We start from the raw sequence: 135,499 nt of genomic DNA, 5'->3' as shown, positions 1-135,499 counted from the left end.
AATGGACAGTTTGAGAATTTTATCCTTTACCTAAACGACCTGACCGACGAGACAGTTGTAAAAATATCAACGTATTTGATTGGTCAGCCACTTTGGCGGGTCGTGCATTTTATAAAAACCAGTTAACAGGTTCTGAGAGTGACCAGACCAGTTACGACTCAGGGCGTGGGCAGTGCATGATTCTAGCCATTTACATAAATAGTTATTTACAGCAAGCACAGTAAGTAGTTTTTATCTCGTACTAATATTTCCTCTTTTGAATGGGTGAATGAATGAATGCTTTTATAGTCTGCCATACTTATATAATAATTTAGTATTCTAATAATTTTACTTCATAAACAATAAAAACGTAATTCATGTACATTTTAATTTAATTACGGCACTGTTCCATATATAGGTAATTGTGACTGCTACATTGCCCAGAGATATTTATGTATGATGTAGACTCAGCTCGATTCCATAAATCGGTACGATATCCTTAGAAATGCACATTATTACATTGGTATTATATGTAATTCTAGATTCCTATAGCTAGTTATAACGAGTAACTGAATACATAGTTGCGGATATCATTTTAAATTATCAATTTCAAATCATAGACGAGATTAATTTTTTACAAATGTTAAAGGCTGTGGGACTGTGTGTTTTGTTATACCCGCACTTTCTAAAGAAAGTTCGGTTATATTGTTGTTACCCTGTTCCGTCCGTCCGTCCGTCCGTCTGTCCGTCTGTCACGTTTTACTTTCTCAAACTGCTCTTACATCTTATAAACCAGCAAACTGAACTCTTGGAGTTTGATTTGGGGTATCATGTTGTTTTGTAAAAAGGTTTAAAAATTCTCTGTTAGACCTGGGGGTCAAATAATTGGTAAAAAATGACGTTTTTTCACAAAAAACCTTCTTCCTCGAACTCCTCCTACATTTTCAAAAGTAGACAAATCATCTTTTGGAATATGTTTTAGGGTATCCTATAGATGCGCAACAAGGTTTCGGAATTTTCAATTTTGTCCTGGGGGTCATTTAATGGCTAAAAAATGACGTTTTTTTTTTTTTACAAAAAAATTGGTTTCAAAAACGTCATTTTTTTTAAGCAGTAGCCGAATGATCTTCTAGAATATGATTGGGGGTGTCATATTGAGGCATGATCAGGTTCCAGAATTTTTTTTTTTTTATTAAGGGGATCAGTGGGCAACAAAAAATGACGTTTTTGGCAAAAAAAATATGGTTCCCAGAACTCCTCTTACAACCTTGTAGAGTAGCTACGTCATCTCTTGGGATATAATTGGGGCTGTCCTATAGATGTGCAATAAGGTTTTAAAAATTTAAATTTCATCCTGGGAGTCAAATAGTAGCAGAAAATTGACGTTTATCACTAAAAAAACAAACATTGATCCAAGAGCTCCTCTTATGATTTAATGGATAGACAATCATATCTTGGGATATGATAGGGACTGTTCTATAGATATGCAGTAAGGTTTTCAAAATTTAAATTTCATCCAGGGAGTCAAAATGCAGCAAAAAATTGACGTTTATCACTTAAAAAAAACATAGATCCTAGAAATCCTTTTATGATTTAATGGATAGACACATCATATCTTGGGATATGAAGGGAACTGTTCCATAGATGTGCATTACGGTTTTGAAAAATTAAATTTAACCCTGAGGCCCATTACCTACCAGTACATACCTTTTGATGCCCTTTAAGGATCAAGAATATATATGGTTAAGGGGTGGGGATCTCAACCGTTTTCGAGATATTCGTGCACTTCCTGTTCAAGGGGGGTCATGACCACCCCCAGGGCCCATGACCTACATACCGTTTGATGCCCCTTGACACAAGGAACAAGAATATATTGTTTAAGGGTGGGGATCTCAACTGTTTTGAAGATATTAAGGGACTTGCTGTTTGAGGGCGTCAGGACCACCCACAGGGCCTATGACCTACATAACATTTAATGCCCCTTGACATCAGAAACATGAATATATATGGTTTAGGGGTCATGATTATAACAGTTTCTGAGATATATGGTAATTTCAAATTCCTGGGGGGTGGGGATGACCCCAGGGGTCAGATCTATTAAACCCTATATATTGCCAGTAACAGCCAATATATGATTATGAAAACCCTATATTATTATCTTTGTCTGTTTTAAAGTAACCATTTACAATAGAGTCTATGATTCTTCCTACAAGGTTCAATGTTAGACCCCACACCCTTTTGACACCCCCCTCCCCCCCCTCCCCCGAAAAGTGGTTGTCTAACCCAAAATGAGAAAAATCAAACCAGGGTGCACAACTAGATTTGCAGGCCTATCATATCCTAGAGTTTTGTACAATTATGTTCAGCCATCTCTGAGAAACAAGTTCAGAGCGGGAAAGAAGAAAAAGAAGATGAAGAATATATACATGTATTAAGAACCGTACAAAAACAATAAGTCTCCAAACTTCATTCAGGAGACTTAATAATTAATAAAGATTAAATAGAGATAGGATCATCAAACATCAATAATTTAAAGATAATTGACAATTTCTGATTCTAAGGGGGTCAGGATGACCCCTTAGGGTCATGACTTACATGCCATAATGATCTGATGCGCCTGCATGACCTAAGGAGGAATAATATCTTTGGATTAAGGTGGGGATCTCAATGGTTTTTATGATATTTGATAATTTCAGGAAGAGCACTTGGGATCATGACCTACATACCATCTTAAATGCCTTGAACAAAGAAAAAATAATATAATATGTACATGATATATGATTCAATTTAAGAACCCAGATATAGATCAATCATCTGTTTTGTAATACTTCCTATGTATATATACATGTACATGTATTAGTTTGTGTTTTGTTCTATACTATTCATGTTCATGACTGTAGTATGGCTTAGTCTTATTTTAAATTACATTAAAAAATTGTCAAATATATGACTTGGAACCCCCACTCCCAAACAAACTCAAATATAAACTGTTCTCTCTCCCCCCCCCCCTTCCTTGTCGAATAATCTATTAAAATCAAAATATAATTTGGGTGTCTAAAAACTTTTATAAACTGGTAAAAAATGTTATTCTTAAAAAAAATTACATTACACCTTGCATAATTGAGATACGATCAGAGGTCATTATAATTTCTACCTTGGGATCAATAAGTAGTATTCATTGACAAGTTAAAATTAATTAATAACAAGAAATGATTCAAATTATAAATGATTATACTCCACATTCACCCCCCCCCCCCAATCTAACCTGCTTATAAAGATTCAGTCTTCTTAATACATTCTTACATGTGTACAGTAGCAAATTTTAAATCATTTCTTGATTGCTTTTTCTCTCGTGAGATTCACATTAACATTTTGGAAATTGCTTAATTCAATTTTTAAGATTTATAATCAAAATGTTACAGTGGTAACAACGTTATTGTTGACAAGCCAATCGTGTTAAATAGTACGTGTAACGTGGGTGATCGTTCGTGTAACGTGCGGGATCGTGCGTGTATCAGGAAAAATAGTTTGCGTTTTTTACCGTGCGGGTTCGTGCGTGATCATGCGGTTTTTTCGTTTTGAAACTTTTTTTACGGAATCTCAGGATTTATTCTTAAAACAACGACAAGTAGTTTTTGTAAAACAATGTTGATTTAAACTTTTTTTTTTATAGAAGAACATTGACAGTTGTTAACATTCATTCTCTCTTTTGTGGTTAAATACATTTATCAAGTATTCCACAGCTCATTCAATCCTTTGTTCGGTTGAGTTAGTTTTGCATTATGTTATAGTCAGCCTTGTTACAACGCACTTTGAAAAATTACGCACTTTGAGAAATTTTTTCAAAGTGCGTTAATTTTGGGACTAGGTCAACGCACTTTGAAAAAAAATACTTTTTTTTCAAAGTGCGTTGATATCGTCGATATTAATGCACTTTGAAAAAAAAGGTTCATGGTTTAGTGAAAATAGTTGCTAGTTTTATATACATGTAAAATAAATTATTGTTTTAACCTTGTTTAGCTTAATGTGATATATTTAACAAAAAAGAACTTATTGCATTCTCAGGTAACTTGATTAACTGTTTCTAGATGAGAATTTTTTTCTTTTCTCATAAGACAATAATTATCACAGAAAAAAAAATTCGGGAGGTTTGAATTATCCGTATTGACATAAACTTCATCGCCTAGCAATTGCATTTTCCTTTTTTTGAGTATGCAGCAAATTTACCTTTTACCTAGTATGTTGGGCTATGCCCTAACGAATATGATTTATATATATGAATAATGGAGATCGATGTATAATAAATTTCAACTAGCTTATTACAAATATGATGTGAAAAAAGAATACCTTAGTTATGTTTATCAAAAACAATATGATCTTATAGAAGATCAGTGCGAGAAAATTAACCCACATCCTAATTCTTGTTTTTAATTTTATAATAATTTAATGTTCGTTAATGTTAATATCCTTTTATTGAAGTGATTTATTTATTTAGAATACGAAAAGAGGGTTACAGTAACTGTTGAAACACATAGATTCTTTAACATACCAATGGAGAAATTATTGTTCGGCCAGCACGTTTTTTCAATAACACTGCATGTACTTATAGAGAGCATATTTCTTTTTCCGATCTTAAATGTTTACCCAAAATTGCTGAATATCATATGTTTTGGAAGGAAAAATGAGGGGTAGGTGACCTTCATCCTGTAATCAATTAAATGATGCACTTGTATTTGACCTGTATCTTTGGTTTACCCCCACCCCCATCTTCGTTCTAAAAACGTTAAGTTAGATTCACGAGTGTTAACAAATCATCATAAAATTAAAAAAAATAGAAATTCAGTTCTAGAATTTGATATAAAAATATTTTTTCAAAGTGCGTTAAGAGTGTCGATACTAAAAAATGTTGATGTACCTTCATAACGCACTTTGAAAAAAATTTTCAAAGTGGGTTAACTTGGTCCAAAATTTAACGCACTTTGAACAAAAATTTCAAAGTGCGTTGATTTTGTTCAAAATTTAACGCACTTTGAAAAAAAATTTCAAAGTGCGTAATTTTTTCAAAGTGCGTTGCCCTACAGCCTCTATCAAGCATCCATTGTGTCTTGACACATAATTTTAATCATATAAGGAAGAGCGACACGTTGAATGGAAGCGGCCAATCTTACCTACTCCCCGTTTTAAACTAAACGATTATCCCCAACGTTTTTCTTTCAAATGAGAATACGATACGCATTCCTATCTGGAGCATTGTGTAAACATTTGTTTGAAATAAAATTTTTATAGACGCTTTAAAATTTAGAATAAATAGAAATAAATCAATTATGTACTGTAAATAGTGAAAATATTCAATGTGTAAAATCGAATTTTCCTCTATCCCGCATATTCAAATCGTACGTAAGGGAACTGGATCACATAAACAGTCATCTCGTATGTAAATAATTTCGTATAGTTAATGCATTATCTTCATTTAATTTACATTTAAGTTATTATTCGTTATGGAGAGAAAAAAATTAATTTGTGTATGAATCATATATGTTTTTTTTGTATGGATGTGTAAATTGTTTACTCGTAAAATTTAAAACAGTGCATTGCTACTGTACATGCCGCTTTTCAATAAAACACAAACATAAAGCAATACAAATTAAAGCAATACGTTTTCTTAATTCTAATCTTAAAAATTAATTTTGATTTTGCGTGTTTAATGGTGTAGAATCGTTCATTTGCGTGTTTTATCGTTTTTGTTCGTGTATCGTGAACATTCAGTAAGTTAGTGATCGTCCGTGTATCGTGCGTGATCGTTCGTGTATCGTGCGTGATCGTTCGTGTATCAGAATCGTGCGTGTCGTTTGTCAACAATAACGTTGTTACCACTGTATATGCATCACTGCTATGTGTATTCACCTATTTGGGGCAATTGTAAAGTCTCCTAAACAAAGCAGTGACATCATTAGGCTAGGAATTACCCACATGGATCAAACACTACTGTATAACATATGAATAAGATAAAATACGTACATTATTATTTCTAGTTCTAAAATGTCAGGGTGTCTCCAAGGGGGCATAATCTTACAATACAATTTTACGCGCAATGACACAAAGAGCAAAAATAAATTAAACGGTTTAGGGATGAGGATCTCCGATCTCAGAAGTTAACAAAATATACAGTGAATCATATCATTTCCTATTTCATAAAGGCGGGGGGATGGGGGGGGGGGGGGCGGGGGGTTTAAAGACAACACCTGGGAGTCATTAATGTACTTTACACCAGTTGATGCATCATAATGACTTTAGAAGATATTTTGTATTTTCCTGTTTCGTGGGGTCAGAACAGTCCCATAAGGTCATGACCTACATTGTATTTAATGCATTATAATACATTAAGAAAGAAATACTCATTCCTTCCTATTATTACTCATATAAAAAATATAAGTGTCTACACTTACTTACATATGTAATACACAAATTTGATAAGAAATTGTTTATACAGGGTCAATATGGGGTCAACAGTGCATGCAGTCTGACAAATGAAAAAAATAACTTTTGCAACTAAAATGACAGAAACTTTACAAATGCGATAGGATATGTAACGATGATAAGCTATTTTAAATATTAAAAGATGATGATACAGTATGCTGTCAAAGGGAGATTACATTTAGAAAGTGAAAGTAGAACTTATATACGTGTGTATGTATGCTGGCAGGAATCCCATGCTGGCATCTTATTATATTGTGCTACTGCTACTACATGTATTATGCTTATCTAAATTGGTCAACATCATAATGATAATCCAATTAAAACACAATAATGAATTCCTTCAGCTGATCTTAACTACCGTAATCCTTTTCTGCATACGGAAAACACAGACATGTATGTATGGGTGTTGCTAAAACGCGGAACGGAAAACGGAACGGAATGGAAAATATCATCACGTTTATCGCTTAAAAAGGGTATAGACTGGCCAGAAACGATTTACTTTGTATCTTTTATTTATATCTAATGAATGATTATCAACATGTTGCTATCTTATTAATATTCATATGAATGTCTATCAATTATAGCATTGTATTCATTCGGCTTTAGTTGAGTACGAAGCGGAAAAATCAAATGTATACGAATTGTGAAACATTAAAATGATTAAACGAGCAAATTAGCTATAACTTTTTACTTATTTCTCTTATATGGTATTGCTGGCATATGAGCGTAACGTACGCAGTTAGTGAAAGCGTTTTATGCGTGTTTTGAGTATTTTTATATTATTTTCAAATATGATGTACATGTATATACTTACATCAAAATTGAATTTTCGGTGTTCTAGACGATCTTTTATCATACAGACGATACAGTATCATTGAGATGGAAGCAAAAAACTGTAGGACTGACGACATTAAAAAATTAAAATACAGTAAACATTAAAATACCCGGTAATTTGTGAAACTAGTAATTTGTGAAACTAGTATTTTTAGCAATGCAATTTTGTTTACGTTTGCATTACAAAGCATGCAGTTGTTTATTCCAGCAGCTATATACATATGATCCGAATAGAGAGCTCTAGACGTTGCCTGGTTTGATTTTCCGATTATATATTGGGACTATAGTCTGTCGATCCCAAAATATTCACGCAGCACATTTGGACGATTTATAATGGAAAATGTTGACATCTTTTCTCCATTTGGAAGTCACTCAGAAGACCTTGCACAATTTTTCAACATTATCATCCGGGTCTGTTAAAATGCAAAACCCCGTAGACTTCTTTATTTTTAATATATACCAGCTGATAAGCTAGAGAGGACGTTTTAAAGAAAGAATAATGAGAATGTTTAATGCTTCTAAAAGAGAATCGCTTGAACCCTGAGGTATATATAAATATACAGCAAAAAGTGAATCGAGGATATTTTGGGACAGAATATAGTGGTCAAGCCATGTACTGTTAATTTTGAGGCAATAAATATTCTTGAATAAATAATCTAATATTGCTAATCTTTCAAAAAAAAATTAAAAAGGTACATAAAGTATATCGTTTTAGCATACTTAACAAATCTATGAGGTAAATAACATTAGATAAGATCTTCCGTTTTCCTTCCGTTCCGTTTTCCGTTCCGCGTTTTAGCAACACCCATGTATGTATACACGTGAACCCATCTAATCGAAGAGCTGGGTAAAACTAGTACCCGCTAATGAGACATGCAAACCTGTGTTGTGTACGTAACTTCAGACAAAGATCAGTCATTTGTAATATGCATGTATTTTTATGACCTATTCTTCAAATCCACTTGCACTATTTTATTAGGTAAATAACAGCTTTAAGGTGGTGCAGGAAACCTGCATATTGTGATGTACAGGTATACTTCCTATTGAGATAAACAATAAAGTATGTTGAATATTGATTAAATATTTACCCCCCAAATAATGTTACCTAACATTGAAGCGCAATGGGTTAGAGCGTTTACATGTCTGTAAGAGCATTGGGGTCCAAGTTGTATTTTTGGTAATTTACGAATTTTCATGGGGAGGGGGGGTCTGGACCCCTCACTCCCACCCCTTCTCTAAATCTGTGCACACGATGATGTTCATGTAGGCACACAGAAGCAAATCTAAAACCAGCAACCGCCACGGGGAGGGGGCATAATTTAATTTTTAATTTTGTTTGTAATAATTTTATAGACCATTATACTTCCTATGACATAAAATGTTAAGATTATTGATTAACTGAAAATTCACTGCAAACAGTTCTACCCCAAATTGCACATAAAGTGCTGCTCATGTCACGATGTGTATTATCATATGGGCAGGGATCTCATCTTTCAGTTATGAAAATTATAATTTCTAAATGTATTACCGGAGTTTGCATGTAGCCTTCATTTTTAATTAAACTGGTACAAAACAGTGTTATTTAGGGGCAAACACATGGTGCGGGTATTACTGTTAAATGACAGCATCTAGTTTATATAGCATATACATGTGAGTGTGCAAATGAAATTGTTATTTGTCATATTGTATATAATTATTTATGTTGATTATTGTAGAGCTGATCCCATATATATTATAGTCCTGGGATCAGGCTGATAAATTAGATAACCCACAACCGGACTTGTTTTTATCATATTAACACGGGATTCATAATGTTATGATATTAACAAATGTACGTAACTACATGTGTATTAATTGATGTATGCAATACATATAATATGTATGTTTAACAAATCGTATATTTTGGTTTTTAAACACATGAAACGTTTTCATGTGTTGACAAGTAAATCTAGATCCCCCTTTTTTTTTAGCTATAGTTTTTTCTTGTCTTGCTTGGTTTTATGTCCATCAGCTGCCTTGTTTCTTGACCAAAAATAGCATCTTCCATATTACAATCATCAATGTATTCATGAACAAGATAAATTGTGGTTGGTGCTCTAGCTACAGCCAGGAATAGAACAATGTTTGGGTGACGGATCCTAGAGCTGATGTTTATCTCTTTTTCTACCATCTCAAGCATTATACTTCGATTCCTTTTGGTAACAGTGAGTGCCTTTACTGCAACAACTGATCCTGCCGATTTGCCTTTGTACACTGTTCCAAATGCCCCAGATCCTAATGCAGTTGAATAGTCTATGTGTACATGTAGGTCATCAACTTTTACTTCAGGAGCAGCAAAACACAAATTCTCTTTGACACATGAAGAATTCTTTTCTTAATCATCTGGATTTCTCATCCAATCAGAGTTTTCAATTCTAACCTTCTTTGAAACAGGAATTAATTACCTCTGACTGTTGTACTTTTTGTAATGATATGCCTGAAACTATAAAACATGTTTTTGCAACTTGCAAGAAAATTCAGCCTCTATGGAATGCACTTAGTATACTTATATATGAGAAATGCAACAAAAATGTTAGTTTTGATGTCTGTTATGTATTATTTGGTGTTTATCCCCTTGGTTGGGAGAACAGAATTCTAAATTTTGTAATCCTATATACAAAGCAATATATATTTTTATGTTTAAAACAAAATAAGACGCCAAATTTTTTAGGGCTTTTACACTATTTAAATCAAAGATACAAGACTGAAAAGTATATTTAAATTCAGAAATCAGAAATTGATGAATTTGAAAAAGCATGGTCTCCTTGGAATGATTTTATTAATCATCCGGCAGTTTAGAACTTACATGTGTACAATAATGCATCAATTTAACATTTCTTATGTTTTTCGTTTTTTGGTTTTTTGCTGGGTTTTTTTCTTTGGTTTGTTTGTTTGGTTTTTTTCCATAGATTGCAGTTTTACTGCTTAGGCATAACTATCACGAGCAACTACCCTACTCTTTATTTAATATTACAATGTGGGATGAAAATGTGACCATGTGAGAAGTGAGAGAGTGAATATTTCATAAAACGATTTATAAATTCAACCTTTGTTTAAAAAAAAAGAAGAAAAAAAACATTCTCCTGTGGGAAAATTGACTTCCTTTGCTTACTGAATAACAGCTTTTCCATCAAAATCTAGTGAAGACCACAGGGGCCAAGCCCGTTTTAACATTAATTTCAATGTAACCATAAATAAAGAAAGGAGTCGAACTCCGACCCAGATAAAAAACTACCAGCTCGCTTCAAAAGCCTAATAAATCAATTATTTTTTACAACATTTGCAATATGCATGTATTTTTAAGAAAAGTAATGTCTAAGATACACTCATGCCGAATTTCAAGTTGATGGGTCTTAAAATAGCGGAGATATACGTCATTATTCTCTCGAAGTCGCCAGTTTATTTTTACTCGGACATTTACCGGTCCAGGGCTCACAATGGGATTTTGCCTATGACAGCAGCAGTAATGCAACATGTCGAGAAAAATTCGCACTAATCTTTTAAAATCTCACATCAAACGCATGCTACTTACATCCTTAAATTCCGATAAAATTCCGTAAATACTCTCCAAACTGAACTTTTATTCTGCAGCCACATCAACTTCTGACCAGCCCGGCCATTTTGACGTCTCGAGAAAGACTGATTCTGATTGGACCATCCGGAATATTAACCAATGAAACTGAGTTTAAACATTTTCTATCACAATGGCCGGTCTGGTCAGAAGTTCCGATTCCGTGTGTACTTTTCATTGTAGGAGGATGTAGAATCAATATTTCTCTGTAAAAAAAGGAAGATAATTGAGACTCAGATGAATGAATATGCAGTGGATATATCATATCACATGTGGGTTTTTTTAGTTGGTATATTATTGCCTAAAAGTAAGGCCAAAAAATGTATATGCATTGGTTCTTGATCAGGCACTGCTGCTTTAAACAACTGCTGTTGCATTACCTTAATAAGTTTTTTTTTTCTGAGGGGGTCTGGACCCCCTCTCAAAACTAAGCATGCAGCCATCAGATGCACAATATTTATGAAATATTTTGCATGAATTGATGAGCAACTCATTAATTTTTGGGGCCTTATTGCTAATGGTCAATGCAGATAACACAACATTACCTTCTGTGGTTGTGCGCATGTTTTTTCTGATCTCTAATTTTTTTCATGATATTAGCAATTCTTTCATCTCTCAGACTAGTATTTTCAGCTTCTTTTCCTTTTAAAGTAAAAAAAAAACCAAGTTAAATTACAAATAAAATTTACAATAACAAATAATTCAAAGCAATATACATGTATTAACATTAGCTTATTACATGTAATAATCTTTCATTAACATTAAAATTTTGATAAAATTAAATGTCAAAAATAATGAATAATAACATACCTTTGACTACATGAAATGTTCGTCTTTGTTTGAACCACCTCCCCCCCCCCCCCTCTGGTGTAACAAATAATCCATTTTTGGATGGAATTATTAAGGTCTTCCGTTTTCCAACGGAAGACCTTATTGTTTTCGTTCGGTTTCTTTTTCCCTATTATTATTATAATTTTTTTTTCTTACAAAATTTGTGCAGGCGATTTCTCGGAAACTTTCAGATCAAATACATGTAGATATTAATCCGAACTTAATATATATCTTTTTATTTTGATGACGTCATTTCCATTCTTAAGAAAATGGCCCAAAGGGCTTTAAAGTCTTTTACCTGTAGCCCTTAATGAGGGATATTTTGTGAAAAATTATAGAAGCAAATGTGTTTATCTTACAGTTATGTATCCAAGTAATGTAATGATTTTATCATGTGTTAGGTAATTAGGGGGTTTTAGGGGCCAAAATTCCAGAATTTTGATCAAATATACATGTATCTCAGAAAGGAAAAATATTTTTGAAATGCAGTATAGAAGAAAAGATGCTCAATATGATGTATTAAATCATATGCAATTTTCAAAATTTCGTTGAACGGCCCCTAAAAGGAGTTAAGGGATCAGTCCCTAAAATGTTCTTTCCCATATATCTCAAGAACGGTAACGAATTTCTACACAGTTGTTGAACAAAATGTGTTGAGATTTAAATGACCTTTTATTTGATATCAAGAAAAAGGGACTGGCCTCTAAAATTAGGGGACTAAAGGGCTCTAAAGTCTTTTATCTGTAGCCCTTTACTGAGGGATATTTTGTGAACGGTTATAGAAGCAAATATGTTTATCTTACAGTTATGTATCCAAGCAATGTAATGATATAATCATGTGTTACATAATAAGGGGTTTTTATGGGCCAATATTCCAAAATTTTAATCACCAATATCTCAGAAAGGAAAAATATTTTGAAATGCAATATAGAAGAAAAGATACTCAGAATGATGTATTAAATCATATGCATTTTTCAAAATTTCGTTAAAAGGCCCCTATAAGGAGTTAATGGATCAGCCCCATAAACGTTCTTTCCCATATATCTCAAGAATGGTAAAGAATTTCTAAACAGTTGTTGAACAAAATGTGTTGAGATTTAAATGACCTTTTATTTGATATCAAGAAAAAGAGGCTGGCCCCTCAAATTAGGGAACTAAAGGGCTCTAAATTCTTTCATCTGTTGCTCTTTACTGAGGGAAATTTAATTAAAGGCTATAGAAGCAAATATGTTTATATTACAGTTATGTATCCAAGTAATGGAATGATTTCAAATGTGTTATGTAATAAGGATTTTTTAGGGGTCAAGAGTCCATAAACTATGACCACCTATATCTCAAAAAGGAAAATATTTTGAAATGCAGTAAAAAAGAAAAGATGCTCAAAATGATGTACTTTACAAAATGCAACCTTCAAAATTTGGTTCAGCGGCTCCAATAAGGAGAAAAGGGACTGGCCCCTAAAACTTTTTTTTTCTCAGATATCTCAATAACGGTGACGAATTTCTAAACACTTGTTGAATAAAGCTCTTATCCCTGAAACAAAATAGTATCTGGCCCTTCGAATGTAGACCCTATTCTAAATCATGTTTAGCTATCTGAAATTCTAAAATCAGACGGAAGACCTCCTCGTTGCTCGCAACGAGATCGTGTCTAGTTATTTTTTCTTTTTCTGTGATGTTATCTGCATATGTCATTGACGTGGCTCCAGGCAAAGCTTGAGCTGAAGAAAATTGAAGAATATACAAAGATCATATTACAAACATTAAAAATCATTTAATCACCTGTAAATTAAGGTCTTCCGTTTCCGACGGAAGACCTTATTGTTATTCTTCGGTTTCTTTTTCCCTTTTATTATTATCATTTTTTCTTCCGTTTTTTGTGCACGCGATTTCTCGGAACGGCTCGGTTGATCTTCATCAAATTTTCAGATATGATATATTTTGGTGTGAACTTGATAGCAAATTTTTTACATTGATGACGTCGTATCCGTTTTTGAGATATTGAGATTTTTTGAATTTTTATATGGGTATTTTGTCTGCGGACGTTCTCTTAAACTATAACAGATATTGCGCTCAAATTTCTAGGGTTGGTAGAGGAAAGATTGAAGTTTTGCATGGTTGTAGTTTTATATGTCTAGCACTAGATGCGCGAAAGCTCGGTAGGGCTCGAAAATTGAGATTTTAAAAGCGTCGTTAATTTTCGTGCTTTTCATTGTTTATCTCTTTTCTGGAAAATATTTTGTTAAAATGTTTAAAAGTTTAAATTTTTAAGACCTTTCAGCTGATGTCAAGAAAAAGGGGCTGGCCCCTCAAATTAGGGACCTACAAGGCTTTAAAGTCTTTTATCTATATCTCGTCAACGAGGGATATTTGATATTAATTAGGGTTTTTAGGGGCCAGAGGTTAACAAGTTTAATCTTTTCTATATTAATTGAAAAGATTGCAATTATTTAAAAAAGCAATGTAAGATAACTTATAAAAAGCGATATAAAGAAGCATTAGTACTTCACTCCTTTTTCCATATCATGTTTTGTTGTCGAAAATCAAAGTCGATGATGTTATATTTCCTTCTAAAAATCGGACGGAAGACCTCCTCGTTGCTCGCAACGAGATCGTGTCTAGTTAAAAAAATATCATTGTAAACATGTCTCTAGAACTGCAAGAACTTATTTGAACTGTTCACTTAATAAGGCTGAGTATGAAATATATTATCTTTAATTTAATTGTCTAAAAAATGCTAACATCAGAAAATTACCAAAAAAAAAAAAGGACAACTTGTCTGTCATTAAATGGTTTAACTGTTTAGCCACTCTCTAATTTACTAGCTCTGTTTGGCTTTTAAACTGTGAGGACAATATTGATATTCTCTGCATAATATGTCAGATATGAATTATAGGTGTATCTGGGTTTTTTTCTTTCTCAAAGACTTTTGATGATGCTATCTTTTAGGATTTTATACATCTACATGACTATCTTGTTTAATTATGAATTAAATGTACTTAGCAAGCGTGGATTTGATATGTCCTAATAAGCACTGACTCAAGATCATTGTTGCTCTTTCAGGTGATGGTCCATGTAGCATGTATCTCATGTCTTACAGTATTTTAGTAACTCTAGATCTTACTCAATATACATGTACATGAAGTCAATTTTGTGCATGATATCCATTGATCGTTGCATTATATCATTATACAAAACTGTCCTACTTGGTTTATCATGTTTATATACATGTATAATTATTTAAACAATAACATGCTTTCTTTGGTGATCGATTTATTCCGGATATTTCGGACTACATTGATTCATATGTCATGCCCGATGACTGGATATGAGGCCCTAATTTGGTAAACAAATTATATTGCATTCTATTCATAATAAATTTCATCCCTCACAGAGCCTGATAGACCTAATTACCTTATTCAGTAAATACATGACATGACACCCACAAATCAATTTCATTTAAGTTTGGATGTATTATTATTCATTAAGTTTAAACCCTGATCCCGATGTATAATGGAAAAAATGCATATCAACTCCTAGTTTTTCAGGAAATTCAGAATTATGATTAAATTGACAGTTATCATCACATGCATGTACCAAGGAAATAGGCTCTTGACACCCGAAAAATGCCTTAAATCAAATTAAAGGAGGTCAGAGAGAGAGAGAGAGAGAGAGAGAGAGAGAGAGAGAGAGAGAGAGAGAGAGAGAGAAAGAGAGAGAGAGAGAGAGAGAGAGAGAGAGAGATCGGGGGGGGAGGGAGGGGGCATCGAAAATGGGACCAAAATAGAGTATGTGCAGATACAGATTTTTTTGGGGGGGGGGGCTGTTTAAAGTTTAAACAATGGAGACATCCCTCAACATTCCAGAGCTGACCTGTCCTGGAATGACTGAAATATTTCTTTCAGTCTTTTCTTGCGCATCATCACTTTTGTAGGTTAATCAGCATTCTTTCTACATTCCAAACAAAATGTTGAAACCTTATTTATTGCTTAATATCCTCCGTGCTAATTACTCCTTTCAATGTTTTTCTACCATAATTTCATTTTGGAGGGAACTTAATTGGGGCAGAGGCAATTCAAAAGGAAACTCGTAATATACACAACTCTTGTACAACAATCATAAAATAAAATAGCTATATATCGTGTAATATAAATTGGATTAAGAAAACATTTCTAAGCAAAAGTTGATAAAAATTTAGAGTAAATAATCATGATTGAGGTAAATAACATAAACCTCTATGGAACCTCTTTCACAAGTTCCCAGACTTGGTGTGTAATGCATTGACATTTGGGGAAAGGGACTCCCCACAAACCCTGTGCAGCTGAAACCAACTTAGGGGTGTAAAATTTTCTAGGTCACTCTCGGCCTTCATTAACGAATTAATTGAGTTTGCCAGGGGGGTTTCCGAGTCATATTTTTGGTAATTATAAATATTTGAATTTTGTAGGGGGTGGGCTAGACCCCACCTAATACCCCTTTCAAAATCAAGCATGAGACAGTACTGAGTATAAATTGAAATGATTTGATTTACAGCCTCAAGACTAGTTATGTATTCATAATGTGCACCTTGTTCTAACTAGCTCACCAGCAGATTTAATTTGTACGGCGGTTTAGGAAACGTTTCTAACCCCCCTCCCCCACCCCCTTTACACACACCAGCTATTAAATTTCACTTACTTATAACTTAGAAAGGATATATTGTGGTTGGGGTTCTATGAAAAAATCAAAGATCTACTAATGGAAAAAAATACAGCATGACAAGGACGTAACACGTGCAGCAATTTCAAGTGCGCCAAGTAATTCTGGCAAATAGAAATGAGAACGTAAATTTGGGTAGGACCATCTTCACACATGCGATGGTGCAGTTTGACTTATCTAGTTCCTCTAGGTAAAATGTGTTCTGCCTTATGATAAAGCTGTAATCTTTGAGTCCATCTGTGATACTTATTTTATGAGGTTCTATGACTTTTATTTAAGGCGATCAATTTGCCGACGTTATAAGATAGAGCATTTTATTGACATTTCATTGGTTGGTTACAGATATTGAATCTCGAATCTCGAAATTTCGAATCTCGTATTCTTTTAAAATGATTAATTTTTTCATTCGTTTTTGTCAAGCATAATGGAGACTGATGGTGTATAATTCTAAACATTTTTAGAGATCTTTATACATCAGTGATTCATACCACTCTAAATGAATAAGATATGAAAACTTAATGAATACACGAATTTTGAAAAGTCCATGACCATCACTCTTTATTTATGTAAACTTGATCGATCAACGTGGATGTTCGATGTAGGATCAATTTTTTGGGAACGTATAAATAAAAAGATGCATGCATTATGAGGAACTCCAAAAATATCCTGCTAAATTTAATAAATTCACAAATAAAATATAGATGAATATTGGCTCATCTTGTATATGACAAATTCAGTGCACAGAATACAAAATTGAAGTGAACAGCTAATCAGCTTTGATTTGATTTGAACATACATGTATTTTATTGAGTAAATTACACAAGGGTTCTTTCATTTCAAATTTCATGATCCTCTCCTAATCATGATATATACAATCTATACAATTGTCATGGTGATAATTCATCATACCTAGTATAGTTATAGACTTAATAGTAATCATAGACATATATACCATTTAAAAAATAATCGTGATTATATAGTAAAAAGTGTTAATATATAGTAGAAAAATAGCAATAACAAAAAAAGAAACTAATATTATCAAGTCTTCCAGACTCTTTAAAAAAGTTTTGAACTGCTGAAAAAATAAAGCAGTTTGTATTATAAGACAGATTGTCAATACCCCAAAGTAGTAAATAATGTATGTGTTAATTAAAATTGTTTCCTCAAGTCTATCAAAAAGTAATTAAAAGAGATTGTCACAGTATCTTGCATTTACATTATTCTTGCATACAAAAAAGAAGTGATAAAGATCCTCCTTTAGACCTCAAATACAATTAGGTGATTCAATAACATTTCTTTTATACAGATCATTACTCAGCATGCAGTTCAATACACAGAAATACGTATTTAACCAATCTTCTGCTCAAACATTAAATAATAGAGAAAACTAGACACGATCTCGTTGCGAGCAACGAGGAGGTCTTCCGTCCGATTTTTAGAACAGGAAATGACCTTGCCTTTTATTTATCTTCATCAACGAAACATATCAGGAAATGCAGATGTGATCTAAAAGAGCGATGTATGAAGGATTATACACCTGTAGGATCCTTAATTTTAAGGACCAGTCCCATTTTATTTCATATCAAATAAGAGGTCTTTTGACTTAATAACAGGTCTAATAACCTGTAATAAAAAGAAACCGAAGAAAAAAAGAGGGTCTGCCTTTGTAAACGGAAGATCCTAATAACAATAAGAATAGAGGGTCTTCCGCTGAAGACGGAAGACCCTAATAATAAAAGACTGTTTTTGTCTAAATCTTAATTGAAGAGTGTTTTTCAACTTGTACTACAGTCCAACAACCCTTTTATGTTGATTATTTTAGTTAGAAAATTAAATAAAAAACAGAGAAAGAAATAGAGAGAAAGAACAAATCTTGGCTCCGGCGAGATTAGAACACACAGCCTTTGCAGGTGTCTCAAAACATGGCTGACGCGAAATAATTCCCGAATTTGTGTTTGAATTTGGGGCGTTTCCGCCCGGGAGAAGAGCTGAGTTTTTGTATGAGATGAAAAACAACGTGTAAGATGTCTGACTATTTAGGTTTGGTAACAGTGCGATGTCATTTGAAATATTGACGCGTGTTTTTGTCTGGAGGGGGGTGAAAAGACCTGAGCTTGATTTTCGTCGTAAATAAATCGAAAATAGAATTTTGAGGTGTGGATCTCGGATTCGTGTAACAACTATTAGGGGAAGTCCTAAAACAATGACTGATGCAGTTTACCCATGTATTTCAGTGTTGAGAATTTTTGTTCGTGTCGTTTACTATTATGTTTGACTGTTTTATTTCAGCAGGATTGATAGAATCTTTATAAATGTAGAAATAACGAAATCAGTAACACGTAAATTTATTCGGTAAAAATTTGATGCAGTAATTTCCACAGTTCTAACATTCATAAGTAGTTCACACGTTATCGTATATTCAGACTAAACGGAAAAAAAGAAATATACATGCAACAGAAATATTACGTGGCTGCACAGGGGCCAAGCCCATTTCAACATTAATTTCAATGAAACAATAAATAAAGAAAGAGGTCGAACTCTGACCCAGATAGAAAACTACAGCTCGCTTCAAAATCCTAAAAAATCAATTAATCTTTAAAACACTCGCAACGTGCATGTATTTTTCATAAAATGTTTGAGATACACTCCTGCCGAATTTTAAGTTGATGAGTCTTACAATAGCGGAGATATACGCATTATTCTCTCGAAGTCGCCAGTTTATTTTTACTCGGACATTTACCGGTCCAGAGCTTACGATGGGATTTTGCCTATGACAACAGCAGTATTGCAACAAGTCGAGAAACATTTGCAATAATCTTTTAAAATCTTACATCAAACGCAATTTATGGATTTACTTTTTACTTTTAAAGTTTTCAGAAATAAGATATATAAAATGCCATAACATTTACATGCTAAACACTACATATGTATGATGAGAGAGAGAGAGAGAGAGAGAGAGAGAGAGAGAGAGAGATTAATCAGAAATCGATTTGATCAGAGACATAAATAACATTTACGTCTCTGATTTGATAAAGAAATTTATAATTGTTTTATCTGCTTTTTCATATCTATTATATTTCTTTTTGTCTCAAGTTTTTCTTTGCCGCAATAACTGCATAATAAAAAATTCTGGTAAGTCAGCAAATAAAATAACCTACATCATTAGAAATATAGTATGATTATTTATTCCCCATTTTCCCGAATCCAAACGATACCCAAGTGTTATGTCTAAATGACCAATGTTAAGCATTCAGTTGATAATAAAAATCGTTTTTTTTAATCCCAGACGGTCAATAGATTTGTTATTAAATCATTGAACAGTGAATTTCAAAAAATAACATCCGTAGACAATATCCCGTAACTAGAAAAAAATACGTATTTACTTTTTTGACGTCAAATGTACATTAGCCTCTAGCCTCATTACTCCATGTTACCTGTAGTAGATCTTTGAGAGAGAGAGAGAGAGAGAGAGAGAGAGAGAGAGAGAGAGAGAGAGAGAGAGAGAGAGAGAGAGAGAGAGAGAGAGAGAGAGAGATTTTAGTGTTCAGGAATTCAATATAAACGCAACATTTGTCAATAAACGCATGTATACATGCATACAGGTACATATCTAAATGTTTGAATAAATACAAAACAACCTTTCTTTTTAAGCCATGTGAAATACTAAAAACGTTGGTGCATTGCTAAATGTTGTGTGTATACAATCATTGAAATGGCGGCATTTCTTTGATGCCGGCAAAGCGATCCAGTGAACTCTAATGCGGTCGAACTGCAGGGGTGCTTAGGCGGCATGTCTTTGATGCCGGCAATGCGACAATCGTCCGAATTTAGCGAGCAGTTGACAGAAAAGAGCTCTATATTTGTACTGAAAAAAAGCCGCTATTATTTTTATTTATGACAAAAAGAAAACGGAAAACATTCAAATCCATCATTATAAAGATAAAATCGTTAAACAAAACACAGTTAAGCAAGAACAAATAATCGGCACTCGGGGACTGAACCCGGGTCGCCTGGACACAAGTCCACCACTCTAACGACTGAGCTACGCGGACTCTCGCTTCAGAACTTTGGAGCCCAAAATCTCGAGAATGCATGGATCGATTTTAAAACAGATTTCATATTCAGAGGTTTTTAGAGTGTCTCTATCGAATAGTAACATAAAAAAAATTCAAGTTCAAAAAATTGAAAAATTAAGGTTTTTCATTTCCTTCCGCTGACGACCGGAAGTGACGGCGGACGTTCGGATATGCGTAGTACACTGCGGCCGTTCACTCTCTACGATCTCTGAAAATTTGAAAGTTCTATCTTAAATACTTTTGGAGAAAACTCGTGAACAAGCAAAAACGTAAAATCTTTAATATCTCGGGACCGGAAGTGACGACCAAAAAAATCCCACGTACTTTTCTTACAAATGTTGTCATAAACAAGATCTGAAAGTTTAATCAAAATCGACTGAAGCGTTTTCGAGAAAACGTGGGAGAAAAAAAAAAGAATAATAACTAGACACGATCTCGTTGCGAGCAACGAGGAGGTCTTCCGTCCGATTTTTAGAAGAGGAAATGACCTTGCCTTTTATCTTCATCAACGAAACATATCAGGAAATGCAGATGTGAAAAGAGCGATGGATGAAGGATTATACACCCCGTTGGATCCCTTATTTAAAGGACCAGCCCCATTTTATTTCATATTTAATAAGAGGTCTTTTGACCTAATAACAGGTCTAATGACCTGTAATAAAAAGAAAAAAAAGAGCGTCTGCCTTTGTAAACGGAAGACCCTAATAACAATAAGAATACAAGGGTCTTAATTAGTTGAAATTAAAGGCCCAAGATCAAACATCATATCTCAAAACATGGCTGACGCGAAATAATTCTCGAATTTGTCTTTGAATTTGAGGCGTTTTCGCCCGGGAGAGGAGCTGAGTTTTTATATGAGATGAAAAACAACGTGTAAGATTTCTGACTATTCAGGTTTGGTAACAGTGCGATGTCATTTGAAATATTGATGCGTGTTTGTGTCTGGAGGGGGGGGGGGGGGGTGGGGTGGGGGGGATGAAAAGACTCGAGCTTGATGTTCGTCTTAAATAAATCGAAAATAGAATTTTGATGTGTGGATCTCGGATTCGGTTAACAACAATTAGGGGAAGTCATAAAACAATGACTGATGCATTTTACCCATGTATTTCAGTGTTGATAATTTTTGTTGTGTCGTTTACTATTATGTTTGACTGGGTTTTTTTTTCAGCAGGATTGATAAGATCTTTATAAAATTAATGTAGAAATAACGAAATCAGTAACACGTAAATTTATTCGGTAAAAATTTGATGACAGTAGTTTCACAGTTTTGATATTCGTAAGTAGTTCACACGCTATCGTAGATACAGACTAAACGGAAAACAAGAAATATACATGCAACAGAAATATTATGCGGCTGCTTACATCCTTTGTACTGTGTAAATTTTAAGTCCCCGTACAGGCTATACTCGCCGTTTGATCTCAGGAATTTCTTCTTAATTGTTCAATCCGCTGCATATTTGGCAGACAACAAGAATGGGGTCCGAGGTACATTTACATAAAATTTCATTAGGATTGAGTGAGGGGCTCGGGAGCTAGAATTTTTTTCTACAGTACATGTCAAGCACGCCAATCGAAACTCAAATGCCCAAAAATTCATAACTCTGTTAATAAGGAACGAATAGGTCTGGTCATTAGTACAGTAATCTAGTATTGAACTAGGTTGAAAATAAAGGTTCAAGATCAAAGATCCAGTAAAATCAGGCCAGAAAAACTAAATAATTTTGTGAATAGGAAGGTGGGGGGGGGGGGGCGTGTACTGTGTAAATTTCATTTCCACGTTTAGGCAATAAGCACCGTTTAATCTCAGGAATTTCGTCTTAATTGTTCAATCCGCTGAATATTTGACAGACAATAAGAATGGGGTCCGAGGTTTATTTTCACGAATTTTCAGTAGGATTGAGTGAAGGGCTTGGGAGTTAAAAAATATTTTACAGTGCATCATGGTGCATGTCAAACACGACAATTGAAACTCAAATGCCAAAAACTTCATAACTCTGTTAATAAGGAACGAATTGGTCTGGTAATTGGTAAAGTTATCTAAAATGGTACTTAGTTGAAATTAAAGGCCCAAGATCAAAGATCAAGTAAAATCGAGCCAGAAAAACTAAATGATTTTATGAATTGGGAGGAGGGGGGAGGGGGGTTGGTCGGGGACATCTTTATTAAACGTAGAATATTAAATTCTAAATATCACACATTACACAATTTCTAAACAAAATACATATGTTAGAACATTGTATAAGCGCTGTATAAGCCACTGTACCATTGATTTGAAATTTAAAATCTCAAAATCTTAATTATGATTTTTTCTTTGATATTTACTTTTATTCTAATATATGTATAGCGTTAACATTAGGTACATGGAGAAGAATGCAACAGGTCAAAACGTCAAAAAATGGGCGGGAACAAATTGACGCGGACGTCTGAGAAAACACTGGATTGAAACTGGTGTCATAAGAAGCGTATTTTCAATCCACCTCAGCAATTTTAATTTGCTATATAAGTTAATAGAAAAACATTTTATTTCATCAATAATAGTGATTTTATTTCATCAATAGTAATCGGATCCCCATCCGAGAGAGATTATACGCAGGGCAAAGCATATTGTCCGATGACTCATCAAAAGTCTGAAACCAAGTGGGGGCGATTTTGAAACGGAGTTTATTCCCAGGGGAGAATCACAAATTCCGATTTAATAAATTAATACATATATTATACCCAGATAAAAATTTTCGCCAGGCTAATTTATACGGATATCCACATTCATTGTTTATCTAGCTATTATAAGAGAGAGAGAGAGAGAGAGAGAGAGAGAGAGAGAGAGACAGAGACAGAGACAGAGAGATGGAGATGGACAGAGAGAGAGAGAGAGAAAGAGAGATGAGTTAATCAAAAATCGATTCGGTAAAGAAATTGTTAATTTTTTTTATCTGCTTCTTTAATTTGATACATCGATTATTATTTTTTTGTCTCAAGTTTATCTTTGCCGACTAACACTGTGTGATAAAAAAATTCTGCAAAGTCGGAAAATAAAATAACATACATCTAACAAATGTAGCATGGTAAATTATCCCCTCTTTTCCCGAATCCACTCGATACCCCAGTGTTATGTCCAAACGATCAGTGTTAAACAATCAGTTAATAACAGGAAATTTATGAATTTTTGACCCCGCTGCTTAATCACTAATCCCGCTTTTGGGCGAACATGTACATGTTTGTAGACTTTTGTAAATAAATATAAACTTTATAAGACTGATTGTAAGTGATTATAATCCCAATCCACCCTGCCGTAATGATTTTTATAAATCAAAAGTGAATAATCAGACTCTTTGTTTTAACAGTGTATTTCAACGATCAGTGTTTACATCTGTTAATACATAGGCCCAAACACAAATACAAGGGTGGTCAGAGAGAGAGAGAGAGAGAGAGAGAGAGAGAGAGAGAGAGAGAGAGAGAGAGAGAGAGAGAGAGAGAGAGAGAGAGAGAGAGAAAGAGAGAGAGAGAGAGAGATTTCATACTGTTTTATAGTGTTCAGGAAATCAATATATAAGCAACATATGTCAATAAACGCATGTATACATGCATGCGTGTATCTTTATAATTATGTGAATAAATACTAATCAGTCCTCCTTTTAAAGCCATGTAGAATATCGTTGGTGCATTGCTAAATGTTGTGTGCATACAATCATGGATATGGCGGCATTTCTTTGATGCCGGCAAAGCGACCCAGTGAACTCTAATGCGGTCGTACTGCAGGGGCGCTTCGGCGGCATGTCTTTGATGCCGGCGATGCGACGAGCGTCTGAATTAAGCAGACTGCTGACAGAAACGAGCTGTATATTTGTACTAAAAAAGCTGTTATTATTTTTATTTATGATAAAAATAAAACAGAAAACAATAAAAACCACCATTTTAAAGATAAAATCGTTAAAGAAAACAAATTTAGGGAAGAAAATATAATCGGCACTCGGGGACAGAACCCGGGTCGCCTGGGCACAAGTCCAACACTCTAACGACTGAGCTACGCGGACTCTCGCTTCAGAACTTTTGAGCTCAAAATCTCAGGAATGCTTTGATCGATTTTAATACGAATTTCGTATTCTGAAGTGTTTTGGGCGTCTCTATCGAATAAAAACATAAATAAAATTCAAGTTTAAAAAATTGAAAAATTAAGGTTTTTCATTTCCTTCCGGTGACGACCGGAAGTGACGGCGGACGTTCGGATATGCGAAGGGCACTGCGGCCGTTCACTCTCTACCATCTCTGAAAATTTGAAGGTTATATCCTAAATACTTTTTGAGAAAAATCGTGAACAAGCAAAAACGTAAAATCTTTAATATCTCGGTACCGGAAGTGACGACCAAAAAAAGCTCGTGTAATTTTCTTACAAATTTTGTCATAAATAAGATTTGAAAGTTTCATTAAAATCGGCTGAAGCATTTTTGAGAAAACGTGACAGAAAAAAAAAAACAATAAAAACTAGACACGATCTCGTTGCGAGCAACGAGGAGGTCTTCCGTCCGATTTTTAGAAAGGAAATGACCTTGCCTTTTATCTTCATCAGCGAAACATATCAGGAAATGCAGATGTGATCTAAAAGAGCGATGGATGAAGGATTATCCACCCTGTAGGATCCTTAATTCTAAGGACCAGTCCCATTTTATTTCATATTTAATAAGAGGTCTTTTGACTTAATAACAGGTCTAATAACCTGTAATAAAAAGAAACCGAAGAAAAAAAGAGGGTCTACCTTTGTAAACGGAAGACCCTAATAACAATAAGAATAGAAGGGTCTTCCGCTGGAGACGGAAGACCCTAATAATAAAAGACTGTTTTTGTCTAAATCTTAATTGAAGAGTGTTTTTCAACTTGTACTATAGAAGTATAGTTTAGTATAATTTGTACTATAATTAATTGTAATTAGTACAGTAATCTAGAATGGTACTTAGTTGAAATTAAAGGCCCAATATCAAAGATCAAGTAAAATCGGACCAGAAAAACTAAATGATTTTATGAATGGGGGGGGGGGGGGTTGGTCGGTGACTTCTATATTAAAATAGAATATTAAATTCTAAATATATCATATTACACAATTTCTAAACAAAATACATATGTTAGAACAATGTATAAGCGCTGTATAAGCCACTGTACCATTGATTTGAAATTTAAAAATCTCAAAATCTTAATTATGATTTTTTCTTTGATATTTACTTTTATTCTAATATATGTATAGCATTAACATTAGGTACATGGAGATGAATGCAACAGGTCAAAACGTTTGAAATGGGCGGGAACAAATTGACGCGGACGTCTGATATATGAAACGTATTTTCAATCCACCTCAGCATTTTTAATTTGCTATATAAGTTAATAGAAAAACATTTTATTTCATCAATAATATTGATTTTATTTCATCAACAGTAATCGGATCCCCATCCGAGAAAGATTATACGCAGGGCAAAGCATATTGTCCCATGACTCGTCAAAAGTCTGAAACCAAGTGAGGGCCATTTTGAAACGGGGTTTATTCCCAGGGGAGAATAATTAATTCAAATTCCGATTTAATAAATTAATACATATATTATACCCATATAAAAATGTTCGCTAGGCTAATTTATACGGATATGCACATTCATTGTTTATCTAGCTATAATGAGAGAGAGAGAGAGAGAGAGAGAGAATTATTGACCCCGCTGCTTAATCACTAATCCCGCTTTTGGGCGAACATGTACATGTTTATAGACTTTTGTAAATAAATCTAAACTTTAAAAGACTGATTGTAAATGATTATAATCCCAATCCACCCTGCCGTAATGATTTTTATAAATCAAAAGTGAATAATCAGACTCTTTGTTTCAACAGTGTATATCAACGATTAGTGTTTACATCTGTTAATACATAGGCCCAAACACAGATACAAGGGTGGTCAGTTTTCACACCGTATCGCAGTCACCCGGTTGTCAGGGTGAGAGAGAGAGAGAGAGAGAGAGAGAGAGAGAGAGAGAGAGAGATATTTCATAGTGTTTTATAGTGTTCAGGAAATCAATATATAAGCAACCTATGTCAATAAACGCATGTATTCATGCATGCGTTTATCTATATAATTATGTAAATAAATACTAATCAGTCCTCAAATTAAAGCCATGTAGAATAACGTTTGTGCATTGCTAAGTAAATGTTGTGTGCATACAGTCATGGAGATGGCGGCATTTCTTTGATGCCGGCAAAGCGACCCAGTGAACTCTAATGTAGTCGTACTGCAGGGGCACTTCGGCGGCATGTCTTTGATGCTGGCGATGCGACGAGCGTCTGAATTAAGCCAACTGCTGACAGAAACGAGCTCTATATTTGTACTAAAAAAGCTGTTATTATCTTTATTTATTATAAAAATAAAACGGAAAACAATAAAAACCATCATTATAAAGATAAAATCATTAACCAAAACAAAATTAGGGAAGAAATATAATCGGCACTTGGGGACGGAACCCGGGTCGCCTGGGCACAAGTCCACCACTCTAACGACTGAGCTACGCGGACTCTCGCTTCAGAACTTTTGAGCTCAAAATCTCGGGAATGCGTGGATCGATTTAAAAACGAATTTCCTATTCTGAAGTGTTTTAAGTGTCTCTATCGAATAGTAACATAAAAAAATTCAAGTTCAAAAAATTGAAAAATTAAGGTTTTTCATTTCCTTCCGGTGACGACCGGAAGTGACGGCGGACGTTCGGATATGCGAAGGGCACTGCGGCCGTTCACTCTCTACCATCTCTGAAAATTTAAAGGTTCTATCTTAAATACTTTTTGAGAAAAATCGTGAACAAGGAAAAACGTAAAATCTTTAATATCTCGGTACCGGAAGTGACGACCAAAAAAAGCTCGTGTTATTTTCTTACAAATTTTGTCATGAATAAGCTCTGAAAATTTCATGAAAATCGGCTGAAGCATTTTTGAGAAAACGTGGGAGAAAAAAAAAAGAATAATAACTAGACTCTTGTTGCAAAAGCAACAAAAAGGTCTTCCGTTTTGATATACATGTATCAATTTAACTGTAAGACATTGCTTCTCTAACAGAGAAAAAAGTGGATATGATAATTATTGTGAATGATATATACGGACGTTACTAACATGTAAAACAACGAGAATGAAAAAGAAATCAATTTCTGGAGTACTTTCTGTGACGACCGGAAGTAACGCCGAACTAAACAAAAATGTTAACCATTTGTACAATCATAAGTTAATCTTTCCTCAAAGTTTGGTTGTTCACGTCTCTGCCAAATCTAAGATCTCTTTGGAACAATTATTTTTGTCTCGGGACCGGAAACGGACAAACGGAAGTGGTAATAAAAACAAAAGCTGGTATTTGTCATACATTTGCTCAGCATACATCACTGTTTGTCAGGCTAGATGAAACATCCAAGAAAGTTAGTTAAACTTGTCAAAAACATGATTTGTTTGAAGCCTTCCGGTAAGAACCGGAAGTGACTTTTGACAAAATTAAACCCGTTAAACACATCCCCAATCAAATTTCTATCAATCATGAAAGTGTCGTGTCTAATTAGCTTACAGTGACAAAAATCTGAGAAATCTAGTTAAACTTTTATAAAAACTTGATTTGTTTGAACTCTTCCTGTGTGGACCGGAAGTGACGGTCGACAAAATGAAAACGGTTAAACACATCTATCAAATAATATATATAAGTTTTGTGTCTTGATCTATCACAGTTTCTGAGATCTTATTTATACTTTGTTTTTAAAAAAGAAGGCTATCTGAGATATATGAGATGTCTCACCGGAAGTAGAACTTTTTTTACCAGGTGTAGATGACTTTTTGTATTTCTATAGCTAAAATGTTACTTCAATTCTAAATAACCAAAATCTTTTTAAAAATATCAAAATTGAGTCTTTTTCCTGTGACGACCGGAAGTTACGCCGGATGAAACAAAATAGTGTTAACACCTGTCCATACACAGGTCTATAACCCTACAAGGTTTGGTTGTTGAAGTCGCTACCGTTTTTGAGATCTCGTCGATATAAGGTTTTTTGTCTCGGGACAGGAAACGGACAAACGGAAGTGCTAAATGAAATTTAAATTTTTTATATCTTGTTACTTTCCTATTTTACATTATTATTCATCGAAGTAGCTAAAACTATCAAATAAAAACGGTTTAACGGATAAAGAGTTTGATTTGTTTGAACTCTTCCTCTGTGGACCGGAAGTGACGGAAGACAAAATGAAACTGTTTAAACACATCTTCAATCAAATGTCTATGATTAGTGAAAGTTTCGTGTCTTGATCACGTACAGTACCTGAGAACTTGCGGGTACAAAATATGTTTTAAAAAAGCTTCCTGAGATAATCGAGATATCTCACCGGAAGTAGAATTTTTTGTTTATTTAACATTGTATAGATGACATTTGTAAGGATCTATACTCATATCTTTATTCTATGGAAAATAAATTAAATACGTAAAAACAAAAATTTTTGAAGAGTTCCGGTGACGACCGGAAGTTACGCCGAACAAAACAAAAATGTTTAAACACATCTACAACTATAGGTCTATCATCCACCAAAGTTTGGATGTTCAAGTCTTTATCGTTTCCGACATCTCGAGGTGACAAGCTTTTTGTCCCGGGACAGGAAACGGACGAACGGAAGTGAGTTTAGAAAATCTTTTACAAAAAACCTCTAGATGTTTATATTTTCAGTCATTCCTGAAAATTTTAGAACAATTCATCAAGACATCTCTGAGAAATTCATAAGACAAAAAGGGGAAAAAAAATAATAATAATAACTAGACACGATCTCGTTGCGAGCAACGAGGAGGTCTTCCGTCTGATTTTTAGAAGAGGAAATGACCTTTCCTTTTATCTTCATCAACGAAACATATCAGGAAATGCAGATGTGATATTAAAGAGCGATGGATGAAGAATTATACACCCCGTTGGATCCCTAATTTGAAGGACCAGCCCCATTCTATTTCATTTTAAATAAGAGGTCTTTTGACCTAATAACACGTCTAATAACCTGTAATAAAAAGAAACTGAAGAAAAAAAAGAGGGTCACCCTTTGTAAACGGAAGACCCTAATAACAATAAGAATACAAGGGTCTTCCGCTGAAGACCCTTCTATTCTTCATTGCCCTTTTATGTTGAATATTTTAGTTAGAAAATTAAATAAAAAGGAGAGAAAGAAATAGAGAGAAAGAAGAAATCTTGGCTCCGGCGAGATTATAACACACAGCCTTTGCAGATGTCTCAAAACATGGCTGACGCAAAATAATTCCCGAATTTGTCTTTGAATTTGGGGCGTTTCCGCCCGGGAGAAGAGCTGAGTTTTGTATGAGATGAAAAACAACGTGTGAGATGTCTGACTATTCAGGTTTGGTAACAGTGCGAGGTCATTTGAAATATTGATGCGTGTTTGTGTCTGGAGGGGGTTGAAAAGACCTGAGCTTGATTTTCGTCGTAAATAAATCGAAAATAGAATTTTGAGGTGTGGATCTCGGATTCGGTCATTACATGTAGTACAGTAATCTAGAATTGAACTAGGTTGAAAATAAAGGTTCAAGATGAAAGATCCAGTAAAATCAGGCCAGAAAAACTAAATTATTTTGTGAATAGGAGGAGGGGGGGGGGGGGGGTCGGTGCGTGTACTGTGTAATATTAATTTCCCAGTATAGGCAATAAGCGCCGTTTAATCTCAGGAATTTCGTCTTGATTGTTCAATTCGCTGCATATTTGGCAGAAAATGAGAATGGTGTCCGAGGTTCATTTTCACGAATTTTCATTAGGATTAAATGAAGGGCTTGGGAGTTATGATATTTTTGCAGTACATGTCAATCACGACAATTGAAACTCAAATGCCAAAAACTTCATTACTCTGTTATTAGTGAACGAATTGGTCTGGTAATTAGTACAGTAATCTAGAATGGTACTTAGTTGAAATTAAAGGCCCAAGATCAGAGATCAAGGAAAATTGGGCCAGAAAAACTTAATGATTTTATGAATGGGGGGGGGGGGGTGTCGGTCGGTGACTTCTATATTAAACGTAGAATATTAAATTCTTAGTATCACAAATAACACAATTTCTAAATAAAATACATATGTTAGAACAATGTATAAGCGTTGTTTGAAAGATGTAACTATTGATTTTTTAACATCTGTTTGTCTTAGGCTCAAACACTCATAAACTGCTGGTCAGTTTTCAAACCTTGTCGCAGTCACCCGTTCGTTTGTATAGTTACGTGTATAAACTTTGGAGGTTTTTCTTAATCCCAGACAGGCAACAGATTTGTATCAGTATATAGACATGCACAAAAAAAGGAAAAAGTCCACCATCTTTAATAAAAATGACTTTTTAGCGTTGACTTCCAATCAGTATGAAGACAATCATTAAACAATGAATTTTAAATTATTTGAATACATAGACATTATCCCGTAACTTGAAATAAATACATGTATAATTTTTGGACGCCAATGTACATTTAGCCCCTCTATCCAATTTAATGCATGTTACCTGTACTAGTTCTTATTTAAATGCTAAAACATTTGTACTTTGAGAGAGAGAGAGAGAGAGAGAGAGAGAGAGAGAGAGAGAGAGAGAGAGAGAGAGAGAGAGAGAGAGAGAGAGAGAGAGAGAGAGAGAGAGAGAGAGAGAGAGAGAGAGAGAGAGAGATTTTTATAGTGTTTAGGGAATCAGTATATTAGTAACGTATGTCAATAAACACATTTATATACATGCATGCGTGTATCTATATATGTGAATAAATACTAATCAGTCCTCCTTTTAAGGTAATGTTGAATACTTATTTAAACGTTGGTGCATGGCTAAATATTGTGTGTGTCATTGAGATGGCGGCATTTCTTTGATGCCGGCAAAGCGACCCAGCGTACTGCAGGGGTAGTTTGGCGGCACGTCTTTGATGTCTGCGATGCGACGAGCGTTTGAATTTAGCGAACTGATGACAGAAACAAGCTATCTATTTGTAATTTAAAAAACCCGCTATTATTTCTATATATAATAAATATAAAACGGAAAACATTAAAATCCATCATTTTAAAGATAAAATCGTTAAACAAAACACAATTAAGAAAAAACCATCATTCGGCATGTTTTTGATACCGGCAATGCGACGAGCGTCTAAATTTAGAGAGCTGCTGACAGAAAAGAGCTCCATATTTGTACTGAAAAAAGCCGCTATTTTTTTTAATATTGACAAAAATAAAACGAAAATCATTCAAATCCATCATTTTAAAGACGAAATCATTAATCAAAACACAAATAAGAGAGAAAAAACGATCGGCACTCAGGGACTGAACCCGGGTCGTCTGGGCACAAGTCCAACACTCTAACGACTGAGCTACGCGGACCTTCGCTTCAGAATTTTGGGGCCCCAAATCTCAAGAATACGTGGATCGATTTTTAAACAAATTTCATATTTAGAAGTTTTGAGGGCGTCTCTATCGAATGAAATAAAAAAAAAATGCAAATCCAAAAAATTGAAAAATTAAGGTTTTTCTTTTCCTTCCGGTGACGACCGGAAGTGACGGCGGACGTTCGGATATGCGTAGTACACTGCGGCTGGACACTTTCTATCATCCCTGAAAATTTGAAAATTCTATCTTAAATACTTTTGGAGAAAACTCGTGAACAAGCAAAAACATAAAATCTTTAATATCTCGGGACCGGAAGTGACGACCAAAAAAAATCTCATGCACTTTTCTTACAAAATTTGTCATTAACAAGATCTGAAAGTTTTATCAAAATCGGCTGAAGCGTATTTGAGAAAACGTGGGAGAAAAAAAAAGAATAATAACTAGACACGATCTCGTTGCGAGCAACGAGGAGGTCTTCCGTCCGCTGAATACGGAAGACCCTAATTATAAAAGACTGTTTTTGTCTAAATCTTAATTAAAGAGTGTTTTTCAACTTGTACTATAGTCCAACACCCTTTTATGTTGAATATTTTAGTTAGAAAATTAGATAAAAAGGAGAGAAAGAACAAATCTTGGCTCCGGCGAGATTAGAACACACAGCCTTTGCAGGTGTCTCAAAACATGGCTGACGCGAAATAATTCCCGAATTTGTCTTTGAATTTTGGAAGTTTCCGCCCGGGAGAGGAGCTGAGTTTTTGTATGAGATGAAAAACAACGTGTAAGATGTCTGACTATTCAGGTTTGGTAACAGTGTGAGGTCATTTGAAATATTGATGCGTGTTTGTGTCTGGAGGGGGGGGGGGGGGGGGGTGAAAAGACCCGAGCTTGATTTTCGTCTTAAATAAATCGAAAATAGAATTTTGAGGTGTGGATCTCAGATTCGGTTACCAACAATTAGGGGAAGTCCTAAAACAATGACTGATGCATTTTACCCATGTATTTCAGTGTTGAGAATGTTTTTTCGTGTCGTTTACTATTATGTTTGACTGTTTTATTCCAGCAGGATTGATAAAAACTTATAAATGTAGAAATAACGAAATCAGTAACACGTAAATTTATTCGGTAAAAATTTGATGACAGTAATTTCCACAGTTGTAACATTCATAAGTAGTTCACACGCTATCGTAGATACAGACTAAACGGAAAACAAGAAATATACATGCAACAGAAATATTACGCGGCTGCTTACATCCCTTGTACTGTGTAAATTTTAAGTCCCCGTACAGGCTATACTCGCGGTTTGATCTCAGGAATTTCTTCTTAATTGTTCAATCCGCTGCATATTTCACAGACAATAAGAATGGGGTCCGAGGTACATTTACACAAAATTTCATTAGGATTGAGTAAGGGGCTCGGGAGTTAGAATTTTTTTCTACAGTACATGTCAAGCACGCCAATCGAAACTCGAATGCCCAAAAATTCATATCTCTCTTAAAAATGAACGAATAGGTCTGGTCATTAGTACAGTAATCTATACTTGAACTAGGTTGAAAATAAAGGTTCAAGATGACAGATCCAGTAAAATCAGGCCCGGAAAACTAAATGATTTTGTGAATAGGAAGGGGCGGGGGGGGGGGTCGGTGCGTGTACTGTGTAAATTTAATTTCCAGGTATAGGCAATAAGCACCGTTTAATTTCAGGAATTTTGTCTTAATTGTTCAATCCGCTGCATATTTCACAGACAATAAGAATGGGGCCCGAGGCTCATTTTCACAAATTTTCATTAGGATTGAGTGAAGGGCTTGGAAGTTAGAATTTTTTTTATAGTACATGTCAAACACGACAATTGAAACTCAATTGCCAAAAACTTCATAACTCTGTTATTAATGAACGAATTAATCTGGTAATTAGTACAGTTATCTAGAATGGTAATATGTTAAAATTAAAGGCCCAAGATCAAAGATCAAGTAAAATCGGGCCAGAAAAACTAAATGATTTGATGAATTGGGAGGGGGGGGGGTCGGTCGTTGACTGCTTTATTAAACGTAGAATATTAAATTCTAAATATCACATATTACACAATTTCTAAATAAAATACAGATGTTTGAACAATATATAAGCGTTGTTTGAAAGATGTAACTATTGATTTTTTTTACATCTATTTATTCTTAGGCTCAAACACTCATAAAAGGGTGGTCAGTTTTTAAACCTTGTCGCAGTCACCCGTTCGTTTGTATAGTTACGTGTGTAAACTTCGGAGGCTTTTCTTAATCCCGACAGGCAACAGATTTGTATCAGTATATAGACATGCACAAAAAAAGGAAAAAGTACACCATCTTTAATAAAAATGACTTTTTAGCGTTGACTTCCAATCAGTAAGAAGACAATTATTTAACAATGAATTTCAAATTATTTGAATCCATAGACATTATCCCGTAACTTGATATAAAATATGTATAATTTTTGGGCGCCAATGTACATTTAGCTTCTATCCAATTTACTCCACGTTACCTGTACTAGTTCTTATTCAAATGCTAAAACATTTGTACTTGATGGAGAGAGAGAGAGAGAGAGAGAGAGAGAGAGAGAGAGAGAGAGAGAGAGAGAGATTACATAACGTTTTATAATGTTCAGGAAATCAATATATAAGCAACCTAGGTCAATAAACGCATGTATACATGCATGTGTGTATCTATATATGGGATTAAATACTAAGCAGTCCTCCTTTTTAAGCCGAGTAGAATAACGTGGGTGCATTGCTAAATGTTGTGTGCATACAGTCATTGAGATGGCGGCATTTCTTTGATGCCGGCAAAGCGACCCAGCGAACTCTAATGCGGTCGAACTGCAGAGGCACTTCGGCGGCATGTCTTTGATGTCGGCGATGCGACGAGCGTCGTAATTTAGAGAGCTGCTGACAGAAAAGAGCTCTATATTTGTACTAAAAAAAGCCCCTATCTTTTTTTATTTATGACAAAAATAAAACGGAAAACATTCAAATCCATCATTTTAAAGATAAACCCATTAATCAAAACACAAATGAGAGAGAAAAAAGATTCGGCACTCAGGGACTGAACCCGGGTCGCCTGGGCACAAGTCCTCCACTCTAACGACTGAGCTACGCGGACCCTCGCTTCAGAACTTTGGAGTCCAAAATCTCAAGAATGCGTGAATTGATTTTAAAACGAATTTCATATTCTGAAGTTTTGAGAGCGTCTCTATCGAATGAAAAACTAAAAAAAATTCAAATCCAAAAAGTTAAAAAATTAAGGTTTTTCATTTCCTTCCGGTGACGACCGGAAGTGACGGCGGACGTTCGGATATGCGAAGGGCACTGCGGCCGTTCACTCTCTACCTTCTCTGAAATTTTGAAAGACCTATCTTGAATACTTTTTGAGAAAAATTGTGAACAAGCAAAAACATAAAATCTTTAATATCTCGGTACCGGAAGTGACGACCAAAAAAATCTCGTGTAATTTTCTTACAAATTTTGTCATGAATAAGATCTGAAAGTTTCACGAAAATCGGCTGAAGCGTTTTTGAGAAAACGTGACAGAAAAAAAAAAATAATAATAACTAGACACGATCTCGTTGCGAGCAACGAGGAGGTCTTCCGTCCGATTTTTAGAAGAGGAAATGACCTTGCCTTTTATCTTCATCAACGAAACATATCAAGAAATGCAGATGTGATCTAAAAGAGCGATGGATGAAGGATTATACACCCCGTTGGATTCCTAATTTGAAGGACCAGCCCCATTTTATATCATATTAAATAAGAGATCTTTTGACCTAATAACAGGTCTAATGACCTGTAATAAAAAGAAACCAAAGAAAAAAAGAGCGTCTTCCTTTGTAAACGGAAGACCCTAATAACAATAAGAATAGAAGGGTGTTCCGCTGAAGACGGAAGACCCTAATAATAAATAAATCTTAATTGAAGAGTGTTTTTCGACTTGTACTACAGTCCAACAACCCTTTTATGTTGAATATTTTAGTTAGAAAAAGAAAAAAAACGGAGAGAAAGTAATAGAGAGAAAGAGCAAATCTTGGCTCCGGCGAGATTCGAACACACAACCTTTGCAGGTATCTCAAAACATGGCTGACGCGAAATAATTCCCGAATTTGTCTTTGAATTTGGGGCGTTTTCGCCCGGAAGAGGAGCTGAGTTTTTGTATGAAATGAAAAACAACGTGTAAGATGTCTGACTATTCAGGTTTGGTAACAGTGCGAGGTCATTTGAAATATTGATGCGTGTTTGTGTCTGGAGGGGGTTGAAAAGACCCGAGCTTGATTTTCGTCTTAAATAAATCGAAAATAGAATTTTGAGGTGTGGATCTCGGATGCGGTTAACAACAATTAGGGGAAGTCCTAAAACAATGACTGATGCATTTTACCGATGTATTTCAGTGTTGAGATTTTTTTTCGTGTCGTTTTCTATTATGTTTGACTGTTTGATTTGATTGACAAAATCTTTATAAATGTAGAAATAACGAAATCAGTAACACGTACATTTATTCGTAAAAATTTGATGATAGTAATTTCCACAGTTCTAACATTCATAAGTAGTTCACACGCTATCGTAGATACAGACAAAATGGAAAACAAGAAATATACATGCAACAGAAATATAACGCGGCTGCTTACATCCCTTGTACTGTGTAAATTTTAAGTCTCCGTACAGGCTATACTCGCCGTTTGATCTCAGGAATTTCTTCTAAATTGCTCAATCCGCTGCATATTTGGCAGACAATAAGAATGGGGTCCAAGGTTTTTTTCTACAGTCATGTCAAGCACGCCAATCGAAACTCAAATGCCAAAAAATTTATAACTCTCTTAAAAATGAACGAATATGTCTGGTCATTAGTACAGTAATCTAGAATTGAATTAGGTTGAAAATAAAGGCTCAAGATGAAAGATCCAGTAAAATAAGGCCAGAAAAACTAAATGATTTTGTGAATAGGAAGGTGGGGGGGGGGGTCGGGGGGTCGGTGCGTGTACAGTGTGTAAATTTAATTTCCACGTATAGGCAACAAGCGCCGTTTAACTCTGTTAATAATGAACAAATTGGTCTGGTAATTAGTACAGTAATCTAGAATGGTAATTAGTTGAAATTAAAGGTCGAAGATCAAAGATCAAGTAAAATCGGGCCCTAAAAACTAAATGATTTTATGAATTTGGAGGGGGGAGGGGGTCGGTCGGTGACTTCTATATTAAACGTAGAAAATTAAATTCTAAATATCACATATTGCAATATGTGGTATTAAATAAAATACATATGTTAAAAACAATGTATAAGCGTTGTTTGAAAGATGTAACTATTGATTTCTTTTTTTTTTACATCTGTTTATTTTTAGGCTCAAACATTCATAAACGGGTGGTCAGTTTTCAAATCTTGTCGCAGTCACCCGTTCGTTTGTATAGTTACGAGTATAAACTTGGGAGGTTTTTCTTAATCCCAGACAGGCAACAGATTTGTATCAGTATATAGACATGCACAAAAAAGGAAAAAGTACACCATCATTAATAAAAATGACTTTTTAGCGTTGATTTCCAATCAGTAAGAAGACAATCATTAAACAATGAATTTCAAATTATTTGAATCCATAGACATTATCCCGTAACTTGAAATAAATACATGTATAATTTTTTGACGCCAATGTACATTTAGCCTCTATCCAATTTACTGCATGTTACCTGTACTTAGTTCTTATGTACTTTAGAGAGAGAGAGAGAGAGAGAGAGAGAGAGAGAGAGAGAGATTTTCTAGTTTTTAATAGTGTTTAGGGAATCAGTATATCAGCAACGTATGTCAATAAACGCATGCATACATGCAAGCGTGTATCTATATATGTGAACAAATACTAATCAGTCCTCCTTTTAAAGCCATGTAGAATAACGTTGGTGCATTGCTAAATGTTGTGTGCATACAGTCATTGAGATGGCGGCATTTCTTTGATGCCGGCAAAGCGACCCAGTGAACTCTAATGCGGTCGTATTGCAGGGGTGCTTCGGCGGCATGTCTTTGATGGCGGCGATGCGAACTGCTGACAATAACGAGCTCTATATTTGTACTAAAAAAGCTGTTATTATTTTTATTTATGATAAAAATAAAACGGAAAACAATAAAAACCATCATTTTAAAGGTAAAATCGTTAAATAAAACAAAATTAGGGAAGAACAAATAATCGGCACTCGGGGATGGAACCCGGGTCGCCTGGGCACAAGTCCAACTCTCTAACGACTGAGCTACGCGGACTCTCGCTTCAGAACTTTTGAACTCAAAATCTCGAGAATGCCTGGATCGATTTTAACACGAATTTCGTATTCTGAAGTGTTTTAAGCGTCTCTATCGAATAAAAACATAAAAAAAAATTCAAATCTAAAAATTTGAAAAATTAAGGTTTTTCATTTCCTTCCGGTGACGACCGGCAGTGACGGCGGACGTTCGGATATGCAAAGGGCACTGCGGCCGTTCACTCTCTACCTTCTCTGAAAATTTGAAGGTTCTATCGTAAATACTTTTTGAGAAAAATCGTGAACAAGCAAAAACGTAAAATCTTTAATATCTCGGTACCGGAAGTGACGATCAAAAAAAGCCCGTGTATTTTTCTTACAAATTTTGTCATGAATAAGATCTGAAAATTTCATGAAAATTAGATGAAGCATTTTTGAGAAAACGTGACAGAAAAAAAAAAACAATAAAAATAATAGTGAAAAAGAAACAAAGCAATAACAATAAGGTCTTCCGTTGGAAACGGAAGACCTTAATAATAATAGAGGAAAAGAATCAAAGCAATAACAATAAGGTCTTCCGTTGGAAACGGAAGACCTTAATAATAGTGAAAAAGAAACAAAGCAATAACAATAAGGTCTTCCGTTGGAAACGGAAGACCTTAATAATAGAGGAAAAGAAACAAAGCAAAAACAATAAGGTCTTCCGTTTCCAACGGAAGACCTTAATGACAGAGTATAGTGGCTTTGATACATTTTACACACTAAAACGATATAACATTACTTGGTGCAGTTAATGCTTCATAAACCACAAAGCATTTTATAAGAAAGCGTTAACTGTTCCAAGTAATAACCAGGTAGGAATTGATATTATTCCTTATCTTTTAATTTTCGACAACCGAATTCAGAAAATATAACACATTATTTTATAGAATGACATGGATTTAAATGTTGCGTCAAGCGATTTGATCCGATTTGCACACGCGTAATATAATAATGTGATGCAGGCAAGTTATACGCTATATATTGATTAATTTGTTGAGCCAATCAAACAAGGTATTGCAAAGTGAAATAAGATATACACACTAGAAATAAAACGAAAGCAGAAAATAATAAAATGAATAAAACCTTAACTTTCTATGGGTAAATTTGCGAGTGTAATATATCTTTTATTAACAGGCTATTTTAAGGCTTATCGACATAACTTATCTTATGTACTTTCGTTTCATTCCTTGTAAGTTGCGCTAAATTTAACATTTTCCAATTGTTAACCTTATCTTGAACAGACTTGTCTGCCGCGTAACGAAACTTATACATACCAAGCATACGAGAAATCAGGATCGACATTTTTGAGTGGTTTCTTTCAATGACAAAGGAATCACTTTCAGGTATAATATGATTTTTTAAATTACTTTTTTGCCATGTACTTGGTTTTAGAATAACTTGAAATTTAGACGCATGGCTAACCCGCTTTGAAAGGAAGACTTTAACATAACTACACTTCGACATATGTTTTAAAGAGATGCATAAAGAATAATCGTACCTTGTGTAAATTAGGCAATGATCCATCTTAATGTCTCGTTTCTTACGTTCAATTTGTTATTTTTAATTTAAAAATTCAATCATAGTTTCGTAAACACGGATTAAAAAAGACAGTAAATTGAATAATATGTGAAAGTTTGTTTTTTTGTGAAAGAAGAAATAGAGCCAACTGCATAAAGTAACAGATCAGAATAACATTGCAATGTAATGATGTTTTGCACCAAGATTACACTTTTAAGAGACATGGTGTCATACAAACCAATGATTTACCACATATCGAATTTTTACGCGATTTTTTTTACATATCTGATATATCATATGAAACGTTAATATTTTTTTAAAAGTGCTTAAAAGCAACATACATTATAATGACTATTATGTATCTATGACTGTTGAGTACTAAGAGATATACCAAATAACTATGAATATAAACATACTCGTCACAAAAAGCACTTCACAGAGATATTTATATAATGACATATCTTAGGTTTTTGAAAACCAAAGTCTGTAAATCCAATTTAAAAATTCGATCGTCACATTAAATCAGAGTCTTTTCAAAACCGCAGCCAATACCCGATTATTTGTTCCTCTCTTGAGTGCAAAAATGGAAATTCAATTCAATCAGGCTGAATGAATTTATAAAATGTAAAAGAAGATTCTACAAATGAAGATTTCATAAAAAAAATATACATATAAATATAACAAACTAACAAAAATGATGTTAATTGGAGGGCAAGTTAGCTTTCATTTCACCCTGATAGAATCAGTTACTAGTATTCTTCCTCTTGAATTGCTTTGAAATGCCTTCAACAAGAACATTAAACTTTGACTGAAGTCATTTATGTCACGTGACTAAAGAAGAGCATTTACATCCTGCAGAATCAGTTGCCAGTGGCAAAAGTAGTTCAGCAGAGTCCAAATGATGTGTCAGAATTAAAGGAATAAAAATGTCGTATATAGCATTGAAACCCGTACAAAGAAAGATTGCAATTTATCACGTTGAGGATACTTTTAACTATCCTCCGATCACCTATTTAAATAAAATTATACCCTTCCTAATTTGTTTATAAAGATTATTTTAGCTTTTGTAAACATAATGCGGATTAAAAAAAATAACAAGTACTTGAGACGTAAGACATGTGCGTGCTAGTTTTAAAGGTCGCTTTCTATATGATATAGTTACCTTATTATTTAAAGAAAACAATAAAACTTCTGGTCTACTGACTAGACTACAACGACAGACATAACCATATGATTTGAAAAGGGATTATTTTTATAAATTATTTGTTTTTGTCAATTAGGTATGGTTGAGACGATTTTTCTTAAAGCTGCTTGGTCCGATTTTTTTGTAATTACATTATCAAATTTTTTCCATACAAATCATTTATCTTAGAAAGTTATGGGCTTTCTCCTATTTACACCAGCAGAATCAGTCTCCTTTCAAAGTTAGAAATATTCAAAGTAAATAGAAATAATTTCTCTTTGGGCAAACGAAAAAACAAACCAAAATGCATCACGGGAATGTTTACAAAAGGAAACCGCTTGGTTTCGTCCCCCGAATGATTGGGGTTATTCAACCCGCATGCTATGCATCGATGGTAAAGATAGCAGACTTTGGAAATATTAACGAACAAAACGTACACATGTTTATTTGTAATTTGTCTGATCATTTCGACCTTTATTTAAAGCGATGTCAAAGTCGTAATACATGTACAACCATATCCGTCTCGTCGTCAGGGGTGAATTTAACATGAGGCGAAATAACGCGGTACCTTTTAATGTCGTTTGTTTTGTTAGCAAATTTTGTACGTATTTTCACACTTTTATCCCATATGTATTGGACGGGTAAAACTACTGCAATGTCTATTATTATACATATACTAAGCATAGCCATCGTTTAAAAGCGTGCATAAAATTTTATATAAAATCGGACCAAGCAGCTTTAATTTTATCTTAATTTTATATTATTATATTTTAATGAGTGTACTAAAATTTTCACGCAAGTTGTCAAGTTATACACTTAATGAAAATTTCACAATTCTGTATTATATAAACAAGGTTTGTGCCATGATTTTGTTTTAACTAAGTTGGTGAATAAAAAATACTCAATTTATAACAAAATAAGAAGTGACAGCATTAAAAACTGTTTAGTTATGTTCATTATAAACTTGCAGAAACAACATTATAAGGAAAACAAAGCTTTTATTAAGAGATTCAACAAACATGGCACGAGCTTTCTTTACATAACAATGAAATGTGGGCTGTTATGTACACTTAGAACTTGACAACTGACGGTAAAATTTTAAATACCTCAGTGAAAATTACACCTCTTCCAACTGAATAGGTATATCCCAAGACTGACATGTATCATATTCAGTTAAATTAAATCAATGTGTAATTCTATAACTAAATATTGTTTCCAAATTATTTTTGAATCAATCTTTCATAATTATTTTTTAAATGACGTTAAAGTTTATAACTGTTTAACCAGTATCAGTTGCACTTGCAAAAAAATTACAAATATCACGAGGTTGGATACATATATGTTAAACCTCACAAACGAACGCAGTAATAATATTCAAAGCAAATATATTTATATAATAAATTAAAAAGTCAACAAACCTTGATGAACTTATATTTCATGACTGTTACATGATTCTAAGGTCCCTAAACACACCAAGAAAAATGTAATTTAAAATCGATAATATATCGCATTAAAAGGCTTATTCATTTTTAGAGGGTTTTTGTACCAAAGAAAGACAAAAGAAATGTTCCAATCCAATTAAAAGTAGAACTTTTTCCGCAGTTAAGACAGGATAGTTAATACAATGGACAATATTTTTTCCGTGTAAATTCGAATCGTGATCTTTAATTTTCCATTCCCGTCCTTTGACAGGCACTTAGCATCATTTTGGAAAGTTGGAGGGCCAGACTCATTCAAAACATCTTCACAAGCAAAATAAAAAGGGGGGGGGGGAACTTTCAAAAATCTTCAAAATCATAATTAGCGGAGGGGGCTGGCGTAGTATATCTTTAACTTCAATTTCATTCTCTATTTCAATATATTAATTCCAGTTTTTTACAGACTCACAAAAAGGGGGGGGGGGGGCAACTCAATGATCATTTCATTTTTTATAATTATGTAAATTTTAGAAAATAGCTGCTGCAGTGGCCCTGCCCCACCCCCCTTTGATGCTACATGCCTGTTTTAAGACAACTAGCAAGAAGACATATGAAAGAAAAAAAGCTGCAACTCTCCTGACGACCCTCTGTTAAAAATTAACAACATTTATCGATAACTTTCGTGTTCTAATATATTTATAAGTAATATTTTGCCTAAATTAATATATTCAAGTAGATGTATTTTTGTTCGTGATTTATTTACATCTATAGACAGATAATGCCGAGTCTCCTGGTGGCAGCGATAGACTTTGGTACAACCTTCTCTGGTTATGCCTTTTCATTTCTTCATGACTACAACAGAGACCCTTTAAAGATATCAGCCAATACATGGACAGCAGGTGTCGGCAATTTGGTATCGTTGAAAACGTCGACGTGCATTCTCTTTGATTCAACACAAAAATTCCATTCATTTGGCTATGAAGCTGAAGAAAAGTATTCTAACTTAGCCCTCGATGACCAGCACCATGATTGGTACTTCTTCAAAAGATTCAAAATGATGTTGTACAGCAAAATGGTAAGTATTTCATCGGAACAAATGATGAGTTTAACTAAGTGAAACACTTATGTATAGAAAGAATCATATTTATTCTTAATGTAAAATTTTATTTAGTTGACTACATACACGATCATGTTACTTTACATATATACATGTAATAAGAGTTATTTCATTATATTTGTGTGTCTAATGACAGAATATTATTTATTTTTTGGAGTCATTGTGAATGACATTTATTTGAATAAAGGCTGCTTTTGCTTATTTCCATCGATAGGGACCGCTTTCATACTAAATGCGACTAAAATAAAAAGGATCTCTTAACAAATATGTTGCGATGACAATCTCTAACCGGTAAACCGATTACTCGGTCGGAACGATGGTAAACTGTTACAAAATCTGTCACCGGTTAGTGAAATAAAAAAAAATAATTGTATATGTTTACGCTATTTCATATTAGATTTGATGTTTTGTCTTTCGATACTTTATCTAATCAAGTTAAATTGGAGACTGTTGGACAACCAGAGCTAGAGGAAAATTGTTTAGTAAGTGTTCATTATAATGACTGTTGAGACTTGTCTGTTCAGCTTTTCATAAATCATTAATGAATGATACTAACAACACTGTTAAGTATACCATTACAACTATCATTATTGTAATCTCAGCGAGATTCGTCGAGACTGAAAATTTTTGGCGGACGTCTCTTCCGAATATCAGACCGGTGCCACATAAAGTGATTCGGGAAAATTTGCCCCAATTTCGGCCAGTTGTTACGACAGAAATACGCTGAATTAAGGTCTTTTGATTGTCGCATGACGTCATTGTGAGCAGTCCGGAATATTTTACCGTTATCGGTTATACTGATTGGAAGTTGATAGGGAGTTAAAAGGATGTTCAAAGTAAAAAGTTGATGTGTTACTTTTATTTGTTTCATTCAATACGATATGAATTAATTGCATAATAAATGCTAATGTCTAAGCAGGTACATTCATGATCAGTACTTGTTACATTATACAATTCAAAACTTATTTCAAACGGAGATATTTAAAGCTGACATGAATTCATAAATACGCATTACTTCCCTTTTATCTCCGACTACCGCCGTATTAGTTGTCGATTTCTATTGTTCTGCTCATCGCTACACACGCCCTATATAAGACCGAGAGCCCTCGTCAAGCTTCAGCGCATTCAGGAATTTCATACACCCGAACACGTTACCTTGGACGAAAAGACTTGTAAAAACGCGTTTTGAACAAAATAATATGACTTCACTGGCAAGATATATCCAATAAATGACGAAACAAGACAGATTGAAATCCAGGCGCAGATACTTCAGAAATTCCTCGATAATTGTAGACCGTTTTCCTGTATATGTTAAAACATCGCACATGCGCAAACCACACACTGTGGCAGATCGAGCAATGTCAATTATCGCATGGATTTTATAAACGGGGAGTTTTTGTAGGAACAGATAGAAACGTTGTTACTTTCTTGGATTTACTACCATTTATCTACTGTGTTGGATGTAGTGTCGCCGGGGTTTTCAAGACGATTCAGACGTTATACACTCTGTATGAACGACACACGTGTTCGATGTGCATGCGAAGTAAGGCATCACTGTCTGTGCAAAATAATACAGATACCTTGGACATCCTTTCAAAGAATAAATATATTTTGTATTTCATTGATTGTTGTTTTCTTTATTATTACATTTTACTACATGCACAATGTGTAGTTCATGCATTTAGAAGTCCATGCAACGTGAATGCCTCGATCGAAAAGCAACCGACCGTAACTTTCTCAACCGGTATATATACCCCAGTGGCTGTAGAGGAGCGATCGAAACTAATATGGCGACCAAATGCTTTTATGAATTCATGTCAGCTTTAACTTGTCGTGAGCAGACTTTGTTTTGAGAAGACGAACTGACTACGGTATTGCAACAGGGGATCAAGGAACTAATTCATGACTGTTTGCTTGTCATTATAGATTTGTTTTTGAATAATGATAATGAGATATAATTTTGAAATTACATATATATATAAATTCACACATAAATAGAATATTCCTATCGTGCTTTTTTGTGTTATCATTAACAATTAGTAAAAATAATTATGAATAAAAATTTGCGCATTTTGATGAGTAACCAGTTAATCGGTCGAAGCGAATCGCAATTAACCGATTAGCAATTCTGCAATCGATTGCCATCCCTACAAATGTCTAGGTTTACTCAACACCAAACAGACGTTCATAAAGATTTAAACAGACTGTTTGGAGAAGACCTTCGAAGGAAGTAAATTAGAAAGATTGGTCGGTTAAAAATTGGTCTTTCTCTGGAGAAGCAATTTCCTCAGTCGTTAGCTGTCCTTTGCGCTGATAAATGTTGTACAATCCTTCCTTGTGTGAACAGAATGTCTGCCCGCCTGTCATTAATCCGGTCGTTAAGTTCTTCAACTCTAGCACGAGATTGGTTTGAAAATTTGTCTCAATTAATTTCTAAAAAATCATCGGGAGCTTACTTACACAATCATTATATAAAATGGTACAAGCCTCAACAAATACCATTAACGCTCTCCTGTATTTTCACCAGAGAACACGTACTGGAATGTTTGCCCGCAAGAAAAATCTTATTTATTAAGAATTCGTTCTGAACCATACCAAATTGAAACAAACCTTTAATACAACTTTAGAGGCTGATATTCTAAATACAGCTTATTAAAATTAAATTAAATTTAATTTAAATCAAAATTGCGTATTCATTGTAAAAATCGAAGTGGATCTTCAACTTAAGAGGTTTATATTCTCGAATAGGATACATGAAATTCAGTGTCAAAAAATGGAATTTCATAATGACTAAGAAACACAGCCACAGTGCCAATTGTTTGTTAATTTTGAATCTTCTTCGGATCAAAATTCAATGATGCGGTTTTAGCCTTCAGTCTTCGAACGACCCAAACAATTTACGCTCCGTAGATTTGAATATAAGAGTGTGGAGCAAAAAGAAATGTTTATTTAATAAAGACAAAACGTAAATTCTTCACAGAAAGTCGCTATTTTATTTTCATTTGAAAGGGATTGACGAGAAAAACACTTCTTGAAGATGACAAAGGAAAAAGAATGGAAGCAATGAAAGTATTTTCTTCTGCAATTGGCTATCTAAAAGACCACATGTTGACCACGTGCAAAAAGCAGTTGACTGACATAGAGCAGTCTGATATCATGTGGGTGTTGACGGTACCAGCCATCTGGACCGATTCGTCAAAACAATTCATGAGAGAAGCAGCAGAAAAGGTTGACCTTGTTAAAAACTCTTAGCTAATGAATCATACTTATTAAATGGGTCAGTTTGAAATTTAATTTGTGATACAGATTTATCCAATATAATAGTAAATATAATAATAAAATTTCATTAGGTTGGAATCTGTGCTGACAAGTTGATGATTGCCCTCGAACCGGAGGCTGCTTCTCTGTATTGCATGCACCAACCAGTTCAGAAGGATAACGAAAATTTTACATTTGGGGTCTTCAAATCTGGAGCAAAATACATGGTTGTTGATGCGGGAGGTAAACACAGCCATTTCTAACACTGTTATCTGAATATCTTTTATATGTAAATGTCTAACATAGAGGATATCTACATGAATATTGTGTGATTTTATATTTGCTTTATCCAAATGAGTTAAAATGGTGTATATATTCGCAAGTCATGCTGGCGAATTAACCAATTCAACGATCTGGAAAAAGCAAAAATAAAATCACACAGTTATAGATGTTCTATTTATCGCATACGATTTTTGTTTAATCGATGATGCAACGTTGTGTTATGGGATTATTGTGACCATGCGCAATTTAATACATCATTTCGGAGATAAATATAGCTGTTTTCATGTAAAGTTTCATTGAAATAGACGTTGAAATTATATTTAATATAGTTTTTCCTCTTAGAGCTTTATCACTAAAATGGATATACTGAAGATTTGAAAATAAAGTAAAAATGTTGACTTGCACAAAGTTGCGAATGCTCAATTGTTTGAATTGAACGAGAAACAGTTGTTAATGTTTAATAAAACAAATACTTATGATTTGGAGTTTAAAACTATTGAATAAGGCTTCTTATCGATGGTAAAATAAAATTCACAGTATGCATTGATTATGTTATTGTGTATAGAAACGCAACCAGTGCGTTCCGTTTTCATCGCTTCGTCATGATCCTAAATAGCTAACGTGATTTGCAGTTTTATTAACAACACTTAACAACACACCTTTGGGTTTTTTCTTCATTTTGAAATTTAAATCTTCGACCAAATAATTTCAAATCAATTTTTGGTAATAAAAATAATAGTGATGTGGAATATATACTAGGAAAATCTTTAAATACTAAGTCACTCAAGCGTTGACGCGAGGGACTTTTTTGTTTTCAGTCCGAAAAAAGTTGATAAATCATCGCCCGTTAATAAAGCAAAAGTTTCTGAAACGGCTTGTATACAACACACGTTTGTAGATAAAAACAAAAATCACGTGGGATTTTTCATATTACAATCATTGTGTATTCTTACGTCAAATGACGTCATAAATAAACACGGCGTAGCTTCAAGTCGGATGACTGACTTAAATTTGAAAACTCCAAAAATAAAGAATCTGAAAAGTCGATAGAGTTATAATTGTGAAGCAGTTAACTTTATTATATACATTTCCTTTTCAATTGATAAGAATGATATGTTAAAATGAAATACATTGTACAAGTCTTTTTGTTTGGTTTGGAAGTTTTTGCATTGGTAAAGTTGTTGGCATCTCGTAGTAAATGTCTTGTGCGGCTTACAACTATGATGTTTATGGAAAAGATCGCAGTTTAACAAAAGACGTGGTAAACATGTAATAAAATTAATCTCTACTTACTTGCGATCGTATATGATTTTTATCCAACTCATTGTATGTTTACTATCCCCTCGCGAACACTCGGGAATAGAAAACACACAATTCGTTAAATAAAATCATATACCATCGCAAAACAATATATATATATATATATATATATATATATATATATATATATATATATATATATATATATATATATATATATATATATATATATATATATATATATATATATATTTATATATATATATATATATAGGTGGAACAATTGATATTACTGTCCATGAAGTTCAGGAAAATGGAACATTAAAAGAACTGCACAAAGCCAACGGTGGTGACTGGGGAGGAACCAAGGTAGATGCAGCATTCACAAGCCTCTTGGCTGATATTGTAGGAAATAATGTTATGGAAGCATTCAGTTCTATGCATAAATATGATTTTCTTGAATTTCTGAGGGAGTTTGAAGTAAAGAAGAGGACCATAACTCCTCAACTTTCAGAAAAAGTAACATTTAAAGTTCCGATCAACTTGCTAGAGACATTTCGCATCACATATCCGGGAAGTGATACCAAAACAGCTATCACGTCAAAATCTAAATACAAAAACAAGCTGACCTGGATTGGCGATAAGCTACGAATGGATGCAGAACTAAGCAAGGCTCTCTTTGATGAAAGCTGTAAGAAAATAGTTGACCATATAAAACAGTTATTCAGACATTCCACAGTAAAAGATGTGCCATCTATTCTACTGGTAGGAGGATTTGCTGAATCACCTATGTTACAGGTGGCTATAAAAGAAGCATTCAAAGATAAAAAAGTTATCGTACCACAAGATGCAGGGTTGGCAGTTCTAAAGGGGGCTGTATTGTATGGACACGAGCCCAAAACAATTTCTGCACGAGTTTGCAAGTATACATACGGCGTTAGAGTGTCGGAAATATTTAATGATGCTATTCATCCGCTTTCGAAAAAATTTGTAGAAAATGATGTTGAGCGTTGCAACGACATATTCAATATCCATGTCCGCGTGGGTCAAGCGGTAAAAGTAGGAGAACCACAAGTGAAGCAAAATTACAGGGTCATAGCTCCAGACCAAAAGATTATTACATTTCATGTATTCACTTCAAACAAGAAAGAACCAACATATACAACAGATGAGGGTTGCACGCATTTGGGCAAATTGACTATTGACATGCCAGATATTTCAAAAGGAATAAATAGAGGAGCCAATGTCCACATGGTGTTCAGTGGAACTGAAATTGCTGTTACAGCTGTAGATCGAGATAACCCTAAAAGTGTTGTGTCTACTACAGTTGATTTTCTTGGATGATTTGAATAAGGGTCCTCTAGTATTGCCTGACTGTACGTTTTTTACACTTTACTGTAATGCACAGTTATTATACTATATATATATATATATATATATATATATATATATATATATATATATATATATATATATATATATATATATATATATATATATATATATATGCTGTCAATAAAAAAATTTATACGATAACGAAAGCTATTATTAAATTGTTCGTATCATATAAAGATTGGATATTTTTAAAGCTGCTTGGTCCGATTTTATGTCAAATTTCGTGTATGCTTTAAACGATGGTTAAGCTATAATAATAGACATTACAGTAGTTTTCCCGGTTAATTAAGCCAAATTTCAATTTAAAAAATACATGTACAAAATTTGTTAACAAAACAAATGACAAAAAGGGTATCGTGTTATTTCACCTCATGTTAAAATTCGCTCCTGACGTCGTGACCGGTATGGTTGTATTACAACTTTGACACCGCTATTATTAAAGGTCATAACTTTGGAAGGAGACCAATTCTGCTGGTGTAATTATGAGAAAATTAGGAGAAAAGCCATAACTTTCTAAGATAATTCGTTTGTATGGAAAATTATTTAATAATGTTATAACTAAAAAATCGGACCAAGCAGCTTAATGTATTCATACTGTAGATAGGTTTCCTTACAATCTATGATTTTAGATATATTACATCGAATTTACGATTATGTTTGCGCACAATATTTTATCAGCGGTTAAAAATTACTTTGATTTGTAATAATTATTATAGGTGCAAAAAGTTGATTTAAACGAATCGTTACATGAATTATGTGCATACGGCTCGTCATATATTTGAAAAGCAGTAATTGTTTTTTTTAAATAAAAATATTCAGTGTAATAAAAAGTAGTTCTGTTTTGGAGGCGACAGTTGTGTAATAAGACTGCAATCCCAAGAGGGGGATAAATCCTGCTCCTGGGACAGTCGGGTAGGGGATGACTACTACTTGTCTGTAGTTGCTGAATAGTTCAGTTACACAGAGTAAGCAAAAATAAATGAACAAAGATCAAGTGTTGAATTGAAAATTAATTTATTTGCAAATGATGAATAATGTAGATGAGAAACTGGTAATTCCAGTTGAACAAATAAATGAAAAAAAATTATGAAAATGACAAAATATTGCAATGAAAATACTTCAAAGTTCACTTTAGAGTTTAAATTTAAAAAATCAAAAAAAAAAAAAAATTCCAACAAGTTTTTTATTCAAAATATTGATTAAGTATGGCGCCTAATCTGAAGAGGATAAACTTCTGAGAGAGAAAAAATAAGTTTTATTGAACATTGCCTTATCAAAATTAAGACCGAAGTCGGTATAATGTGCTCCAAACGGGAAGATGAGCTTACCCGAGAATTAGGCTTCTATACGCACTACTCTAAACACTCCTTTGTATAGAGTAAGTACACAAAAGAAAAGATCGGCAAACCGGGAAATGTTATGTAGGATTATATTATCCCTCACTACGTTCGTCCGAATATAAAACAATTAAGTGCTAAATGAATAAAACCAACAAGTACTACACAGGTACGCTGCTCGCTAGCGTTATTTTATTGATTAACAAACACACATATTAAACAACCATCTGTCAGCCAAAAATCAACACTTTCCATGTCATCTGCAGCCATTTTAACTACTACTACTAGCGAGCGAGCTTAGAGTGCCACGCCACCGCATGGTCCTACTATTTATATTACCTGACCACGTGACCCGAAACCCATTCGAGTACGTATGAAAACCCATCACGCACATAATTTTAATTAAGAATCATAGACTTTGAATATGACATACGTATACATCTGATTTACAATGTATATATAATTATGTTGATTAGTTTGTGTGTATTTTGATCGGGACGATAAAATTCAAAGCAGGGGAGTATGTCGGCAGATTTAGAATTAATCAATTATTTATCATACAAAATATAATTATGAATCAAGGTACGCTTGTTCTTGTGCGCAGGTGGATTGAGTTGCTGAACACTTTCTTTACTCTTCCATTGGCCGATGTTCTCATTGATAAGTATTATCGAATCAGATCATTTCTATTATTATAAAACCCGGCAAGCTTTAATACTGTTTCACCGTGGGTCCGGCGATTTTGTACATCAACACCTCTTACAAGGTATTTATTGTATCAATTCATAATTTATACAACTTATAATTTTTCTTAGTGCTTACATAAAGGAAACTAAGATTTTGATAAAGTTTAAAGGTTTATTAAAACTTAACCGTAATGAATTACTGTGTACAAATAGTAAAAAAGTATTTACTGTTTCCTAATATAGAGATGACGAGATTTTGAAAGTTTCTTTAATTTAAGGACAACACATTCAAGCTATAGGAATACCTCACAGATATGACTGTATACTATCCATCCAAATACTGAAATTAAAAAAAATATCTGCTGTATATTTCAAGTTTCAAATGTCAGCAATGTGTGTCTAATGTGTGTATATAAACTGTAATTAAAGAGAGAGAGAGAGAGAGAGAGAGAGAGAGAGAGAGAGAGAGAGAGAGAGAGAGAGAGAGAGAGAGAGAGAGAGAGAGAGAGAGAGATATTCCTAATTAACAACAAGGTGTATCGTATATCCCATCCCGTCCCCTCTCCAATTTGGGATACCCCTAATACATATCGGGAGGCTATATTACACCTGCTGTCATTCAACTGGCCGTATATACACGAGAGCTACTGTTGGCGTTTGTATACTAACAACAATACACATACGCGTGTTTGGATTTGAATTGTTATTTAAAGAATAAATTCAAAGTTCAGGGGCGTATGATCGTTTTAAACGTGGGAAGGGGGGGGGGGGGGGGGGGCAGACTCACCCAAAAAATCTCAACAAGCAAATAAAGAGAAAAAAGGCAGTTTTCCTATATAGCTTAAAAATTATAATCCGTAAAAAAGGGAGGGGGTGGGGGTAGCGTAGTGTTCCTTTAACTTCATTCCCTCAATTTTTTACAGTTCCCAAAAAAGTGAAGGAGGGGGAGTAGGCCAACGCCAAGATAATTAAATTTTTATATGAATATTAAAGAAAACTGTTTGATGCGAGAAAAAGTAGGGGGGAAGTGCCCGATACCCCTTCCCCACCCCATGCTACGTACCTGAAGTTCACCATATACTATAAAATCTGGGCTGCATTTTACAAAAGAACTTACGACAAAGTCGTAAATATTTACATCCTCATAAAATGATCTTTAAAGATCAAAACTGACCAAAAACCATTTGTTTACAAATATTTCAATTCCCATAATTGTATTTTCCAGCCATAAGATTAAATCATTGATTAGTTGGTGATTAATTTGCATTCATTAATTTGGTTGTAAGTCGTAAGTTCTTTTGTAAAACGCACTTCTGGAGTGGATTGTTTAATATGAAGAAATGTTTACAAATTTCAGTATAACCCTTGCTATGATAGCGTTATTTGAAAATCCCTTTAGTTTACAACTATAAAATTAAAAATAGATAGTACCATCTTTAGTTATTAAACAAATCTAGATGACAATTTTTTTTTTAATTTCGTACTTACTTTTATTCCTTTTTTATCTAGATTCTATGGACATGGTAATATTGAGAGTTTATCCCTTCTGTATTTTTATATGAATATTAAAGAAAACTGTTTGATGCGAGAAAAAGTAGGGGGAAGTGCCCGATACCCCTTCCCCACCCCATGCTACGTTTTTTTCTCGATTAATAAGAATGAGCGTTTATTCAGTCTAGACGGGACTCCCAAAATAGAGTCTTTGGCTCCATCATGCATTGCGGTAAAATGACGTTTCTAATGTAAACAACGTATGAGTTATGCCCCTTAGTTCTAAATATATCTCTAAAATTGGCAAAAAACACGACAAAATTTAATTTAAATCTTTCAAAAACATTTCTGAACGTTTATGTGTCATATGTATGTCATATGGTCATAACTATTAACTTATATTACGAAAGATTATTATTCTAAATGAAAACTCAAAGGCCAGAAGGGCTTAAGAGACGACTCGCTCTGAACATGTTGTCAATATTTTTATGGAATTTTATTATTACATTGTTAGTAATACTTAAAATTTCTATTTGTCTTTGATAAAAAAAAAATTAAACATAGGTAAACAAAGATGACAAAGCTCATTGTGGCAGACGTCACCTATAGGAGACAACCTTTATCATATTATATGATAATAATATTTAGATATCCTCCTCAACTATTATTTATTTTAAGAAATGATCTTTCACGATTGGTGATTTATTTTATCTTTGATATGTATTAGCCAGGGATAATAAAATACTTATATACTTAAATCATGATTTATTTCAAATTCTGCTTGTTGAGAGCAGAAAAGGGTCAATAAATGTCTGATTCCTGAATCATCAACTCATGTCAGTACTTTCAGTACTTTGATTTAACACGTTCTGTTGATATTTCAATGATAGACTGACAATGCCTGCCAGACTTCAATGCCTGTATAATATGCGCGAGCGATACACATATCGTACGATATACACGTAGACAAAAATAAGTTAGAACTATTTGCATTATATCACACATTAGACTATCATTTCACGTTTATGCTCAAAATCCACTCCGAGGATACGATAACAGCCAATCGCAACTTCTCGGGCCTTTCCGACAGGCTTGGAAAAACACCTCGAAAAGTATTTACATTAGCTAGACAGCCTTATAAGTCGTTCTGTGTTATATTTTAGGGTATATCATTTACTTTCTTGAAGTCTAGCTTACATCTCAACAGATCGTAAAATGTGTTGTATCTAAAAAGGGGGTTGTCATGGACGCCTAGTTAATACATTCGAGGTGTTTTTCCGAGCTTGCAGGAAAGGCCCAAGAAGTTGCGACTGTACGCACCTTAAGTGTATTGGCAATAGTTACTCTACAGAATTCTAAATAAACAGTCCGGATAAATTCAAATTACCGGATTTATCGAACCTTTTTGCGATATCCCCTCTTCCCGGCTCTCAATGACATGATATTTGACGTCCGTTCTGTCCGATATCAATATTACGCAAGGGAAAACATCTTGTTATGCAACTAACATGCCGAACAGTGGGTACATTAGGTACACTATCACATTTTTATATTTTTTAACTAAATGACTTTAGCACATGACAATTTACATAGCTGTAGGTTTGTAGTTCCCGGAGGTCGTCCATTCGACTTTTTTTCAGACCAGGAGCGGCATAGAATAACATCCAGGTACAATTTACATAAAGTTCAAAATCCACTCCAAGGATACGATAACAGCCAATCGCAACTACTCGGGCCTTTCAGACAGGCTCGGAAAAACACCTCGAATGTATTTACATTACCTGATGTTGGAATTTGTTACAGAATGGAGTTGCTTCCCATTAAAATAAATATTGGCTAGACAGTCTTGTATGTCACTTATGTTATATTTTAGAGTATATCGTTTACTTTAATGAAGTATAACTCACATCTCAACAGATAGGAAAATGTGTTCAATTTATATCAAGTTTTTATAAAAAGGGGGGTTGTCATGGACGCCTAGGTAATACATTCGAGGTGTTTTTCCGAGCCTGTCGCAAAGGGCTGAGAAGTTGCGATTGGATAACAGCAGAGTTCACTGGGTTTTTCTAAAAATAGTTTTACGCACATCTCCATTCGGAACTTCTCAAATAGTTACGTTCATAAATATGAAACAAGGTTTGCCCCGTATAAGTTGTCGAATTCATGGGCAGCGATTGAACAAAAACTACTTTGATTTGTTTTATTCTTTAAACATCAAGAAAAACTTTAAAAATATATGTGTATATAAAGATTAGATTGTTTAACCATTTCGAATTGACAATCACGCAAACAAAGGCTGGTAATGCATCCACTATTTTCTTTAGCGCATGAATAATGTAGTGCAAAATTTTCGCAGAAACGACTATGATAACAAGGACTCGCTCGCTTCAAGAGCCGATTCAAAAATCACCCATAACTTTGATAGCGCACAAAAATAACTGTTTTGAAATAAATGAAACTCTTGGATATGATTATTTATATTGTTTGTTTTAAAAGTTTAGTCTTATTCAAATCATTTTCAGGCTAAATTGTTCAATTAAATTGAATAATATGCATTTAACCTGATTTCCAAACATCGGAAACGCCGCGAGCGATTATAATTGTTTTGATGATAATTTTATGTTAAATTTAAACAGTTATTGTTTCTAGAGTGACAATTTGTTTAATTTTCTAGGCTTTTAAACAATCAACCTTATTTTTCTTATACAAGTAAGACGTTTTTAATCATCGCTAGAGCAGCCAGTTTTTGTTAGTAATCGAAACTCTTTTCGTTTACGCACTTATCAATTTGTATGTTTGGCGATTTTAAAAGGTAATACAATATGAACAAAGTGAATTTAAGTTGGCTCTATACACCACTTTTTGATGACGCAGTACGCAAAAAGTAAATCTGGAAACATGCATTTCCGGTACTGGCTGATTTAAACTGAGGTGAATTGTATGGGAACCGCTATTTTGAAAAATTTGTTAAATGGATAGATTTAATTTGATAATTGGAAAATTCATTACTTACAAGTAATGTGGTATGTGACACCTTCACGTTGTGTGGTATTATTTATCGAAATAAACAATAAAATCAAGTATAAATTTTTAAAAAGTTTCTTTAGCATCATCGATATGTTACACCGTAGCGCAGTGGTTTAGTGGGTTCACTACAAACCAGTAGGTCATGAGTTCGATTCCCGTTGAGAACAATAAATTTTTTAACTTTCCAAAAATTTCTAAAACGTATTTTTGGGTTGAATACCGTGAAAGGAAATTCTAAACAGGTGAAAATATTTCAATTATAATATACTTTAATGCACATTAATATCGACACCTAACGGGGATGAGAGGGTTGCTTTGAATTTCTCTCAGGTTGGGATACATAAATCCTATTAGCCTAGTCAATGTTCCCCTTTTTTTATTTAACTTAGTTTTGCATTAAAACGAATTTATTCACTTATACAGGGCAAAGTCTATAATGAAATATGTATGTATTTATCATTCCAACATTATATTTAGGAAATTTTCTTCAACTCAGAAATGAAAAGTCCCCAAGTTGTTTGGGCCTTGGGACTTAGGAACGATAACCCTTACATGAGGATCTTTCATACCAAATAAAATTTAAAAAAAAATTTGTGTTTATTTGCATTGTTTATCATTCAATTTTTTATGTCACATTTATTAAAATACATTTTCTTATAACATCAAGCAACTTTTTCAGAAGATTTGTCAACAGAGTAAGAAAATATGAAAAATTATGATTTGGGGAAATACTAAAAAAAATTGCAATAATAACATTTTTGAATGTTAAGAAGTGTTATATTTTTTTTTATGTGTCCGAAGGAAATATCCATCATATGACAAAATAATTTCTCTCAATTTGTTGATAGCTGTCTTTTTAAAAAATATTTTACAAAAACACGAAAAAACATTAAAAAATTCTTTAAAATTACCTATAGTATCCCTATCGTCATTTTAATATTTGATAAGTATATGTTTTTTGGTCTGCTATTGAAAATTGGAATAAACTGTGGGTGTATAGAGCCACCTTAAAGCAATTTACTTTTTAATAACGATAAAATTCCATGAAAAACACAAAATATCACTTTTAAAGCATCATCCAAACGTCCAACTTCGTAGATAAATAACTTTCTTAAGTGCAAATAAACCCCTATTTCGTGCAAATACGATCGATAATAAATTATATCCTGGGTCTTTTAAAACATGTTAGAAGTCTGCCAACGCATGCGGTAATATGCGGGATGATTTCTTGTGGACTCCATGTTTTCATCGAAAAATCGCCATATTATGTACAAGTGCGCATGCGTAGACTCCCAAAACGGAGTCTAAATTGCTTGCAGACATTCACTTCCTTTGACTCCGTTTTTTGCTGAGTCCGTCTAGAATGTTATTAGTACCATTGCACTGTACATCTTAAGCACGCAAATTTAATCCAAAGATGACATTATTGGAAAATTATCGTATTTAAACTGTTAATCAGACGTTTTCAAATGTCTTGTAAAAAAGGTGACTGATGAAAAAAAATGAACAATACGACAACTTAGCTAATTATATTAAGCTTTAATTAAATAAGAATAATTACATTATATATTTATTTGTTTTGCCTCGGACTGGAATGTCTCAACGTCATTGGATGAATAGCGTCACGTGATTGCCTTATAAATTTCTTGAGTGTCAAAATTTATACGGCAACATGGCGGACGTAACGTTATTTAAGCTGATTTTTTACACAAATGTTCAACCATACCTTTGATTTTTAAGCCCCAAAGTATTTAGAGTGACCCCCCCCCCCTTTGCCCGTGACGTAATATTATGATCCTACAATATGGCTGTTTAAACGAGCACCAAGTAAACACGTGTTAGTTTTCGTGAACAATATGCCACTGGCTTGTATTTGTCTCCTTCCATCTGAAAGAGTGCTGCCCCTAAGCCATAGCTACTAGCATCTGCACTAACGACAATAGGCTTCTGTGGAGCATAGAATGTCAACACTGGAGCACAGGTAAGTAATTCCTTAACACGACTGAATGCATTAGCTTGAGCTTGGTCCCACAACCAGGCATTTCCGGATTTCAGTAGGTCTGTCATTGGGCTGATTACTGAGGTTAAATCAGGAATGAATCGTCCTAGGTAGTTCACCATACCAATGAATCTGCGTAGTTCGGTAAGGTTGGTCGGAGTTTCAATCTGTCTAATGGCATCAACTCGGCTGCTACTTGGTTGGATACCTTCAGATGAAATGTTGTGTCCAAAGTATTCTATCTCAATCTTACGGAATTCACATTTTTCCCGGTTCAATTTCAGTCCTGAATCCTGAATTCTGCGCAACACTGTGTCAAGCCTCCTGTCATGTTCCTTGCGTGTTTTCCCGTGAATCAGGATGTCGTCAATGATAACTTCCACTCCCTCAATTCCACGCAGTAAATCAGTCATTTTGCGCTGGAAGATTTCTGGGGCGGATGTAATTCCAAATGGTACTCGTCTAAAGCAGTAACGTCCCATCGGGGTTATGAATGTTGTCAATTCGCAGCTGTCTGGATGCAAAGGAATCTGATAAAATCCACTTGGTGCGTCGAGTTTGGAAAACAACGTTGATCCTGCTAATCTCGGAGAAATATCATCAAGATTTGGAAGCATGAAATGTTCTCTTTTCACGGCTTCATTAAGCTTCTTGAGATCTACACAAATCCTCACATTTCCATTCTTCTTTAACACTGGCACCATAGGAGCACACCAATCCGTTGGTTTCTCCACTTTTTCGATGATGCCCTCCTTTTCTAATCTGTTCAATTCCGCTTCTACCTTTGGCATCAATGGGAATGCAATACGACGAGCAGTAGTTAGACAGTATGGCTTTGCACCTTCAGTTAGTGTGATTCTAACAGGTTCACACTTTACAAGTCCAAAACTTCCAAACAAACTTGGTTCAATACTGTCAATTTTCTGAATTAATCCAAACTTGTATGCAGCTGATCGTCCTAACAGATTACTTGTTCCTTTGATTACATGGATTGGAAATACAAAGTTTTTGCCCTTGCAGCTGGTCTCAGCTGTAAATACTCCAAGACAGTTGATACGTCCTCCTGGTCCGAATAAAGCTGTGTTTGCAGATTCCAGTTTTGGTCGGTTTTGGAGTGCATGGTAAGTTGGTTCACCCATAACTGAGGTGTCCGTTCCTGAGTCTATCTTAAATGTTACAGTTTTTCCACAGATTTTCAGATTTATTTTCCACACTGCTTCATCGTCATCACAGGTTGTGACAGATCCAAGAAATCCTGTTTCCTCATATGGTTCTTCCGGCTCGGATTTTACTATTTCTGCTATGCTATTCTGGTTACAACACACGGCGAAGTGATCATATTGGTGACACCGTCTGCACTGTTTGCCTCTAGCAAAACAATTGTCCCTTGCATGGTGTAGGTTACACTTGTTGCATTTCCCTTGACCTTGTCTCCTGTGATGGTTACCTCTGCCACGGCTCTGTGTGTATCTGTGTCCACGACCTCGACCTCTGCCTCGGCTGTTCTTGCTCTGCGGACTCTGACCTGTAGCGCTGTGCTTGCGAACTGCCTCCACGTTTGTAGCTGACACACTCTGGTCCTTGATCTGTGATTTCACCATTTCTGATTGCCGCGCAGTTTCGACTGCTTTCTCCAGTATCAGATCTGATCTGAGCTTTAATTTTTCTGAGAGTTCTTTGTCCAAAATACCAATCACCAATCTATCTCGAATTTGCTCTTTCTTGTCAGGAAAGTCACAATGTTCAGAAATTTCGTGGAGAGTTCTAACAAAAGTTTCTACTGACTCACCAGGTTGTTGTGCACGCTGATGAAATCTGGCTCGCTCGTGAATAGTATTTATCTTTGGAACGAAGTACTCGTCAAATTTCTCAAATACTTTTTCGAAATTCTTCTTATCATCTTCATCAGCAAATTGGAAGGACTTAAAAATGTGTTCAGCCTCCTTACCCATTGCGTAGATGAGGGCGCTGATCTGGACCTCCGGGTTGTCCTTGTACAATTTCGACGCCATTCTGAAGCGCGAAAATCATTCTCTCCAGTCGAGCCATTCCGTTGGGTTGCTGAAGTTAAAACTTTCAGGGGGGTTGAACAGAGGCATGATTACGTTTCCGCTAGCTCTGTTATAGTAACTGTGGGTTTAATTTCACTGAAGAGCCGCTTCTGACACTATGTTTAAACGAGCACAAGTAAACACGTGCGTCCATTTCTAACATTTATTCAAGAACACAGAAAACGTGACGTCATACACATCAGTACACATAAAGGTCACATGGTACACAAACAGCTGATTCAACATAGAAAACGAATGAGACATGACACAATGGCATCGAGGTTTGCACAGACGACTGACGAGAAAGGTAAACAAAATTTTAGAATTAAGCTATGAATTTTAATATTATGTATTATCTTCTGTTTGTTTACATATCAAACTTTAGGTCCTCGACAAAACAAAACACTTATTAGGTTTGTTAATGACTGTGTAAAGAAATTTGTGGGATCGGTAAAGTCCATAGAAGGCTCGGCTCCGCCTCGCCTTCTATGGACTTTACCGACCCCACAAATTTCTGTACACAGTCAGTAACAAACCTAATAAGTAATAATATCAAAACTTACCTTATACGTGTACATGTATATAGATATTGTTTTATTCATGCTTTACACATTTATAATAAACCACCATTTAAGTGTTACAAACACTATTTATGTAATATCGACTTGTAAAAAATTATGTCATCTTGTAAACAGTTATGTAAAATGTTAACTCTATGACAATCTATGTCAAAACAATACAGTATTGTTACAAATTTTGTATGTATATGCATTATGTATATAACATGTTTATGTTGCATATTAATATGATGCCTAGATGTACAGTGGGCAATGGCCTTTAAGTACCAAATAAAACATCTTATCATCTTATCTTATCTTATCTAAACAGTTATGTCAAATTGTCAGATCCATAAGTCGACCTGTCAGAAAAGAATGATGTCAACTGGATATCACCAATTGGGCGTGGACGCGTTTTCATGTTGAATTTTTAAACGCGTGAATACGTTGCACATTGACAGAAAAGGTCTTACAAGCCGACATAATTATCTGACAAGTGGTGGCAGAATTAGGCCACCATACCTGTCTGATCTGCGCGATCGCGACGGAGAACCAGTCTATAACAACAAGCTTGCCTCAAAGCGAAACTTACTCTAAACAGGTAATTATTCAAATTTGTATTAATTTTATTGTCAAAACATATTTAAAAACGCCAACAAGATATTAACAATAATACTGATACAAAGTACTGATACATTTAAACAATAGGTAAGTGTAGGCCTATTTGTCCGAAACGGGGTGTTACTAAATCGCGAATCGGAAAACGGAACTTAATTAAAAAAAAAAAAAAAAACTAAAATTATGGCATGAAATAATTAAGGACGTTAAATCGGAATCTAATGCTCTGAATGCTTAAAAATGTATCAATAAGCATGAACTTATTTTATTCGATCAAGAGCTTTACACGATAGTCTCAATCGGAGCTATATTGATTCATTACTTATATTCAATAAAATATCTTGTGATATGCTTGAGGATATTGTGCCGTGTTATTTACTGGGTCTGTCTTTTCAAGGGAATATGGGTATTATATATTTAATTTTTATTAAATTTCCTTTACCTGAGTATAAATGATTGGTTTACAAAATAATAATTATAGGCGGTCAAGTTGCACTCTGTTCCTATCCAGCGTTTCTATTGTGTTATGGAGTACCAGTTTATGTCAAGGTGTCATAAAAGTATTTCACTGAAGGTTCACGTCAAAACATGGCTGAGGCAAAATAGTTCCCGAATTCCCCTGAATTTGGAGCGTTTCCGCACGCGACAGGGGCCGATTTTTTTATGAGAGGAAAAACAATGTGTAAGAGGTCTAACTATTCCAGTTTTTTAATAGTGCGAAGTCTTTTGAATTTTTGGTGCGTGTTGTTTTCGCGGGGGGGGGGGGGGGGGGGGGGTATGAAAAGGCCCGTGCTTGATTTTCAAGCACATGCGTAATTTTCAGGTAAACAAAGTCTTACGCCTTGCTGGATGCACATGTGTATTTTGCTAGAAAATTGTAAATAAAGCGTTGTTTAAAAAGATGTCAAGAGGATTTTTCCCAGAAGTTCGTTCTGATTTTTTAATCTGTATCTAAAGTTATCTAAAGCAATACACATTGCACAGTACTTCTCATGGGCGCTGTACTATATAAAATGATGTATAACAGTTTGTCAAATCATAATTAAATTAAAATAAAAAAGCTCCAAAAAAAAAACAATAGTTTAAGGTGTCTCGTACTGGCTTCTCAGTCATAGCTCATTGAAATAAACAAGATTTGTCTGGCTTACGAGTTAAACATACACAATGGGTGCAAAGGTACGATTGCGAATAACAAAAGAATTGACCTAAAGGACCGGTATTAGTTTGTCTTTAAAAAAGGATTTCTAGACCAAATACCATGCAGAAATATACCATTTAACTGAGAAAATTCTGTTTTAGCCAACTTTGAAAATTAATAATAAAATTGCAAGAGCAATTAGATAGGTTCAAAATGGAAATTCGAAAAATTTAGAAATATGAACGATAGAAAATTACAAAAAAACTTTAATTTTCAAAAGTCATTTTTTCCGTGAAATGCATCTTCCCTGTAGGTCAATTCACAATAGTACCTTTTGCTTAAAGGCAGCGTCATTTTCAACTTGTTTTGACGCAAGCAATAGACAGTAACGTCCTATCAAATGTCCAAGGTCTTGTTAAAATGGTTTTAAATGTCAAATACTGCCAAAAAAGCTTTATTATGTTTTTATAAACAATATATAAATCAAAATGAAATTTTTTGGATACATTTTAATTCTTTGGATAAAATCAACAAATCAACTGTCACTGGCATTTGCTATCGCTATTCAATCATATTTTAAAAAGATGTTGAATCGGAATTGTGACACGGGTATATCTCAAACAAACTTATGCAGATCTACTTCGTTCTGATTCCCATGTTAATTCTCCAGATACCAATACTGCTGGTGAAACTCTATCTAACTCCTACCCTAGCCTTTTCTGACGTTTACCTTCTTACAGTTCTCCTCTGTATCAGTTTCTCTGCCGCCTTGCCTTTGAGCTTCTCAGCAGACAGCCATTGATGCAGGCTGAGCTGACTTATATATACTTGGGGTATTTCATTCTAAGGGGTGTCAGGTCATTCTATTTTCATGGGTGTGTTAAATTAGTTTCAAGTGCATTAGTGGTCAGAATCATAACCATTAATTATATATTAGATATATTACCCTGTTACTTCTGAAAAACAATGTGTATTTTACCCCTCTAAATATTTGATCATTTGTTTTTCACTTCCTTTGAATTTTATTTATTTGGTTATCTAAGTCGCAATTATGTTGTAAGGCTGAGGCAGCAGGTTTGAAAGTTGATGGGACCCTGGCTTGGACTTCTAACAGAGCAATACATGCCATATAGATATTTTGTGGGATAATGATGTTATACTATATTAATCGACTAGAGCACGAACTACAACTATATGAGAGTACAGGTTGTTGTCGTATTGGTCTCTGTAAAACCATACAAATTTCTCCCAAGATGAAGAGAAAATTCGAATGCAATCTTTGTAATCAGGCTTTTAACAAGACTGTACTAGTGCGAATAAATATATAGATAACAAATAACTGTTATTCGACTTGAGTTCATGCAGATTCTTCAGGATTCGCTTTGTTTCCATGTTGTATATTGTCCCCCGCTTTAACTCTAAATGGGCAATATAAATTTAGCTCTGTCCGTTCGTTCGTCTAAATGTCATTCTGTTTGGGCTCTTCCGATTATCATAGTTATAAATTTTACAACGAACCTTTAAATAAAAAATTTCTAACTCCTACTTATTTTTTTGTTCTAAGCGATTCATAACTTAGGCACTGCAACCCCCTACACCCTTATTTTGCGGAAGAAGAATATATGTTCACACCAAGTTGGAGACATAAATTCATTTAATAAGTCCATTAGGTTTTGTTTCAAAATGATAATAGGTACTTTAAAATATGGTGTGTAAAACGTTCCATCATTAAACTTTTTGGTTATTTTTATTAAAAATCTTTGCTATTCTAATTCTTAAACATACAAGTTTTATTCGATAAACCATGATTTCTATTTGATAAGTTGATGTTTTTATGCAAAAAGTTATTCACACTCAATAAATTATATTCTAATTCCAAAAAATGTTATTCTAAAACATTTTTTATTGCAACTCTCCATCATATCTGTAAATATTATAAAATATTTGACGTGCTTACAAATAGATCATAAAATAAACGTAGAAGAGTATCTAATTTTGTTTTAAGAGAGAGAGAGGGGGGATTTGATATATATTTTTAAACCTTATTTCAAAACACGAGATGCCTTTTCGATGATCTGTGTTATCCGCAAATTGCATCACTCTTTTTCTTTAAGCATAGAATTCATTAATAATTATTTAACTTGTTATTCCTATTCGAAAAATTCCAGTTCGAAAACATATCATTTCTATTCTGGAATTAGCGTTAATGAGAACAAAAGTCAAATTGAAGAGGCAGAAATGTGAATACCAGAAAAAAGTTATTATCCATACAGGTATGCGAAAATAATCTTACAGATCTATATCTAGATGACAATTCATATTATAATACTCTTTTTTATGGTATTTTGTGTTCTTAACTTCAAAGAACTTGTTAAGGTGAAAAAAATTAATGAAACCTGGCCCTTTTAGTTATTTTAACCTTCACAACATTTACTGTACATCGAGTTTCGGACAAATGAACATTGAAACTACTGGGCCTATGGACTTATATATGTATGAACCTTTAGACTACTGGACCTTCGATTTAATGAAACTTCGGGCCATTGGGCAGACCCCAAATAGGCACATGCGAAATTGCAAAGAAGATGGGGGAACAAGATAGCGCAAATGCCCATTTGGTTTTGTCGTAAAAAACAATTTCAAATTAATTTTTTTCCAACCAAATATACTATATGATGTCATATTACAAGTTTATATTCAGTTTTGAATATTTTAACAAACGATAAGAAAAAAAAATAAATTCTAAAGTTTTGGTGGTATCGAACCCACAACCTAAAAACCCTAGCTCTATAATGTTACCTAATGTCTGGTGCTCTAACCACTGAGCCATTTCAGTCACAACAAACTTCATTGTTAGATGCTAAATGCAACTTCAACCACGAATTTACGGACTTCTTTAAAACGTTCAATTGCTGGGGTACAGAATGACATTTTTAAAGTATAGTGGGTCATCTCTCCATGTTTTTGTTGATTGAAATCAGTTTGATTTCCTTTAAACCTCATATAGACTATGACAAAAATATTGAGCCGAGACCCACTCTATAAAAGAAAAGGCATTGAATTTCTAAAAATGACACTATTTGGAGGTTTTGACACGCATACGCCAGTTTAAATCAACCTACTCTAAATATTTAACATATTTGAAGGTTATAAATCGATGTTATGGTAAATATACATTGATTTTAATAATTGAGAAAAAAATTATGAGATTTGTTGATATTCTAATTTTAAAGTATCTTATCTATCCTCATATGGGCAGTTTACACGCCTTCTTTAGCCATCTTCTTTAAAACAGTACTTTTTCAAACATATTGTATTATTATATCATAAATGGTCAGGATTCTGACCACTAATTAATACAACTTTATATCATTAGTAGATAATGTATCATAAGTTACTACAGAGGTCACGATGAAGCTTTCTCTAATCCCTGTTACTCCCAACATGCAAGGAAGGAGTCTTTTTCTGGTTTTCGACTTTTCAAAAAGTATATTTGATTAAATGTTCATTAAATCAAGATGAAAGAAAATCAAATTTCATAGTTTTCTTTTTTTTTCTGTCATACTACTTGGCATAGAAATAACAATCAAAGTTTATAATCTAACATTGACTATATTTTTGGTGCAACATTGACGTAGATAGATATCACATGTTGTGCATTTCAGAATGGCTATCGATTCATGAGTCTATTTAGCATTTATTAAAAATAACATTAATTGGATTTTCGGATTGGATTTTTTCAACTAATGCAAACTAATGATAAGATACTTGAGTTTCAGAATATGTTTTTAAAAAATGATTTGCCAATCAAATTACATTTTTATTAGCTTTTTAAGCGCTCATTCTAAATATAGATTTGTGTGAAAAATTACTTAAATAAGATTTTCTCCCTTCCCTTATTAAAAGGTCAATATATAAGCTTTTTTGTCAATTGATATCTTTATATAAAGTCTTCATGATATGTAAGAATCAGGAATATTTTAATTTAAGAAGCAAAAAAGTACTCAAAATATCTTCAAAATTTAAAAAAAATAGAGGAATTGCGGGCTGAGCAATATCAATTTCAGTTTACATATTTATTCTCATTTATTTAAAAAAAACTGAACTTTACTTATTTTACAACGATTGATAAACAAGTTCTACAACTTATATTAATATCTCTCGTTGGCACGGATGTTAGCGCGAGGGGGTGATTGGTGTGGGAAGAAGCCGGAGTATCCGGAGAGAACCCACGTGTCCAAGCGGGCGACCGCCATACCCTATCACCTACAACCACTGTCGATCACGGGGATCGAACTCGTGTCGCAGCGGTGTAGTATTTAGTAGCATAAGCTGATGGACATTCTGATATTCAATCATTTCATTGAAGAATAGAAACTTCATATCTTTAAACAGATGTCTACATAACAGCAATTACAGTCAATTCAAGCATATCTTTTACAACATACACCATTGCATAGAATAGCACTGGAATCTCATACCATAGCATACAATCTTACAGAATCTCATTCGTCATTTCATACCATAGCATATAACATTATTTAAACTCGGTTTTAAATGTTTTTTATTTGAAAAAATAAATGTTCACATTGCAGATTTGTGGTAACGTTTGGCTTCTTATTATTTTACTTCGAAATGTGTGAAACTCTTCTGTGTATGAAGATGTTTTTTGTTCAAATCTCATAGCGTACTATAGCATAGCATAGCATAGCATAGCATACCATTAAGCCTTCATTTCAATTTCTCATAGCATAGCATACAAATCTACTAGAATATCATTAAAATCCGTATCATAGCATAGCATTTTAAAAGGCATGAAATGACTATAACTACATTTATTTTTATCATCCTTTAAGTTAAGGAAAAAAGAAGTGACTTTGACCTGACCTTTATACAAAAACAAGATGGTCAAATTTGATAAAAATCATTGAATCATATGGTTATATGATCTGTTTGACTGTGTTAAATTTCCTGAATTTCTTAATACAAGAAGTATGTCTGATAATGAGAAGACCCCTTCCATAAACAAGCGACGTATTTGCGCGGGCGGGCTTGTTAAACTACTTTTACATACCAATATTAATAATAATATTCCTTTCTTGTTACATTTTCAGAGTGTGAACACAACACTGTTTTTCTAAATCCATAACACAACTCTCTGTAACCGAAGACGTAGATTAGAATAAATAACCTTTTTTTAATTAAGATGGCTCGCTACACCTTAAAATAGTTCCCCAAATCAGCAGAAAATTACTTGATTTTGATAGACAATATTGTGGATAAGAAGTAAATGAGTCAAATATGCAAGACAGTGTGCAACTTTGAAGAAACAGTTATATTTTGAAAATGTTAATTCAATAAATGTGAACAAAATCCCCTGGCGGATTCGAATTCATGATCTGTAGTTCACAAGCCCAATACTTTAACCACTGAGCTGTGATTATATTCAACCAAATTGATTGTTACAAAAAATTTAACAAAACATTTGAATCGCCAACTTGTGACGTAGTGTCTTAAACGTATATGTCAAGGTGTAGTGAGATACATTAATGAAGGTGTATATTTAAAAATGATTTTGATCAAAAAGTAAACGTTTAACAGTTGATTCACAAAGGATACTTTTGTCATTTAACATTTGGTGGAAGCGGATATATAAATTTATCATCATAACAGTCACTGTTTCTTGATCCAAAGAAACGGATCATTTTTGTTGTGATCCGATCATCTGATTTAAAAAATATAATAATTTTTTTTTTATGATTTACGGACGAATTATGATTTGTTCGGACGAATAAGTTATTTGTTCAGACGAATTAGCTATTTGTTCAGACGAATTAGGATTTGTTCGGACGATTAGGATTTGTTCGGACGAATTAGCAATATGTACGGACGAATAACTTATTTATTCGGTCGAATTAGCTATTTGTTTGGGGGATTTGTTCGGACGAATCAGGATTTGTTTGGACGAATTAGCTATTTGTTTGGACAAATAAGTTATTTGTTCGGACAAATAAGTTATTTGTTCGGACGTATTAGGATTTGTTCGGACGAACTAGGATTTCTTCGGACCAATAAGTTATTTGTTCGGACGAATTATGATTTGTTTGGACGAATAAGTTATTTGTTCGAACGAATGAGCTATTTGTTCGGACGTATTAGGATTTGTTCGGACAAATTAGGATTTGTTCGGACGAATTAGCTATTTGTTCGGACGAATAATTTATTTGTTCGGACGAATTAGCTATTTGTTTGGGGGGATTTGTTCGGACGAATTAGGATTTGTTCGGACGGATTAGGATTTGTTTGGACGAATTAGCTATTTGTTCGGACGAATTAGAAGTTGTTCAGACGAATAGGATTTGTTCGGACGAATTTGCTATTTGTTCGTACGAATAACTTATTTGTTCGGACGAATTAGCTATTTGTTCGGACGAATTAGGTATTTGTTCGGACAAATAAATTATTTGTTTGGACGAATTAGGATTTGTTCGGACGAATTAGGATTTGTTCGGACGAATAAGTTATTAATAGTGGTACATGTATGAGAGAGAGAGAGAGAGAGAGAGAGAGAGAGAGAGATGTCATAATCATGGATACATAAATGTGAAAAGTCTAATCAGTTTACATGATCATGCGCGGTTCCAGAAAAATTTACCGGGGTGGGGGTCGGGTCTGAGAGATAATTTTGATTGCGGGGTGGGAGTCCGAGGCCCCCCGACCACCCCGACTCTAGATCCACGTATAGATGTATTCCAACTCTAGGCAGCGCAGGTTTTTTCTTTGGTAACTATAAGTTTTTTTTCGCGCAATGCCAGAAGAAATGTTTCCAATAGTCATAATTATCTGATTCCGCAGGTGGATTTCGATTGTCGATGTTTATATTGAAAATGTAGTCATTCTCCTGTTTACTTGGGACACTGGACATACGAACTTATCTTTCGCCTTAACTTTATACATATACCTGTATACGATCAAAGTTAACTGATATGCTTCGTGGAATTGTAAATATCGCACAATTACTTAAGTGACTTATAAAACAAACTAATTTTTACATATACTTTATAATATAAAGTCAGCAAAATAACCCAACATCCGAATTATAATGTGAAAAAATAATAAAAATAGAATTTAATGATAAAAATACTTATCGTCCGTTAAATAGACCTCTGATGGCGTACTTACATGTTAAAATTATCATATGGCTTTGTAAAGTTTTCCTTTGTTTGGAATCTTAGGAGCGCAAATAAAAACGTTATCAATAATCATACAATTGATCATAACTGATTAAACAAGTTCTGGGGAAAATTAAAATAATTGGACGATTTAAGGTGAAATAAAAGCTTACAAAACAATTGACAATTTTATACAATTTTTTCAAAAGGTTGTATCTCATTTTTCTTAACTATTATTGAAAAATAGTGTTTATGAATCATACTATCGGAAACATCTTACGCCTATTTTCATCGGTCGAATGCGGCATCTAGATTATTTATAGATAGAAACTGCATATGGTGACGACTAACTTTGATTTTGTATCGACGACTTTGATGCTATGTCTGATTTTAAAAATGAAATAGATTCAAAGTTGACTAAAGAGACAATTATTAGGGTTAACATTAGTTTTAGACTATCAGAAACCCATGGCACCATGATAATATAACTCCAATCCTTTAGATAGATAAAGTTTGAAAATTGAGCTTGACAGCAAAATATGTCAGATATTGCATACATGTCAAATAATAACACCTATGTCTATATTATTAGCAATTTATCATTTGAAGGAAAGGGGTGGCTTGCCCCCCCCCCCCCTTTTCATCTACATCATTACCAGGACAGATAGTCTAAATTACTCCTCATATAAACCAATAACCAATCGTCCGAACAAATAGCTAATTCGTCTGAACAAATCCCAATTCGTCCGAACAAATACGTAATTCTTCTGAACAAATCCTAATTCGTCCGAACAAATAACTTATTCGTCCGAACAAAATAATTATTCGTCCGAACAAATCCTAAATTGCCCGAACAAATAGCTAATTCGTCCGAACAATTCCTAATTCGTCCGAACAAATCCTTTTACGTCCGAAAAATAACTTATTCGTCCGAACAAATAACTTATTCGGCCGAACAGATTTTAATTTGTCCGAACAAATAACCTATTCGTCCGAACAAATACGTAATTCGTCCGAACAAATCCTTATCCGTCCAAACAAATAACTTATTCGTCCGAACAAATCCGAATTCGTCCGAACAAATCCGAATTCGTCCGGACAAATAATTTATTCGTTCGAACAAATCCTAATTCGTCCAAACAAATAACTTATTTGTCCAAACAAATACGTAATTCGTCCGAACAAATCCTAATTCGTCCAAACAAATAACTTATTAGTCCGAACAAATCCTGATTCGTCCGAACAAATCGTAATTCGTCCGAACAAATAACTTATTCGTCCGAAAAAATAACTTATTCGTCCGAACAAATAAGAATTATTTATTTTTTTATCTGGCCCTTCCACGCCGCCGTATATAAGCGAGTTACAGAGCATGACATTCTTCGCTATGTAAACAAAGCGTTTGTTCACATTTTGAGCGTTGAAGTAAAAATTTCATTTTTAAACCTGAAAGGAATGTGTTCAACGTTAGGAACTGTTTAATTTTGCTTAAAATAAATAAAAAGATAGACAAATAAGCTCGAAAAAGATTTTTACTGGTATATTAAACAAAAACAGGGCACGAGCCTTGTTTACATGACAAAGAATTATGAGCCCTGTATCTTGCTTATAACTCTACGAATGACTCAAATTTTATTGGATCATTCAAAATGCATTTCTAAAGCGTGGTAAATAATAAGAACATAAAAATATAATTTGATAAAAATCGTGACTATGCCCCTTTAAAATCAAGGTTTAGACCACAAACTATTTCCCACTGGCTTAATCTTGCTCATATTAAACCCCAAAGCCCTATTGGTAAGGAGGGTAATGAGCTTCTTTTAAAGTTCTATGCCAACCTGAAAGTATCTATGTCAAATTCAAAGCAAAATCGGAAGAGGGGTGCATTATTCCAACTACCTCAGCCCTCATCCATAAAGCTATAAACCTCATAATGACAGCTAAAGTCTTGGTGACATATTGCTATCTGTTTTCGTCTGTCGTGGTGCGTCGTGCTTTGCCCGTAACAATTTTACATTTATCAACTTCTTGAAAACTTCAAAGCCAATTGTTACCATTGTTGGTGTGAAACATCTCTATGGTTGGAGGAATCTAAATTGTGAAAATCATGGCTCTACCACCGCCGGAGCACCACAGGCGGGTTCAAATATGCGAAAAAGCCACATTAAAAAAAAAATCTCTAATCTCACACATGTAAGGAAAAAAACTGAATGCATGGTTATGATGTCCATGAAGCCCTCTACCAAATTAGTGAAATCCATGGCCCCTGGGTCATGGGGTTCAGGCTCTGTGGTGGGGTCAATATGGCCATATGTGTAGTAAAATGTGATAAATCTTAGAAAATCTTCTACTTCCATAAATATTTGCTAAAAATTAAATGCATGGTTGGTTGTGATATCAATGAAGTCTTCAACCTAAATTGTGAAATTCAAGACCCCTGGGATAGGGGTTTAGACCTGAGGACGGCGCCAATATAGCCATATATTGAAATTGTATTAAATTTTAGAAAATCAACTTTTTTACTCCCACACATATGGAAAAAAAATGAATGCACGGTTATGCTGTCCACGAACTCCTCTACCTAAATTGTTAAATTCATGGCCCATGGGTCAGGGGTTTATACCGTGTAGGGGGCATTTAGTTGTTAGTGCATATAATGTATGAAAATGTTCTTCTCTGCTCTCACACATCTGTAAGAAAAAAACTAACTTAATAATTATTTTAACCAGGAAGATCTGTACTAAAATTGTGAATTTCATGTCCCCTGGAGTATGGATTTTGACTCTAAGCCGGGGCTAAAATGGATGTATAATGTAAATGCATATAATAATGTTTAAAAATTATCTTCTCTACACCCACACACCTTTAAAGGGGCATGGTCACGATTTTGGTCAAATTCTGTTTTTAGGTTTTTATTATTTACAATGCTTTAGAAATGCATTTCTTATGATCAAATAAAATTTGAGAGCCATTCGTAGAGTTATAAGCAAGATACAAGGCTCACAATTCTTTGTCATGTAAACAAGGCTCGTGCCCTGTTTTTGTTTATATAGGTTCAATATACCAGTAAAAATCTTTTTCAAGCTTATTTGTCTATCTTTTTATTTATTTTAAGCATAGATAAACAGTCCCTAACGTTTAGCACATTCATTTTAGGTTTAAGCCTGAAATTTTTACTTCAACGTTCAAAATGCTTTGTTTACATAGCGAAGAATTTCAAGCTCTGTAACTCGCTTATAACTTAACAAATGACACTCAAATTTCGGTTGCCTATTAAAATTGCCTTTCTGAAGTATTGTGAATATTAAAATTGGAAAATAATTGTTCACCAAAATTGTGACCATGCCCCTTTAAGGAAAACTGAATTCATAATTTTGTAGACAAGGAAGCCCTCTACCAAAATTATAAATTTCATGTCCCCCGGGATAGGGGTTCTGATTCTAGGGCGGGGTCAAAATAGTCATATAGTGTTAATGCATTTAATGTTTTAAAAATCGCCCTCTTTCTGCTGATACTGAATAAAACTGACTGCATATAAAAAGAGAAAATAAAGCCATTTTCAAATTTTCATTTCATGTCTCCCAATATTGGTATTTGAATCTACGGGGGGCCAAAACACTCAATTAGTGTATAGGATAGGGGTTCTATATGCAAGGTGTGGCCAAAATGCTCATTTATTGTTAATGTGTATAATGTTTTGAAAAACATCTACTGACACAGAAAAAAAATTGACTGCATATTTAGAAAAAAAAAATTTAGCTGTCATCTTTGTTAATATTTCATGTCACCTACATGTAAGGCAAGGGTTATTGCTGGGGGTATACATGTACATATATTTGTCTCATGAGTAAATTCACATATTAAGAAAAAAGAAAGAATGAAGCTGTCTATCAAAGTTAAACATATTCTGAAAACATTTTAAAAGAGTTCAGGGGGAAAGTTGTAACAGTTAATGATGTTATCTTTCCTTGCTTCTTCATAATGGAGTTATCTTCTTTTGTTTCTGTATAATGGAGTTATCTTCCTTTGTTTCTGTATAATGGAGTTATCTTCCTTTGCTTGTTATCCCCTCGCGCAACTTGTTGCGAGGGGCATATAGCATCGCTGCTGTGTGGGTGGGTGGGTGGGTGTGTGTGGATGGATGGATGGATGTGTGTGTCCATGGTCAGCTTTTTAGCAAAATTCCAAGAAAACCCTGCCATGAATATTCATCAAACTTTGTACACTTCTTTGGCATGGTAGAAGGACCAACCCTGTTTATTTCAAAGCTAAATGATTAAATATTTTTTAAATTATCATAAAAAAAACGAAGTTAAAAAAGGGATTTATGTACGACTTGACAATAGCCATTTCCGGTAATTTCATGTGTGACGAAGTAATTCGCTACATGTCCCGTATGCAGTTCAAACCAACAACTTGACATTTTGGGGGGATTTAAATCTAGTAAAGGTAACAAAAATAAATAAATGTAGTATTGGAGGGTTGAAGTCTGTCCCAAGTTATTGCTTCCATCAATTTTTAATAATTTTCAATAAAAATACACTACGTGTGAAAGAAATACAATTGAAATCGATGAAAGGGAACATATCCAAGATATCTTCATTGAACAATTATCCCTTTTCACTCATAAAATTTCACAGGAACGAAAACAATTTTCTTACGGAGATTTGTAATGGGAAATGTTTACATCTTTTCTTCATTCGGAATACACTCGGAATACATCGCGCAATTTTTTAACGTTATCATCCGGGCTTATTAATAGCTGATGCAATGCAAAATCTCCGTAGACTTTCAATTTTTGGATGTGTATTGAAACCTGAAGCGGTAGAGGGGGTGTTTCAAAACAGATAATCTGGACATTTTTCATATTTGTGGATGAGCGTAGTTTGAGCACAAAGGTATTTTCTATTATTGAAATATCAAGCAAAAAGTGGTGGAAGCAAAAACTCGGGACAGAGTATAGAAGATTGCCCAAAATTAAAAGTTGAAGCGGGCAAGAGATTAAAGTCATCCGATTTACATCGAAACAAGCAGTCAACTTTCAGACAAATTTTCCCGTATTACTTACAATAGAACGAGTCCAAAATTCAGAAAAGACTTTGACAGATATCGCACATTTATCACGCGAAAATTGTTTCATATTAATAATAGCTGCATATCTACTACTATGGGTTGACATACGACAAGCAACTAGAATTGTCCATCACAGCAGACTCGGGACAAAGTATAGTATTTGTAGTTGCAGCTGTACAGATCGCTTGATCTTCAGCTACGTTTCATTATGTAATTTCGTTTAAAAATGAATGTCACTAAATCAGTAAGTGAAACTAAATTATTAAACATTAAAGCATGTGTTGAGTTTCTGTTAGGAATAGGAAAACTGTGCATCCACGTAAATGTAACCCCCCCCCCCCCCCCCCCCAATTTATACATCACAAAGCTTGGAGATTGGGACAAAATAGATATTATGAATTCAAAGTGGTTTTAAGAAATAATTGTGTCATATTTATTTTGATTTGATAATTTTACATGTATTTTCCTAAATAATGCATTCCCCCCTACAACAAGTCATGCAGCGAGGGGATGCTCCGCTTAGCAGTGTCCTTGTTCATTGAATATATCGTGCCGTCATGCATTTCCGATAGTCATGCGTTTCCGAAAGTCTATTGTGGTCGAGTGAGTTTACCCCAAAATGACATCATGTTTAATTACTTACAACACTGGACATACGGAATCTCCTTTCATCTTTACACATCTATATCACACAAGTTATATACTGCGCGCAGAGGTTTAAATCACACAGTTACTCAAGAGACTAATAAAAAGCTATGTTTTATTTTTACTAGTAATCCAAATTGCCTAAAAATTAACTTATTGCCTGGAAATATAAACCTATGATGTTGAATTTTCATGCTAAAATTATAACATGACTTTGTACCGTTTTTTCTTAGTATCGAAGAGTGCTATTATAAATTAATCCTTCTAAAATAAGAACGTAACTAATAATTATACAAATAATGGTACTGTATTACGTTTAAGTCATGAAATGTAGCTATTGGGTAAATGAAATAACTGAATTATTTTCTTGTTAACTATAGAAACAACCATTACAGGCAAAGTTTAAAATTTTAGAATTAGACTATCGGAAACCCATGACGCCATGATAATGTAATGCATGCAAGTATTTTTATCATTTAAAACAAAAACAGTTTTTGAACATTCTAAATAAACAAATAGACTTAATTGTTAATACTAACCAAAATCATTGATAATCAAGAGGTTTATTGATTTTAAACGTTATCTTCATTAATAAGTGGATAAAATGCGTTCTAGAAATAAATGTGACAATACAAAAAATAGTTTTTTCCTGCTGTTGCAACAATTAGTGAAACAGTCTATACTATTTTATGCAGAATGTTCCTTGAAAATGGCTCGATAGACTACATCTTTATGCAAAACAGCCACCCATTATTTTTTTTAAAAACATGGTATTGCACACAACAAGCATCAAACATAGCTATGATTTTATTAACCAACCCAGTGTTTATATTTTCAACCACTCTACACGGGGTTAAACACGAACGATAACTCTGTCCTGAATTTAAATAACCTCTAGATGCTGAAAGCTATACACGCTATAATTTGCGTCAATTTTGAATGACAGTGAAAACGCATGTGTTTGTCTACTTATAAAAGTTATCCTTAATCTGTAAATTACAAGGGTGAATTCCATCTCGTTACAAAGATATAGATTTTTAATTGTTTATTTTCCTGCCAGGAAAATATACCTTTTTCATGAATATTGATGAAGGAAGAGCAAACCGACCTCATTGCGCATGTCCGCGGAGAACTAGGTGGTCGTTATTGTTTGCCTAATTAAATATCCAACTTGATTTTTAATATGCTTAACAGTTGCTAATTTGAAATACATACATGTATAATGAGTAAAATACGCTTGCCACTTACGATACTCTTACTTCTGCATTAACACTAGTCTTATAGGATCTATAAATAGCACATAGGGGAAAAACACAGGTCTACGTCATTTTTTTAAAGGAAATATTCATATCTACTCACAGGCTTGTATTTTTTTCTTTTGTTTGTACTCGTATATCTGACAAATTTATGCTTTACTGAAAATATCCTTTCCTTTGTGAAACTATCACAATTATGAAGATGTTGACCCTTCACCAGTTTTGGTATGATAGGCTAAATTTAGCTGTCGATATCACGTGATAGATTGATATTCACGAAGAGGCATTACTTTCCTGGCAGGAAAATAAATATTTTTTATTGTTTAATATTTTATATATTTGTTACGTGATCGAATTGAGCATTATAATTAACAGAATAAAGGTAACTTTTATTAGTAATCAAACACATACATTTTCCCCTTTATTCAAAATTGACGCAAATTATAGCGTGTATAGCTTGAAATAAAACATACATCTTAAAAGATTTTAATGTTTTAACATAAATCAAAGTAGGATATGATATGAAAAACGACCAGTACTTACGTATTTTGAGAATATTATCCGAACACATATACTTCCGCTCGAAATTTGACAGGAACTGAACAAATCTCGGTGAAGTCTCGTGAACTTTCATTCGAGCATCTCTTGATTTTTTATATACTTAGCAACGATAAAGAAAACATTCCAAACACATTAGCATGGGTGTAAATGAAGGTTGAATATTCAAAAGTTAGCTCAGGAGAAGGGGTATCTGATGCTGGATTTTAAAACCTTTTTTGGTTTAAATGCCCAGAGGGAGAGTTTCTGTCTGCCCCTGGGGAAGAGGGATGGGAGGTTGTTTTAAGGTAGTCCTATACTCGGCACTAAATGGGCTCAATCATTAAAAGCTTAGCTTTAAATGATAAATATACATTCTAGCAATACATATACAAAAGAAAATATGTATGTTTACATGCTAGTTTGTTTGTTATCACCTCTCAGACGGGTATACCCCCTTGCGAAAATTATTGACAATTATGAAATTTGCCAGACGTCCGTTTTTCCTAAAAATAATTACCAATTTTGGGGAAATTAGAAATGAACATACAAAATAGAGTATAAATATTTATTTAAGCCATATCTCATCAATAATTTTGCGCAAATTTTTGTAAGTAAGTACGCTTTATAGACCTGATGTATCAAAATAGAATACAAAAATGCAATGCTAGTATCGCGTTTGGTAATTTTTTTTACTATTTTATGGACTCAAACTTAAATTCATGGTGTTTATTCTGTAGATTGGCATCTTAGAAAAAAGATTTGGTAAAATAAATTATATGTTGACGGAGAACTTTTCACGCTATAAGCTCTAAACCAAGTAGACCCTGACGAAAAAATCCGTAAAAATCATTTTGCTACAGTTTTCTGCCTAGATCTGTCAACAATGCTAGATATCATTTAAACATTAATTAATTGACGATTTATTAAATTCGAATTAGCTTGTTTCTAAATTTGAACCGGTTTTAGTAAAAGAAAAATAAAAAATCGGGGGGGGGGGGGGGGGGCATCAAAACAAAGAAGATAAAACATACCGGGTACCTGAGATCCTGGTTAATCAGAAACTTCGTTTTTCATTTTACTTTAACAGAATCGAGTTTCTCAACATTAACCATTTCTATCTCTCATAGAATACATATATTACCGTTCTACATGTAATTGCTTATTATTGCCATTGTTGACAACAGCGATGTAGAGCAAAATCAATACCGGGTATCTAAAACGCTTGTAAAAGTCGAACCAATATTGTAAAATCCGTATTATGACGTAGTGCGATATTCGGACTACTTTAAATAAAACACGCCACCTTGCTTTATTTTATCTATGAAAACATATACACATAAAACCTATCTTAAAAGTTAACAAATATGGGAAAATTATTTTTATCAGAGTCTTGAACCTTTTCAGTATCAGGTCAATCACTCTATTATGATCAGAATTAAATGCATACATAAGACCCCTCGACAAATTTGTGTATGGGCTATGGTACTCAGGTGACAAATCTTTTCGAATTTGTTACTTTGATTTGTGTTTATTACTATGCGCCGTTTTAATTACCATTTTTTAATCTAAATATCTTAATAAAATAAAAATGACTGTTTCATTAAATGTGGAAATGCGTTATTAAAATTATGAGACTTGACAAGAAAACATTTTTATCGAAACGATACTCTCTTTAAAGTGAAGGGAAACTAAAAATATGTTGTACAATAGATCAATTAATTATCATCTACTATAATTGTAAATCGTATTTTTTTTCATTAAGAACCCTCGGAACAATGAATAAATCAAGAAAATCGATCGCGTAATTTAAATTTCCCGCCGCTATGGGAGCTACCATTGAGCTTTAGTCTATGACGTCACACAATCTATTCCGGCTTGTTTTATCAATATGGAATCAGTATATAAGCAAATCATGAAATTCGCTCTTAATTACAAGTTCTGGGAAATTTGAACAATATCGACTTGATACCGTTCTTTTACCTTTAACTCTCCACTAAATTACAAACCTACCTCAAACGGAGCATGTTCGTTGAAATCTTAAAGCGGAGGTTATAGTGTCGGAGACGGAGGTGCCAAGTATCGTAGAAAATGTCTGCCGTCGTTATTTCGACATGGTAATTCCGACTTTAGAGAAAGCATTTAAACATCCCAATTACAATTATAACATACTTGTTTTGTTAGCGAAAAACTTGACTTGGAATAAAAATTTACTTGAGGCTATTTTCAACTTTGAATGACAAGAGATTAACAGCTGTCATTTATTTCATAAAAATGCATATATTTATGCATATATGTATTTATTCTTTAGATTGACGTGTGAACCTAAACATCAATTTTCTTCAGTCGATTACTTTGCGTAACAGGAAGGCACAAGTTAGCGTTTTATACAGAGCACTGTATACATTGTATATGTAATCCAAACTGGAATAGATGGCGTGACGTCAAAATTATTAATTTTTTGGTTTTTAATATAAAAGAGTTCTACATCATATCAGCCTCCAGTAAATACGATTTCTCTAACTTCAAACGTGCATTAAAGCTTAATTATGTAGTTTATTTTCAAAATAGCTTGACTAAATGTGATAATTAGGGCCCGCAAGGATTTGCGGGTGCCCTATAGTAATCACTATGTCCGTCCGTCTGTCACTTCCGTCCAAAAATTTCCTGGTTTTTTAGTTCACCTGAGCTGGGGGCTCAAGTGAGCTATTCTGATCACTTTTTGTCTGTCGTCTGTCTGTCCGTCCGTCCGTCTGTCCGTCTGTCCGTCCGTAAACTTTTCACATTTTCAACATCTTCTCAAGAACTACTTGGCCAATTTTAACCAAACTTGGCACAAATCATCCTTAGGCAAAGGGGATTCAAAGTTGTGAAAATTAAGGGCCACACCCGTTTTCAAGGGGAGATAATTAGAAATTAATGAAAAATTTCGAGAAATTTTCAAAAATCTTCTTCTCAAGAACCAGAAAGCCAGGAAAGCTGAAACCTGTGTGGAAGCATCCTCAGGTAATGTAGATTCAAAGTTGTGAAATTCATGACCCCCGGGGGTAGGGTGGGGCCACAATGGGGGGGGGGTCGAAGGTTCACATAGGAATATATAGAGTAAATCTTTAAAAATCTTCTTCTCAGAAACTAATCAGCTAGGAAAGCTGAAACTTGTATGGAAGCATCCTCAGGTAGTGTGGATTCAAAGTTGTGAAAATCATGACCCCTGGGGGTAGGATGGGGCCACAATGGGGGGTCGAAGTTTTACATAGGAAAATATAGAGTTAATCTTTAAAAAAATTTCTTCTCAGAAACTAATCAGCCAGGAAAGCTGAAACTTGTGTGGAAGCATCCTCAGGTAGTGTAGATTCAAAGTTGTGAAATTCATGACCCCTGGGGGTAGGGTGGGGCCACAATGGGGGTCGAAGTTTTACATAGGAATATATAGAGTAAATCTTTAAAAATCTTCTTCTCAGAAACTAATCAGCCAGGAAAGCTGATATTGTATGGAAGCATCCTCAGGTAGTGTAGATTCAAAGTTGTGAAAATCATGACCCCTGGGTATAGGGTGGGGCCACAATGGGGGGTCGAAGTTTTACATAGGAAAATATAGAGTAAATCTTTAAAAATCTTCTTCTCAGAAACTAATCAGCCAGGAAAGCTGAAACTTGTGTGGAAGCATCCTCAGGCAGTGTAGATTCAAAGTTGTGAAAATCATGACCCCTGGGTATAGGGTGGGGGACAATGGGGGGGGGGGGGGTCGAAGTTTTACATAGGAATATATAGAGTAAATCTTTAAAAATCTTCTTCTCAGAAACTAATCAGCCAGGAAAGCTGAAACTTGTGTGGAAGTATCATCAGGTAGTGTAGATTCAAAGTTGTGAAAATCATGATCCCTGGGGGTAGGGTGGGGCCACATTGGGGGGGGGGGTGTTGAAGTTTTACATAGGAATATATAGAGTAAATCTTTAAAAATCTTCTTCTCAGAAACTAATCAGCAAGATGATTCTTTTATAATTGTTAAGACTTTGGCTCCAGGACAATTCTTCGGCCTCACAAGAAGGTTCAGAGTTTGATGTAGCTAAATATCCCATATATAAACAATTGTAAAGGATCTTTTTGAGAACTGCAATTCCAACATGTGATATGACTATAAAATTGAAGCAGGCAGCTATTTTTTCATTAGAATCTTTTTGTATTACTGTATTGAGTTATTGCCCTTGATTTATTGATTCTTGATTATTTTAATTAATGCATCCACTGTTAACCAATTATTGTGACGATTATTTTTATACAATAATAAATATTCAATGTATATAAGTTGTTCTGCATAAGTAGTTTTGGGTTAGGCCGGATTAGTTTGTTTATTTTTTATTTCCAATTTTTAGATACTATGAATTATTTTAGGCCGGCACATATATAGGGACAGTGTCTATTGCATTACGACGAGCGACTGTTTGGGGTTAAATTTGAACAGGTACGGATAGATTGAGTGTGTGGACATTCCTGCTCTATATAATCTCCGTGTTTTCTAATCTACGACACAGAGTGTGTGGTCATCCCTGCCCTGTATGGCATTAATACAAGTGTGCGGGCATACTTGCTTGTATTGGTGGTGGTTGCGGCGGAGCACTAGTGTGGTCATCCCTGCTGGTGTTCTGCCCTTTCTAGCGCAAGTGTGCGGCACTCCATGCTTGCTTTAGGTTGAGCTGTTGGCGCAAGTGTGCGGTCATCCCTGCTTGCGTTAACGTTGGTACCTGTTGAGTTGCGTAGGTGTGCGGTCATCCCTGCTTGCGTAACGTTGAGTCCCTATATATGTGCAGGAGCGGTGATTAAAGTCTGCTCTTGTAAGTATTGGCAGCAATCGGCTATCCGAGTTCCTAGGGGGAAAAATGGATTTTATTTATACAGGATCTACGTGTATTATTTTACATTGTCCAGATTGTTTGTATTATGACTCCATTAAGCTGACTTTATCATACCTAATGTTCCTCAGGTGAGCGATGTGGCCCATGGGCCTCTTGTTTAAATAACTTTTTTTATGGTTGCCCAATCAAGTTCAAATTTGGAATGGTAGTTAAGTAGGCAGAAATACATATTTTGATGCTAAGTTTGGTTCTCTATGTCTACTAGTTAGGAGCTGGGGTGGTGGGGTAGATTGCTAACTATGCATAAGAATGAATGGGCAAAGAGAGATAACTGCTGAGAATGAATGGGCAAAGAGAGAAAACTGCTGAGAAAGTTACCATTGTATACATGGAAGGCTGTGCAATTTTGTCCTTTGGGATTAATTAACCTTCCACGGGAAGAAAATCCTAAGCTTTATCTTTATCTGTCACATTGAGATTAATTACTGCACTGCCTGTGTCTGCAAATGAACTTTGTTTTGAAGTTAAGGTCAATTTTGAATGATGTGTAGTATTGTGTACATTCTTTGAAATATGGATTTAAAATATAATGTTCATATTTTATCTTGGTTAAAATACCGTACACAATGATTTATGATAATTTTATTGAATTCTAAAATCAAGATATATATTAAGATATCCTTTTTCACTATTTTATTTTTTGATTATTCATTTTATTTTTTTCTGCCTTAATGCTGTTAATTTTAACAGGTAATCAGATAATAACCCCATTCTGTCATTTCTGAAAAAAAAACTATTATAAATTTAGAAGAAAAGGATGAGAGAGCATAACAATTAATCCCCTGGGATTAATTATCTTGCCTGCTGCAGAAAATTTAGAGGCTTATCTCTATCTGTCATATCGAGATTAATGAACACCTTTGTCTGCACTGATGTTTGTTTTGAAGCAAATTAAACTCTCATTCCATGAGCTGCACCCTAATATTTTTACCCCTCAATTTAAAGGATGGTATTTGATAAAGAATATATTTCATTCTAGTCTAAATACTTATATTCTGTAAAATAAAAAAAATACATGAATTACAATAAATTTAAAAAAAAAATTATTATATATCAGTTTTTTTATTCTTTTTTTTTTTCTTTTTTAATGGATGTTTTGGTGTTGTTGTTGTTTTTGGTTGCTATGTTTATTAAAGGATACTTAAGAATAGTACCTGAAAATGTTCCTTCTGTAAGCCCTGATTAAATTCAATAAATGGATGAGAGCAGGATAATTAATCCCCTAGCTTAGATTAATTATCTTGTCTGTTTCAGAAAATCTAAGGTCTGTCTTTATCTGTTATATGTATTACCGTACACATGTGTCTGCAAGTGAAATTTGTTTGAAGTTGAGGCAAAGCCTAGGTATCATTGCATTGGTATCAATTCTTTGTTTTTTTAACAAATTTTATTTCATCCCATGTTAACCCCCTTTAACCCATGGATATGACTCATTGGATATTTTTTTGATATCCCACAGTTGTGACTTTACAATGGGATTTGCGTAGGCATAATGAAGTAAAATAATGTGGAGTTTTATAAACAGTGTAAACATTGATTGTGGTGTATAAAACATGGGATGAATAGAATCTCATATAATTTGTAGTATATAAGGAATAATGAATCATTCTTTGAGTATTATGAGGTGATAATTTAGGTCGGGGCGTGATCAAATCTAATAAAGCCCAAAGGGCTTTATGATAGATTTGATCACGCCCCGACCGAAATTATCACCTCATAATATTCAAAGAATGATTCCTTATTACTTATATTTATATAATTTTAAGCCATCGTATGATTAAATATTTAAATATAAATAAGCAAACCCCGCCGGCGCCTCAATTTGGCGTCATTTGTATTATGGGTTATATAGTACAAAATCGATACGTAGTGTTATCACAGACAAAGACAATGTATATTGTAAATTTAATATGATTTTTATCCAACTTGTGTGTTTAATCCCCTCACTAAGGCTCAAGAAAAACACTTTAATTGTTGGATGAAAATCATATCCAACTACAAATCGCGAGATCCTATATATTCCAGTTCTTTACATCTTCTGCCGGGCATTTATTTTTCATCATTGTTACTATAAAGAGTATGGAATTCAAAGTTTTTTTTCACTTCTCTATATTAATTGTCATAGCAGGGCCCTTCCTGACTGGTCAGTTTTCTATTTTAAACTACTTTATTAATATTAATTAAACGTGTGTTTGACTTTCCTTCCCCTTTAATAAAGTTTCCGTCATTCATATGTAGATTTATTGTTAAACATAAAAACTTCTTACAATTGTAAGATTTTAAATTGTCAAATGTTGATGCGTAAATAAAATCTGAAACCCAGAAAATTAATATTAACTCACTCTCTCTCTTTCTCTCTCTCTCTCGTTCTCTCTCTCTCTCTCTCTCTCTCTCTCTCTCTCTCTCTCTCTCTCTCTCTCTCTCTCTCTCTGAGAAGTAATTATACCCCCGCAAACAAAGTTGGGGGTATATAGGACTCACTCTGTACGTCTGTTTGTCCGTCCGTCTCACGGTCTGTCCGTCTGTCTGTGAAATCGTGTTCTGTCCATATTTTTCATATAGAGAAAGATTGCTTATGTATTACGATTTTGATCCAAGGCCTTATGGGCAAGTTCAATGTCATCGGAAGAAAAGGTTCATAATATATGTCCGCTTCATACCCTTCTCAAGGAGAAACGTTGGAAGTTCCTACTTCAAAATGCTTAAGACCAAAAGGTGTGTCATGAACGTGACTCAAGGTACTGCAAGTTCAAGATCATTGTTTGAAAAACTCATAATTCCTGTCCAGACTTTTACCTTTTAATGAAAATTGATTAGAAGCTAGGACTAAAAGATTGCTTTTGACCTGTAATATGTCGACCTTGAGCTTTGGTCATTTGTGCAAGTTCAAGGTCACTATAAGAAAAATGGGACATCGATTACTTTTAATAGAGAAAATCTTGAGTTAGTATATTCAAATTTCTTAGTGGGGAGGTGTAAGCTTGCTCACGGTACCTCTAGTTATTATAAGAAAAAATCAAATAGCTACTGTACATAATTAATATAAATATAAATTTCGTTTATGCTCCATGAACCGCGAAGTTTAAAATATAATGTATTTTGACAGAGAGGACATGTCCAGAAGTTTCCATGTGGCAGCGATTCAAATCGATACAGAATTTTCCAGTTGTGCTTTTTCTACCAAACACGACTTCAGCAAGGACCCTAAGAAGATATTAGTCATTTCATGGACAAACCGTAAACTTGTATCGTCTACGACTTCGACTTGCATTCTTTTTGACTCTGGAGGAACATTTCATTCGTTTGGTTATGAAGCTGAAAAACATTACTCCGAGTTGGTCCTGAACGACCAGCACATTAATTGGTATTTCTTTAAGAGATTCCCATTGAAGCTGTATAAATCCAAGGTACGCACACAACACACACACATACACATTTATTATTGTCCCCCGCCGCAATGCGGAGCGGGGACATAGAAATGCCGGGTGTCCGTCCGTGTGTCCGTGCGTCTGTGTGTCCGTGCGTCCGTCCGTCACACTTTTTTGTAAGCGCTCTCATGCATATGCCTACAAATTTTGACGGATTTTCATTAAATTTATACCAAATGTTTATACCACTATTACCTTGATCAAGTTCGAAAATCAGCATTGGTCGATACTTTTTGTTGGAGTTATGGGACTTTGACCACAATAATGACTCCGTTTTATCCAAAAATTGACCTTGTAAGCGCTCTCCTGCCTACAAATTTTGCCGGATTTTCATTGAATTTATACCAAATGTTTATACCACTAATACCTTGGTCAAGTTCGAAAATCAGCATTGGTCGATACTTTTTGTTGGAGTTATGGGACTTTGACTACAATAATGACTCCGTTTTATCCAAAAATTGACCTTGTAAGCGCTCTTATGCCTACAAATTTTGCCGGATTTTCATTGAATTTATACCAAATGTTTATACCACTAATACCTTGGTCAAGTTGAATACAAATTCAAACTTCAAAATATTATATTAAAAATTATTCTATTTTAAAAAAGCTCTATACAGTAAACATCGTAAAAAGCTCAATGAGTGATTAAACTTAAGCATTAAATTTTTTTATTTTAATACATTTTCATTACAATTTGATTACATGTATTTATTTTTTTCAAGTAATCAGCAGTACTAAAAGATGTTTAATGCTGAACAAAACCCATCATATCTATCTTAAATTTTGAACATTTTTTCAATAAAATATATTATTCAGTAAAGATAAAATCCAATTATCAAGTTTTAAAAATTGATATATTACGATGTCTTTTTACAGAAAATTACACTGTAATATAGTCTCAAGATGGCCATTGTCATACTGCCCTTTTAACAGAGATGAAACGCTTGATATCTGATTCGGATTAACAAAATATGTTGATGTGAACCGTTAGATTCCGTGACTCAGCTATACTTTTATGTTGGATATTACAAAGGAGAGGCAAATAAATTATTTAAAAAAAAAAATGAATAATCTAAAATTAAAAAATAAGACATCAAACCTGTGAATTACATTTCAGTAGCTGAAAATTTTTAAAAGTGTCTGACTATTTACAGATTCTTTAAAGAATTCGTTATCAATAACGTAAAGAAAACTTCTTGTAAATTCATGTTATTCAGTTTATACCTTGAAGTTACAGTATTACTTATCTGATTGGTGTTTTTTTTTATTTTCACAACGTAGAATTGTTGTGATTGAAATAAATGTAAAAAATTAATTTTAATTTTAACGTTTCTTTTCGCAGCGTTTGACTAGAGAGACAATTCTTGAAGATGTGAATGGAAAAAAAATGGAAGCAATGAAAGTATTTTCTTCTGTGATTGGATATCTCAAAGACAACATGCTAAAAGAGTACAGCCGTCATTTTATTAAAATATACGATTGTGACATTACATGGGTATTAACAGCACCTGTCATTTTGTACGATACTGTGAAACAATTCATGAGAGGAGCTGCAGAAAAGGTTGAATTATCGTGTGTGTGTGTGTGTGTGTGTGTGTGTGTGTGTGTGTGTGTGTGTGTGTGTGTGTGTGTGTGAATTTTTATATAATAGTTATATATTTAAAAGGAGTTATTTTGTTAGCATGTTTCAATAAATACATGTATAAAATGGTTATTATATTTATTTTTCATACATTTTAGGTTGGTATCTGTGGAAATAGATTATTAATTGTTCCCGAACCGGAAGCAGCATCTGTATACTGCATGTACCAACCAGTGCAGCATGTGTATAAAAGCAGATTATTTGACCCCGGAGCTAAATACATGATAATTATTGCTGAAGGTAGCTTACTCTATGTTTACATGACAGTTTGAGTTTATTTCAGTAAGACATTAAATTTTCATGTTTGATATTTTTTTTAATTCCAGATAGGACAGTAGAAATGACTGTTTATGAAGTGCAACACGATGTAATTTTAAAGGAGCTTTACAAAGCTGATAAATGTCATTGGGGTGGAACCATAGTAGATGAGTCTTTCCTCAGTCTCTTGACCGATATTGTAGGCAAAGACGTTATGGATGCATTTCGCTCCAATTACAGTGACAGTTTTATTGATCTTTTGAGAGATTTTGGACAAAAGAAACATTCCATAAGACCCGATGAGATTGGAAAAATAACAATTCAGCTCCCCTGCCACTTGTTGTTCGCCTTTAATGAGATCAATCCTGAAGGTGAAATCAAAGCAAATATTGAGTCAAAACCAAAGTACAAAAACAAAATAACCCTACTTAAGGATAAACTGCGAATGGAGGCACATATAGCCATATCACTTTTTGAAGAGAGCTGCAGTAAAATAATATATCATATTCAAGAACTTTTCAGATATCCAAATCTTAAAGATGTGTCATCCATTTTGCTTGTTGGGGAATATGCAGAGTCAAACGTATTGCAAGCGAACATAAGAAAAGCGTTTTACGATAAAATGCTTTTTGTACCAGATCCTGCTGAATATGCAGTCTTGAAAGGAGCAGTGTTGTATGGACAACGACAACAAAAGGACTGGATATAAAGTAAGAATCCACTGAATAATACAATTCAACGTACATGTGTATAAATAAAAGAACAAAAGGCCAATGGATGCTATTTCTCATGACCAACTGCTATTCTTGGAATTTTTTAAAAAGTGTTGATAAATATTATACATGTAGTTTTATGCAAATCTTACTCGGCCAGGAAACAAGACCCTACTGAGATAACAAATAGTAATAGGGAGAAATTCTTGACATACTTTATTTGAATCGTCGAGAAACTTCAGTTAATTACTTACGCGTGAAAGTGGATAGGGTTGACGAACATCTGATTGTTTAAAAGGAATTTTTGACAAGTCAAAACGACCAAGATCAAAAATTGCTGAACTCCAAACAAACTGAGAAGTAATAGACATCTTGTAAGATTAAGAAAAATGATAGAGAATTAAGGTTTATATATTGTAAAACTCACTTTTCGTATATGCTTATTTAAAAATTGAAACAGTGTTGTATATCACCAACAAATTTTTGTGAATTTTTACGAATACTCTTTTCTCATCGGAACCGACTTGCATCTTAACGCAACTGCGCAACTGTATCATGAAATATTGTCAGATTGCGACAGTGCCTTTAAAGATGAAAAAATAGCTATAAGCCAAGTTCTAGTTCTGACAACAACCGAATTTTATTTAAAAATCGAAATAGGATCATGATGTGAATGAGTATTGGTAAAATAACATGTTATTATTTTTTTTAATTTCATGTTTTATATATTAAATGATATACAATAACTATCCTTGGATTACAAATTTGTGCGACAAATTATATCAACTAAGTTATTTTTACTTGTCGTAAGATTTGTTGAATTAATACTTTGTTCAATCTGTAGATGTTTATGCAATATTGATCTTTTTTATTTTTTTTTTTATATTATAAATTTTCGACTGTGTTGTAAATATTTGTGTAATTATAATTATATATTTTACAATATGTACCGTAAAATTTTCATTTGTTCTGTATGATTATTCATATGTAAAGAATAACGTTTTCATTTGAATTATTTGATTCCAATTTGATTGTTAAATAACGGTTATTATTTTAGTTTTGAATCTAAAATATAATAAATAACATGTTTTACGGTGCGACCGTTGGGGCGAGCGCAGTCTATGATTAAATATGTATATACGTATCATTATAATAAATCAAATTATAAAATAGTATTTTTCAAATGGATGCAAAAGAAGTAAATGAATCTAAATACAAATTAAATTCAATATATCTTCTGTTTATTAATCATAATTTTTACGCTACCGTATATAAGCAAGACTTCGAGCTTTTATTGATTTATGATTCTATGAGTACCGTAGAACTAGTTTAATCTTGGATAAAATGTCGTTGAATAATAAAGATTTTAACATAAATTTATTTTCAATTCAGAGTTGTTTTCCTTTTTAAAAGTAATTGTAACGTCAGTTCACCTTGGCATATTAGGTTTTATAGTGTTGTCTGGATGAGTACTGTAGAACTAGTTTAATCTTGGATAAAATGTTGTTGAATGATAACGATTTTAACATTATAAAGGTCAGGAATACCAGAAAATTGTGGAAATCACCGAAATCTTCTTAAAATCTATTTTTAAAATGTGAAAATTCAAATGAGTTACAGTTGTTTCATATCTCTCAAGAAATGTTCTCGATTTTGAGAGAATTTCAGATTTCGGTTATTCAATTTACAGTAATTACATTTAGCGTTATTTCCCCTAGTTTAAACGTCTGGCTTTTTAAAAACCCCACTGATAATTAAAACTACGCTAATTTATTGTTTTAGTGACCTACAAAGTATGACGTTCTATCAATTATACATTTTATCTGGTTCTCAAAAGTTTTACTTTGAATCTTGCGAGAAAGTGAGAACGCCATTTGCAATGCTGGGAATTGCATTGTGGGTCGTAATTAATTTACTGACGCCGAAAAGTTTTGACGGATCAATGTGCAAGAAATTCATTGTGACGTCATTCGATTCTATTGTAATGGATCCTTGTACTTTGTTTACAATGCATGTACTTATTCTTTAATGGGTTTTTTTTTCTTGGTTGTTCTCTTGAGAGCGTGAAATGGGAAACCATATTTACAGGGAACTGCTGGTCCGATAAAAACAGGGCATTACTGGTCCAAGTAACTGACGCCCAAAAAATCCGTTGAATAAATGTGCAACTATATTCTGTCGAAAGATATTTATGCTGCACATTAGGATGATTTTTAATAAAAATACACATGCCTGTGAAAAGAAATGCAATTGAAATCGATAAAAGGGAAAGTTTCCAAGATAACTTGTTCACACATAATTTTTATTAATCATTTTTCCATCGTAGAAATTCACAGGAACGAAAACAGATTTCCTACGGGGATTTATAATGGGGAATGTTGACATCTTTTCTCCATTTGGAAGTCACTCGGTATACCTCACAAATTTTTCAACATTATCATCCGGGGTTAATTGTGGCTGATGCAATGCAACTTCCCCCTAGACTTTCTATTCTTAGTCGTGTATTGAAACTTGGCAAGTTAGAGGGGGCGTTTCAAAATGGAAATCTTGGGATTTTTTCATATTATGGAATGAACATCGTCTGAATCAAGAGGTATTTATAAATATCGTATAATTTAAGAAAATATGTGACAAAAATATGTTGGGACAGACTATAGTCCGAATTTTTTATTCACACATGCCTTGCCGGTAGAGCTCGCTTCGCACGGTAATTCAGAATGCCGAATCTAGAGTGAGCTTCACATCGATCGCCCTCAGGGGAGAGCGCTAGCAATAAAATACATGTAGCATTTTAAAAATGGATGCAAAAAAGTAAATGAATCTAAATACAAACTGGTCCGAGAAACTGACGCCCAAAAAATCCGTTGAATAAATGTGCAACTAGTCCGACTTTTGTATTCACACATGCCTTGCCGGTAGGCTATTAACCAAACAAAATGATTTGTGCTGAATAGATAGTTTTTGCATACACACAATTGAACACTACAGCCGTTTTGTAAGGTCAGGCGACACGTTCCTCGAGCATTTTTTTGTATCTCCTCGTAATAAAGAGTTCCAATAAAAATAATTATTTTATAATGATTTTTAAAATGATTAAAATTTACTTGTTTATGAACATATGCCTAGATGTCCGAGTGGTCTACCAGGAGCGTAGGTTCTAGAGGTTGTGAGTTCAAAGCCCGGACCAATATAGTGAATTTTGCTGTGCTGTATTATTTATTTTCATATCAGCAATTCAAGTGTATTTTCAAGAAGATTATATAGAAAATTGCATTCTCTAGTTTTTGCAGAAATGCCTGGTAAGGTATTCTAATTTTTTTTGCAAAAAACAGAGTTGTCAGAGTAGTAGTAAATCATTTACAAATTCCTGGAAAATGTTATATATATACAAGTGAAAAGCTGTCAATGTGACAGCAAACCGGGTTTTCTTTTATGTGAAATGTATCCATAATCCTTGTCAACCCGTATCAAGTGAAATGGAGTACCCTATATGCAATATTTTGCCAAAAAATGACTAAGTTCAAAAGCTGGTATTTTTTTTTTATGAATTATCAGAAATGAAAATCCTAGCAATATGCAAACCTCTGATATATATACAATTGATCTGCAAAAGAACAACATTCCTATCTTGAAAATATCCGTATAATGAGGGTATCCTATATGCAATATTTTGCCAAAAAATGACTAAGTTCAAAAGCTGGTATTTTTTTCATAAATTATTGGAAATCAAAATCCTAGCAATATGCATACCTCTGATATATGTACAATTGATCTGCAAAAGAACAATTTCCTATATTGAGAACTGTAGGAGGGAGGAGTTATCCGTACAATGAGGGTATCCTATATGCAATATTTTGCCAAAATATGACTCAGTTCAAAAGCTGGTATTTTTTTATGAATTATTGAAAATCAAAATCCTAGCAATATGCACACCTCTGATATAATTATGTACAATTGATCTGCAAAAGAACAACTTCCTATCTTGAAAACTGTAGGAGGAGTTATCCGTACAATGAGGGTACTCTTTTGGCAGCCGCCCGCCATTATCACCATTTTAATAACCGGACTTTTCCGTTGGAAAACCCGGTTAAAAATTGAGGAACGTGTCGTCTGACCTTAACAGAGTTTCAGTTCTGCAGGTTGTTGACAGGCACCTGCGGCATTCAAGAAAATTTAGCTAACGGAATTTCTTTACTCACAGTATTCTCAACACCAGTCTCACATATGCTCATTAGCTGTTATTCGTTGGCGCTAAATTTTGTCATCCTTATGAATATTCATACCTTATTCCAAAATGAATTCATAATTACGCATTATTTCCTTTTATTTCCGACTACAGGCCATATTACTTGTCGATTTGTATTTGTATTTCATGACCAAATGCTTTCATGAATTCATGTCAGCTTTAAAATGATGAAAATCTCACCATTTTTTGTTATTGCTGACGCAAAATGTATGTTTTAATGAATATTCTTCGCTTTTATACCTCCTAAAACTTTTTAAATAGTTCCGCTCTGATGACTCGGAGATAATGGAATGACAACGTGAAACTTTCAATGAGTTATTCCATAAAGGCATTGAATGGCTGCTTAACGTTCTTAGTATAAAATCACAAGTTACACACTTCACAAATCGCAATGGGATGTACATGTACCCCTGGACTAAATATACACCTCTTGTAAGTGAGTATCCAAATTTTAACCATAAAAAACAAAGAAGTGTCTGATAAACACAAATCAAACGAGAGTTACTATTTAAAATGACATGTCACTTCACTGAATCTTTAATACAGACTTTTCTGAATCCAACCTTTTTAATTTGAAAGAATATAATTCTTCAGTATTACACAGCAACGAGATCGCGTTTTCTAGTTTATTATATTACATCGTTTGTTAGTACTATGGATACAATGCTATTAAAATAAGATTAATTTTACATTTTACGAATAGATAAAAAGTAAACAGTAAACTTTGTACATGAATGTGTAATGATTAAAATAAACAAATATAACATCGAAGTTAAATTGCTTATACTTGCATTTTTATTATCAAAAGTTTCGCGCAATTGTCCTTTCCTATTTCTCAAATACCGGTATATATTTGCTCTTCTTTAGAAAATGATATTATCCTTGTATATATAACGTCCTGATATTTTTTTTTGTATTTTTTGTCATTACATATGTAACATACAGACAATCGATATATTTTATAACCTGCTGATTTGTTTTTTGAAAACAACACATCTTTTCTTTAATCATAATGTCACAGTTCATATTAATTTATTTATTTAATGTTCATCAGCGCGCATTGCTGATAGAACGCATTGCTGTATGTATGAATGAGTGCATGTGTGAATGTTGTGATAAGTCACGTGGTTTTTCCATTTTTAGGATTTAGTGACTGGCATGAGTTTTACTAAGCTTCTTATCTTACGCAAAAATATTACTACTTAAGAACTTCGTAAGTTTTAACTTAAGATAAGAATGTTCTGTTTTACTAACGTTTTCGTAAGTTTTATTCGTAGCCTTAACTTACGAAACGTTCGCAAGTTTCCGTAATGGAACTCTCTAATAACGGAGGTGTGAATATTCGTAGTTATGAACGCTGCGCAAGCGCAGAGGGCACTTTCGTTTTCGCGGCTATTTACAGTTTATCGTCTGCGAAACTGTTTTGAATAATGGAGAAAGAATAGGTTTACGATATAAAGAAATGATAAATAAATATGTTTAACCCGTATGAGTGTGGAGAGTGAATGTTTTTGATAAAGTATATGTGTGTAACTTTGTAATAAATTATCATGAAAAGCTACATGTAAATGTTTTATTCATTAAATTGCCCAGACTGTTCATTCATTCATTCTAGTTATCTTTATTTCCTCCCATAGGAGATTGCATGAAGAATAACATTTTAACACAAATAATAAATACAGCACATGAGCTACAAAGTTGATAGAAGTTATAGTGAAAAAAGGAATATAATTAAATGGAGTAAAGTAAATTTACGATATTCATTGTATACTGAATATGGTGATCGATTCATGATATGAAATCCAGTAAATAGGACCTGCACTCAGTTCCATAAATTGGTAACTATATGTTTCTGTCATTGCTGTAAATAGGTTTATTGATATTTATTACATACTTAGTAATAAATACAGGTTTTTTTGCACATGTGATACAGATGGCATTACAAAATCCGTATCGGCCTCCGGGGCTGATACAGGTTATCAGCCCTCCAGGGCTGATACGGATCCGTATCACACCCCTTGCGGAACTCCTCTGCCTTTTTTCGCTTCGGCATTTTTGCATGTTTACAGACAAAAAATAAAACATTTGACAGTTACAGTCGACATTTTTAAGTGCAGTTGAAAACTTCAAATGCTAGCAAATGTTTTAAAGCAGTCAACTTTTAAAACCTGATGAAATTCCGTTCTGTAGCTTCATGTTTGTTAAAGCAAGAACTCATATTTTTATTAAATACATGTACATGTCTAGACTATATTTTCAAATAATATAAATAATCAATTTGTTCAAGTTGATGGTTTTTTTTTTTATTTATTACTAAGTATGTAATAAATATAATAATAGATACCTTTTTCCATATCACAGCTTGTATCAGTTGTGTGTGTTGTGTTGTGAATGTGTTTTCTGTGTTTTCTAGGTTTCTTTTCATATATAATATAAAAGCAAAGTACGAATCCAAGTCTTTGATCGTTATTCTTAACGACCCTGTGACAATAATAAAATACATGATATTTTCGATGGCTCGAACTTCGAGCTCTTCGTCTAATAGTTTACTGTCAGCCGAAGTCTCAAACCGGAAGACACGCGTAGAACACATGAATTGAGTCTACGCGTAAGAAAATAGTGCAGAAACTTTTCATGCATTTCAATGAATATATATCATAAATACATGCATTAAATCGTTTTAAGTCCTCTATGTATAAACCAAATTCTATAAAGAAAATAATCAAATAGCTTTATCGATCAAATTATTCTTGCTCGGGTTCAATAGTTGTAGTGATTTGTGGAATGAGTTACGTAACTGAATGCACAACGCCGTTGACAATCCAGTTGGTGGACGAGCTCATTAATATATAGAAGAAGTTGAATTTTCAATCGAAAGTAAAGTTCCCAAACGCAATGTGCCATTTTTGAAAAGTTGTGAATTTTATTTTAACAATCTATCACCTGAAAAATACCGAACTTCATGCGCGAGCCGAGGTTAACATCTAGACGGGTTATACACAGATGTCTTACATATTAAATAGGTGTTTCATTGGCTCCCAGTCTACTTGCGGTATGACTGCTGTTCATCCCTAAAGGAATTTTGTACATAGAAAATAAAGTCTGAATTTGCCTTCTCGTTCATTGACTCTTAAGTTAATTAAACTGAATTTAGATTTTGAACAATGCATTGTAAGCAAAATCTATATTATAAATGATACATTTGGGGTGACTAATAGACCAAATAATATATACAATCTTATCGATTGAAGAACCAAGTTACATGTTAGTGTTCATGTTGTCCGGCTTAGTGGGAATATATAAATATGTTATTTCTTTTAATGTTATGAGACATAAGTTTACACTTTTTTCTATCATATTCATGATTTAAAAAAAGTCTTCATCAACATCTTAATGTCTCTCATCAGAAACTCATCTGATCTTTCTCCCATCGGTAAATATCTCTCACCAATATTAGACCTATGAATTCAGAGATCAGATAATGCATGGTTGTTATGTTTTAAATTTTTATTTACCGTGTGGTAGTACATGTAAATAAATACATGTAGTACTTATCGCAATTTTAAGAAGATAAAAACTACAAGTTTTTATCGTAGTTTTAAAATCTGATTTACAACTCCTTTATTTTAGCTCTTCGAAAAAATTGAAATTAAATCGCTTTCAAAATCAATTTTTTTTCATTTTTTTCCAAGACGCATGAAAATGTGCGCTTATTAGACGAGAGTGTATTGAAAGGAGACAGATCCCTGAAATGACAATGTCCTACAACATTTGTTAATTTTACTGTTGAAAGCGTTTACTTTGCATATATTAGAAATTTTTAAATAAAAAAATTCTGAATTAATAGCTAAAATCAACAATTTACAATTATCATACAATAATTTTTGCTTTATCAATTGTCAGTAAAACATATTACCGCCATGTGAATATTTTTCCTAAAGATAAAACCAGCTCTCCTTCATTAGCATTAAGTAACTGATCTGGACATTTTCCTTATGTTTTTTCTAACCAGTCCTTAACTGATTTACTGTAGACGTACTTTTGTCCGCGTGGTATTAATTTACGCTATGAACGCGGACACAAATTTTCCCCGGAATGTTTTCCCAGTGTACTTAAAGTTCATTTTGAAATTGCATTACATGAATAAGGATAATCGGAAATTACTACATTATTTAACACTTGCATAATTATACGTGTATCCAATGTATATCGTTTTTATCTATGCAAACTGTCAAACAAATTTGTATTGAGAATTCACATAATAAACAATTTAATCTCCTAAAACTTTGAATTCTCTGTAAATTTACTTGCATGAAATTTAAACTTCTCTCATCTTGAGATAACGGCACGTGTAAGACGACAAATAGCCCCAAATGGGTCTGTCTTTCAATGACCCAATTAACTACACGCAATTTACTGCAATTTTTAGATCCCCTTGTCCTCTGACTTTTGATAAAACTGATCAACTCATAATTAAACGACATGTGAACCCATAAATTGACAATTAATAAGGATTAAAATATTTATTTGGCTTTAAAAATACGACATGCATATAAACAGATAAACATCGTAACATCTTGACGGCTAACTAATGACTACCGACCAGTGCACAGCCGATGATTACTGTTCACTGTGAACAGTTCTTACAATTTAAGTCCAAAGTTGGACAAATTCTAGGTAATGAAAATCGCTCAAAACTAAATTTAATAATTTAATAATAATTATTCAAATGATTTTTTTTCATTCAAAGAATCCGCCTAAATTTTTACCCGTAGATTAAATTGATATAATTGTGATTCCGCGGAATTATGACCCCGTGAAAAAAAATACGTCTACAGTATCTCTGTACATTTATCAATTAATGTCTTTATTATTCTGTTGTTTTATTTTTAACGACATATATAACAGCCAATCAGGAAAGGTCTACCCCAAAATATGACGTGATTCATTCACTTTTGGTCTCCATTTTCTAGTTTTGTCGGTTTAAAAAGCAGTTGACTGAATTCGGAGTATGATTTTCATGAAAGTAACGATTGTATCGTAATTCGTGTAGATGATGCACGAGTTTACACAAAAATTAGTAAGTGGCGAACGAATTTATTTTTACCAATTAATTTTTATATGAATCGCTGCAAGAAAATCGTGACAGATAAGTCGGTCTAAAAACTCAAAATGGTTACCGTGACGAACGTTTTCATTGTTATATTACTTGGAATAAATTTTATTGTAAAAGAAAATATTTCTTACGTCAGGTGCCTGTGTTTGTTATCGGTATACAAATGTTAACTTTGTTCGGTAATTCAGCAGTTTGAGAGTTTTTGGGTTTTTTCATAAACCTTGTATAACAGATCCGTCTGACGTGTAGATTTTCCCTTGGATCACAAGTTTAACAAAAATCTATAATTTAAATTATCTACCTAAATATAGTTGTTTTGATTTTCCCGATTAGTTGTTGTTTTTAAAATTTTCCCTTGGGGTCTTATTTTACATAAATACCGTTGTGTCAATTTTCTACAATTATGAAGAACAGTCCCGGTCGGGATTTAGTAAAATTTAGACAAAGTATCAGGCAAATGCAAAAAGCCGAATTTTAACATGCTAGATTGAAACAACTAATTCAAACCCATAATTTTGGAACATATTCAAGGAAAACGTGGACAATTATAAATTCAAACTTTCAAAACCCCATGCTTTCAGTACTCTCAGTACTTTGATCTCTCGAAGTGAAATCACGGTCCTGATTTTTTCTCTCTATATATCAAAGCAAAGGATAACTGCACTTAAGGACATGTGATATTTTCGAGAAAATAAACTGTAGAAAGAAGAATTTGTGTTTCAATTGCAGAAATGGTCAACATGGAATACGAGGTTGGAGAGATTTTAAAAGAGTTATAAATTTTGCTATGTGAATATCAAGACAATTTTTCGCCAAATCAGAAGCGCTGGCATCTCATCAAACAGACACTAAATGATACAAATTCAAAAAAAAAAATCGAACAATTTTACATCTCAATCATTGACTATTTGTCACGATAGGGTTATATAGTGAAAATATACGTCTACTTTGTAAAATAAAACAAAATTAAATTTACTAAAATAAGATATTCATTAGGTCTTGTTTAACAAAAGAATACATAACAAAAATGTTTTTAATTAAAATTAAACATCATTTAGCTAATTGAACAAGTAAGTAGATGTGTTACTCAAAATCATCGTTTCACCGTGCACCGAACAATCAATTGAAAATTGGTGTCATTTTTAAAGCTCGAGAGGTCATACAAGACTCGGCCTTGTTTTAAAGTTTATATGTTCTCTTATAAATAATATCATGGCTGTATTGATTCAATGAACTTAAATATGCACTGTGAAATGAGTCTCTGAAGTAAACACAGTCGGAAAAAACATGATCATGAAAAGATTTTCTTTCCTTATAGGCCATAAAATTCAAAGAAAATTTGAAACGTTTCACTAATAATTCGATAATTGTAATGCCATAAGTCTAATGTGATTTAAACCTTACCTACATGTCCCCTTTTTCTCAAAGTGACTTTTCAATTACATTTCAACAATTGTGTCGTCATTCAAAATGAAACGACCATATTAATAAAATTAAAATTGTTGCATGAACACTATCTTTACCTAGAGTTGTCTGTGGTTGATGTTATGATATGATGTCTTAGTTTAAATAATACAGGTAAAATATAATAAAAGCAGTGTAAACAGAAGACTACAGTCTATACTTCAACATTTTACAATTATTAGATTTCAGCTTTTTGTTTTCTGTTACACTGGGTTTTTTATCGAAGAAAGATAAACTGGGCGTACATATGTATTACATTAACAGAAATCATATCAAAATGTATAAATGCATAAACAAACTCGTTTTTAGTTTTTTATTATGTAGATTGCATAGATTTTTAGTGAACCCTAGCTTTCTTCCTCATACATCTGTATGTGCATTTCCATCTCCAAATGCTTCAAATCCAATAAAACCGGAAAATCCCTGCTGGTTCTAAAAAAAAAAATAAGAATAAATTACAGCATTGCTGTTGCATTTAATTTTTTTTTTAAATATAAAAATAAATAAATCTCACTTTTGGTTTTTTTTTTCAAAGGCGCCTAATATTAAAAATACTTCTTTTTATGATAAAATAATTTCCTGTTCTACAATCACAAGGTTTGTCACTGTTGCCATTTTGAAGTTTTTGGATTTGCTCATCTGCCACGATTTTCTGGTCCCGATTCATGTATAATTGACAGATATCTCCGTTCCCTCTTATTACTTATATGTGTATACTTTTGCATCACCCAATTGAAAAAAACAAACTTAACCACTCCTTTTTTTTTTAATTATCCTCCAAATTCAGGCTACTGTTATAATATATATAAAAAACCAAAAAAGGGGGCGGAGTTTTGTGAAAATAGATAAAATAAAATTCCGCTGCTTCATTTAAATATTTCATATGTTCAACTTTTTAACGTCAGATGCCTAAGGTTTTTCTTACAATTTCATTGTCCAGCAATTCGTCATTATTAAAATCCTGACTGTTCATACCGCAGTCGGAAATGATTCCATTTTCTCGTTCGGAAGGAGTTTGGAGAAGTTTTACCTCGGATGATTCGCGGTCTTTTATGGTGTAAATGTGCTAGAAATGAAAAAACACCATGCGTTCAAAAGTTGCATTGTTTCAAAAATAGTTTATTTAAAGAACAAGGAAACTTGAAGGGATATAGACATAATTTGAGCTCAAGATTTGAAATTTCATTTTTTCATATCTAATGTTTAGAATGGTTAATATGGGTACATTAAATGCTTTGTCAAAATTTGAAAGTCAAATATTTAGTTTATAAGCAAGGTTTGAAATTCTTTGTTTTGTTAACAAAGTTCGAGCCTTGTAATTGTTTACATAAGCGTTTTATTGGTGGAAGTTTTAATCAAATGTTTCTTTCTTCTCTTAATGATATTATTTATGAGCACATTGAAACAGTTTACTTTGTTTGCCACAAGTCATTTTGTCAAAGAAATGCTTAGTCCATACATTACATTATTTGTAAACAAATATAAGACGAGCTTTATTTACATAATAATTATGTTTTACCTCTGTATTTCTCTTAACTTAATTTATAGATCTGACATTCAAATTCTGATCAATTATTCAAAATGCACTAGTAACCATTTTATACATGAAAAATAAAAAATAAAATGTTGATCTAAAATTGTGTCAAGTCCTTTAATACTGTTGACTGAATGGCATATGTTATTCATCCACCTTTCCAGACCTTTCAGTAAATACTCAATTAACTGAATGGTAAAATTGCATCCTGTAAGAACAGTGTAGTGAGTTGTAAACATTACATTGTTATTAATTCCAAATGACACCAAACGATAAACAAGAGGCCCATGAGGCCACATCGCTCACCTGAGCAACACTGGCTTTTTATGAGTGTTCAAAGGATATTGTGCCATATGGCTCCTCGGTAGAAAAACAAAAAAAGAATACCATAAAATAAACTATTTAGGGTCTTCCGTTTCCAACGGAAGACCCTCTTGTTTTTCTTCGGTTTCTTTTTATTATTATTTTATTTTATTTTTTTCTGACTCCTTCTCGGCTTTATATCTCAAAAAGTTTTCATCCGATTTCCATGAAATTTTCAGAGCTTTTGTAAAATTATCATGCCTCGACGATCTGAAAGTTTCAGCATTTATGTCACTTCCGTTTAAGTTTGACGGCCATTTTTAATTTTTGAAAAAGTGATTTTGTCTGGAGGATTTCTCCAAAAACTTTAAAGATATCGCTTCGAAATGTTAACTGATGATAGATGTATCAATTCTATGATGTACTGGGGGGGTTAAAATTTTATTCATCGATTTTGCTCAAAACCGGAAGTAGTTCCAATTTTTATAAATTTTCATTTTTTTGATCAAAATAAGACAATACCACAGTCTTATAGAACTTGCCATGGTGAATTCAAATTTGAAATTCGTTTGAAAATCGGACAGTGCATTTCAGAAATATCGGGGTTAAAAAATTGATTTTTCCGGAAATTTTGATTTCGCGTCCTTGGTTTAAAAAATAGCGTAATGTTCAAAGTAAAATTAACTCGTACGAACAAATAATTGTTAAGTCGTACTTGAACACATTCGGTATTTTTTTTGTTAAGTCGTTCTTGAAATCAGAAAGGTTTTTGTGAATTCGTACTTAAAATTATTCGGATTTTGTTAAGTCGTACCAGGAATAATTCGTTTTTTTTCATCTTTTTTATTTAAATTACTCTTGTTATTGGTTTAAGAGCTCTGCTTCTTACAGAAACTTCCAGCTTTACTTCCGACATTAACGGAAGATCCACTCGTTGCTTTGCAACGAGCTTTGCTCTAGTTTACACTTATTTTCCTACACTTAATCTTTGACATTGTACCCTTATGAAATACCATTTTTACCAAAAATTAGATCCTTTGCAAGATACCGGTATAAAACTAAATTTTTGGTGGGGGTTCACAGTTAACTTCCAATTCCTTTTATTTTAGTTCTCCCCCCTATTTTATAAAACGATCAAATTATATACATGTATGAGAATATGCATATAGGTACATATTCATCTTCAACTACATTGTACTAGCTAGTTATTGTATTTTATTTTTAAAAATCCTATATGTGAAAGAAAAAAATTGCAACTCAAGGCACTCAGATTAAAAACATTCAAAAATTTAATTGGTCTTCCGCATTATGAACGATTGTTGTTTACCAGGCGTGAACTCGTGCGACGTTTTATAACCTAGCTGCAGGTCTGTAGCTCTCGGTCTGAAAAATTCGGATGGACGACCTGGGAGCTACAGTGCCTCCCATAGAAAAAAAGTGCAATTTACGGCGCACAAAAAAATGCACTAGTTTTGGACTTATCAATATTGATTTATTTCTGAGCACATTCTGTACAAATATTTGATTCCTAAAAATTCTTCGGACATTTGACTACAGCTATCGTCACTTTACTTGCCTCTGATATTCTTTTAAACACCATCACCAGTTCCGTGAAATGAAGAGTTGCAGTTTGTTTAAATGTAAAAATGGCGACTCTCGATCTCGACGTGAATTTAACAAACTTCATTTTCCCAGGTCGGGAACTGTGTTTCGGGGAAAGTCTGAGGCAGGTAAAGAGACGACATCAGTAGAAAATTGCAAGAATAATTTAATGTTACTAAATTTTTTTACAGAGTTTGTGTCTAAATAAGGTAAATCAGTCCAAAACTATCGCAGATTTTTGTGCGCTGTAAATTGCAGATTTTTACTATGGGAGGCACTGTAGCTCCCTGGTCGTCTATCCGAATTTTTTTTAGCCCGGAAGCAACAGACCTGCAGCTATTTATAACCTTACTCACTTGATCGATGAATACATTCGAATGAAAAATGTTGTCATGTGATATGTTAAAGAGCTATTACATGTATAATCAATGCATAGGTGTCGGAACTGGGTGGAGTCCCCCCCCCCCCCCCCCCGACTTTTTTTTGCAAAGTTTGACATAGCCATACTCAAAATCTTTTTTTTTGGCTTGTCAAGATTTCTGATAAGATCTAGGTCCCCAACCCCACCCCTCTCGATGAGCCTCAGACTGCAATTTATTGACAGGCATATCACTCTGTTTTACTAAGGCCCACCCTTTTTTTCATCTTTATTCAAAATCAACGTTAACAAATGGTTACAAATCAAGATGATTTTCCTCTGTAACTTTTTCTTAAAAATAGCGATAATACATTTATCCCCTTAACAGTAATGTTTTAAACTGTTTTAAAGACGTCGTTTTAATTTAACTGTGTCTGAAAAACCAAAAAAGTTGGTGTGGTTTCATCGTATAAGGAGGGGGCCCCAAAATGTTGTTGGAGGATATCATCCCTTAATTTTTTTTTATAAGTATCTAACGTTTAGTGAAACATTTCTAGTGATAAATCCAAAATTCAGTGTCAATCGTAGAATTATAAGCAAGATACAGAACTCACAATTCTGCTTGGTTTGAGTCAATTTTTTGTTCACAAGAGATAATTACATTCAACTTAAGATTTTTAAACTTAGTATTTCCTATTCAGAATGAACAAAATAATGGCCTCATTTCTGTGAGCAAAGCTCTGTATCTTGCTTATATTTCGAAACTTGACACAGCTGAATGTGGTTAGTAAAGAGGAAATTGTAAACAATTAAAACGAGGAAACATGCACTAAAACAAAGAAAGAACACAATTTATTTTTCATAATATATATAATTATATATATATATACCTATATATTTCTAGCAGCAAAAACAATCACCGTTTAGGATGAAAATGCAGAGCATCTTAACAAAACACGTTGCACTATACCTGTAATCAGCCATAACGTACATGTAGAGATCGTACCGAATTACCAATGGAATGTAAAGTATTTATAAAAATAATAATAATACGTTATTAGTGCATCAGATTTTGCTTATTTGGCACAGGTAAACAATTAACTGTCTGATTTACCGAAGTCAATTTTTGATTCGATACGTAAAAATTCCAAAATACAGGCGATATTTCCCCTCAAGTTAAAAAGCATAAACGAAATTCAAAACAACGTAAAACCACGGTCACGAGTGAAAATGTCAACGCATTGAAACATTTATCCTCAATTCACTTCACGAAATCGGCACAAATATATTTAGCATGATTCAAGGATCCCTTCACTCGTAAACTGTTGCACAACAAGCATATTCATCTTTGTCAGTTTGACCCGTTTGTCATGCGTCAACATTCAAACATGGCTGCTTTATACAAAGAACTTTCGTTTTCGATATGGAATACCGAACCCAAAGTTATAAACTGATTGACCACGATTATCACTTTATTTTTATTTTCGTAAATTACTCAAATTTGAAACAGAATTCGCCGATAATTTTTGCAATTTATATTTTCCTTTACATAAGGATTATTTATGCAAAATTACGTTGAATTTGACTCAGTAGTTCTTGAGAAGAAGATTTTTTAAAATGCACACCCCCTTTTCTACAGTTTCGAGGTTTTCACCGTTTTAAATAAAGATTGGTCTTTCATTTCTGCAACTTATAATCACCTTTCTATAGGGTTGCTTTGTACCAAATTTGGTTGAAATTGGCCAAGTGGTTTTAGAGAAGAAGTTTAAAGTGTGAAAAGTTTTCAGACGGACGGACAGACGGACGGACGGACAGACGGACGACGGACAAAAGGGGATCAGAAAAGCTCACTTGAGCTTTCAGCCCAGGTGAGCTAAAAACACAATATCAAGAAAATGAAAAAATGTTCTGAACACAAAACTTTTTTTTTTCGATATCAAACGAAAGAGGTATCCAAGCCACAAGATTACTCAAGTAGGGCTCGTCAAAAAAAAGCTACACATCGAGTTTTTGTTAAAAATACCTTTGGAACAAGCTGTAGCCTTTTTAGAGTCACTTCGAAAGCACCAAACAGCACGGCCAAAACCAGACCGCCAATCAGAATGTAGAACACTCCGGCGACGTTACTGAGAGATAGAGATCTCTTCCCTGACGTCTCCTATCATAACAACATCATGATCAAAATATCGAATCACAATGAAACGACAAAAAAACTAATATAAAAGGCTAAAACAGACACAGTAGCGAGACAAACTTTGTGTATTTTTTCGATGAATCAAAACAACTGCAATTTCTTTACATCAATATAAATGCTGGGTTTTTTTCCTGTGATCATGCGCTTTGGTGTTGAAAATACAAGGTCACATGACACGTTCAAAATAAACTGGCATTTTAACATCTAAATATAAATACACATAAGTTGTTATACAAAATACAAAATGTTTGCTTTACGTCTTTCCCACCCATTCAGATTAATCTATTGAAAACAAAAATGCTTTGCTCTGATACACGATAAATCTTTTATACCATTCTTTTGACACAATGACGATATTTAGTACTTTAACGAAGCTAGATGGTGCGTCCGTTCTCAATTCCAATCAACCCTCCTTTTGTAGATAGTCAATGCAGTTTGGATATCAAATAAACGAAGTAAGATTTTTTTATGCAAACACGTAAGCGAACGGCTAGGCGTTTTAAAACTCACTACTACATTCATATAGCTTCATATTATAGAGATAAATCAAATAAATATAAATCACATACAAGTAGCATAACGTATTTTGGTTATTAATTTGATTATATCATTAAATATAAAAATGATATTTTTTTGTAAAACAACATGATTAATTATACACAAAAGGTGGTATGTAAATTTTGATCAAGGTGCTGCAGAGTGACTGAAGCTAGATGCTTATTAAAATGTATGTATCTTAAGATATACTTTATTCTACACATTAATACTGGTTCCTACTGTGGAATCATTTAAATTCGTGGGGGCCAATTTTTGTGGATTATGACCTTTTTGCTGATTCGTGGGGGTGTAATTTCGTGGATGTGTCGGTTACCGTTTCAGCAACAAAGATAACTCTTTCTAAAACTGTTTTCGTTGAGGATTTAAATTCGTGGGGGAGGGCTACCCAAGAATACCACGAAAATTGAGCCACAACGAATTCTAGTGATTCCACAGTATATGGAAGTTGTATCGTTGTACTTCGATGATGTAGCTTGTATGATGTATTTTATACACTGCTGGTGTAGCTTGTTCGTGGTCGTGGTAAAACTGTACTTTGATGAAGTAGTTTGTATGTGGTATTAGACTATACTTTGACAATGTAGCTCTTTGAGGTTGTAGTATGTTTGTAGTATCCCTGATCCTTTATCATGAAGCTGTATGTAATATTACTGTAGCTTGTATGTAACATAACTACATCTTATATAATATGTAATATTACTGTACTTAATGATAAAGCTTATACATTTTTAGCACAATTTTTCCTTGATGCTGTAGCTTGTCGTTAGATTACTAGAATTTGATAATGTAAGTTGTATGCATATTGTTACTGAATTCTTATAATGTAGCTTGTATGTGTAGTAATGTTGTACTTAAATGGTTTAGGTTGTTTGCATAGATTAAATGTTTGTAATGAAGTATTACTGTATTTTGAAGTTGTTAATTGAATTTAATATCAGTGTAATTTTGAGATACGTATAAACAGACCTGGTTGTCGGGAGCACACTGAGACTTATCTTGCCACCATCGTCTTTTAAGTCTATGTAGAGTTCCGTCCTCCTTTAGCTCCAGAACAACCAAATTCAGCTCGTCTCTAGTAATGTATAGAAAAAAAAAACTTACAGTTAAGCAGATTGTTTTATCTTTAAAGAAATTGAATTCGACTGGAGCATATATGTACATAATGAAGGTGTCGTGATTTTAGACCACAAAGACAGAGTAATATATGTCTGAAAGAAATGCTAACTAATGTACAAATTTAGCTCAAAGAGCATCATTTCATACACATTGTGTTCCAGGTGATAATGGAATCCATGACATATTTTGTTCTACCTCTATATCAGATGATACTAAATAACTTTTAGGTGACGGCACGCATGTTTTTTTTTTTCATTGATATAATTTTATGTTGTGCAAAATCATGAACAGGCACAATCGCGTTTAAAGACGATGAACCTTCTTCATCTCTACAACCCATACACTGAAGAGTATAAATTGTTATCTCTATAATTAAGAAGAATACCTCAGAGCTGAATTGAGTGGTGTCGCTATGCCGAAACCCTTCGAGTTGAGATTTCTTCCTACTTTCATTGTATCACAAGGCTCGCGGCTATTAGCGTATTCGTTTGATGTCGATTCCAAAAGGAAAGCGTATTTTCCTTTCGAATTTCTAACTCTTTTTATCCCTTCAGCCACGGTTTCAACAAAATAGTGATCGTTGAATTTCATAAATTCGCCCATTTTCCGGAATGTTGGAACCTTTGACATCTACAATGCAGTGGATTTTTTGCTATTTTAACGGGATATTCACAAATACTTGCATTTTTTACAAAATGTTCAAGAATTACATTATTATTAATACATGTAGTTCGTTTGATAAAATCTCATTTCGGATTAAGATTAAATTTATCCTTTTTCATCAAATATTTGTCTCGCATCTGGATGCATGTGATTGATATATAAGTAGTTCTTATAAATGCGGTTTAAAATCCATGTTTGGTTATTGACACCATTTCAGAGAAAATATTGATATCGTAACATAGAAGAAAAAAAACCTTTATTGTTTTTATTCATGATTAATTCATGCATGAATCAAAGCTATGTATTTTTTTAAGTATAGTACAACAAAATTCCTTTTTAGATGTATTTATTTTCCAAAAATATAATTATATGGAAGTTAATGAGCACGATACATTACTAAGCAATACCTCAAAGAATTCACGAGTAGATCCGGATCGCACCGTGCCATACTTGATTTCTGTCTGAGTGGCTAGATCGTCTGCGGACGCTATTGGCGTTACTAGGCGCTCTATGGTGAGGAAGGCGGCGAGGTTAGCGGTGTAGGTAGAAATTATGATCAGGACAAAGAACCACCACACCGTGCCGATAACACGCCCTGACAGAGATCTGGAAAATGTATAGTGTTCCATATTGATACAGAAAGTTAATAGATGTTATGTTCATTTATACTGAGCAAATACTGGTATTGTTTGAAAATGGTGAAAATATCTAGGATTTGGATTAATTCATTTGTAAGACTTTAAAAGCTAGTATTTTCATCTTCATAATGATAAATCTAAAGAAAATGACAATCTGTTTCTTAGTTTTTCATCTATGTATACGTTTTACGAGTATAACTCGTAAAAGTTATTGTATGGTATGACGCAACATAGTGTTGGAACCAATTTTCGCCAAAGACACTCACGTCAATCAATTTAACAATCTTTGTTCGATGTATATGGACAAAACTTGCGTAAAATGAATTTACAAAAATGGGTCAAAATAATTTGTGTTACAGGCTCCAATACTGTATGACAAAAGAGATTATTGTACGAATTGTCTGTTTTATTACCAAAACTATACATTAACGAAAAATTGTTACATTTCTGTGAGATTAATTAAAGATTTAATATTATTGATAGCAAATAATAGTATATATATCTCATCTTGACTTTGTGATACTTATAAAGTATTTGTACACTAAGTACCTTGGGCATGCATCGCTGCCTTGTAACATTAGAGCTCCTGCAGAGAACCAGAAACTGTTGACAAGTGAAAACTCGTTTTCGTATTTCAATATGCTTCCCTGAATTAATTTCCGCCATTCATAGGGACTAGCCCTGCACACAAAGAATAACCCGACGCTCACGGCCGCATACGCAAGAACAATAAACATCCATATTTGAATAGAAAATGGCTTCATAAACGAAAATACACCAGGCTTTTCTATTTCGGGCTTCTTGATCATTATACTTATTCCGACGTCCATGAATGGTTTGGTGAAGTCAACAACGTTTTCTCTTTTTAGAGTTATTGTGAGAGGAGCAACTGCCATATCCGCAACCTGAAAAAAATCATACTCAAAATCAAAAATAACCACAAATGAATCGATATATAGAAAACACACAAAAAGTCATACGACTTTGAAAAGTTCTGTCTTCGTACAAAATTTACAAAAACAATTTTTTTTTATGAGACAATTACAATATTTCATTTACGGTAAGTTGATATCGAGGAGAGTAAATAGTGTCTTCTTTACTTCTTTTTTAGTTTAATTTTATTTTATTTTATTTGCGGTTTTCAGAGGGGGTGGTATTTTTACATACTCCGTCGATTAATTCTCCCATAATGCCGTTCCATTTTCCAGTTTTCATATCTTGTCTGCCGTATTGGTTGTCATGTACAAGTTGAAATCTGTATTTCAAATTCAGTCGTTCCGCTATCTTTTCCATCAAATCAACCATGAAACCTAGCGACATGTACAATTTATTAATTATCATATCTGTGTCATCTTTAATAAATACATTGATATTGATATTCGTGTATCATATAATGGAAAACACTAAAAATAACGTTATGCTCTCGGTAGTAATAATTCTTTGCGTATTTATCTATAATTTAATTCTAGTTGTAACGCAGCATTTGATTGGATAGAAAAGTTTATATGTATAAACTGGTTCGCTCTCAATTTGTACAGTAAATTACAGAAAATTAAATTAAAAGGATTGAGCACAATATCTAACCAAGTTAAATTCGTATAATCTGGGTTGAAGCAGTTTACGCTTTTCATAATCCGCTTCGAGGATTATAAAGCGTAAACTACCCCGATCTAGGTTATACTCGTATAACTTGGGTAGACGCTAATTTCCTTTTTTAGATATGAGTAACAAAAATATAACAGATGTTTTTGAATTAATCAGTATTAAAGAGTTAACCCCACTGACACGAAAAAATAATGCAACAATAAAGTTACCATATATCACAAGGGTAAATTTTTAAATATACATGTATATTGTATTCCGATTGTAAATGTAAGCGATATTTACAATTTCTCAAGAAAGTTATATGTGACAAATACCAATCATCGACTACGAGTATTTCTTTTGAGAAAACTCTTGAATCGAATTACAAGTCTCATAAAAAGGTCATCTGTAGCATTGAGGTAAGTCTTAATTATCACACTAGCAGCAACAGTTACTAATGATCTACCTTCAAATCGATTGTTGTAATTTTTATCGGATGCATTCCCTCCTTTCTTGTACTGAAGAAATGGAGCAACCTAGAGGCAATTAAAAAAAAAGATGTAATATCATCTAGTTTATGTTCATTAGTGAATTTATCTGTCTTTGGGGTTGGGGTAAAAATGGGACTCACCAGAATCGTGGTAATTCTAATGACCCCGTCACGTCTCGTGAAATTACTTTGATAAAAGTTGTTCTCGTCTTCTCCAACAACCGTAAAGTGCCCCTTAGACCATTTGCCGATCTTAATTCAATGAAAGTAAAATCATTAGGCTCACATTAGGTACGTAACCAAGGATGTACATATACGATTTTATCCTTTCAAGATAGTATATTTTATATTCTCGCTTTCATTCACATGCAATAGCCATGAAAGACTTAGTACATGTATATTGACCAACTGATTATAAAAGATTGTGAAATATTTTAACCTTAACATGATAAAAAATGAGTTGTTGCCATTTTATAAAACATCAACTGATAAATAACACCTCTCTCTCTCTCTCTCTCTCTCTCTCTCTCTCTCTCTCTCTCTCTCTCTCTCTCTCGTTCTAGACATAGAAGGCTTTAAATTAATTGATGACTTCTTACCCTCAGCGGCGGCTGGTTAAGCCCCACCCTGGATACATGTATCTCATAGTTCTTCCTGTACCCATTCTCATCAAAGGAGACTGGTCCCGTTAAACCGTTGAACTCTACCTAAACAAAAGTTGGGATACAAAATATTATTTTTTTTTAAATTCATAGATCAGTTAAATAATGTGTCGAGCCATTTCATTTCTATCCAAAATGACATTATTTTAATGTAGGTGATATTTTCTTTCCTTTGTAAATCTAATTGCTTGTGGTTGATGGTGTTATCACCTTCTTGTATTTTTTTTTCTACATGAGATAATAACTTACTTCACCTCCATTTTCCATTAACCTATTACTGGTTTGTGTAAAGCTTTCAAAATAAATGAATCTAGACGATTAATGTTATAACCAATCATGTTTACCGACTTGAGTTCCTTCAGGATGTTTTGACCATGCTGCCAGGGAACAAAACCGTGTTCATTATTAAAGCACTGAATCCCTTTAAGGATTACATCGCCGTAGAAATTATACATCTGTGTCCTTCGGAAGTTTTCTTGAAACACGGAGTCTTTCTTGTCTAGCATCCTTCTAAAGGCGGTGGTAATAAGTTCCATGGCGTCCACCGCTAGGGCTGCTTCCGACTACAAGGGGAGACGGAGACACTTAGAGGTCTGCTCTCAGAAACCTTCTCACAATGGACTTATTATTGCACAAGAAGATTGCGGCTTTATATTTGTATTGCTGATATTCAAAATCATAATTGCTTTATATCTTCATTTTCTATCAAGCTTAAAGACGTCTTGATTGTATATAGATCTCAAGGATACGCCAAGTTATATAGGTCTATATTATAACAACAAAATCTTTTAAACATTCGTTCGGAAGAATATTTTCATGTATATTTAAAAACCATAATGTAGTCTGTAACTGCAAAATTAGAATTAAAGACGCTATATACACTAATACTCGGGGATATTAAAAAGTTTACATATCACATTCATGTAAAGTAACTGCATAAAGTAATACAGAATTAGAACCCTTAAAGGGGCATGATCACGAGTTTTGTCAAATTTTAATTTTCTATTTTTGTTGTTTACAATGTTGAAACATTTCTTACGATCAACCAAAAGTCAGTCCGGAAGTTATAGGCAAAATACATAGCTTACAATTCCTTGTCTCGTGTTATATTTTTGTTTAGATTCATTGGTTCAATATACAGGTAAACAAAAAAAATTCAAACTAAATTTTTTTGTCTGCAAATTCGTTTTGAACATCATTGAACAGTTGCTAGCGTTGGTCACATTCATTTTAAGTCTAAACCTGGAATTTTCATTTAACATTCAAAAAGTAAACAAAAACATGACCCGAGATTTGTTTACATAACAAAGAGTTGTAAGCTCTGTATCTTGCTTAATACTCGACGACAGACACCCAGATTTTGGTTGACTATTAAAAATGCCTAATTGAGGCATTGTAAACGTTAAAAACGAAAAAATAAATTTCGAACAAATTCATGACCACGCCCATTTAAGTGTGCAGTGTTAATAAAACATCCTTAAGTAATGAGACTGTTGGGTGGGTGGTAACTGTATTTACCATCAGGGGGTGGCCAGCCGCTGGGTATATAGCTTGATTGGCAGTTCTCCATTTCCGTAAGAACGACTTTACATTTGGTTCCTCCGTGTTAACCAAATCAAAGCCAGTCACGTTCACCCCGCCGTGCAGAAAATGTTTAAAATTCAGTTTTGAAAAATCCTTTTAAAAAATGGTCAAGAATTAGAAAATAAAATGTATAAAGGGAAAATGTTTTAATTTGTTAATTGTGTTTGCTGTATCATACCATTGTAGCAAATAAATAGAAGTATTCCTCTTTGTTCATTCCCACTTCTGCAAGCTGAAGAAAATTGTTACATCAATAAGTTTTCTTAAACTTTGTTTTCATATTTTGCAAATGTACTAGTAACAAGTTATATAACAGATAATGTCATTTCGATCGTATTTCATACAAGTTGACTTTTTATTTACTTAAAAAAGTAATGTTTCTAACAAGAGGAATGTATTAAACCAATAAAAATTTGAAATACTAGAAATGATCATAGTGAAAACCATTGTTTACATACTTTCAGATTTCCTCAACATTTTGACGTATAAATCAATTCTTCTGAGCATCAGTTAGCAAAAAAACTTATTCTTCTAATTTGTTGCATTCTTTGTATATTCCACATTATCCTTCTTACATAACAGTCGTGAAATTTGCAAAGTTTTTTGCTCAAATTAAAATCTGTCTGACACTTATTGCGGTCATAACGCATAGTTTTATTGCTCAAGCCAAAATCTGTCACAATGACAGTATTCTGGCATTGAACAAAAAATCAAATCACGTTTAGATGGTAATTAAGAAAAATATACCTGTTTCATGATTAATTCGTATGCTTCCTGGGACGACAAATCGAATATGATGTTCAGGATGTTTGGGTCACCGTTCCTAAACCTAATGGAATCTATAAACCTGAGCTGCTCGTGCGCGTGGTTGATATCAGAGAGGCGTATGGCTAACATTGTTTCCTTGTTGGTCATGTCTTCGTAAAAGGCACTCATTACTTCGTTAAATCGTTGTAATCCTAGAATAAAACCAATACACGAAATTGGTTAATTTAATTAGCGAGCATTTTTTTTTCTGGTAATCCGTTAATAAATTAAACTTACAAGAAGTTTTCGTAGAGAAACAGATGTGAAATGGTATGCAAAACAATGGATATGTCTTCTAAAAACAATCCTAGTATGCAAAATATCAAAACATAATTCTCTATGTATATTTGTATGTAATACATACATATTTGAATATACATCTTTGTTTATGTATATGCACTATTGAGGCTATGGGCGAAAAGAGACTTAAGTATCAATGTTTGATTTATTTTTCACGTAGTACTTAATCAGTATTTGATTATACATTTAGTTAAAGAAAAAACTTCACAAAATGCAAGTGAAAAAAGCATTTTATCATACAAAATCGTCCCATTTTAAAATTTTTGCAAAAAATAAAATATGGCATTCGCGTATTATATTAAAAAGACCATTTGCTATTTCTAAATTAGATGAATAGGGTTAGACACTAATGTACTGCATCTTATCTGAAAAAAATCAAGATGAATGTTTTGATATTTTTAGCCTAGTGCACACCAAAACCATCGAAACTTTGGACAGCAATGTGTTTTATATCCTTTGAACTAACAGATGTTCTGATAGTGGCCGAAGTCGATATACAAACTGACGCTACGGGCTTCAGTGAAATCAAATTGAAATAGTGATTGATTTGCTTAAAATAATAATGTTTGCGCTTGACACAGTTATGATGTAAAATTATGATACGGGGACTCGCTCTGCGCGTCCAAATCCAATTGATGGAAATATTACAAACTCGATCCCAACATCGCAGTGCGGTCAGAGACCCGATGATCGCTAGAATTAATTTGATTCTTAACTGTTTTACTGTTGGAAACATATTGCTCGTGAACAATGTGCCAATGGTTTGAACAACAGCGGACTGGTTTTAGTTCTCCTCTTGGAAGCTTAAAGCATCAATTTGTTTGATCAATGGCAGCTCGTTCCTTTTGAAAAGCGAGATGATAATGAATCAGTCTGAAATAGCTAGGTGTTCTTGGTAAATGACTTTTAGTTGATAATATCCGCTGTATAGTGCGTCAGTATTATTGTCTGTGTTAAAAAAGCAGAAGCAATAACGCAATGGTTTAAAAAGGGATTCTTTTGTCTTTGTGACTAATTTTTGTAGAAGATTAAATGCCTCTACTCCAAATTGAATCTGTTTAATTTCAGTATCGTTAGCAGGGATATTATGTGAACTTAAGCAGTGCAACTTTCGCAAATGATGGAGAGTTAGCACAATAAATGTAAGAAACCCATCAAATTATATATATGAGACTACTAAGCGCTATAAAAGAGCCAGAAGACATCTAAAACTACGTTATTTTTTTTTTAAATCTCATTAATTCCCTATATACTTGCCTTCGGTGGAGTCATATAAATATATCATATTTCTCCATCTGTAATGGCGTATCATGTCAACTATAGCCATTGTAAATGGTGGCTTCATGTGAATTTGAAAATTATTTTTTGGATCCACCACTTTGGTCAAGCATGGGCACACGTAGGGAACGTGGAACTTCCTGGTAAACGACTCGATCGTCTCCGCGGATTTGGTATCCTTGGAGCCAAAAAACAAGAAAACCCCGATCGCCATCTGATCACAGACTGTTAAAACGAAAGAGGATTGAAACGTAACATTAATTTTATTTTTAATCACTTCTTCTCCTCCTCTAAACCCAGTCAAATATTTATAGTTGTACACCTTTGCTTTTATGGTGAAATAATACATTTTTAAAAATATTTTTCGCTTTGCCCCTGAAGAATATCTCATCACATGCCCCATTTTTAAGTTTAATTAAGCTCTAAATCTTTTCGCTTAATCAACAAAGAACTGAGGTTCCAGGATCAGATAACATTAACGACAGTCTCGCCAGACTATCTCGGCTCTCTCGAGAATATCGAAAGATTTTAATTGTCTGAAACCTGGCAGATTTACCGACAGACTGTATAAATTTTTTATCTTCAATTTCATTAAATTGCAATTTTTATTTGATTAGCTCACAGTTTCATTTCGGCATTTGTTGAAGTTGAAGTTCTCCCTTACACATTTTGAAAAGATATATTTTAGTTTTAAATTAAAAAGCTTTAATTTTTTTTTCTTTTACAGAAATGCTCTGATTGCATTCGACTTCTTTTGAGATCTAATAAAAAATAAAAAGAATTTCAAAGCTTGGGCATTGAAATTAAATGTGACAAGTCTCGTCATATAAAATATAGTAGTTAACAGCAACTTTTTCCCTGCTTGGTTCGGTATCGCATAATCATTTGAGACAATAAAGATAAAAATGCAGATAATTTCCAATTACGTTGATCGTAATGATTCCTGTAAACCAATGCATGTAAAGCAACTGGGCACTGAACCAACGTTTAATTGTTTAATTGCTCGACATGCTTACAAATAAATAAGCCCCGTGACGCGTAAAAGCATGTAAAATCCAGGGCTTCGTCGATATTTGGAATTCTATTATAAACACGCAAATGCAATTAATTCTCGTAAAGTCTTATTCCCCAAGCAGCATAGAGATGTGGTTGAATGGTAAATGCTGTCGACCCTCTGAAATTTATTGTTTAAACTTGATCACGCAAGCTTGAGTTAAGTGACAAATGCACTCGTACACGAAAGCATGTGGTAGCTTCTTAACCAAATCTGACTTCTTTTTTATAGTCTATATCAGTCTCGGAATATACATGTATCATGCACATTATTGTATTCAAATCAGTATGTGATTATACTGCAAGAGACAAAAATCCAAGTGTTTGGGATTTAATATACCTTTAATATACCATTTCCTAAATATCAAATTATTATTTTTTTTTTGGGGGGGGGGGGGGGGAGTAGAAATAAACAACCAATTCTAAATTATTTCACAAATACATTTTTTTTCTTCTAAAATAACCATTTTAGAGGGAGAAAAGTATTCAAAACATCGTAACGGAGAGTATTTATATTGATGGACTTTGTAAATGAATGTGTCTATCGGGAAGCATCTGAAAAAAACTCTCTCCGAAACTCTCCAGCATTGACACCTACGTGAATTGGCGAGAAAACAACTGTTTCTGGTGTTCGTAATGTTCTCCAGTAGCTGAAGCTTGAAATTGAATTCTCGGGCGTTGAAGTTGGCGAACTCAAATTTAAACGCTGATCGCGGTTGCTGATCTGCATATCCATAGATTGTACCTAGAAATAAATATTCGATCAGTTCATTAGACCATTTTTTTTTTAAATATTTATTTTAGTGATTTTATAAAAATGAATTGAAGCGCATGCGTACCAACAGGAAGGTTAAGAGTCACCGGTACCCCTCGTTTGGTCCGAAACAATTGAGATCCCCATGTGCACCCTGTCGAGCATGAAAGAACTTATTTATTAATAAATTCATATTACATTTATATGTTTACTAGTATATATATATATATATAGAGAGAGAGAGAGAGAGAGAGAGAGAGAGAGAGAGAGAGAGAGAGAGAAACAATGAGTGTACAGTTATATTGTATACAAAAAAACAATAAGTGCCCAACTGTAAAATACGTTTCAATAAAAGTTCAACATATCAATTTAGCCTCCAAACGAATTTGAGGAATATCGACTATCGACTATATCTAAATAGCTGTGATTTTCAAAGGCATTGCATACTAAAAACGTGTGTGTTCCCTTTAAACGATGACTACGATGGAGCAACGTTTCAAAGTAGTTGCTTTCGATAATTGGTTCCAATTTGCAATAATTTTCCTTCCCGAAATGGAAAATTAAAAGGATAGAACTATAATTCCCGACTACATCTCTACCGGTCACATGTTCTCAATTCACTGAAAATATTAAAGAAACGTCACTGATTGGTTGTTAGCGATGCAAAACAAGATTCCAGTGCACGTTGAGGAAGATAAAAGGGAATTCTCTGAGGAATTTCTTTGTGTATTTACAAATTAGGCTTGATGCATGTTCGTCTTTTTTATACCTTGTACATCTTAATTGAGAGTATTCTACGATTCTACGTGTTATAACACCAGAAACTTTTTTTTGGTATTTGGTTATCGCAAAAGAAACGATTTCCAGCCCTTCATTTGTAAAGCATGTGCATTGCAAGTTTGCTCTTTTACTGTTAGCTTTGAACGTGTTTGCTTTTTATGAAATAAAAGATCTTTTTGACTTTGCTGCAGTTGTTTGACGCGATTGAAATCACTGATCACAATTTAACAATGCTGTCCTGCTTCCAAAATCCAAATACATGTACATATTATTTGCAAATCTGCAGACATAGTTTATGAAAACTAACATGCACTGCTGTCTTTTTTCTGGCAATTTTTACGAATTACTTTCTTTAATCAGTAATATAAACAAATATTATACACAAAGTTTATAAAATTGGAGAATTGTTATTTTCATCAAACCGAATATCTTAGCGGAGTATTCCTGTTTAAATAATATCAACCTAACAATGCTTGTCTGCAAATTTGGGCGTAGTAGTTATAGCATTTTACATCGATTTTAGAAACACACTTTTCCAAATCCATGATATATTCTCCTGTTGCTTTTTCATACAGAAAGAAGTACAAATGCTCAGAAACAACCAATTTGTGGATATGTAAGAGAGATCTTCAAAGCGATTAATATTCTACTTATTTAGGTCTGGCGGTATAGTAAGTTAGCAATGGGGAATTCTGATCTATGGAATGTTGCCTATTTTTACGTTTCTAATGCCAGGAATATGCAGCAATCTGATCAATGGTTTTTTATATGGTAGGTTAAAAAACTCTCCCTGGAAGTACACCAGATGATATAACTTTAGACCCCGATGTTGTTGCAATCCGTTCCCGTTGCCTGACTCTGCCGAATTAATCACCGAGTATGGTATAATACATGGCTTTTTTCATCTACTATGCACTGATCTTCAAAAGAAATGCATCTATTGCCCTTACGTTACTTCTTTGTTTTCTATTCAATGAAACCCACAATTTTATATGCACTGTACTCTCTTCTATTGAGATATGGATCCGAAAGAAAGGATCAAAGTAACCAGAGCTTCGGTTGTCCAACAGTTCAGTAATTGCATTTAACTATAGAAATTCGTGTAATGTTGGACTGTTCTCCTCATAAAAAGTTAATATATACAAAAGAAGAGCTGGAAAAAGTAGAAGTGAATGTTATCGATACAAAACCGCCAAATGAGTCGCTATTTATTATGTAGAACAGTACTTCAGAGACTTAAACTGTCCGGCTTTCAGCGCAGTGAAAGCCTTAAGTATCCGGAGTATAGTGGCAATAGGTAATTAGATAATACACTGTGATGCGAGTACAGTTTCTCTTGAATCATACTCTATTTGCATTTTCCCAAGGAAAAAAGTATAGATTTTCCATGACTGGATACGTTTATTCAAAGAAAGGCGTATGAAGCATATGATAGAGATTTTTATATTTGCTCAATTTAGGGCTTTATGTCCTATTGCTAATAGAAAAAGATCCAATAATTTCTGTATCTGCTCCATTAGATGAGAAAAACAGAGAGGTGCATACTGAATGCAATGAAATGCAAGAAATTCTGAAAATGCAATTCACTTCAGCGATGTAGCAAATCACGTCATATTATATAGCCTAGAGTTTTCGGAAAAACAGCTAGCTCGGGTTGTAATTAGGTGACGATGAAGAAAATAATCTTATTTTGCATATAACACAATATTGTATATTTCCTATGAAAGCAAAAGCCGCGGAACGTATTGTGTATGAAAATAGAACTTTAAAGTACCGCGGCCCACTGCTTGTACTATATATAGATTTTTTTTGGAAGCGTGTATATGTACTTACCCTGGCTTCGGTGATGATGATAATGATGATGATGGCTGTGCGATGAAGAGATAATGATGACTGAAGATGACAGAACAAAGATAATCGTAACTGTGGCACAGTGGTCTTTCTTCATTGTCGACTTCTGTAACACTGTTCCTTCTCTCTATCTCTGCAGGCTTTGTAAGTAACACGTGGTTCACGAACGCTTCATTTCTTTTTTTTTCTCCCCTTATTGATCCGAAAAGGTTTTTTTTCCAGTAAATTCGGATTTTTGATTCCCCCAAACTCTATTTGGTAGTAAATTTACACGTCATTTCGTCACCCCTTGCGAATTCGGTAATGATTTAATTTTGCGCTATTTCCATCACTTCGACATACAGTGAAATCTCCTTCTATGACTTTGCGGGGTTTGTATCATTCGAGGATTTTCGCCGATTATATCCTATTGATTAAGAATCCTTTCGTCTCTAGAATTATGGAGATTTTGAACACTTTCAATCTTTTTTTCAGTATTTCTCCAGGGGACCATTGTGGAAGCTGGTATACGTGCTTTTGGCCAAACTTTGAATCGGAAATAGGCAACGGTATCGAAATGCCGGTTCTTGTCTTGTATCTCGATCTCTATTGGGGCCCCATATGCGTGATTGTTGCCTGAGGTCTTTATACGGCTCTAAATGTCTTGTATCCAACAGAGGGTTATAAGATGCCCCGTTATGAACGTCTGTTGAATACATCATTTTTCAATTACCACTGTATCAGTCTATTCTTTTATTTCGTCTTTCATGAATTATAATATTTTACTATCAAAAAAATAGATTTATTGTAAAAGATTACTGATTTTTTGCAAATGTTCCTCATTGTTTTAAACAGGTAGTCATTTAAATTATGAAGAAAAGTTGTTAGCGTACTAGATAACAGAAAAGCAAGTACAGATATTATTGTTTTTATGTTTTTATTTTTAAATCCCATGAAGTCATAGTAAACTGTAAAATATCTTGGGTTTCTTTTTAAATTTTAAAAGAATATATCATTTCATCAAACGTTGGCATCATCACACTGTGAATAAAGATGAGTTTGGCAAAAACTGTAAACTGTAAACTGTTCAAGTGTGGACTTACGATAGAATTTTTCGGGATATCCTAGAATTCCTTCACGTTTATAATTATGACCACGCATACATCCCGCAAAACCAATCACATAGATGCTTGCAAAAACCTGAAGAGTAACAAGAGCTTTGAAGATCCTGATTTGTTATGTCATTGACAGCAAAATTTAAAATTTTAAAATAAAGTTTTTATAAATTGTCTTCCGCGCGAGCACTATTTATAGGATAAAAGAAGACCCTACTGTGGTGATTAATTAATTCTCAATCACAGATAATCTTGTGTACCAGTATATGAAATCATTATCAATTGTTTTCGGCTACTAGGAACGGTGCCCCGGAACTTTGCTTCCTTACTCTTACAAATTACACGCCATAGTAAAAGATGTTATAGACAGTTTGCTCATATTTCGCAACAAGCATTAGGCAAGTAAAATCACAGTAGCGACGAATTAAATCGTTTTGTTGTTGGAATGCTATTATTGTCGGAATTCAATTATCGTAAGATATGACAACGTTGCTACTACATAATTTTCAATTTTATATGCAACATTTGAGTCATTATCTAATGAGAGATGTGACATCTTTCCGACATAATTAAATTTGATTTAATAATTTGATTATATGCAATAAAATCCTTACAGTCCATATATATATATATATATATATATATATATATATATATATATTACTTATATGTATATTTATTAATTAATATGTGTGTATGTATTTTGATACAAAATATATGGTTTTTTATTGTTTTCAAAATCGTTGACCAATGTTGAATATTTTATCTAGTGGTAAGATATGGGTTATGATACATGGTGTGTGAAACAAAGTAAATCAGTGATGCTGGACGGAGTGTAAGGTCTAATTAAATTCTTAACGATCTAAACAAGAAAAACCAGACAAATACATGGGTTGTTCTCTTTTATTATCTCGGGATCAAAACACCTACAGTTTGGTGTCTAGTCCTCAACTGTCTCCATAATTAACTTTACGTACAAGATGAATTATCGCTCCGAAGAATGTCGGAGATGGATTAATCTTTTAAAAGTTACTCTTCCTGCAAGTGTGAAATAGACGGATGACTTTTACTATCAAATTAAGAAAAACGCGAGCAAAAAATAGCCGGAGCGGATATGTAATTATTATCCCTAAGTTTCATAGAGAGAGAGAGAGAGAGAAAAAAAATAAACGAGAAAATACTTTTGTAGCGTAAAATACTTGTGATTAAATCCATTTTTTGCTACGCATTCAAAGTCCCGCAAGTATTACAAGGCAGTAGCAGAGGCAGAATCGTTTTATCCCCAAATCCATTATGACGCCAAAGCATTTTCAATAACACTTGCATTTGCAAAAATCACATTTACAGAGGGGAATTAACGGACTTGTGTTTGTCACAGACCGTCATTTTTCATTACTTTCCCCACAATTATTGCCAGTCTGAGTACAGAAAATGAATAAGTTTATCACTACGTATATATCGACGAGCAACAACCCTCTTGAAAAATACGTGAAATTGGTCATTTACTTCAGTCGGTGTTGTGGGTAATAGCTTTGTCCCTATTCCTTTGTCGCCGGTATAACTTCGGATAAAAACAAATCATAGTGTTTTATTTATATGTATTTGTTTATTTTCTTCATTGTGTTTATAGTTGTTCTACACTTCAGTTGTGCGATGTTTTCATTAATGTTATCATAAATGTACATCCATATATTTTTATCTAGCAACAACCAGTTGCGTTCATCACTCCATGAATGCAATATTTAATTGTTTTCATACACAGCTTGAAAAATAGAAAGAAAAAAATCATTATATAAACATTTTTTTAAACAATTTAAAAAAACCAACAAAATAGCGTTATGAATTGCGGTTTCTGAGATGGATTTCAGAAAGTCATGCTCTACCATAATGCTGACAAAACGCAAAACATGGTTCAAATACATGTATCTTTTTATTTTTCTCGTTCCATTTTAATTTTTTTCTTTTAAAAAATATATTTTTTGGGTTGTATAAAATCAAAATATTCAGACTGGAATAAATTAAACTTAACGAGGTCGACTCTTAAAAATGAAACCGCCTTTTTCTTTGGTTGTTGTTGTTTTGTTTGTCCATAGGATTAGTTTTGTTTTCTGTTAATTAACCGGTATTTATTCATTTTTAAGCTAATAAACTAAACTAAACTATACTATACTATACTATACTACACTATACTATACTATACTATACTATACTATACTATACTATACTATACTATACTATACTATACTAAGTGTCATTGTATTTCTATGTGCAATTGTCTGTTTTTACAAACAGGAAATTCGTTCAAAACGGCACTAATCATTAGAGAAATTAATCAAAACAACTAATTGTAATTTCTCCGTCATTTTTTAAGAGATACGGGAAATTGTGATTGAACAACACAACACTACAATGTTCATCTACTAGTATATTCAAAACTTTTTATGAATATTGGAGAGCAAGATATAATAGGAAGAATATTTTAGGATTAATCTAAAAGAGTGTATTTAGACAGTAAAAGAGAATCATTCATTATGACACATTGAGACTTCACATTTAAGCATTTTTAAGCATTTCGTGAAAATATGATTCAAAATAATTTCAAACATTGCAAATTCAACATGTTGAATAGATCAAAGATTCTACAGGCAAAATTGAACATTCTGACATATAACTTACTCAAATGAATATATAAGATCACAATATCAAATTTATAAAGATAAAATAAGTTTGTTATTTCATTGTTATTCATTGTTATTCTTAAACCAACGATAAGGAACAAAATCGCCTAACGCTTTTCAGTTCTTCCGGACTTTGATTTATGGATGTATCTGTCTTCATTTCCAGCTGTACATCTGACATTTGAAATGAAAGATGTAGTCTTAACTTTGTTGAGAAATAAAACGAAGACAAATGAGAGGAAGATGAGGACGAAGAACCGGGAACGTAGGCGGTAGGATGTGATGGACCTTCCTCGCATCCGCTTGTCTGGAATTGTTCCGCTTCAAAAAAAGCTGACGATGTTTCAATATGTGAGTGAAAAGATTTTCGCTTGGACGTTAAACTGATATCAATCATTAGTCCCTATGTTGAGCTGTTTACTTGTAAAACTTTCTCCTTTTTTTCCCTTTCAAATCCAGAGCGACCGACAAGACGATTGCAAACGGATTAATTTGTATCTCAGGAATCATCATCAATGTTAATGGATTTCAAGAGAGAGAAGTCGTCGGATGGATGTATCTAGCAACAAGAGTTCTTGTGGACATGCTTTTACACAATACAATTACTGATGCCAATCATATTCGCCGTCACTGATGTAATTATCATCTCCAATTCTTCTTCTTCGCTGCAATACAGTTGTTTTCGAGTTGTTTGCGCAAGGCTTCAAGTTCTGATTAATTTTGTTATTTGAAATCAATTGACAAATCGTTTGGCGTAATTCTCGATGGACTTTCCGCTTCCCCTTTCTCGAGTGTTTGATTAGCGTCCGAAATCTATTTTGCCCTCTCCTGGCCTCTCTCAGTGGCGTTCTCCCCCGGTCGCTAGTAGCCATCACTACAGATCACAGACTCCATTAATCAGAGCCCAAGATCTCTCAACAAATTGCAGTCCGTAGTTGCCATTGATTTTTAATTGTAACTTTTCCTTTCGTACATGTAGTCTTTTACTTTTCGATTTTCAACACCAGAAAACCGTGTTAACAACAGGAATAGTCATTAAAGGATGATGATTCTGCTCTCTCTCTCTCTCTCTCTCTCTCTCTCTCTCTCTCTCTCTCTCTCTCTCTCTCTTAAAAAAATAACATTGCAATACTTGCACACCTCAGCTACGCGAACCCATTTTACTGTGGTAGGGGGTAGGTGAATAAAGGCACTATGCAGTGATTATTTGGGTTTTTTATGTTCAAAATATATGCTTCGCCAAATGTGTATGAGTTCAATGTATATTATCATTTAAACTAAAACTAAGATATCAAGATGAGAAACAAATTGAAAATGAAAGTGTTTCCGCTGGAGATCTAAATATTTAATCACCTGCGTTCTATATCATGCTTGCGTTTTTCCTATTTTTTTTCTTTAAATGCTAGCATACTTTAAAAAACAGATCACTCCCGTCTTTAACGTTCATTTACGTAACATTTAAGCAACCATTTATCTGTAACGGCACATACTAGTATCTTTAAATTGATCATTGATTTTAGCTACAACAAATATATTGTTAACGAACAGAACACCGGAGCGCATTATTTATCTCTAATGGCACATATTTTAAATTGACCATTGACTTGAGCTATAACAAAAATTACGGTAACGAACATAAGACCAGAGAAGTCTATAGCTCTATAAATGTCCGGAACTGTTTCCATAATGCAACTTGACACTTCCCCATTTGCCATTAGTGTTCTTGTAGAAATTCCCAAAAGATGCGTTTACATCGAGTGTTAAATCTAATCCTAAAAGATAATAAAGATCCCTTTATCTTCTTCGTGGAATATTTACATAGAATTGCTCAAGAGCCCGAGTCATATACTAGTATATGAAAATAGATGTATACAGAGGGCTAAAATTGGCCTGGCTCGTGAGTGCCGTGAACAAATAGTTAAATGATTTGTTTGTGATCGGAATTGGAGTTCATGCCTTATACAGTTAGAGAGAATGAGAAGCCACCTGATCGTAAATAACATCTTTATTAACTATATATCAGCTCAAATTTTCCCCATTCTACTCGATAATCAATACCACAGCAAATAATAGAGAAGAAGAAGAGACGTGGGGATGACTCCCCGAGAGACAGGGACTATCCGGAGAGGGTGATTACACATTCATTTCCATGGATCAACTCCCACTACTAAAAGCATTCCTCTTGACACCATGTTAATAACTAAGAGAAAGATCATTTGTCAGATCAGGAAAGAAGTCACACACTGGAGTATACGGACTCGTGACTAGCACAATGTCTGTTCGTATTGGGACGCACATATTCACGGATTGTAACTTCAGGACCGCTAGAATTAAACTCTACGTCAAGCTGTAATTATTTCATTTATCGAGTGACGATGAATAAAAACTTTTCATTGTGGCAATAATAGGAAATGCTCTTAAATACTGTCACCTGATTAAATGCACTAATTTTTTCCAAGTTCGGAAGACCAACAAATAAAATAAAAAGGAGTTGCTTCATGTCTTTACTCACACACCCACCCTTCCCAACATGCAATTGTGTTTACTGTAACTTTACATCTCGTACCATAATCTTCATTCATCTTCAAAGCTCAAACTAATGTTTGCTATATTCATTAATTTGATATGTTAAACGTGTAATCCTTTTATATTTGTCGAGTTGTCTAGACAGTCTACTTTCTGACAACTAACCCAGTTTCCACAACACTCTTAAGTAATTAAGGGCATGTCTACTTTAGATTTAAAAGTTTTCACTGCGTATTGTATATCCCCATACTCACAAGGGTACCGGCATATTGATGATAAAAACCGATTTGGAGAGAAATCAATGTCCAAGTAGGACCACATCTCTCTACAAATAGGGCCAGTGGTTTCCGATTCTTGGGGAATCTTTGGCTACAGGGTCTCTGGAAAAAGGTTGATAAAGAACAAAAATGTCATGGAGAGATCTATTCTGTAAAATTGTCTTGACATAAATTGGAACGTGGGCCTATGCAAAGGGCTTTATCTCCCTATATTGAACAGACATTTTTTTCGTCCTAGTTGCAATCTATCATAGATTGCAACAACCAGTACTGTTGGATCATAGCCATTAATATCGGCTTCTTCCGCTTTCCCTCTGTTTGACACTAGTCATACGATTCATAAAACCACCATTAATCCCAAGTTTTGAGGTTATTTTCTTCTCCTTTAATTTTGTTTTTCCTACTTTAGTTTTAGATATTGTCAAAGCAGGCGGCAATGATTACTAGTATGGCGATTTTTTTTTTACACAATTCTTCGTTTCATTGCAAGAACAAATTCAATTAAAGATACAAACTCGCGATGCTGTTTGAGGTCAACAACTCTCTAGACTTGTGACTCAGTGCACAATAGTTTCTTTTTTACTTTCTTCAACCAGTTGAGCATTAAATTACGTAAAATTTTCAAAGAATGTTCGATTTATAATGAGATATGCTATAATTTCGTGTAAACTGCACTGCGTTTTATTGTGTGTAGAATTTTGTTAGCAGATACTATTGTGAGAGGAATTGAAGAAAGACATTCAAAGAGAAAGTGCATGAGAGGATAAATTGTTTCTTACATATACTTCAATTTTGTTTAACCTCGTTGACAATAGGCTATAGTTTGAATACGTCAGTGCTGACGTCAATGGTAACCTTTGTACAAGCGGTATGTGAGGGGACTCTCTATTGTGTTGTCACGTCTTGATGTTATCACGTCAATCAACAACCATTCAATCTAAAAACATTGTACAATACGGATCCCCGCATTATGAAAATATGAGTTTTCCAAAAAATACTGCAGCTTAAAAAATTGAGATTACATTTTACAACGAGCATTTTCTTACTGAATATTTGACCATTTTGGGGGATTTTTTTTGTCCGATTTTTTTTCGCGTAATTTGTGTGTGTGGGAGAAGGGGATTTTTTTAAGGATAAGTGGATGTTGTTCTCTTTATTTCCAATGGGATGTTTTAAGTTCTTTGTGGGCTAAAGGATTTTTTGTGGATTTATCTTGTTCATATTTTACTTTTTTTCAGTTTCATATTTGCTTTCAATTTTGAGTTTTTCTCGAGATGGTGTTAAAAGTTATTCTTCATTTCCTTTTCCTCGTCTATTTGACGATCTTTAGATCTAGCTGTCGATTAAAATATATATTGGGATACAGGTATAGTTGTAAGTATACAACAAAAAAGGCAAACATAAGGTATAAAGTGGCATCACTCATAAACATTATGATCTCGGTTCTTGAAGCAGTGTATCAGTATCACTCTGAGCAGCGCGTCTGGAATCTTCTCACGAGTTTTCTCGCTTTCGCTTGCACAGGATCCTAAGATAATTTCTGTTTTCTATTTTCATCATTGTGAAACGATAGCCTTCTATAATACAATCTTGTGCATTGTTTCTGTCTCTTGGAACAATAATCAAGCCTTTTTTTTTTTAAATCAAATGTCTAATTTCTGTTCTCTCTTTTTCAAGAAGGTCGTAATCCAAAAATTCAAAAAACGTAAAGCTTTTCGAATCATTTATCAATGTCATGAAGACACAGTTTGTTACTTACAGTTTGAGTGTGAGAGGATGATGATGATGGAATCAATCACCAAAATGCAACATTTTGCATGTGCGTGAGTTCTCTCCAATGTGTTTATATATAATCTTTTCATGCATATTCCAACACACGACCCACGCAGAACAATTCTATTATGATTTATCTTTAACCATATAATTCTTCTTCTTTTTTTCTTTTTTTTTTCACACGTATAGAAGCCCAACTTGATACATAAATCATAATTAATTTTTAACATCAATGAAAAAAATATGATGGTGTAAATTACTGTATTTTTTCACAATATTTAGATCTGGATTAGAAATTTTATTACCATCAATGAATTGTGAAGGAATATGGAAATGCCAGCTTCGTGTTCTTAAACTGAAAAATGTTAATTCATTTAACAACTGATTAGATATTAACGTATTGATGTAATGGTCTCATCGTTTTCTTGTTTTACTTTTAAAAGCTCTTGGAAAAAAATATATAATACACTTTACGTACTACGAAACCAAGAGACGAAACCATATATTGATTGTTTAGGTTTTTTCTTACAAATTTTACTCGTTTAAATGGGAAAATCAATATAAATCAAAATAACGAATACTGATATACTCAATGTTTTTCTTCGAACATCGGAAATTATCTATGTTATCACAGAGGACGCAGAACGCTGCCGCTGTATATGACATCATGAATCCAAGAAGTAAAAATCATAGACTCATTGGATCTTTACTCTAATTGTTGCTTTGTCTTTTAGAACTCCTTAAGTTTTGATTTTTTGATATTAAAGTGTACATGCATTATTTTCCAATTGCAAAAGTACAAAACAATTTTCAAACCTACGAGACTGAATCAACAATAAGCTTAAAAGAGGTAAATCCCTATAATTGCCCTAGACGAGTGAATGTTATTCTGTATGGAATGCGAAATTTCTTCCATCGTTGTCTGCGTTTTTGCAAGGGTAAAATAAACCTTTCCCAGTAGGATCAGATTGTTTGCTCCAGTAATTAGCCATTGGGAATGGGGGGAACATTAGTTTGCATTACATTCCGAGTATTGCTGTATATTCAGACTTTCGCTCCCTATTACGGCTTCTCTGTGACTGGTTTATCTCCCCTTTATGTATTTGTTTCACGCAGCTGAGGCGAGCTGAAGAGATTTGATGTGAACGCTGAGTATGACACACAGCTCAGCAAGATAAACTTAGGCCTAGCATGAATTTATATATGGGTAATTGTAGTGATTTTTGGATCAACTCAAATCGTGTAATGCGAATATCGGTCAGATCACCATAAAATTTATACACTTTGTTTTGTACATGCAGCGAACCTCGATAAGAAATTTGAAATGAGGAAAAAAAATTACCATAAGCCACCAGTAGGCAATACATTGTAGATTGCAGTGCTAATTGATCTGAAAATGAAGAGTCAAGTGCAAGAAACTTGTCTCAAACTGTCCTTCATTTAAGAACTGTGTTTTCTGTTTAAATTATAATTTGTTCAATATTATAAAAAAAATGATTTTCACAGCAAAATTGTTCTCCAAATGCAGCTCATTCATAAACCAAATAAAAGCAATATCAGTTTTCGCTGATACGGATTTTTTTTTATCAAATTTGCATAAATATGGCCACTACTTCTATGCATTGGGGTTTCTTTTCAGTATCTCATTACTAAAAATAAAATTGATCAAAAAATGCATTTAACTATATGTGTAAAGCCTTGACAAAATAGTTATAAATAGGGGTATAGGTTGTGTACTTGAATTATTAAATATAAATCGATTAAAGATATAATTAATAAATTGTTGTAACAAGTTGATGGATTTGTATATTTGCATCTCAGATAGAGGTATTGACAGAACTCTTTGCTTATTCACTGGTTAATGCGGAACTATGGAACGCCATAGCTGCCTCATGTGCCTATTTCATGTGAAGATGGTGCTTTATTATATTATGCTGTGGTTATTTCATGTGAAGATGGTGCTTTATTATATGAAGGTGGTGCTTTATTATATGAAGATGGTGCTTTATTATATGAAGATGGTGCTTTTTTTATATGAAGATGGTGCTTTATTATATGAATGTGGAGCTTTATTATATGAAGATGGTGCTTTATTATATGAAGATGGTGCTTTTTTATGTGAGGGTGCTTTTTATGTGAAGATGGTGCTTTATTATATAATGGTGTTTTTTTATATGATGGTGCTTTTTAATGTGAAGGTGGTCACTCGGAACTCCTCTTATTTTTGAATACTGGGTTAACCATTAATGTATTATCTCGAAATATTGAAAGTAAAACAAAAAAATTGATGCGATCAAAATCCATTTGATACACTATTGCTAGTTCATACATGTATACTGGTTTTAGATTAATAAAATCATCCCTGAATTAATAAGTATGCTTTTAAGGCTTTTTAGAGCTCGGATCTTGCTTCATGGAAATTTCCAGATACAGTTAGATGAACACCAAGATATTTGTATCTAGATACACAGTCTATCATGTTATTTTGGAACATAAGTTTTTGCGTCTTATTACGGCCAGCTTTGTTAAAGATCAAGTTCTCTGAATGTTTACCTTTAGACACCAATTAGAACTTTAGAAATTCTTGCTTGTAAATCTAGCACAATTAGTATATAAGCTATCGAGAAGATCTAGCTGTGTACGACTTTACCCCAACCGAACTTACATCTATTAAGTGACAACTATATAATGACGGAATATTACAAGAATTAAAGCCTAGTAACGTTATCCTGAAAAGCAGAAAATTGAATTTAATAATTATTTGTGTTTAAGTGAAGGTTATGCCCTAGCAATCTGATTAAAATAAGATCTTTGATCCGCTCTTAATTGGGAGTTGATTTTAATCAACTCTCCTATGCAGTTACTCAGACAAACCGAAAGTGAAACAGTGTTTGGACCTCATCACAAATCATCGCTGCTAACAAGACTTAGTTCTTGAACATTTTTGATAAATTCGATGTAATGTATGCTACAGCGTTGTTTTTCAAGGAAACTTATTTATAAATAGCTTGAAAATAGTCAGATTTTAAATGGTACGAACAATTTAGATATTTTTTGTAGTCATATGTATTCCTACGCCAGAGTTCAATATAGTCTTGTTCAACTCGACGCTCGGCTGTCTCCGTAAATCTCCGACAAGCAGAGAGTCTCCCTTGCTTGTCGGAGATTTACGGTGTCAGCCGAGCGTTTGGTTGAACGAGACTATAGAGTTCAATATTGCTTGGATCCATACAATTTTCGAGAAATATTTCTATTACTGATACATAGTTTGATTAAATTAATTTTATCTTTAAATATTATTTAAGATGATTCATATGGGGGGTTTCTCGACATTCTTGTCGAAAATGTCCAAAAATTCATATTATAAAAATGTGTGTAATTCAAATACAAATTAGAAACTACATGTACCTGTCATGCAAAATAACATATCATTGATTTTAAAATAAATAAACATCGATAAAATCGACAAAATCAACTCCCGTCAGGACAAAAGACAAGAGTAAAATGTCAAGAAAAACAGACAAAATATTGTATATATTGAATTAATCATATTTGTCAATTCAGTTGAGATTAAGTCGTAAAGTTCATCTCGTAACATAAATACTTATTATGCTAAAAAAGAGAAACTAGCAATTGTGTATTAAATGGATTTTAACTGTATCAATTTTGTTCTACTTTCAAAATTTCGAGATAATAAATGTTTAAGTCAGTCTTCAAAAATAAAGTTCCGAGTGACCATCTTCACATTAAAAAGCACCATCACATAAAAAGCACCATCTTCATATAATAAAGCACCATCTTCATATAACAAAGCACCATCATCACATAAAAAAGGCCCATCTTTATATAATAAAGCACCACCTTCATATAATAAAGCACCATCTTCATATAATAAAGCATCATCTTCATATAATAAAGCACCATCTTCACATAAAAAAGCACCATCTTCATATGATAAAGCACCACCTTCATATAATAAGGCACCATCTTCATATAATAAAGCACAATCTTCATATAATAAAGCACCATCTTCACGTGAAATAACCACAGCATAATATAATAAAGCACCATCTACATATAAAATAGCCACATAAGGCAGCTATGGCGTTCCATACGGAACTCTTGTAAAATATACAACACTGATCAAATACTCTTTAACATCCCTGCCGGTTTCACCGGAACTCTTCAGTCCGTTTTATTTGAAAATGGAACTGAGTCAACAGAATGACGAAGTTTTCCTTGCGCGTTGCATGTTTGTTTAATGTCATTGAAGAGCATTTATCAAAGCCTTCATTTACCCATCTATTTATGAGTATTTATTATATGCGTGGTTGAAACAAAATGAATTTACAATTAATTGCGCGAGGTTTTTAAAAAAACACACACATTTAATTATGCTTATATAGACGTGTGCTCCTTGCAAAGCGGTGGTGGGAATTCTTGGTATATATAGTAAATGTTATTTCTATCTTAAGTCAAATACCAATTGTGATGCAGGGGTCGTGATGGCCACTCAAAGGAAGGGCACACATTTTTCAAAAGTCAACGGCCATTGCAAGAGATATGCGATAAAATATATGATCAAGTATTAAAGAGTTTTACGACTTTGTTCTTTTATAAATTTCTTCGACCCCTTAACTCAAGCAATATAAATGACCTCTCATTAAATCGCATGTCCCAATGTACATGTACATTGCAAGTGTGAGAGCGTGTGGAGAAAAAAAATATTCCGAAACGATCAACCACCCCGTAAGCTTTTGTTGACTGAAGGGATTTGATAGCACTGACAATTCTGTGGATTTGTTTTTGGACTGATAGAGTCCATGACGGTTTTGATATATACAGACAGACATGTATGGGAAATACTTAATCTCTCGTAAATCGCAGGTAGGATCGATTTACTTGTCTATGTTGATTTTTTTTAAAGTTTAATTAATTAGAAAGCTTAATTAAATATTCAAATCGTTTGTAACCTGTCACCTACAATATTGACATTTTAAGTGTTAAATTTTCAGTATTTCTGATTTCCCTCGCTGACATCTGCATGCACATCAAAATCCATATGACAAAAAGATAAAATAAGTAAAAGTGCATGTATAATGCCATAATAAAGGAATCAATCGAGTTTTTATCAATGTACATTGTACAACCAGCATTTTTAAACTCATCACCGTGAAAGCTTTCAGGGTAAATCGTCCTTGTAATTGTTTAAAACGGTTTAGGGACCCCTTATCAAAATAATTTTTAGCTTTCTATAGGTAATGGATTATCGGATTTCTTGGGTTCGACACAGGGCATTGAATTAAATGTCGGATTTTGTAATGTTGATGGTTTAAATGTCTTTTTTGTCATTCAAAAGTATAGCTGCAGGACTGTAGCTCCCGGTCTGAAAAATTTCGGATGGACGACCTGGGAGCTACAGTGCCTCCCATAGTAAAAAACTGCAATTTACGGCGCACAAAAAATTGCGCTAATTTTGGACTGATTAATCTCATTTACGATCACATTCTGTACAAATATTTGATCCCAAAAAATTCCTCGGACATTTTACTACAGATATCGTCACTTCACTTGCCTCTTATATTCTTTTAAACACCATCACAGCCCTGCAAATTAAAGTGGTGCAAGTTTGTTTACATTTAAAAATGGCGACTCTCGATCTCGACGTAAATTAACATACTTCATTTTCCGAGGTCGGTTATCATGTTAAAGAGAAAGTCTGAGGCAAGTAAAGTGACGATATCAGTAGTAAATTGGCAGAAGAATTTAATGGTACAAATTATTTTTACAGAATTTGAGTAAAAATCAGGTTAATAAGTACACAATTAGCGCATTTTTTTGTGCGCCGTAAATTGCAGATTTTTCCTATGGGAGGCACTGTAGCTCCCAGGTCGTCCATCCGAATTTTTTCAGACCGGGAGCTACAGTCCTGCAGCTATCAAAAGTATAATTCCACGCACTTAAAAATGTTCAAAATTAAATATTAATCAAAACAGACAAATACAAAAAAAATAACAAAAAAATATCCAAGTTTATATGCATATCCATGCAAGATGAAGTGGTTTGTAAATAAAACACACGACAGTAAATTATATTATATTTATGAGGGACAACTTTAATTTCGCCGACTTTCTTCCTATAGGATCATTATATCTTGTATTCAAGCTATTATCTATACACTAAATGTGGCTCCAATCGCGGGTTTCCGGAAACAATCATATCTTATTCACAGTTCAGAATCCATTCATCTTGATAGGGGCGAACGGCGAATGTGATTTTCCCTTGTCCTGATTCAATACACTGTGTACTGAAGAAATTGGCAAGTCTTAGAAAGTCATCACAGAGAATTCGAAAAAGCTAGGGAATTGGATTTAAACAATCTGATTCACGGTCCATTGTTACTATACCCTAGCTCGGTCTAGCTGTGATGAAACACAGCAGTGTAAAGCATCGATATGTGTCTTGGTTGACAATATATATACTCTCCGCGGCCCATCACTCTCACGAGCGATCGAAAGTTTGAAAAGTAAAGGAATGGGACATGTATGTACATACGGTGTGTTTGTTAAGGCTCGCGAAATACCTGTAAATAGTTTACGTGCATGGCCGGGCTATCATATATAGACAGTAGACATATATGATAAACCAGAAAATCGCTTCGCCGTGACCCATACCCATCTCATCTATTCAGTGCATATTTAAAGAGCGATTTACACCGTTTCTCAATAATTGTGGATTTTTAATTCTTCTCAATATGGTAAGATCATAATGTAAGCAAGAACTATAAATCATGCATATATCATAGATGTAAAATCAATTTAATTTTTTGTTGTGATGTAAATCAATTCATCGTTATAAATATTGCCTTTCGCTCTAATGAGAAATTAATCACCCATGTGCTTTTTTCTTTGTCCATGATCTTAGATAAGTCAACAAATTATTGGTATTTTCACACGGATGCATTAATTTACATGTTCATGTACGTACGTAGAAATATAAATCAAACAACGTTTTAAAAACCTGCTGTCTCTGTTAAAGAGAAAATGTACGCATAAATTGTTTTTGGCTCCCGGCTTGTTCATTTAGTCAACAGCTGACAGAAATTGTGTACAGTGTCATTTGTTTTTCTCTATTTATTTATAGATCGAGGAACTTATAAATAAACTAGGTCGAGTATGTATGGGGATTTTCCTGGTTTAGCTATGCGTGATGACATATTTCCCCATCCTGTTCTAAATTTGGAGTTTTTATAATACACCATATCCCCGCCCAGTTTTTCATCGAGGTGGTTTGTGCTGATATGTTATACATGTACTTGTGCAATTAACATAATTCAGACTTAATTTGATGTCTTATTGGATGGCCTTACAACAGATCAACGAGTAGCCAACACATTTGCCTTTACATGTGTATTTGATCGACAAGATAAAAAAACCCTGGATATATATACCTGTTTACATGGATCACTTGTTTTCTACGGTATGGGTCATTTTCTAATAAAAAAAAACAACAACTATAAACCAAAAACTTGAATTCATATATCATTGAAACAATGTACAGTGTACTAAATAAAAAATCTAAAATAATTAATTAAGACAATGAAATATAAATTTGTCGATTATGTAAATAGTCAATCATCTCACCCCGATATCTATATAGAAAATATTCACGCATAGTCTTTTTTAATCGGGTTCGGGTACATACTCTGTGGTCACTTGAATTACCCCGCTTGTCGCAAGGTGGCACTGCTGCTGCAGACGGATTATTCATGATCGACCTGTAAACAGAGAAGCATGTGGGAGAGTGGGAAACATGTTATGTGCACGAATTCAAAAGCGTTTCTCAATGAAACTTGCTGTTAAGTCGTTTAAAAGTTCATCCTAGGCGAAATGGGCCTTGTATTGAGTCACACTATTGTGTCGCTATTTCTGTATTATCGTAACCGAGATCGCCATGCTCATCTACTGGATGTTGCTGACCAAACTTCATTCCCCGAAAGACTGGGTGATCAGGTAAGACAATACGAGAGCTGCATCTGTCGGGGTCACTGACCGTGTATCGTGTTTTATACATTGTATACCATAGAAA

At 33.7% G+C, this 135,499-nt stretch overlaps 5 protein-coding genes across 10 annotated transcripts in view; 3 read left to right on the top strand and 2 right to left on the bottom strand.

Moving 5' to 3' along the window:
- The first annotated feature begins 39,407 nt into the window (after positions 1 to 39,407).
- On the top strand, positions 39,408 to 49,541 carry LOC128156296 (heat shock 70 kDa protein 12A-like). The gene is made up of 5 exons (XM_052818376.1): positions 39,408 to 39,498; positions 43,046 to 43,349; positions 46,401 to 46,619; positions 46,742 to 46,892; positions 48,466 to 49,541. Exons 2-5 carry the CDS (start codon positions 43,053 to 43,055, stop codon positions 49,533 to 49,535), a joined length of 1,737 nt encoding a protein of 578 aa, XP_052674336.1. The 5' UTR covers positions 39,408 to 39,498; positions 43,046 to 43,052; the 3' UTR covers positions 49,536 to 49,541.
- An 8,398-nt stretch (positions 49,542 to 57,939) lies between these two features.
- LOC128191345 (uncharacterized protein K02A2.6-like) lies at positions 57,940 to 60,138 on the bottom strand. The gene has a single exon (XM_052863417.1). It carries the CDS (start codon positions 60,136 to 60,138, stop codon positions 57,940 to 57,942), a length of 2,199 nt encoding a protein of 732 aa, XP_052719377.1.
- Positions 60,139 to 61,279: 1,141 nt separating this feature from the next.
- Positions 61,280 to 88,964, top strand: LOC128191655 (heat shock 70 kDa protein 12A-like). Its single transcript, XM_052863838.1, has 5 exons — positions 61,280 to 61,335; positions 85,193 to 85,493; positions 86,857 to 87,075; positions 87,255 to 87,396; positions 87,483 to 88,964. The coding sequence occupies exons 2-5, from the start codon at positions 85,200 to 85,202 to the stop codon at positions 88,121 to 88,123; spliced, it is 1,296 nt and encodes a 431-aa protein (XP_052719798.1). The 5' UTR covers positions 61,280 to 61,335; positions 85,193 to 85,199; the 3' UTR covers positions 88,124 to 88,964.
- A 10,165-nt stretch (positions 88,965 to 99,129) lies between these two features.
- LOC128157394 (glutamate receptor 2-like) lies at positions 99,130 to 119,729 on the bottom strand. Its single transcript, XM_052819912.1, has 19 exons — positions 119,045 to 119,729; positions 116,517 to 116,585; positions 116,276 to 116,422; positions 114,604 to 114,849; positions 112,987 to 113,198; positions 112,418 to 112,471; positions 112,174 to 112,332; positions 111,000 to 111,218; positions 110,593 to 110,700; positions 110,135 to 110,245; positions 109,970 to 110,039; positions 109,087 to 109,229; positions 108,469 to 108,824; positions 107,689 to 107,887; positions 107,004 to 107,248; positions 106,469 to 106,574; positions 104,774 to 104,908; positions 99,879 to 100,019; positions 99,130 to 99,385 (listed from the first exon to the last, which is right to left on the bottom strand). The coding sequence occupies exons 1-19, from the start codon at positions 119,157 to 119,159 to the stop codon at positions 99,314 to 99,316; spliced, it is 2,907 nt and encodes a 968-aa protein (XP_052675872.1). The 5' UTR covers positions 119,160 to 119,729; the 3' UTR covers positions 99,130 to 99,313.
- Positions 119,730 to 132,247: 12,518 nt separating this feature from the next.
- The window catches only part of LOC128191722 (cGMP-dependent 3',5'-cyclic phosphodiesterase-like), a 52,576-nt gene continuing 49,324 nt past the window's right edge, over positions 132,248 to 135,499 (top strand). Inside the window, exon 1 of one of the 6 annotated variants that reach the window (XM_052863942.1) lies at positions 132,248 to 132,298. In XM_052863942.1, the coding sequence (XP_052719902.1) occupies positions 132,263 to 132,298 (36 nt within the window). In that variant the 5' untranslated portion in view covers positions 132,248 to 132,262. Of the gene's footprint in view, positions 132,299 to 133,879; positions 134,169 to 134,674; positions 134,891 to 135,097; positions 135,424 to 135,499 lie in introns of those variants that run through there. The other 5 variants (XM_052863944.1, XM_052863943.1, XM_052863941.1 and 2 more) reach the window with 5 other exon arrangements.

Source organism: Crassostrea angulata, chromosome 7 (assembly GCF_025612915.1).
Source record: "Crassostrea angulata isolate pt1a10 chromosome 7, ASM2561291v2, whole genome shotgun sequence".
NCBI classification, from domain to species: domain Eukaryota; kingdom Metazoa; phylum Mollusca; class Bivalvia; order Ostreida; family Ostreidae; genus Magallana; species Magallana angulata.
Note: the sequence above shows the minus strand (reverse complement) of the source record. Positions and strands in the feature narration are given on the sequence as shown.

Bases quoted from the DNA above. Each gene is read 5' to 3' on its own strand.
- LOC128191345 (XM_052863417.1), bottom strand. From the start codon at position 60,138: ATGGCGTCGAAATTGTACAAGGACAACCCGGAGGTCCAGATCAGCGCC.
- LOC128157394 (XM_052819912.1), bottom strand. From the start codon at position 119,159: ATGAAGAAAGACCACTGTGCCACAGTTACGATTATCTTTGTTCTGTCA. The intron at 116,586-119,044 runs GTAAGTACATAT...CATGCTCGACAG, and splicing joins TCATCATCACCGAAGCCAGG to GGTGCACATGGGGATCTCAA. The intron at 108,825-109,086 runs GTATGTAAAAAT...GATTTTTTTCAG, and splicing joins TGGGAGAATTAATCGACGGA to GTTGCGGATATGGCAGTTGC.
- LOC128191655 (XM_052863838.1), top strand. From the start codon at position 85,200: ATGTCCAGAAGTTTCCATGTGGCAGCGATTCAAATCGATACAGAATTT. The intron at 85,494-86,856 runs GTACGCACACAA...TTCTTTTCGCAG, and splicing joins TGAAGCTGTATAAATCCAAG to CGTTTGACTAGAGAGACAAT. The intron at 87,076-87,254 runs GTTGAATTATCG...CATACATTTTAG, and splicing joins TGAGAGGAGCTGCAGAAAAG to GTTGGTATCTGTGGAAATAG.
- LOC128156296 (XM_052818376.1), top strand. From the start codon at position 43,053: ATGCCGAGTCTCCTGGTGGCAGCGATAGACTTTGGTACAACCTTCTCT. The intron at 43,350-46,400 runs GTAAGTATTTCA...TTCATTTGAAAG, and splicing joins TGATGTTGTACAGCAAAATG to GGATTGACGAGAAAAACACT. The intron at 46,620-46,741 runs GTTGACCTTGTT...AAATTTCATTAG, and splicing joins TGAGAGAAGCAGCAGAAAAG to GTTGGAATCTGTGCTGACAA.